This window comes from Bos mutus, chromosome 9, assembly GCF_027580195.1.
Source record: "Bos mutus isolate GX-2022 chromosome 9, NWIPB_WYAK_1.1, whole genome shotgun sequence".
In the NCBI taxonomy this organism is placed as follows: domain Eukaryota; kingdom Metazoa; phylum Chordata; class Mammalia; order Artiodactyla; family Bovidae; genus Bos; species Bos mutus.
The window spans coordinates 76,877,541-77,021,719 of NC_091625.1; the positions used below are offsets into that span (position 1 = coordinate 76,877,541).

Genomic DNA, 144,179 nt, shown 5'->3' on the forward strand with positions numbered 1-144,179 from the left:
GATGTTGAGCATCTTTTCATGTGTTTGTTAGCCATCTGTATGTCTTCTTTGGAGAAATGTCTATTTAGTTCTTTGGCCCATTTTTTGATTGGGTCATTTATTTTTCTGGAGTTGAGCTGTAGGAGTTGCTTGTATATTTTTGAGATTAGTTGTTTGTCAGTTGCTTCATTTGCTATTATTTTCTCCCATTCTGAAGAAGATGATGCTGTTAAAGTGCTACACTCAATATGTCAGCAAATTTGGAAAACTCAGCAGTGGCCACAGGACTGGAAAAGGTCAGTTTTCATTCCAATCACAAAGAAGGGCAGTGCCAAAGAATGTTTAACTTCTGGACAATTGTGCTTATTTCACAGGCTTGTAAGGTGATGCTCAAGGTAGGCTTTGGCACTAGGTGAACCAGAAACTTCCAGATGTACAAACTGGGTTTAGAAAAGGCAAAGAAACCAGAGATCAAATGGCCAGCATTCATTGGATCATAGGGAAAGCAAGGGAATTCCGGAAAAGCATCTACTTCTGCGTCATTGACTACGCTAAAGCCTTTGACTGTGTGGATCACAACAAATTGTGGAAAACTCTTAAAGAAATGGGACTACTTAGACCACCTTACTTGTCTCCTGAGAAACCTGTATGTGGGTCAAGAAACAACAGTTAGAACCTTACATGGAACAAATGATTGGTTCAAAATTGGGAAAAGAGTATAAGGTTGTGTATTTTCATCCTGTTTATTTAACTTCTGTGCAGAATATATCATGTGAAATGCTGGGCTGGATGAATCCCAAGCTGGAATCAAGATTGCCAGGAGAAATACCAACAACTTACATATGCAGATGATACTACTCTAATGGCACAAATTGAAGGGAAACTAAAGAGCCTCTTTAGTTCCTCTTTAGAAAGAGGAGAGTGAAAAAGCTGACTGAAAACAACATTCAAAAAACTAAGATCATGGCATCAGGTCTCAGCACTTCTTGGCAAATAGAAGGGGGAAAAGTAGAAGCAGTGACAGATTTTCTTTTCTTGGGCTCCAAAATCACTGTAAACAGTGACTGCAGCCATGTAATTAAGACACTTTCTTCTTGGAAGGAAAGCTATGATAAGCCTAGACAGTGTATTAAAAACAAAGACATCACTTTGTGGACAAAGAGTTATATAGTCAAAGCTATGGTTTTTCCAGTCGTCATGTATAGATGTGAGAGTTGCACCATAAAGAAGGCTGAGTGCTGAAGAATTGATGCTTGAACTATGGTGCTGGAGAAGACTCTTGAGAGTCTCTTGGACAGCAGGGAGATCAAACCAGTCAATCCAGAGGAAATCAATCCTAAATATTCACTGGAAGGACTCATGCTGAAGCCGAAGCTCCAATACTGTGGCCACCTGATGCAAAGAACTGACTCAATGGAAAAGACCTTAATGCTTGGAAAGATTGAAGGCAAAAGGAGAAGAGGGTGGCAGAGGATGAGATGGTTAGATAGCATCATTGACTCAGTGGGCATGAGTTTGAGAACACTCCGGGAGATAGTGAAGGACAGGGAAGCCTGGCATGCTGCAGTTCATGGGGTTGCAAAGTCTGACATGACTTAGCGACTGAACAACAACAACAATCTCTTAGTTTATGGGATGAATATCTGCCATGTTAGCAAACCCTTGCCCACCTTGCAAAGAGAGGTATTAGCTGTGTCTTTTAAAAATCTGGATGGATACAAAGTAACTTCTCAGAGAGATGAGTCCACTTGTGGGTCATTTGCTTTGTGTCTGACAAATGCCTGGCAAATATGGGCGACCACTCCTCTCGAGGGTAGGCACTATTCATTTATCATGGCACACTTTCCTGCTGGATCAGTTGTGGCCTCAGAGTCTTTGGCACATGGGAAAAAAACTTCTTTGTCTGGTTTCAACTATGGTTGATCTTTAATATTTTCATTGTATTAGATAATAATAAAGATCAAAATGTTAGCTGAAACAACAAAGCAGATACCCTAGACTTGGTGTTTTAAAGAAATAGAAACTCTAAGGAGAGCCATAGGGAATAATTTAATTTTAGAGCTCAAAAGAAATGGGATGAATTTCCAGCATCTCAAGATGATGAAGCTGATGCTCAGAAGACAAGCTGGGTGGGAATTTTGCTTCTGGTAAGGGAGGAAGCACTCATTGCAGCTCTTCCTTGCTCTAAGAACAACTAGAAAAGATGAAGAAAATACATAAAATGCCTCTGTGAAGGCCCTGGAGTGCTACTCAGCCAGCAAAAACTTGAAGGGACAAGGTCCTTAAGAAAAGGAAAAAAAAAAAAACAGAAATGAAGTGACATTTGGACTGGTTTTTTCCCTCAAGGAACTTGCAAAAATCTGAACTGTGGCTGAGAGGCTGAGAAGCTCAGCAGAGCTTCCTATAGTTTTATGGGGCATCAAGAACAGAACTGGTGTTTAGAGAGCTGATGATCTAGGCTTCCCAGGTGGCACTAGTTATAAAGAACCCGCTTGCCAATGCAGGAGACCTAAGAGATGTGGGTTCGATCCCTGGGTCAGGAAGATTCCCCTGGAGAAGGAAATGGCAACCCACTCCAGTACTCTTGTCTGGAGAATCCCATGAACAGAGGAGCCTGGCAGGCTACAGCCTAGGCTCTGTAAGTCACAAAGAGTCAGGCACAACTGAAGTGACTTAGTATGCGATGATCTAGGGTCCTGGCAAAAACTCAGGCTGTGGGATGGGACTGTCTAATTACTATATCATAGGAAGTAGAGGATTCTTTAAAAAGTCAGAAGCCCAACTTTAAATCACTTCAATTTATGATTGGGTAAGGCAATCTGCTGCAATTTAAATGTCTATTAAATTGCTAATATTTGACATTACAAAAATTTAAATTTTTGTCAGTCTAATGAGCAAAAGTGATAGTATTTTTTTGTTTGTTTGTTTTATACTTTTTGTTGGCCTGATGTATTTCAGTCATTTACATTTCTTCTGTGAACTCCCATCCTGTTCCATGCCAGCAGTGTAAAACTCTTCTGAGTTTACATTGCTCTGTAGGATTTCTGTTTGTTTTCTGCATGTTAATGCTTTGTTGTAATTTATTATGACTGACTTCTCCCAATCTGTGCTTGTCTTTTAATTTTATTTATGGTTAGTTGTTTTGTTCCCCTTAACTTTTGAAGACCATCAGTTAACTTGTGTGACAGGCAGTTCATTTGTTATAAAGAAAGAAATCTCACTCTCCTTCCTCTGGGTATTGCTTTGAATTACTCCCAGATGGAATTGGAGGACTTCTGGATCAGTGTTCTAATAATGGACAAGGGAGCAGCCAGATGGTCCAGCGATGATAGCACAGCTCATCAATACTAGGCATTTTGGGAGATGAACTGTATTAGAGCCAAAAGCTCTGTGCGAAGGATGAGTCGTGGGCATGACTGGTAGACTGGTAGCATCTGCAATCAACTCTGGTTCCCTTCTGACTCACTGATTAAGGCATAAACGGATTGGGGGGCTATCTCCTTGGCTTTAAGTTCAGAGAAACATTCTTGATAATCAGGGGGTTGGTTTCAGCTGGATACTGGTTTAGCAGAGATAGAGAAGATTATAACGCTGCCTCCAAGGATCCTGCCTTTAGAGACGGAGACCATGTGAGAAACTTATTTTACATTCAGAAAGACCAGGCCTTTTTGCTGCCACTGCTTATGTTCCTTGCTCACAAGGTCTCATAAGGTCTGTGTAAATTTCCCCAGATATACCCATAGCCTTGCTTGATGATGGAGTCATGAGTCAGTGGTGGCCGTCACCTCGGGCTGGTGGTGTGTGCGAGTATTTCATGAATAGCAGCCACTACCACTTATAGCCTTATACACCTGCCTGTTTGTTCAGAGGCAGATTGTCAGCCAAAATAGAATGAGCCTTGTGACACTGCAAGCAAAAAAATAAAGGATTAGCTGTGTAAACGGAAGTCTGCAACAAGACATGATCCTATAAAAACAAGCTAGCCACGTGCCTAAAAGCACATGTATAGCATTTCAGCTTTTCAGTTCCCAGACATCATGCACATGCCATAAACCCAGACACAACTACACACACTTATGTAGGCTCATGTCAACTTACTATGCAGTGGTATAGTTACAGTCAGCTATATGCGTTCACATAGAGATACATTATAGCACACACCCGCACAAAACTGCACACATACACTGGTCCATATAACACACAAACCTTGTAAATGCCCTCACACACAGGTACGCACTCAGACACATACACACTCACACATATATACATATACATGTATATGTATATATACATATACATTCACACACAAATAACCACACACACATTTCATATAATCTTCCTGCTCTACCAGGAACACACACTCTCCCACCTGGAGATCTGGGTGGCATTTGTAATGAAAATGCTCCTAGAGGTTTCCTTCCTGCTGTTCAGCTGCTGAAATTTGTGGCACAAGTAGTGGGAGGGATGCTCAAGTCAGAGTCAGATGACCAGGTGCTCTGATTGGGAGCAGATAGAGTTAAGGTTTGGGTGGTCCTGAAATCCTTGGTTCAGCCTTGTAGCCACTGCCATTCCAGTGGCCACTATGGAAGCTCACACATGGAAGGACTTCAATATTTGTTGAGAAAATCAAGGAATTTGTGATTTACCCCTTAACGCTTTGTCTTTTAAAATTAAAAAACAATTTACTAATCTCCTGTCTCTTTCCCCTTGCCTAACTTCAAATAGATGTGCCCAAGGTGATGTGAAGATCTCTTAGACTAAAACCTCCCTGGAGAGCAGAAAACACACATAACTTCTGAAGTCTTTTAAGAATTTAATCAGAGATGCCAAAACCCCCAGAGATCATCTAGTCCAAGGTAATCATTTTATAGTTGAGTGAATTGAGGCCCCGCGATGTTAGGTGGTTTCTCCAAAGTCACACAGCAAGTGGGCAGCAGAACAGGAACAAGAGACTCAACAGCCTGATTCCTGGGATCTACATTTTTCAGTTTGATTGGACATGAGTGATTTTATTCCAGGGAATGACTCTTTGATAAGAATGTTAAGAAAACAAAGACTTACTTGTAATATAGACTATATTACAATAGTCTATGAGGAATTACACTGGTTTGGGTAGAGCATTGCTATATTTGATTAAATCTTGCCTATGCTATCACACTGGTAGTATTTCAACTAATAATGTTTAACCGCTTGACTTTAGATGTGATGAAAGGCATCTCTGTCATACTATTTTTATAACTTTGGACTCTGATTTTCTTAGCATATGGGATCCTTGACTATTCCATGGCTGTTTGCATCTGCCTGGTAGATATTAGAGCAATCTCAGGTTTACAATGGTTTTTAGCCTTGCCCAGCTTAATGGATATACTATAACTAGTGCCGGCAACCATCATTTCATTAGAGCAACAAAACCACTAACGGTCTCATTAACTTTGAAGAGATTAGATTTGCTTTAGAACATTGACCTTTATTTAGCAGTGATGGATGGTATTATCATATGTTTCCTGTCACTTCATCAACTGGAGTTTGACTTTTTCTTGTTTTGTTATTTAAGGCATTTGTATTTCTTTAGAGTAGGCTTCTGATTTTTATATAATTTTTGAGCTGCGTTAGGTTTAGACATCTCACTCTAGCCTATGTCCAGGAGATTTACTTGGAAATGGTAGAATGTTTACGTGAATTGCATTGCATAACTTTTCCAAACAACGTATAAGTGTGCTGTGTATTTGTCTTTGCATAGTCATGCTTATTTCATAAGCAATATAATAAACTTCCATGTAAAGCATATAAAATTTGAATACACAGTGTGAATGCACAAATCTGGTGGCTATTAACAGCTATTACCCTCACTTGAACTACTGTGCCGTCCCAGTGTTAAATAAAAAAGATAATTTAAAATACACCATGATATAGTGAATACTGACAGTGGTTGTTAGTGTGATGAAGTCATGGGGAATTTTTCTATTTTCTAAATGTTCTATACTCTTTAATACTGAAAAGAACACATTTATTATTTTAAAAGAAAGGCAAATGAGAAGACAATAAAACACGATGCTGAGAAACACGTTTGTAAAAATCCCCCAAGTTGAAGTTACCATGTGGAGATGTGTGAATGTCATTACGGTATTTGCCCCTTATTGATGTTCTGTTTTCACAAAGGGGACCACCAATTGATGGTGGTCCTTTACTGCTCTTCATAAAGTTTTATCTTTTTATTTTTTATTTTATATAATAGCTTTTCTCTCTCCTTCTTCCTTTCCCTCTCTTAACACATGGCTTCTTGCTTTGCTTCTTATGGTGGTTTGGTGTCATTTGTTGTAAGATGTCATCCACTGGCTATCAGTTCTGAGATAATGAGATAACGTACCTTACACTAAGGTATGTTTTAATTATGATATGAGGTAATGTAACATTATGATACATCACCTTTAAAAAATTCAAAGTTAAAATATAAAACATAGCCAATGTTTTATCATAACTGTAAATGGAAAGAAACCTCTAAAAATTGTATAACAGTTTAAAATTTTTTTAAATGGACTTAAAAATTAATTTGGGGTTAAAAAGAATCAGATAAAATTTCAAAATATAATAAACACTTCTTTCATTCATTCAAAAAATATTGTTATATATTGCAAATAAATAAGTGAGATGGATGTCGGTGTTAGTGGAAAGTCTGAGGCTCTAATATCCAGCAGGAAGGACTTACACTTGGATTTTACCAAGCTTGATTGTGCTGCTGAAATGATTTATCTCATTTCTCATCTCCTGATAGAGTGAAACAGCTTCTATGAATAGTTTTTATGCCATAGATCAATGAATTTTTAGGTTTCTTTTGCTAGTTAAATGTTTCTATCAAATATCCTTATTCATGCAGGAAATGATTCCTTTTTATACTTTGTCCAGGAAAAATGATGCTAAGTATCCTTTGAAAATACAGGTGCAAAGACTCACCCATAGGAACAGAATTAAATCTATATCAGTTTTATACATGTGTGCTGTGTGTGTGTGTATTCACACACATCTGCATCAGTGGATGCCGATGGAACTTCTATCTGTGGAACTTCTATCAGGGGATGCCACCAAGGAGACTCAACTTTAGGTATTGAGGATACAACTGAACAGTGCTAAGGAAAACCTTTCATGCTATCATTTGTGAATGTTTCTATTCTCATGGCATGCTCTCATGGATAAGCTAATGATAACTTTTAATTTTCAGGTTCAGAAATGACAATTATTTAAGCCTTGTGCAAATTTAACCCATATACTCTACTTGCTCACTTCCTTCCTAAATCCTACTTGCCAGCTTATGATGGGAACAAATTTTAGAGACCAGAGTTATCATTTTTATTTCATATCTTCTTTTAGAGAATTCTTTACATTTTAATTACTTTTATTTTTTCTAAATACTGGATGTAACTACTGGTTAGAGAAGGGGCTAAGGAAGTTTTCCTGAAATGATCTCTCTCCTAATGGTATATCTTAGCCTTATTGAAAAGCAGCCTCAGTTTTGCAATGAACACATAATACTTTCATCATTTCAGAAAAAGGAGATATTTTAAAAGTGTGTATCTATACAATACAAAAAGGGCAAGGTTTAATCTTTCTTTGCATTCTAGTTAAGCAATCCTCTTCTCCAGGTGTGCTAGGAAATGCCATGTTCAAGAAGCCCCTCCTGGATCAAGATGGGTTGGGGAGAGGGAATAAGCAAAAGGCAGAACAATGGGCCTCTTCTGGTCTTACTAGAGAAAATGCTTAAGGCAGTTAGAGGAACTGGGTAGAGAAAGGAAAATAATCTGACACCTTTGTTCACTCCCTCCCTCAGGGTATTTCAGAGAGGGCATCTTACAGAGAAACCTGTGGAAACCTAGTCTCAGGGGAGATTGGCACTGAAGTGGATAGGTCTGAGGCAGTGATGGCCACCCACTGGGTTCTTTGTTCTCATTATACGTGGGTCATCAGGTTCTCTCCATCTCCCTTCCTCCCTCCCTCTTTCCTCTCTCTCACACACACAAACCAAGATTTCCAAAGTCTTCATGTACATCCTATTCATAGACTAAAAATTCAACCAAGAGAATATAACCACAATCTGTGTTAGGTAATACTGAAACACAGGAGTAACAAAGGTAAAAATAAATATAAATAAAAAATTTAAAAAGAAAACCACTACTGGAGCATGTGGGAAGAGAGGTACCTTTTAATAAATACATAAATTATAGTTATTTAATTTAGAAACCACCAATAACTCCAGTGTTTCTGGAACGCAGACTTATCACCTCTAGAATCAGTTACATGACCTTGATAAAGAAGAGAAATTCCTTATTCTTTTGGGTCTTATGAGTTATTGTTATAATTAGTAAGGCCAAAGGACTATAATAAAACATTCTTTGAATATTAAAATAATTATTTAAAAGCCTATATTAAGCCTTGCAAATTTTAGGCAAGTTATTGTATCTGAAATTTTGCCTAAGATATACACTGTCGTGAGTAATGTGTTGCCATGAAAGCTTTTGGATTAAAAAAATGAACTTTAGGTATTAGAATATTTGATTTACTAGATTTTGGCTCCTCTCCTGCCTCTTCCTCTTGCTAAACATTCAGACTGAGACTTTACTATGATTATCTAATCTTACCCATTCTTGGAAGTTCAGTTGCTGAAAATAAAGAGGAAGGAGACCCTCCTAGATTGTTCTAGTGCATATTTGGCTCTGAATTAAATGAACATTTAAATCTCGAAGATTTTCAGTTAATGTTGAATTTGGCTGGATATCCTGTGGTTATAACATCTTAAGCCTTTAAAAATACATGGGTTCTCAAATAGCGATATGCTTTTTTCCTGATTTTTTTCCCAACTAGCATTTTGTTATGACTCTCACTGTCTACATCAAACAAATTTTATGCAGTTTACAATGCTTATAGCATACGGTTGCCACCTACAAGTACTCTGTGTGCCTTAGCAGACAGCCACGTGCAACACTGAAGAACGATTTCTTGGATGAGTAGTAGAGAATCTTGCTTCTATCCATTTTTCTACTTTCAAGGTAGGACTGGGCTAGATGTTTTTTCCTCTTCCTCCCTTTCTCTCTTCCTTTTTCCTACCTCCCTCTCTTCTTATCCTATTTCTCTGTTGCAGTCTCTCTTTACTACAGATACAGTAATTCATGCTGTCAGTATTACTAGAGGTTCTTATTATGCAATGATAATGTCATACTCATGTAGACAACCCCAGGTGTTTCTAGCTTTTGCATCTCCTGAATCTTCACCTATTTTTCAAATCATTTTGAGTAGGAATCCATTTGTCTTTTGCTTTGTACTTCTGGCTGTACAGTATTCATTAAAGCAGAAAATGTGTTAGCTTGTACACCTCATCACTCATATTGAGACCCTGTGTAGGTTTCTGTTTCAGAAGAATAATAGCTTTTACTAAGCCATAATTGAGATGAGGGCTGAGTGTAATTTTCTGCTGCAAAGGAGAGGATTGGAAAGAAGGAGCAGAAGCTCTGAGAATTTAGACCACGAAAGTGACAGCAGGAGGTAGTGGGGAACCCTCTGGAGAGAGTGGTAGACACTCTCTCGGGGAGGCAACTGACGAGTTGGCAGGGTCATGTGAATATGGTCTCTTGAGACCTCTAGCTCAGAGCGGGGGAGGGGGGAGCGGGGATCAGAGCATAGCGTCTCAGTCTGAGGGCCCTCAATGCCTCCACCCCCTAGTTCCCTTTCCCACTTCCAACTCTTTCCTTGTAGGAAGCTGCCTCACCACATGAGCACGTTGCAAAGCAATGGGCTGAGTTGTGTAGGAGAAGCAGCTGGAAGAGGTGAGCAGTCCACTACTGTGATTGTTCCCCCCTTTTAGGGCCTCTTTTGGCTATCTTTGTGTCCACACACTCTCTATAGCCTTGCAGTCTAACTCAACTGCTGTTCTGTCACTTAATCTGTTGGCTGAATTTATTGACCTATCATTGGGTTATTTATTTTTACCCAACATTATATGGCCTAATATTTGTGTTCTGAACTTATTTCTGATTCACAGAACATTAATCTACTGTAGTCCCAAGTGCAAGTAAGAGATAATTTTTTTTGATTAGCATCTAAATATTTTGCATGAGAGAAAGCCTAAAAGAGGTAAGAGAAATGTGTATGCAATATTCGCTTGCATACATGTATATAAAATATGCATGCATATATGTGCATAGACACATATATGTATATATTCACACATATACATTATAAGCATACATACATATGCATATATTATTATATGTATATAATGTCTAACTGGAAACTGATCATCCATTTAACTTACTGTGGAACTTATTAAACTCTATGGAAATAAAGCATTACATTTTCAGTATTTATGTAGTGGAAGTCTTTAAACACCAAATCTTACTGTTGATTAAGAAATTGAATTCAGTACCATCTTAATGGCAAATTAATATAGATTTGCTATGCTGTATGTTTTGTTGTCATTTGCGAAAATTATACTATCAACCAACGTTAAACAGAAAAGCTCCAAGTCAATTATAAATTGAGAACAAATAGCAAAGGCTGCAGATACTTTACATAATATTTAAAACTGTATTGGTTCTAATTAAGCCTCTTCCATTAGACCTCCCTAGTCCTTAATGCCTCCTTCAGGAGATAATCCGTTACCACGATGATGGAAAGTCAGGAAGAACAGCCTCCAAAGGCAGAGGAGTCTTAGTCTACTCCTTCCAGATTGGTGTCAGCCACTTTGGGCAGTAGGGGTCCACCTGAGGCCCCTCCCGGCAGCCCCTCTGCTGTTGGTGGGGGCTGTGTCATGGGCTCACATCCAGACTCCCTAGCTGGCAGGTGTGCTCCCACTGCAGGTGGTGGGGCGGAACATTTGGCCTCCATCACACATAAGAAGGTCTCAGCTGGGGGCTCCAGGGCTTGACCGGAAGTCGCTGCCTCAGGCTTCCGGGACTGCCCGTTCACTTCCATCACCGGTAGCGAGGCCTCGGCTGTGGGCTCCTGGGCCTGACCTGAAGCTGCCTCCGGCTTCCAGGGCTGCTCATTGGCCTTCACCACCGGTAGGGAGGGCTTGGCTGGGGCCTTCGGGGCCTGACTGGAAGCTGCTGCCTCTGGCTTCCGGTTCTGCTGATCAGCCGGTGCTGCACCAGGGAGACCATCGTCTTGGGCCTCAGCTCCTGTCTCTGCTCTCAGGGTAGGTTCTGTCTCACTGACTCTCTTGTCCTCAGCCTGAGGATTTGGGGGAGGCAGGGGGATTTCTGAATGGCATGCGGGACTCAGAGGAGCTTGTTCCAGCCCCCTGAGGGCCGTGTCGCAGTCCCCTGGAGGACTGTCGACCTCTGGGTGGATTTCTTTGGATACGTCAAGGGTTGACTCTGGACAATGCATTATCATGAAGGCCGCCGCGAGATTTTGCACAGCCTTGTGAACGTTGTTGGCTTCCTCTGCGTCAGCCTCTTCATTCACAGAGGTGTTTGGCTCGTCATCAGAGGTGTGCTGACCTTGATCATCCTTTTCAGGCATTTTTGCTTCTCTGATTTTTTTATAGAGTTCATTTCTCTCTTCTTGTAAAGCTCGACAGAGATTCTCTAACCTTCCAATTTTCATCACGAAGCACTCATATTCTTTAGCTCTCAATGCTTTCTGTGATTTAAATACACACAAACAAAAGGGTAGGAAAAGTAAAACTGCCAGGTTTTACTAGAGTAAAGTAAAATGCTCTCTGGAGACAATCAAAATCATTAATCCAGGAATTTGTCTGTTAGGCTCTGACCACAGGGTGGTGGCTGAACAGATCCTTGGTCAGGGACATCACTTCTATTTTTGCATTATGTTGGAGACTTTGATAGAATTTTAATCCACTTTTTTTTTAAGGAAAGAAAGATAGCAAAGCTTCTTTCTGCTTTGGTCTAAGGCTTCTAAAAATCTTAAAATAGATGCATTTTCTGCTTCTAAGACTTAGAAGGAATAAGCAGAGGCTTGCGGCAAAATGACTGAGATGGACTGGGATTTGGCGGTCAGCAACGCCTTATCTGTCCCATAGATAAACGGCTATATGCTAATCCAGCAACTGTTTGATTTCTGTTTATGAATAATAAGCACATCTCTTTGGAATTGGTTGTAGTTTGGGATGAATTGTTAAAATAGTAATTATATCCAGAGAAAGTAACCACACTCTTTCATGATGCTGCTCAAACTATTCAGTTCTCCTTTTCTCTAGAAATGTTGGTGTGTTTGTGCATGGAATCATCTTACTTCTCCACCCCCCCCCCCTTCTGCTTTGTGCTACTCTGTACCTTTTAAGACTTTTTTTTCCACCTGTAAGCCCTGCCTCTCATGTTAAGGGTCATGTATCTTTGCTTTTTATGATCTCAAAACCTCCAGAGCCTGATGTAATATCAGTATTTAAATGCCTGTTGGAGGAATTAAACAATGCACATGCACATCTGTCTGTAAATTAGCACATACCCTGGGTGCTTGGGCTGGTGTTTTCTCTCAGTATGCTTGAATCAATTAATAAATTTATTCTGCATCTGTTATGTGTCCGGCACCAGGAAATTCAAAGACAGGTAAAACACTCATCCTGGCTTTGAGGAATTCACAGTCCAGCAGGTGTGGTGCTGTCTTGGGCACAGCTTTGGAATCAACAAGTAGGCATGTGACTTAGGGTCACAATGCTCTTTGAGTCTGGACCCAACTCTAAATTACTTTTGCTCTGATTATTTTTTATTAGAGTATCATATACCACACCCTAGAAAAAACTCAGCTCTTCAGAGGTCATCATTTGTGCTATTAGGGCATAATTATTTTCTGAGTATGAATGTATTGACAAGGGAGGATAAGCAAAGGGAAAAAGTTCCTCACCTCTTCAATCATGTCCAACAGAGCTTTGTTACAGTTCTCAAACCGAGCTTTCCATGTGGCTGTGTCCTTTTCCAGCTTCTTCATTTTCTTAGTGGTCTACAGAAATTATAGTGTTTTAATGTTAATTCTGAACAGTTAATATATCAGAGAAACTATCAGTTCCATATGTGACATCAAGAAAAAGTCCTTTCATTACTAGGTGCTGAAGCAAGCAAAAATCCAATGTCAAGGAATGAAGATTGAGTGGAAAGAGTCATGATTTATTTCTGAAGCATCTAAGTCAGTGGTGAACAAACTTATTTGCACCAGAGCCAGTTCAGGAGAAAGAAAACTACTTAAGTCCTTCCTTTTTTGTCATTGTGTTTTCTTTTGTGTAAAAGTAAAAATAACTTTATTGAGTTCCAAGAATAAGCTTGAAATTTAGATTATTTACTGTATTGAATGCAAGACTGTTAATGAGAAAGTTGGACCAGCTTTTTTGCTATTAAAATGTTGATAGTATCTGGGCACATTTGAGAAGTAGCCACAAAAAGGCAACTTTCAGTTTTCTCAGCCTTCATATTTGCAGAGTGCAGTAAGATTCACAGAATGTGATTACATGCGTTATTCATTTCATCCTTGAGACAGTCCCCCAAGGAAGGTTGTTTTCACCTCTACTTTATAAATGGGGAAACTAAGGTTCAGAGAGATGGAGTAATGATTCAGGTGAGTTTTCAGAGGAGTAGGGCTGGAGTCATTTCCATTTAATGCAACATATGCAGAGTGCCTGCTGGTGGCTAGGCAGAGGCTGGGTGTAGGGTATACAGAAATGAATAAAATGCAACCTAGCTTTTGCAAATCTGAAACTACTCTGCATTCCTGGTTATAGGATCTCCTCTCTGTTTGGATGATGGGAAGGACAGGGCTTGTATTCAGGGACAGTTACCCTGGATTAACTACACATGGTCACTGGTTGCTTCATGCTAAAAAGCCTAAGGTTGGGTCTGCTTGGAGGCCCAAGTTATTGGCTTCTGGGCTCTGTAGAGAAACTACATGAGCCTCCAGTGCTTTTTTATTTTCATCATTTCTTAACTGAGTTAATAGTTTATTAACTTTTTTAATGTCATCAGCCCCTTTAGGAATTTAATGAAATCTATGGAAAGTGGAGAAGGAAATGGCAACCCACTCCAGTATTCTTGCCTGGAGAATCCCAGGGACAGGGGAGCCTGGTGGGCTGCCATCTATGGGGTTGTGCAGAGTCGGACATGACTGAAGCAACTTAGCAGCAGTAGCAGCATGGAAAGTGGAAGTGAAAAATAGATTCCAAGGGATTAGATCTGATAGATAAGAGTGCCTGAAGAACTATGGGTGGAGGTTGGTAACATTGTACAGGAGGCGGTGATCAAAACCATCCCCAAGAAGAAGAAATGCAAAAAGACAAAATGGTTGTCTGACAAGGCCTTACAAATAGCTGAGAAAAGAAGAGAAGCTAAAGGCAAAGGAGAAAAGGAAAGATACACCTATCTGAATGCAGAGTTTGAAAGAATAGCAAGGAGAGATGAGAAACCTTCCTCAGTGATAATTGCAAAGTAGAGGAAAACAATAGAATGGGAAAGACTAGAGACCTCTTCAAGAAAATTAGAGACACCAAGGGAGCATTTCATATAAAGATGAGCACAATAAAGGACAGAAATGGTATGGACCTAACAGAAGCAGAAGATATTAAGAAGAGGTGGCAAGGATACACAGAAGAACTATACAAAGGAGGTCTAATGACTCAGATAGTCGTGATAGTGTGATCACTCACCTAGAGCCAGACATCATCGAGTGTGAAGTCAAGTGGGCTTTAGGAAGCATTGTTTTCCTCTACGAACAAAGCTAGTGGAGGTGATAGAATTCCAGTTGAGCTATTTCAAATTCTAAAAGATGTTAAAGTGCTGTACTCTATGCCAGCAAATCTGGAAAACTCAGTAGTGGCCACAGGACTGGAAAAGGTCAGTTTTCATTCCAATCCCAAAGAATGTTCAAACTACCTCACAATTGCACTCATCTCACACACTAGCAAAGTGATGCTCAAAATTCTCTAAGCCAGACTTCAACAATACATGAACCGAGTACTTCCAGATGTTCAAGCTGGATTTAGAAAAGGCAGAGGAACCAGAGATCTAATTGCCAACATCTGTTGGATCATGGAGAAAGCAAGGGAACTTCAGAAGAACATTATTTTTGCTTCATTGACTATGCTAAAGCTTTTGACTGTTTGGATCACAATAAACTGTGGAAAATTCTGAAAGAGATGGGCATACCAGACCACCTTACCTGCTTCCTGAGAAATCTGTATGCAGGTGAAGAAGCAAGAGTTAGAACTAGACATGGAACAATAGACTTGTTTCAAATTAAGAAAGGAGTACGTCAAGGCCGTATATTGTCACCTTGCTTATTTAACTTCTGTGCAAAGTACATCATGTGAAATGGCTGGGCTGGATGAAGCACAAGCTGGAATCAAGATTGCTGGGAGAAATATCAATAACCTCAGATATGCAGATGACACCCCCTTATGGCAGAAAGTAAAGAGGAACTGAAGAGCCTTTTGATGAAAGTGAAGGAGGAGAGTGAAAAAGCTGGCTTAAAACTCAACATTCAAAAAACAAAGATTATGGCATCCGGTCCTATCACTTCATGACAAATAGATGAGTAAACAATGGAAACAATGAGAGACTTTATTTTCTTGGGCTCCAAAATCACTGCAGATGGTGAGTACGGCCATGAAATTAAGACACTTGCTCCTTGGAAGAAAAGCTATGACCAACCTATACAGCATATTAAAAAGCAGAAGCATTACTTTGCCAACAAAGGTCTGTTTAGTCAAAGCTATGGTTTTTCCAGTAGTCATGTATGGATGTGAGAGTTGGACCATAAAGAAAGCTAGCACTAAAGAATTGATGCTTTTAAACTATGGTGTTGGAGAAGAAGACTCTTGAGTATCCCTTGGACTGCAAGGAGATCAAACCAGTCAATCCTGAAGGAAATCAGTCCTGAATATTCATTGAAAGGACTAATGCTGAAGCTGAAGCTCCAATACTTTGGCCGCCTGATGCAAAGAACTGACTCATTAGCAAAGACCCTGATGGTGGGAAAGATTGAAGGCAGGAATACAACAGAGGATGAGATGGTTGGATGGCATCACTGACTCAATGGACATGAGTTTGAGCACCTCTGGGAGCTGGTGATGGACAGAGAAGCCTGGCATGCTACAGCCCATTCGGTGGCAAAGAGTCAGACATGACTGAGCGACGGAACTGAACTGATGGGACTACACCTAAAGATGCAGTATGCGTATCATTTTTTCTTTTTTTGCTAATTCTACTAAAAGTCTATAAATGAACTTCAGATAAAAATTTTTGCTCTAATATTTAACTGAATCTTAAAACTATTTAATTTTGAAATAATATTTTTCTACTCTAATGTTTATTCCAAATTAAAACTCTGTAATTAAAAAAATATTTTTAAAATGGTTGAATCCTTTCTGGAATGGGAAAGTTGTAACTTTTAAGAAATGTTGACCTATTAAGTTTGCTTGTGAATGGTGAAATTTATCATATATGTTTGTGAAATTTTTTTTTAAAAGAATGTTTTCTACACTTAAAAGAGGTTAATGCTAGTTCCTGTTCAGAAAAACAGTTCTGATGCTGATTTTGTTTTGGGAAAACAATGAATTAAATAAAATTTAAACATTATGTCCAATAATAAAATTAGCAACTTATATTTGTAAAAGTGGACTTCCCTGGTGGCTCAGTGGTAAAGAATTTGCCTACCAATGCAGGAGACATGGGTTTGATCCCTAGGTCAAGAAGATTCCCTGGAGGAGGAAATGACTACCCACAACAGTATTCTTGCCTGGAAAATCTGTGGACAGAGAAGCCTGGTGGGCTGTAGCTCATGGGGTTGCAAAAGAGTCTGACATGACTTAGCGACTAAAACAACAACAAACAATACAATTTGTAAAAGACTTTTAAAAAGTTAAAAATCCTTAAAAACACATTAACTTATTTGAACTTCACAATCTTGTGACATAGGCAAGAAAAAATAGCATTTTAATAAGGGAGAAGTTAAGTGAATTGTTTACTGCTACTTGATGAGTAAGAGCATGCCCAGAATTTGAATTCAGACTTCTCATTAAAGATTGTCTTAGTTATATCATATTACATATATTCTCTTCTGAGAATATTCTATGAAATGGTATTTTCTACTCTAACATTCTGCTCTTGCATATTTGTATGAAAGTTTTTTTTAATCATTAGAAGATTTGATATTTTTATTTCAGCATAAACAACATAATATTATATTGCTAGCTCTTTTCTTTTTAAACCTCTCCATGGACTAGAAAAAGAAAATATTCTTCCTCAGGGTGAAAATGTATCCTGGTGTTTTTTGATTCTTCCTAAAATTAATCTGCCAGATATTTAACCAATAAAATGCAGCCCAGATCTCATTTGCATGTATAAATGTTTCATTACTTCATGAAATGCACTGAAATATCTTAGTGAGAGAAAAATGAACCCAAAGGAAAATTGCCTGTCAAAATAGAAAATGTCAGTATTTCATGGGAGATAAGCAATACTCACTTTATCCATTTCTTGTTTGAAAGTGGCAAACACCTCATTGCTTTTTGTCAGTGTGCTCTGAAACTCTTCAAACCTTCCAGAGTAGAGAGTAAGCTGTAAATAGGGGAAAGAGTAAGTTTGTTTTAGGCCTGCTTTCCTGTTTTAGGAATGCTTCCAAAACAAAACCACCTGTCGTTGTTTGTTATTTGAAAAGGAAAATGATTTAAGAGAATTCTCAATACAATGTTAGTGATATGTTCAATTCTTTTTACTTTGCGATCAGCCTAGGTCAGTGAGTATGACTGAGGTACTTCTTTAAAGAAAAATGACATAATAAAATATATCATCACCATTTCATTGTATCATAATTTTTACCAACAAACATTTATTGAGCTCTGACTGAACATAGCAAGGACTATTATGTACAAAAGCATTTAACCTGTATCTGCTGTTTTTGAGGGAATCCCAAAGACAACTTGATTACAGAACAGTGAACACAAAGTACCAAAGTAGTTAAGTACTGATCAGAGAATGAGATAAATGTGGCAGGTGATCATATAAGTCACATTTTTGTAGAGAAGGTGAGCCTTGGGCTTGGTCTTGAGGGAAGGGAGATATGGGCCAGATATGGACTAGGGATACTGCCATTATGTGGTTGTGCTATTATAAGCACGTGTCATTTCCCTTTTTGACATTGTGGTTTTGTGTGTTTTTGAATACAGTGTTCTAGCCAATAGCAGTTAAATGTTCCTTTTCAAGGAAATGAGTTTATTATACCAATTTTTAATAGAAATTATCATTGGAAGGACTGATGCTGAAGCTGAAGCTCCAATAGTTTGGCCACCCAATGCAAAGAACCAGCTCATTGGAAAAGACCCTGATGCTGGGGAAGATTGAAGGCAAAAGGAGAAGGCGGCAGAGAATGACATGGTTAGATAGCATCACCGAGTCAATGGACATGAATTTGAACAAACTCCTGGAGATAATCAAGGACAGGGGAGGGGCCTGGTGGGCTGCAGTCCATGGGGTCGCTAAGTCGGACACGACTGAGCAACTTCACTATCACTTTTCACTTCCATGCTTTGGAGAAGGAAATGGCAACCCACTCCAGTGTTCTTGCCTGGAGAATCCCAAGGATGGGGGAACCTGGAGGGCTGCCGTCTATGGGGTCACACAGAGTCGGACACGACTGAAGCGACTTAGCAGCAGCAGCAGAATGGTTCATTCTCACATGATTCAGAATAGCAGAGGTTTTACTGCAGTACATGGGCTTCCCTTGTGGCTCAGCTGGTAAAGAATCTGCCCGCAATGCGGGAGACCTGGGTTTGATCCCTGGGTTGGGAAGATCCCCTGGAGAAGGGAAAAGGCTACCCACTCCAGTATTCTGGCCTGGAGAATTCCATGGACTGTATGGTCCATGGGGTCGCAAAGAGCTGAGCAACTTTCACTTTACTGCAGTACACGAGAACAGTAAAATAACATAAATCCTTTCATAAGAAACAGATTTTCCAAAGAAAAATCAAAACAACAGCTCATCAGCATTTTGAAATCAGTCATTAACAATGTGAATAGGTGATAAATTTGGGGTAACTCTAGTGGCTTAAAAGTTTTCTCATGATTCCTTGCCATACAGACTGAAAAAGACTGGGTACCGTGTCATCAGGGAATTCACGGCCAGGAAAGCTTTCAGACACATAGTTCAAAGAACAACACAGTTAACCCTTGAACAAAGCAGGGGGTTAGGGGCATTGACCCTCCATGAAGTGCAAAATCTGTGTATCATATATAGTCAGCCCTCTGTATTCCCAGTTCCTCATCTCTGCAGTTCCCTATCCATAGATTCAGTCAATGTCAGATACTGCAGTACTATATATAGTATTTGCTATTGAAAAAAAAAATCCATACATAATCATCTTCACAGTTCAAATATGTGTTGTTCAAGGGTCAAAACTAACTCATTATGTGCAATGCACTCTTGACATATTCTGTTTAATTTAATAAATCTGTTTCATTTTCTCCACAGACAAGTGGCTAGGATTCACTAAGTTGATTTCAGGGTGCATGAATAAGTCAAGTCCCTCAGTTTGAGGATAAGCCCCTGTGGGACTGCCTGCCTGTGGGAATAACTATCCCAGCTGATCTTCACCTATCACAAAATCCATTCATTTGCATTTTGGACCCAGTCTCCTGTTAACTTCTTTTCCTTACTCTCCTCTTTCTTTTCCCAACTTTTCAGTAATTCCATTAGGATTACAGTGGTTGTATAGATGTGGTCTCCTGAGCTGGTCCTCCCACCCTCTCTTGCAGTCCTATAGCTGCAGGCTGCAGACAAGAGGGGAAGGTGGGCCGTGTGTGCTCTGTTTCACCTGCGCAGCCTTGACAGGGGACTTCCCTGGTGGCTCAGCAGTAAGAATCCGCCTGCAACGCAGGAGACGCAGGAGACATAGGTGAGATTCCTGGGTCAGGAAGATCCCCTGGAGAAGGGAATGGCAACCTACTCCAGTATTCTTGCCTGGAAAATTCCATGGACAGAGGAGCCTGGTGGGGTACAGTCCATGGGGTGGCAAAGAGTTGGACATGACTGAAGCGATTGAGCATCCATGCATGCATGCAACCTTGACAAGATCAGCGGGAGCAACCACACCCTCCCCGGCCAGCTATCTTCTTCTTTGGGCTGAGTGTTCTTTTGATGTATAAACTGGGCGGATTTTGTTTTCCTCCTCTATGTTTTCTGTGTCATGGAGATGACAGATACACCAAAGTTCGAGGGATTAGTGTCTCACTTCATCACCACTTTGGCCTTTTTCTAGTGACCCTCAACTTTCTTGTCTTTTAAATTGGGTAAAATACATATAACATTCACTGTCTTAACCATTTTAAGTGTACAGTTCAATATTGTTAAGTAAATTCACATTGTGCAAATGAATTTCCAGAAATTTTCATCATGCAAAACTGAAACTCTGTAACCCAGTAAATGATAGCTCTCCATTTCTTCCTTTCCTTCTAGTGATTTTTTTTACATCTGCTTTTCTTTCTGTTTGACCTTTTTGTCATAGGTGGCAAAATCTGTGTGAACTATACTTTTCTCAGGTAACCAACTCTGACACTCTTTACTTATATACTAACTAAAAATGTACACTTCCTGTTTCCTTTATGGATATTTGTTTGGTCGTATTTTCCTTCTCACTTTTATGTTGACATGATGCGTGTCTGATGTGTCATATTCCCTCTTTCACTGTGGTATATCAGAGAAGCATGGAAAGAACATCCAGAGGTCATCCTCAGGATTCCTACCAGAGGCAGAAATAGAAACAAACTACTCTACGGTTAGTAACAACAACTCCTGCTCCAATATTTCACTTTTAAATGGGCTAGGTGGCACATGCATTCTTTTAACCGAGCACAAATTTTGATTCCAACATCACAAGAGAAGACTCTACACATGGACATCACCAGATGGTCAATACTGAAATCAAATTGATTATATTTTGCAGCCAAAGATGGAGAAGCTCTATACAGTCAGCAAAAACAAGACTGGGAGCTGACTGTAGCTCAGATAATGAACTACTAATTGCCAAATTCAGACTTGAAGAAAGTAGGGAAAACCACTAGACCCTTCAGGTATGACCTAAATCAAATCCCTTACGATTATACAGTGGAAGTGAGAAATAGATTCAAGGGATTAAATTGGATAGACAGAGTGCCTGAAGCACTATGGACAGAGGTTCGTGACATTGTACACGAGTCAGTGATCAAGACCATCCGCAAGAAAAAGAAATGCAAAAAGACAAAATGGCTGTCTGAGAAGGCCTTACAAATAGCTGAGAAGAGAGGAGAAACTAAAGGCAAAGGATAAAAGGAAAGATATAACCAGCTGAATGCACAGTTTGAAAGAACAGTAAGGAGAGATAAGAAAGCCTTCCTCAGTGATCAGTACAAAGAAATAGAGGAAAACAATAGAATGGGAAAGGCTAGAGATCTCTTCAAGAAAATTAGAGACATTTCACGTAAAGATGGGCACAATAAAGGACAGAAATGGTAAGGACCTAACAGAAGTAGAAGATATTATGAAAAGATGGCTACGATACACAGAAGAACTATACAAAAGAGATCTTGCTGCTGCTGCTAAGTCGCTTCAGTCGTGTCTGACTCTGTGCAACCCCAATGACTCAGAAAGTCATGATGGTGTGATTACTCACCTAGAGCCAGACATCCTGGAATGCGAAGTCAAGTGCGCTTTAGGAAGCATCACTACAAACAAAGCTAGTGGAGGTGATGGAATTCCAGTTGAGCTATTTCAAATCCTAAAAGATGATGCTGTGATAGTGCTGCACTCAATATGCCAGCAAATTTGGAAAACTCAGCAGTGGCCACAGGACTGGAAAAGGTCAGTTTTCATTCCAATCCCAAAGAAAGGCAATGCCAAAGAATGTTCAAACTACTGCCACAATTGCCTTCATCTCACACACTAGCCAAGTAATGCTCAAAATTCTCCAAGCCAGCCTTCAGCAATACGTGAACTGTGAACTTCCAGATGTTCAAGCTGGATTTAGAAAAGACAGAGGAACCAGAGATCAAATTGTCAACATCTGCTGGATCATGGAAAAAGCAAGTGAGTTCCAGAAAAAGATCTTCTTCTGCTTTATTGACTATGCCAAAGCCTTTGACTGTGTGGGTCACAACAAACTGTGGAAAATTCTTAAGGAGATGTGAATCCCAGACCACCTGATTTGCCTCTTGAGAAATCTGTATGCAGGTGAAGAAGCAACAGTTAGAACTGGACATGGAACAACAGACTGGTTCCAAATAGGAAAAGGAGTATGTCAAGGCTATATATTGTCACCCTGCTTATTTAACTTCTATGCAGAGTCCTGTATATTGTCATTTGCTTATTTAACTTCTATGCAGAGTACTCATGTGAAATTCTGGGCTGAATGAAGCACAAGCTGGAATCAAGATTGCTGGGAGAAATATCAATAACCTCAGATATGCAGATGACACCATCCTTACGGCAGAAAGTGAAGAACTAAAGAGCCTCTTAATGAAAGTGAAAAAGGAGAGTGAAAAAATTGGCTTAAAGCTCAACATTCAGAAAGTGAAGATCATGGCATCCGGTCCCATCACTTCGTGGGAAATAGATGGGGAAACAATGGAAGCAGTGAGAGGCTTTACAAAATCACTGCAGATGGTAAGTGCAGCCATGAAATTAAAAGACATTTGCTCCTTGGAAGAAAAGCTATGACAAACCTAGACAGCATATTAAAAAGCAGACATTACTTTACCAACAAAGGTCTGTGTAGTCAAGGCTATGGTTTTTCCAGTAGTCATGTATGGATGTGAGCATTGGAGTATAAAGAAAGCTGAGTGCCGAAGAATTTATGCTTTGGAACCGTGGTGTTGGAGAAGACTCTTGAGAGTCCCTTGGACAGCAAGGAGATCAAACCAGTCAATCCTGAAGGAAATCAGTCCAGAATATTCATTGGAAGGACAGATGCTGAAGCTGAACCTCCAATACTTTGGCCATTTAATGCCAATGATTCATTAGAAAAGACCCTGATGCTTGGAAAGATTGAAGGCGGGAGGAGAAGGGGACAGCAGAGGATGAGATGTTTGGATGGCGTCACCCATGTGATGGTCATGAGTTTGAGTAGACTCCGGAAGTTGGTGATGGACAGGGAGCTTGGTGTGCTACAGTCCATGGGGTCACAAAGAGTCAGACACGACTGAGCGACTGAACTGAACTGACTGAAATTTTAATTACAAATGTTCATAGCATATATGAAACAAAGTTGTCTAGGAATTGTCTTAGCTAACTTAGGTTATTTGGCTTGGAAAGTAATCCAATTATTATTATAGTTGTAGAGAAATCTCCTCTCATCTTAAATAGATACAGTGAGGTCTTCTGAGATTAAAGACTGTGATTACCTGTCTTTAAGAGTTGACTCACTGATCTTTCCCCTTGGATAGTATTTTATGTCTGCAATGCTGTGCTGTGTTGATATTGCTGACTTTCCACATCTACTACCATCTTCAGCCTTATTGATCCAATGAACACTCTATTTGTAGCCACAGTTGTATTCCATTGATCATCTCTGACATTTACTCTATTGCCTTGGTTTGTATAATTGAAAGTCAGACGTCTCTTCCCTAAGTGAGAATCATGCCCCAGACTGGCAAGCTATTGTTTTAGGACTGAAAAGTGACTTCCAGCTAGGAAAACACAATCTGTCCTTTATATTGTCTTTGCTCAGACCATAGAAATGGGGACTAAGACGTCTTCCTCCTACTAACCCACTCTTTTAATTGTCAAACCAAAGGACGTGTTTGAGTGCTTTGCAAAATCATCTGTGATAGACTTTGTTTAAGCTGGCTTGAAACTCAACATTCCAAAAACTAAGATCATGGCGTCCAGTCCCATCGCTTCATAGCAAATAGAATGGGAAAAAGTGGAATCAATGGTAGATTTTATTTTCTTGGCTCCAAAATCGCTGCAGATGGTGACTCCAGGGATGAAATTAAAGGATGCTTGCTCCTTGGAAGCAGAGATATCACTTTGCTGACAAAGGTCCATCTAATCAAAGCTATTGTTTTTCCAGTAGTCATGTATGGATGTGAGAGTTGGACCATAAAGAAGGCTGCATGCATGCATGGATGTGTGTGAGCTCAGTTGTGTCCAATTCTTTGTGACCCCATAGACTGTAGCCTGTCAGGCTCCTCTGTCCATGGAATTTTCCAGGCAAGAATACTGGAATGGGTTGCCATTTCCTCTTCCAGGGGATCTTCCCAGCCCAGGGATGGAACCCGTGTCTCTTGCATCTTCTACATTAGCAGGTAATTCTTTACCACTGTGCCACCTGGCAAGCCCATAGAAGAGTGCTGAAGAATTGATGCTTTGAAACTGTGGTTCTGGAGCAGACTCTTCAGAGTTCCTTGGACAGCAAGAAGACAAAACCAGTCAATCCTAAAGGAAATCCATCCTGAATATTCATTGGAATGACTGATGCTGAAGCTGGAGCTCTAGTACTTTGGCCACCTGATGTGAAGAGCCAACTTATTGGAAAAGACCCTTATGCTGGGAAAGATTGAGGACAAGAGGAGAAGGGGATGACAGAGGATGGGATGGTTGTATTGCATCATGGACTCAACGGACATGAGTTTGAGCAAACTCCGGGAGATTGTGAAGGACAGGGAACCTTGGGGTGCTGCAGTTCATGAGGTGGCAAAGAATTGGACATGACTTAGTGACTGAACAACAACAGACTTTGTTTTTCAAGGTTTAAACTTTAAAAAAATGTAGTGTTGATACTTTTCAATAGAAGCTTGTTTAAGCATTATTACATGTAGGGATTCAGGGCCTCCATATTCTTCTTGATGTTTAAGTAATTATTGAAGTTGTGAAAATGCCTTGAAGACAAAAGAGATAGACAAGAGAGGGTCCTTGCAGAGAGAGCCAAGCACCATGGAAAGCAAAGTGATGAAGGAGGCAGGGTTAACTCAGTTTAGTACCATGCTTCTACAGCCCTGGAAATTCTCTGTGTTCATGAACTAGAGCTGAACAGGGTCCTGAGATCATCTTTTCCAGTGGTTCTGAAGCTTTTTGGCAACTAAAGAACTTCTTTGTCTCATCTATCACTAGGTGTGTCCTTAGCCATGAGATAAGAAAGCCTTCCTCAGCGATCAATGCAAAGAAATAGAGGAAAACAACAGAATAGGAAAGACTAGAGATCTGTTCAAGAAAATCAGAGATACCAAGGGAACATTTCATGCAAAGATGGGCTCAATAAAGGACAGAAATGGTATGGACCTAACAGAAGCAGAAGATGTTAAGAAGAGGTGGCAAGAATACACAGAAGAACTGTACAAAAAAGATCTTCATGACCCAGATAATCACTATGGTGTGATCACTCACCTAGAGCCATACATCCTGGAATGCGAAGTCAAGTAAGCCTTAGAAAGCATCACTACGAACAAAGCTAGTGGAGGTGATGGAATTCCAGTTGAGCTCTTTCAGATCCTGAAAGATGATGCTGTGAAAGTGCTGCACTCAATATGCCAGCAAATTTGGAAAACTCAGCAGTGGCCACAGGACTGGAAAAGGTCAGTTTTCATTCCAGTCCCAAAGAAAGGCAATGCCAAAGAATGCTCAAATTACTGCACAATTGCACTCATCTCACAGGCTAGTAAAGTAATGCTCAAAATTCTCCAAGCCTGGCTTTAGCAATATGTGAACTGTGAACTTCCAGATGTTCAAGCTGGTTTTAGAAAAGGCAGAAGAACCAGAGATCAAATTGCCAACATCCACTGGATCATGGAAAAAGCAAGAGAGTTCCAGAAAAACATCATTTCTGCTTTATTGACTATGCCAAAGCCTTTGACTGTGTGGATCACAATAAACTGTGGAAAATTCTGAAAGAGATGGGAATACCAGACCACCTGATCTGCCTCTTGAGAAACCTATATGCATGTCAGGAAGCAACAGTTAGAACTGGACATGGAACAACAGATTGGTTCCAAATAGGAAAAGGAGTACATCAAGGCTGTATACTGTCACCCTGCTTATTTAACTTATATGCAGAGCATCATGACAAATGCTGGGCTGGAAGAAGCACAAGCTGGAATCAAGATTGCCAGAAGAAATATCAATAACCTCAGATATGCAGATGACACCACCCTTATGGCAGAAAGTGAAGAGGAACTAAAAAGCCTCTTGATGAAAGTGAAAGTGGAGAGTGAAAAAGTTGGCTTAAAGTTCAACATTCAGAAAACGAAGATCATGGCATCTGGTCCCATCACTTCGTGCCGAATAGATGGGGAAACAGTGGAAACGGTGTCAGACTTTTTTTGGGGGGGCTCCAAAATCACTGCAGATGGTGACTGCAGCCATGAAATTAAAAGATGCTTACTCCTTGGCAGGAAAGTTATGACCAACCTAGATAGTGTATTCAAAAGCAGAGATATTACTTTGCCAACAAAGGTCCGTCTAGTCATGGCTATGGTTTTTCTAGTGGTCATGTATGGATGTGAGAGTTGGACTGTGAAGAAGGCTGAGTGCCGAAGAATTGATGCTTTTGAACTGTGGTGTTGGAGAAGACTCTTGAGAGTCCGTTGGACTGCAAGGAGATTCAACCAGTCCATTCTAAAGGAGAGCAGTCCTGGGTGTTCATTGGACGGACTGATGCTGAAGCTGAAACTCCAATACTTTGGCCACCTCATGCAAAGAGTTGATTCATCAGAAAAGACCCTGATGCTGGGAGGGATTGGGGGCAGGAGGAGAAGGAGACGACAGAGGATGAGATGGCTGGATGGCATTACCGACTCGATGCACATGAGTTTGGGTGAACTCCGGGAGTTGGTGACGGACAGGGAGGCCTGGCGTGCTGTGATTCACAGGGTCGCAAAGAATCGGACACAACGGAGCGACTGAACTGAACTGGACTGAGCCCACAAGATAACACTAGTATTAACTCATACACTAACTAGTCCTTAGCATTTTAATTAATATCATTGTTATCATTAGATTGTGAGTTTAATTAGGCAGGCATTTTTGGTTCTTTTATTGAGTAGTATATCTCTAACATGTAGAGCCATGTCAAGCACTTAGATGCTCAGTAAATATTAGTTGAATTAATTATGCTTATTATGGGGCAGACACTGAATTAAGTGCTTTGCATGCATAACCTGAAAACAAACTGCATGTATTACGAAGACTTATTTTCCTTTTATAAACTGAATCAACTATACGAATAGCTACCATCCATGCTGCTAAGCGAAGCTGTTATATTGTCAAAAACAACTACATTTTACACAGCAGCTGCTGCCTCATATGCTGTTATGTTTTGGAAATACTGAAAAGTAATAGGCTTCCAAGAGGTCAAAGGACTCCAGCTTGGGATCTTAGATACATTGCAGCATCCTTGTTTTACAGACCAGGAAGTTTAGGTCCAGGGAGGTTTAGGTGAATTGTACAGAATCAGACAGCTTCTCAGCAGAAGAGCCATCTGGTCCCTGGACTCAGCCCAGTTTTGAGGATTGAACAAGGAACACTGGCAAGTCTAGACCTTGGTTCCTTCTTTTTCAAACTTGAGGGAGTGGGAAATTAAATCATACCTTTCAGGTTATTAAAGGCCTGTTTTCTGATATCTGCTGAATGAAGCACTCTCTAGCCCAGAGTCTCATGGTATTAATGTATTCTTCATTTAGCATAGAAGAGTAGAGATTGCTTATAACAGATGTTGTGAACACTGAATAGCTTCAAGTACTGTCTGCTGTATACTTCAAGGCTTTGTGCTGTGAATGGGACAGAGATAGAGCCAGAAGCCCTGACTTGATGCTCTGGATTCTCCCCTCCTACCAACCCCTGCCCCGCTACAGTCAGGTCACACCTCCTTCCCCCTGCCTACTTCTGGCTCGGGAACTGTCTCTGCCTGCCACCCACCCCACACCGTGAAATGATGTGCTCTGTGACTGCCTAAAGGGTGATCTTGAGTTTGTAACTTTATAGTTTAATCTTTTAATTCTGAGTCCTTTGAATCTATTAATAGTGAAAAAATATATTTTTCAAATTTCTGTGTAATTAATATTTTAAAACTGTTTGGTATATTAGTGGGGAAACAAGTCATCATTGTGTTTGGTAAACACATTGGAAAAGTGTTCTTTAGGAAGGTTAGAAATCAAAATGTTATCTTTGTTTTTGTCTATGCAGTGATGTAATTTGTGATTTTGCTTCTTTTAAATTAAAAAAAAATGTACAAATATTCATTGAACTTGTTCATTCATACAATGAATAATTTTTTAATATTTACAATGGACAAGTATTCAGCAGTCAGAACATTAACATTTATAAGTGAAATATTCAAATCTTAAATTAATGCTGCCCTTTTTCTCGCTTTTGGTGAATTTTCACTGTGTGATTTTATAGTCCCTTTAGCAAGTGGGCATTTCTCCCAGCTGGGGAACTAGGACTCTGTGGCCCAGCCTGTGGCACGATGAGCAGAGCCCCAAGGGCCCCAGAAAGATGGGAGAAGTCTGGCTTTCCTCCAGAGCCAGCTGTTGCATAACCTTTATTTTTGAGCCTGCAATACGAATTCCTATAGTCTAATCAAAATACACTCATAACAACATGAAACCAAATAAAAATGATTTCTAACTTGTCCACCATTTCTAATCATTCAGCACTGGCAAGGCCAGCACGACTCTGTTTTGCTGACTCTATTTTTCTAATTTCCTTTTATTGTGAATAATATCAAACAAGTAAGGACATTTTCAGTATTGGGAATTATAGATGGTGCATTTGAACAGGTTCCATCAATCCTTACCTTCACAGGTTAATGGGGGAGGAGGGAGAGAGGACCTGTGAACAGATGGGTGAGGACCTGGCCACCAGCCTATCCTGGTTGACCCTCATTTGTATGTCAGCAGACCTTTTGACCAGAAGTTGTTGGTGCGGAGCATTTATTTTTCTTAGATATAACATTGTGCCTTTATTTTTACTTAAAAATAGTAAATATGAAGTTATTCTTCATTTCTAACTCCTGCCCCCACTTCCCCTCCCACGTGGAAGGCCTTGTGTGGACTCCCTTTGGTTCACAGCAAGGAAGACACACTGCATGCACTGTTGTACCCCTACTTCACCTGAGCCTGCAGGACTGTCTCTTGTTCCTTCAGCACTTTAGCCTGAAGTTTCCACTCTGCTGCCTGGTTCAGCAGCTGTAAGGAGAGAGAACGCGTGGAAAGATCGTCAAATTGTCTTTTAAATTACCGTTTATTGTGACTCCTGTGTAAACTTAATTGCTTGCTAAATAATCTTCTTAAGTAATTTTTGGGGAACTTTATAATCAGAAAACTAACAAAACAACTAGTTTTAAAGGTCTTATTCTCAGCTAAAAATTAGTGATTCTAATGGGAAGAAAAAAGAGGAAAGAAAGTCTCCAACTCAAGCATGAATCACACAAAATTCTGGACCCCTCTGTAGCAATTCTGCCCAGCTATCATTCAACCTCTGCTTGAACATTTTCAGATTATCCTTACCTGGGGCATTGTTGTGAGCAACTGTTCCTTTGTATTAAACCTAACTGTTCAAGCAGTTAGTTATTGTTTTTTTAAAAAAAACAGTAGTGCTAGAACTGGAAGACCTAAGATATTTAATTTGTAAAGCAGCTTGATTGGATAATCCTCTTGAGTTTTACAACTTTCTTCCAGTCTTTTATATCTGCTTGCATCCAACTTGACAATTTTTTTTCCTATTTGCCTACATCTAGGCTTTCAAAGCATTAAAGCATAGTTTTTATAGAAACAACTTTTTGACACTTATTTCATGAGTTTATATATTATTCTGTTGATTCACATAATGCAAAACCAAGGATAACTGGGAAAAGAGTTGGGAGCAAAGATCTGACTCTTGGTCTTAGCTTAGGCAACCATCTTCAGATACTGCAGAGTAGCTAACTCACCCCAGGATCCAACATGCTGTGGGCCTCTGTCAGTATGCTTACAGAGAATGGTGAACGTCATGGATAACCCAGTCAGTCAGTCAGGTGGCTGTCAGTTAAGAAGTTTCTATTTTATTTCAAGATAGGCTGATAGAAGTTTTTTCCTTTTTGTTAATCCATATATTTTAAAAAATGTCCATTTTTGTTATTGGAACCAAAAATAATAAAATCATTATTTTTAAAAACTTGGAGGCATCTTTTCCCTTATCCGAGTTAGTCTTGACCTCTCCATTTATAAAAGGGGGTTATGGTATGGACCTAACAGAAGCAGAAGATACTAAGAAGAGATGGCAAGAATACACAGAAGAACTGTACAAAAAAGATCTTCATGACCCAGATAATCATGATGGTGTGATCACTGACTTAGAGCCAGGCATCCTGGAATGTGAAGTCAAGTGGGCCTTAGAAAGCATCACTATGAACAAAGCTAGTGGAGGTGATGGAATTCCAGTTGAGCTATTTCAAATCCTGAAAGATGATGCTGTGAAAGTGCTGCACTCAATATGCCAGCAAATTTGGAAAACTCAGCAGTGGCCACAGGACTGGAAAAGGTCAGTTTTCATTCCAGTCCCAAAGAAAGGCAATGCCAAAGAAAGCTCAAACTACTGCACAATTGTACTCATCTCACACGCTAGTAAAGTAATGCTCAAAATTCGCCAAGCCAGGCTTCAGCAATATGTGAACCGTGACCTTCCAGATGTTCAAGCTGGTTTTAGAAAAGGCAAAGGAACCAGAGATCAAATTGCCAACATCCACTGGATCATGGAAAAAGCAAGACAGTTCCAGAAAAGCATCTATTTCTGCTTTATTGACTATGCCAAAGCCTTTGACTGTGTGGATGACAATAAACTGTGGAAAATTCTGAAAGAGATGGGAATACCAGACCACCTGATCTGCCTCTTGTGAAATTTGTATGCATGTCAGGAAGCAACAGTTAGAACTGGACATGGAACAACAGACTGGTTCCAAATAGGAAAAGGAGTTCGTCAAGGCTGTATATTGTCACCCTGCTTATATGCGGAGTACATCATGAGAAACGCTGGGCAGGAAGAAGTACAAGCTGGAATGAAGATTGCCGGGAGAAATACCAATAACCTCAGATATGCAGATGACACCATCCTTATGGCAGAAAGTGAAGAAGAACTAATGAGCTTCTTGAAAGTGAAAGAGGAGAGTGAAAATGTTGGCTTTAAGCTCAACATTCAGAAAATGAAGATCATGGCATCCAGTCCCATCACTTCATGGGAAATAGATGGGGAAACAGTGGAAACAGTGTCAGACTTTATTTTTTGGGGCTCCAAAATCACTGCAGATGGTGATTGCAGCCATGAAATTAAAAGATGCTTACTCCTTGGCAGGAAAGTTATGACTAAACTAGATAGCATATTAAAAAACAGAGATATTACTTTGTCAACAAAGGTTCGTCTAGTCAAGGCTATGGTTTTTCCGGTAGTCATGTATGGATGTGAGTTGGACTATAAAGAAAGCTGAGTGCCGAAGAATTGATGTTTTTGAACTGTGGTGTTGGAGAAGACTCTTGAGAGTCCCTTGGACTATAGGGAGATCCAACCAGTCCATCCTAAGGGAGATCAGTCCTGGGTGTTCATTGGAAGGACTGATGTTGAAGCTGAAATTCCAATACTTTGGCCACCAGATGCGAAGAACTGACTCATTTGAAAAGACCCTAATGCTGGGAAAGATTGAGGGCAGGAGGAGAAGGGGACGACAGAGGATGAGATGGGTGGATAAGCATCACTGACTCAATGGACATGAGTTTGGGTAAACTCCAGGAGTTAGTGATGGGAGGCCTGGCACGCTGCAGTTCATGGGGTCGCAAAGAGACACGACTGAACTGAACTGAACCTTTCTGTGACTTATATCTGCTGTTCTGCTAAATTGCTGCAGGAAAAGAGGGCATCATTTTAGTTTCTTGGTAAGATCAAGTTACTCCATGTCTGTCCCGTAGTCTCTCTCACAAGAATCTTTGCCTGATTGTTCCTCTGTTGTGCCTCATATATTAAATCCAAAGGTACTGATGTTCTATAGGAAGCATCGTTTACCTGAGGATAATTACATCTAAATAATAAATAAATGCTTTATTTCTTACTTTGAGAGCTAGATTGTAAATGGATTTAATAAATTAATCTTTAAGAGCACATGGAGATTTGATTGTAATTATGCAGTGCCCACCAGGTTATATTTTCCAAAATCCATTCTTTTGTTGTCATGTTTGAAAACCAAAGTTTAAAAAAAATTACTATTCTGACAAACTGAAGTGATTCCAGTCTGATTTTAGGTAAACGCAAAGCTTGTGATCAGTTGTTAAATGGCCAAATCTGAATGACTGGTTGGTTGTCTCTCCCCAGCAGCAGATACATGCTTTAACTCATGCCTCTGAAACACACCTCTGAGTGTGATGTACTATCACAGAGCTTGGGATCTGGGGACAGATGTACTGGAGATGTGGCCAGCATACCCCGGTCACTTAGCAGTGTGTGACCTTAAGCAAGTCACATATCCTTTTATGGGCCTCAATTCTCTCATCTGTTTTGGAGTGTTTAGGGTTAATAAGATATCAGTAAAAGATACCACTTGGTTTCTTAAACCAAAACTCAGGAGTCATCCTTGATTCTTCTGTTTCTTCACTGTCACCATCTTCCAGTTCAAAGCATGGCTTGTTGGTATTATGTTAAAAACTTAACTTTTATCCATGTCCAGCTCTTCTTCTCCACTGCCACTTCCCCAGTCAAAGCCATCATCAGATCTTGCCCAGATTGCTGCCTAGCTGTCTTGCCCTTCTCTAGTTCACTTTCTACCTATCAGCCAAAGTCACTTTTTACAGATGCAAAGCAGATCCTGTCACTTCCTTTGCTAAAACTACCCAGTACTTTCCCATTATATTTAGAATAAAATTCAAACTATATGTCAAGCAATACAGTTTGCCCCTTGCTTACCTCTACAGTTTCATTTTGAAATTTTCTCCCATTGGGGCACCTACTCTTGCTACCCTGACCTCCTATTTCTGGAGGATGTCAAGCTGGTTCCAGCATTAGGACCTTTGTCTCTGCTACAGACACTGCTGCTGGGGCCCTCGTCTCTGACTCCCTGATCATCAGGAAGGGAGCAACTCAAGCATCCTCCGCTCCAGGAGACCCACCAAGTCACCCAGTCTAAAGGAGGCCTCCTCTTTCTGCCCCTTTGAGATTCTTCATTATTTCCCTAGTAGCACTTATTATCTGAAATTATCCTTCTTTGTTTGCTTGCTTATTTATTGCCTTTTTCTTCCAAGTTAGACTCTAGTCTCCATGCTGGGATGTGGACTTCTCCATCTTGTTCACCACTACACGCCAGCACCTAGAATGGAGCATAGCTCATGAACGGTGCCTGCCAAAGGTTTGGTGAATGGATGCATGATACAGTGTTACAGTGATAGGTACAGTGTTTCCTCCTGGGCCGGCCAGTGTCATTCTCCAGGGAAGCTTAGGCTCTTCCTCCATCAGTCTAGTGCTCTATGACCATTACCAAAAACATTCTCAGGGGTTCTCTGACCCCAAGGCAGACCAGACAAGCACATAGATGCATAAGATAAATACATATTCCTTTTCGCGTTTGTGTCGCTCCTCTGCTTCCTTCATCATTTCTTGTGCCTGCTCAAGTTTAGCATCCACTAGCTTCTGCTGCAGTTCTCTGTGTTTAAATATTTTGTCGAGGTGCTGAGGAAAAATAAAGTGCACATATCAAGTTGAGTTACTGTGCTGACAAACGTGTATAAAAAAGTAATATTGATATAAACATGCGTTCTCTAGGTTTTAAGAGTTAAAAAGAGGGGGAATAAAGGCATTGGCATCACTTATGCTTTTATACAAAAGTCATAAATTGGTGGAGTCTCCTGCATTTTGCACTACATGAAAGTGGCTATGAAAGGTGGAGGTGCCAGAGTCCAGCAATGCAACGCCAAAAGGTCCCAACAGTAGTTTTCTAAATGTGCCAACTATTAGATGTGGCACTACTTATTACTCTAGGCTCCAGAGACAGTGATGTATATCACAAGGGCTGTAGCAATATCACTTGGTATTCTGGCTCTTTCTGTGAATATAAAATCACATTTAAATCACAATATGAAATCAGTTTATCATGGTGAATTCTCTGCATGCTTGCCTCAAGGGTGTGGGGAAGCCTTGAGGTAACAGCCTGTGGCCCTTTGTCTGGGACTGAGGCAGGAGCCCCCTGACATGAACTCTGTTGCTGTGGTGGGCAAGCAAGGCTCAGGTTTGCAGATGAATTGATATGCAAATGTGCTACTGCCTCCTCCACACCTTTTGACCTGTTGACTACCTTGGTAAAATGAAGCTTCCAACTCCACCTCAGGGTGGAGAATTTCTTGGTCATTAGGGGGTCCCACTGGCAAGAGTACATGTAGAATTATATTTTTGGGCCTTACCCAGAACCAGTCCTAGGAATATACAGCTGGTCTACCAGGTCATTCCCATACGTGATCTCTCTGCAGAGTATGGGCACCTTTTTTTTTCTTTTTTTAGCTCTTTCCCCTTTTTTTCTTGAACCTCCACTTTGGAGCAGGATTGATCTTTGTGACAAGATAAAATGGTAGCATGGAATTATGGCCTACTGCGAGAAGTTTCTTGATTTACCGAACTGCTATATCAGTTTTTTTTTTTTCTTGATTAAAGCTTAGCATGTTGCCAGCAGAGCTCCTTTGACTGTGTTATATTACATTTTAAGGCAGAGATTTAAAATTTTAAGTGAGATGGGAAAAGGGATATGACATATCAAAATCCAGAGCGGGGCATCTGGAATCTTCAAAACATATTAAATATTAAAGTATAATCTTGGGATAATGAAAGATCTTTATAGTCCCCCAATGTAAACTATTGATAACAAACTCTTTTGGCTTTTGTGATTGTGGATACATGATTTAATCTTGTAGCTTCTGCTTCACATCTATAAAATGTGGATAATATGTTATTATCTAGTACATAAGATTGTTGAGACAGTTAAATGACATACTGTATGTAAAGTATAATACTTAGCACATTGCTTGGCACAAACTAAGTATAAATAACAATACCATTATTACTATAATTATTATATATATACTATATAATAGTATATATATTAGTAATATAGTATATGTATAGTAATATATAGTATATTATATATATACTATATAATAGTACATATATTATTATTTGTGCAGTATATACAATGCAGACTTTTAATTTCGATGACATGCTAATTCTTAAGAGGGCATGCATGAAGTATTTCTTGGTTCTGTAGAGAGAGTTTAAAAAAGGCTGAGAAATATTATTTTTTATTTTCAAGGATAAATCCATTCATGTTGTACCCCTTGTTTATTGCCTCTGCTTTGCAGTGATTCTAGTTTTGAAGAAATCCTCTGTGACTTTCAGCCAGGTATTTTGTAATATCATTTGTTTTTATTTTGGCTAGTAAAAGAAGTCCAAACCTAAATATTAATCAGTTGAGAAGGCTGATCATAACTTTGTTATTAACCGACCTCCCAACCTTCACAAACCAGACCCAGATCTATATGCAGTATTTGTAAATTGTCTGATGTGGTTCTCACCTCCTCTCTGAGCTCATACTGATCAATGATGCTTTTTAGTTTCTCTGCGAGCTCTGTGTTCTCCTGACAGAGCTTCATGTTTCGCTCACTCTGCTGCTCAATCTGGGCCTGGATATCCGTCAGGGTGTTCTGGAAATGACTTGTGATCTCCTTCCTTTTCTCTTCTTCCTCACGTGCCCGCTGAAGGGTTTCCTCCTGTAGAGAGAATGCACGCTCTCGTTATGCTGGTTTATAAGTCCCTAGGTTTACAGAACTCAGAGTTTGGTCGATAAAGGGAGAATAGTGTGCAGGCTAAGTAGGATGTATTTCCTCAGTTCCCTAGAGGTAACATTGCTCAGCCCCAACATAAATGTTTGAGCAAAGGTTTCAACTGTGAGTACACGGTCACTCAGAGCAGGTGCAGCAAGGGCCTTGAATTTGATAGCTGGCGATAAATAAACTTGTTTTAAAGTCAACAGGTCCTCTGCTGAGTAAATAAACTGCAGTGTTTCCTAACAGACATGCAGCCTGAAGGTTCTATCTCTTGGTTGTAGCCTAGGAAAAAGGATACTCAGTCTTACTGATTGATGGGATAGATCACGTGTTCCCTTAGTTTGGTACAGAAAGAGGAACAGCAGATCTTATGTTCCTCTGTAAAAATGATGGCATTGTATTCCCCAAGTTTTGTAACTATAAGTGATTACAATATATATTTTTTCTTATTAAAAATAAATGTCATCCAAAAGCTTTTGGAAAGAAAACTAAGATAGCCATATATTAATTACAGCAATTCAAAAGTATCAAAAAATTTTAGAAAATATGCTGGGTATTTTTTGAAGGAACAATCATCCCATGAGTCACACAGAGTAATTGAAATATTCAGTGTAAATTTTAAATCTGAGAGCAATATGACGTTTCAAATCTTCCTTAACTCTAAAATGAAACATTTAATTTCCCCCTCTTCCACTTTGTTAACATTGAAGAATTGAAAATTAACTTTTATATCATTTCTGTTCTCTTTTCTCCTAAATCAAAATTCCCCTTTCATTGCTAACTACTTACAATGTACCCAAATTTCCCCCGTATCTATATTGAGAATTATTTGCTTTGTGCTTATTCCTGTCATTCTTTTAGAATAAAAGGGTTTAATCTTCTACATACACCAAAGATAGAGACTCTGCTGACAAGTGATACAGACATTTTAGGATCCCTTTAGTTCTGATTAATTTTATTATGAAAGCTTTCTTCATTGTTGGCAAGTAAAATTATACTGCATTTAGTTGCCTATCATGATCAAATTATGTAACAGGATTTTTAAAAAGAAATACTGATTGAAACAAGTAATTGTGCAAGTCTTTATTATGATAGTAGAATAATGTGATCAAAATAAAAGCTGATGCTGGAAATACATGCTCTGGAAATATTTTAATTTAGCATTAGATATCCCCTTTCTTCTACAATATTGATATATTTTCTAACTCTGACTCCTGGTATCGGAATCACAATTTGTTCATGGTATAAACATTTATTGAATGGAAATTTCTTCAGTTCAGTTCAGTTGCACAGTCGTGTCCAACTCTTTAAGATCGCATGGACTGCAGCATGCCAGGCTTCCCTGTCCATCTCCAACTCTTGGAGCTTGCTCAAACTCACATCCGTCGAGTCAGTGATGCCATCCAACCATCTCATCTTTGTTGTCCCCTTCTCCTCTTGCCCTCAATCTTTCCCAGCATCCGGGTCTTTTCAAATGAGTCAGCTCTTCATATCAGGTGGCCAAAGTATTGGGCTTCAGCTTCAGCATCAGTCCCTCCAATGAATATTCAGGACTGATTTCCTTTAGGATTGACTGGTTTGATCTCCTTGAAGTCCAGGGGACTCTCAAGAGTCTTCTCCAACACCACAGTTCAAAAGCATCAATTCTTCGGTGCTCAGCTTTCTTTATGGTCCACTCTCACATCCATTCATGATTACTGGAAAAACCATAGCTTTGACTAGACAGACCTTTGTTGACAAAGTAATGTCTCTGCTTTTTAATATGCTGCCTAGGTTTGTCATAGCTTTTCTTCCAAGAAGCAAATGTCTTTTGATTTCATGGCTGCAGTCACCATCTGTGGTGATTTTGGAGCCCAAGAAAATAAAATCTGTCACTATTTCCATTGTTTTCCCATCTATTTGCTATAAGTCATGGGACCGGACACCATGATCTTAGTTTTTTGAATGTTGGGTTTTAAGCCAACTTTTTCACTCTCCTCTTTCACTTTCATCAAGAGGCTCTTTAGTGCTTCTTCTCTTTCTGAGGTATATGTCTTAGGAAATTTCTTAGAAAGAAATTTAGAAGAAATCTACACTTCCTAATCTGGAGAAATTAAATATCAGAGATGTTATTTCCTTGAACTTTGAATGCTAACACTTACTATATATATTTCACTAAAAATGATTACAGCCATCTGTTAAAGAGTTGTTGAATATACATATGATAGTGATTCTGTCCTTATTGTTCCTGATTAACTTAGAAGTCAACAATCTCCTAGTTAGAATTATAGTCCATGATTTGGATATTATTTGCATTTATAACTATTCCATCCATGAATGAATGAGTAAATGAAGGGACCATCCCATGCTACCCAGCAAGTCTGAGTTTTTCACTGGCCACTGGCTAGAAAAAGAGGGTATAGCTGTTAACATGGCATTTAACACATGTCAAACCATAATAGCACCCAATCCTGGCCCATAGAATGGCATCTTGCATTGTACATTACACTGTTTTTCAATGAGAGAAAAATAAGTCTACTGAAATCATAAAATTTGATTCTACTAATAAATAAAACACAATCATTTGGGCAGTGTCTGCGGTAGAATTTTCTTTATCATACACAAAATTCAGAGTGAAAATTAATAATGCAAAAAGAAGATTGAGGGACAAAATCTGAAATAACTAAGAAAACAACTTTTCAGAAATCACTGTGCCTGTTAAAACCAGTGCTGTGCCTGGCACACAATCCATAGGTATTCTGTAAATGTTTATAATGAGTCAACAGATTTCATTAATTTACATGCAGACATATGAATAGCTTGGATCCTATAGTCTTTTCCACATTAAAATTCAGTGATATTCTGATAACAAACCCTGCTTATTTCTTTACTAAAATTATATTGCCTGAGACACTAATTTCTTACAAGGTGGGTCTTTTGGTATAATTTGAGGCTCAAAATACTATGTTCATTGATAAAAAGGAAAATATCTCAATAAAAAGACAGGAGCTGTCAGGAGAAAAATAATCTATAAGAAAGAACAAAGTGGAAATTTTAGAGTTAAAACTTACAAAATATGAAATGTAAAAACCACTGGGTGGGCTTACACAGCAGAATAGAGATAACAGAGGACAGAGTCAGTAAATATGAAGATAGGTCAGTGTGAAATATCTAAAGATCAAGGAGAAAAAAGATTGATGAAGTACATGAAGTGAGACTCAAGGACCCGTGGGACAATATCAAAAGATCTAACCCACGTGGAGTTAAAATCTTAGAAGGGGAATGGGGGAGAGAGAGAGAATGGGGCAGCAAAAAAAATATTTAAAGAAATAATGACTGAAACTTCCTGAAATTTGGTAAAAGACATAAATTACAGATATGAAGTGAAAGTTGCTCAGTCACGTCTGACTCTTTGTGACCCCATGAACTATACAGTCTATGGAATTCTCGAGGCCAGAATACTGGAGTGGGTAGCCTATCCCTTCTCCAGTGGATCTTCCCAACCCAGGAATTGAACTGGGGTCTCTTGCATTGCAGGCAGATTCTTTACCAACTGAGCTATCAGGGATACAGGTATAAGAAGCTCAACAAATCCTAAGTAGGATAAATATGAAGAAAGCCACACTTGGGCATAAAACAAAATTCCAAAAGCCAAAAATCCATAGAAAATTCTTAAAAGTAGTCAGAGATAAATGACATATCACACCAGGAGAACAATAATTCAAATTATTGTTGATTTTCATCAGAAATTGTGGAGGCCAGAATACAGAATCTATAAAAGACTGAGTAAGAGAAAGAAAAGGAAAAAAATTCTTGTCAAGCCAGAATTATTTATCCAGTGAGTATAACCTTAGATCATAAAGCAAAATAAAGACATTTTAAAGATAAAAAGCAAATAAGAGAATTGACCTATACTATAAGAAATACTAAAGAAGTTCTTCAGGCTGAAGGGAGTGACACCAAACAGAAATGTAAAGCTTCAGAAGAAATAAAAAGCATCAGAAATGGTAAAATCTGGGTTTGAGAAAAGACAGTTTTGCTTGAATTTTTAAAGGACTATATGAAATTGTTTAAAGTAAAAATTATAGCATTGCCTCAGGAGTTTTATAAATTATATAAAGATAGGGAGCAATAAAGGGACCTTCTATTTGTAATGTTTCTACATATTATATGAAGTGATACAGTTTTAACTCCAGGTAGACTGTGACAAGTTAAGAATATCTATAGCAATCATAGAACAACCACTAAAAATGGAAAGAGATATAATTAAAAATCCAAGAGATGAGATAAAAAATTTTAAAAGTTTCCAGTAATTCAGATAAGGCAGGATAAAAGCAGAGGAAGAAAAAACAGATGTGACAAATAGTAAATAAATAATAAAATGGAAGACATATCCAACCACTCCAATAATTACATTATGTTAATGGTTCCAAATAGGAAAAGGAGTACATCAAGGCTGTATATTATCACCCTGCTTATTTAACTTATATGCAGAGTACATCATGAGAAACGCTGGACTGGAAGAAGCACAAGCTGAAATCAAGATTGCTGGGAGAAATATCAATAACCTCAGATATGCAGATGACACCACCCTTATGGCAGAAAGTGAAGAGTAACTAAAAAGCCTCTTGATGAAAGTGAAAGAGGAGGAGTGAAAAAGTTGGCCTAAAGCTCAACATTCAGAAAACGAAGATCATGGCATCCGGTCCCATCACTTCATGGGAAATAGATGGGTAAACATTTTGGGCTCCAAAATCACTGCAGATGGTGACTGCAGCCATGAAATTAAAAGACGCTTACTCCTTGGAAGGAAAGTTATGACCAACCTAGATAGTATATTGAAAAGCAGAGACATTACTTTGCCAACAAAGGTCCGTCTAGTCAAGGCTATGGTTTTCCCTGTGGTCATGTATGGATGTGAGAGTTGGATTGTGAAGAAGGCTGAGCGCCGAAGAATTGATGCTTTTGAACTGTGGTGTTGGAGAAGACTCTTGAGGGTCCCTTGGACTGCAAGGAGATCCAACCAGTCCATTCTGAAGGAGATCAGCCCTGGGATTTCTTTGGAAGGAATGATGCTAAAGCTGAAACTCCAGTACTTTGGCCACCTCATGCAAAGAGTTGACTCATTGGAAAAGACTCTGATGCTGGGAGGGATTGAGGGCAGGAGGAGAAGGGGACGACAGAGGATGAGATGGCTGGATGGCATCACTGACTCGATGGACGTGAGTCTGAGTGAACTCCGGGAGTTGGTGATGGACAGGGAGGCCTGGCGTGCTGCGATTCATGAGGTCGCAAAGAGTCGGACATGACTGAGCGACTGAACTGAATTGAACTGAATGGACTACTACTCCAGTTAAGGGGCTTCCCTGGTGGCTCAGTGATAAAGAATCCACCTGCCAATGCAGGAGTCCCAGATTCCATCCCTGGGTCAGGAAGATCCCCTGGAGTAGGGACTGGCAACCCACTCCAGTATTCTTGCCTGGGAAATCCTATGGACAGAGGACCCTGGTGGACTACAGTCCGTAAGGTTACAAAAGAGTCAGATATGATTTAGCAACTAAACAACAACAACAGAAATTACTCCAGTTAAGTGGCAGATATTGTAAGAATGAAAAGAAAGAAGGCCCAACTATAAGAGATGCATTTTAAATAGAAAAACATAGAAAAACCCAGGTTGAAAATAAGTGGATGGAAAAAGATTACTCATTGCAAGCAATGAGTAAGAAAGCTACAGTGGTTAGATTGATATCAGATAATGTAGACATTCATATTGGTAAAAGTCACTTTATCAAGGAGACTTAGAAATAACAATAGTATACACATGTTGTACTAATGCTTCAAAATATTAATACATGAATCAAAAATTGACATAATTGAAAGAAGTAGGCAATTTCACAATTATAGTTGGAGACTTTTTATACCCATCCCTCAGCAATTGATAGAGGAACAAGTCAAAAATTCAGTAAAGACATAAATACTCTAGAGTTAATTATTACTTATATAGCATTACACGTAACTTCTGAAAAACAGACATTGTTTCCAACTGCATTTAGTATGTTCATCAAGATAGACCATATAAAGGGGCCATAAAAATTAAACAATGCTTCTAAATAACCCATGGATCAAAGAAACAATCAGGAGGGAAATCAGAAAATGTTTTGAATTTGAGTTCTGATTTTGACAAAATATTCATGACCTTAGACAACTGATTTTGATTGCTCAGTCTCAGTTCCTTCAATAAAATGGAGATACTAACTCATGGTTTTTGTGAAGATTGGATAAAATAACATATGTAAAGCACTCAGCACAAGCCCTGGCATAGTGATGCTACTTAATTCCATTGTCCACAACTGGAAGTCATTACTGAGGGTGTGCAGACATATGTACAGGGTCTCCTGCCACTTCCGTCGTTCTGTCTTTGAATGCTATCCAAAGAAACTACACCACATCATTCCATCCACATCATCAAAGGAGATTTAACTTTTATCTCCTTATGCTACAACACTCCTGAAAGCTGGGAGGTTTATGTAGGTACAGAGTGCTATTACTTGATTACATATCTGAAGTTGAGGATAATGCCCCCATTCCCATCTAACCTGGGTTTTGATGGTCCCAGAGCAATGATTAAAGAGATGCCAGAAGTCCATCTTTTACAACTCATAATTTGAGAGTTAAAGTTCATCACCCTAGCATTTCATTTCCCAAATATCAAAAACTGACTGTGGGGGTGGGAAGAGGCTCAAGAAGGAGGGGATATGTGTATGTGTGTGTGTGTGTGTGTGTGTGTGTGTGTGTGTATGTGTTCAGTTCCTAAGTCATGTCCAACTCTTTGCAACCCCACGGACTGTAGCACATCAGGCTTCCCTGTCCTTCACTATCTCCTAGAGTTTGCTCAAATTCATGTCCACTGAGTTGGTTTTGTCAGAACTCTCCACTGTGACCTGTCCATCTTGGGTGGCCCTGCATGTCATGGCTCATAGCTTCATTGAGTTAAGCAAGCCCCTTTATCATGATGAGGCTGTGATGAGTTATGAGTGATTCATGATGTTGTATGGCAGAAACCAACACAACATTGTAAAGCAATTATCCTCCAATTAAAAACATGTGAGAGATTAACAGACTATGTCAAGAATTGTTTGAAATTTTAGTGACCTAAGCTTTTAGTGACCAAAGCAGAGAAAGCAGTGGAGATGGTAAGAGCTAAAGTCAGAGAGGTAATCAAGGGCCATGTAGGACCTCATACACCACACTAATAAGGATAATGAAGAGCCACTGAAATGTTTACACAGGAAGATGGCTAGATTGGCATTTTAGAAAGATCATTGTGGCAGATGGATTGGAGAAAGCAAGACTAGAGTCAGGGAGACCACACCTCTGAAAACTGATATCAAAATGAATAATTTTCTTTTTCTACTTCAAAAAGCCCCCAATTTTGGAATGTGAGGAGCCATTATCCAATTCTATTTTTCTTCCTAATTCCATTGTACAAACTCAGCAATGATATTAATCTCTCTGTTTCTTAAAGTATCTCCTTTTAAACACAGGTAATAATAACTATATCACAGGAATATTGCTGTCTAATTCTTGTTTGTCAAAAGCTTTAGCATCTTCAGCTGGAAAGGGGATTGTGGCTGCATGCAGTACTATCTTGGAGAACTCTGCATCTTGCTTCATTGAATGGAGCTAGTGTCTGCGTGTAATCAAATTAACCACACTGCTACAGGCTTCAGATCAGATCAGATCAGTCGCTCAGTCATGTCCAACTCTTTGCAATCCCATGAATCGCAGCACGCCAGGCCTCCCTGTCCATCACCAACTCCTGGAGTTCACTGAGACTCATGTCCATTGAGTCAGTGATGCCATCCAGCCATCTCATCCTCTGTCGTCCCCTTCTCCTCCTGCCCTCAATCCCTCCCAGCATCAGAGTCTTTTCCGATGAGTCAACTCTTTGCATGAGGTGGCCAAAGTACTGGAGTTTCAGCTTTAGCATCATTCCTTCCAAAGAAATCCCAGGGCTGATCTCCTTCAGAATGGACTGGTTGGATCTCCTTGCAGTCCAAGGGACCCTCAAGAGTCTTCTCAACACCACAGTTCAAAAGCATCAATTCTTCGGTGCTCAGCCTTCTTCACAGTCCAACTCTCACATCCATACATGACCACAGGAAAAACCAAAGCCTTGACTAGACGAACCTTTGTTGACAAAGTATGTCTCTGCTTTTGAATATGCTATCTAGGTGACACCACCCTTATGGCAGAAAGTGAAGAGGAACTAAAAAGCCTTGTGATGAAAGTGAAAGTGGAGAGTGAAAAAGTTGGCTTAAAGCTCAACATTCAGAAAACGAAGATCATGGCATCCGGTCCCATCACTTCATGGGAAATAGATGGGGAAACAGTGGAAACAGTGTCAGACTTTATTTTTCTGGGCTCCAAAATGACTGCAGATGGTGACTGCAGCCATGAAATTAAAAGACGCTTACTCCTTGGAAAGTTATGACCAACCTAGATAGCATATTCAAAAGCAGAGACATTACTTTGCTACAGGCTTACGCTGTGATTAATGAAGCCCATGCAAACTGACTGAAGTGATCAGTCTATTATTTTTAGATTGAATAATTAAGCTTAGAGAGCTTCAGCATTTTTTCGAGTAACTTCTTTTTTCAGATGACTGTTGACATTTTAGCTCTCAGTCTTCCCTTTTTCTGTCAGTTAGCTTTGTGTCAATTTGTTTCATGTCACGCAGATTTCATTTTTAGTCAAAAAATGTTGAATTTTTATAAATTTGTATGTTAAAGAGTAGAACTAAGGCCTACCTTAAAAAACAAAACAGAACAAACTCAACATAAAGAGGAATAACACACATTTTACCAAAGTTCTACTATTCATTGAGTACTACATCAGCACCTTACATATGTGGTCTCATTTAATTTTTTCCTGACCACACAGTGACATTGGTATAATCCCCATTTTATGGATGAGGTAACAGGCTTGGGTGGTAAAATAATTTATTGCAGGTCACAAGTGAGCAAGTGGCAGGGCTAATATTTGAACCCAAATCTCTCTGATTCTAAAACTCACAGCACGAATGGCAGAAGCCTGTGCCTACAAAGTGTGCAAGAAAGTGTGTTATTTGGGGCCTCGGTGACACATACCTTCAGTGTCTTGTTGTGTCTCTGCAGCTCCCGGCACAGACTCTCCAGTTTGCTTCTCGCAAGGATAGCTCTGCTGTGTTCACCTTGTAGCTGGTCCTTTTCTTTTTGGATCTGTGCCTGTTTCTTTTGTAGGAGTTTTAACTTCCTTTGCTCAGTGCGATGTTCATCCAGCTAGATGTGGGGGTGCACATGTGAAAAAAAAGGGCAGGAATCTCTGTTGAGTTGATAGGAGCAGAAGAGGAAATGCCTAAAGACCACCCTCTGGTTGTTTGGAAAATTTGTTGCTATCATCACTGCCCCCTCTGGAGTCAAATGAACTTCACGCGTGTTACCATGGCAATATTTGTAGATATGATTTAAAAGCATAACATTTATAGGTTTTTCCTTTATCATTATTATTCTTGATCTCTTTTACTTTGATCTTCTTTTCAGTGGTCTAGAAACAATTTTATCTTTTGTGAGTCTAATGAAGTCAGTCAGTATAGAAAGGCATGTTTCAGAATTCACAATAATGCCTTGCCTTAGGAAAATGGTCAGTGGTGTGTCTGCTTGGTTTACATTTAAATTTTCACAATTTTTTCTCAAAACAAGCTTTAGCAACTATTTTAAAAAGTAGGAAAGCGAAAAGCAGCTAGTAAACAGAAGGTGAAGCGTGTGGATTATGAGAAAGGGGGAGAGGAGCATGTACTCCTTGACTATTTAAGGATTGATGATCTGTCACCAAAGTTTCCGAAATAGCCACTGCACAACTCAACAGCACACAAGGGAAGTGTCTGTAACAAGCCTTGCTCTCTGCCCATCCCCCACAGCCTCCGTGCTTATGGTGAATGAATCATGACACTTGTTTCTGCTGAGCACAGGTGGGGCCTCCTCTCACAGCAGCCACAGCTAAAGTATCGAGGGCAACATGGAAAATGAAACCAATGGACCCCTGGACTTTCTGTCTCATGATGCTAAAGTTCTGAGCTAGGGGTTGCCAGATAAAATGTAGGACACCCAGCTGAATTTCAATTTCAAATAAATAGAGAACAAGTTTTTAGTAAAAGTAATTCAAAGGATTGCCATTTGCTCTTGGTTTACTTGAAATGCAAAGGTAACTGGGCATTCTTTATTTTTGTTTGGTAAATTTGGCAACAAATATTTATGGAATTCTAGTTGGAATGGGGGAATGTGGGTTCAGCCTCCCCCATTCCAACTAGAATCCCATAAATATTTGTTGATATAAATTAAGCCTCCAGAGATGGCATACTAGGAGTAGGACTGGGATCTGACAGTGTGACCAGGAGCAAGCTGGAGCCTTTTTTTCAGAGCTGTTTCCTCCACTGGACTGAGTTCCCTTAGAATCTGAATGGTGTGTAAGCCAGGTGGGTACTCGCTGTGATAATTATCTTGTTGGCTAATGAGGAGGAAAAGGCCTGGAAGCTCATGGGTTCTTTGGACTGCAGGTCCCTTGGTGCCTCTCAGAGCCAGATACAAATGGGTACACACACTGTAAGCCCTGATATGTGTCTTAGTTTGTTATCTTAATTTCTTATCTTGAAAAAGCATTAGTTCTTTCTGAGCTAGATGAACAGGATTGTCACATTTTCTTCAGTTCACATCTTATTTTAATTCTTTCCTCCCTCCCTCCCATTACACTGAAATGTCCATGATAAACCTTTGCCAGATTAAGCTGGGGATATTCATTCATGATATTCTATCTTCATACTTATGTATGTTTTTACTTATTAGTGAGTGTTAGCATCAGGAAAAGCTAGGTCCATATTATCCATATTTCTATAAATATTAATTGAAATTGGTATCTTTCTTGAGGTTCAATTGGAAAATCAATGATATTTTATTATATATTTATCATGCTAACTTCATTTTGCACCATAGTTATTAGATATGGATGAAACTTCTTGTCCTTGTGTGTGGACTTTAAATGAACTGTTGTCCTTTCTTGAAATTTATATGTTGTTATTACTGCTATTGCCATTTTGGTTTAGACTTTTCCTTTGGAAGATTAAACAATTTGTCAGGGTTTCTCAGCCTTAGCACCATCGACATTTGGTGATAGTTCTTTGTTGTGGGGGTCGTCCTGTGCATTGTAGGCTATTTAGCAGATGACCCCTACCCACTAGAGACCAGTAGCATCCCCAACTGTGATATCCAGAATATCTCCAGAGACACTGCATGTTGTCCCATGGTTGGCAAGACTTTCCCTCTTTGGGGGAACACTGCCCTGTGTGGATTTATCTGAGCATCAAGAGAAGGATACTTTGCTTATGTTTCATAAGTTGGAAGAGATGATTTGTGCTTGCTCACTGAACATTTAAATGTTCTAGTTTTACTGAAGGATCATACACATTTGACATATAGCTAGGTCTATTTTGCTTTGCTCTAACTAAAACCCCTTAACTTTCTGACAATTTTTTTTAGAGTGTGACTAATTTTGTTCAACTACTTCAAGTTTATGTGATTGCATATGGTGTTTCTTAATGGATGAAAGCAAACACTATAACGGAGTCAACTTCAGTCAAATGCTGGCTCTGTGATTTAGTGATACGTTTAGATGTATGCCTTCTGTCCAATTCTAACAGGCATATAGGATTTTTATCTGCAGTTTCTCTTGTTCTCTCTTTCTTTTTATTATTAAATTAAAAAAGTAAAATTAATGCCAAGTAGTTTGTGATGTTGTAACTACTTATAAATTGAGGAAATTTGCAAAAATATTTCTTCCAGGTCATTTCTTAATTTAGTCATGAGGTGTCCTTATTTATTTATGAACTTATTCTTATTTATTAATAAAATACAGTTGTTGATATTACAGGATTTAGAATCTGTAAGGGTGAGTGAACTTGAGTAGCAATGTGATTCACAGCTTTTGAATTTAATAATTTATTCTATGTTAACACTTAAATTCCAGACACTCTCTATATTAATTTCTGAATCAGTGAGTAGGGAAATAGCTTTTAGTCTCCAAGTAAAAGGTTGAAATTCTTCATAATTTTTACTTTCTGAAAAGGATATATAATAGGGTTTTGAGGTCAATTTTCTCCTATTTATTTTTTCTAGAATGATCTTTTTAGTTTAAAAGTTTATTATGGGATATGATACAAATGCCAAAGTATAGTAAGACTGAGCTGAGTAGAATTTCTGGAAAAAATAACCTCTGTGGGATTGACTGCTTGACTAGTAGGGTGAGTGGGTTTGGGAATTCTTGGAGACCAGGGTGAACAGCCCTGGCTCATAAGAAAGATCTTAGGCAGACTGGATAAGTGATTCTTTTCTGATGTACTGCTGTGGGGCTACAGCAACATAAAGACTAGTAGTCTGGAAGATGCCCAGTTCATCTAAGCATGGGACATGGTACTAGAAACTAAATATGAAAGGCCTTGGTGTGAATAAGTAAATTGAAGGGTAAATTAAAGGGAAATCAATGTAGTAATTATTGAAAAGAGCAAGGACGGACCAGTGAGGATGGGGTCAGATTTGGGGGAAAAATATTATTTTTGACTGTTTTATGGCACTGAAATTGTTCATGAGTGGTTAACAGGCAATATTAAACAAGTTGCAATAAAATTGATACACTAATACTTGCTTTAGAAATTTATACCATTCTTTTGGAAAACAATATGGCCATTAAAAACATTTATACTGCTTGATTTAGTAATCCCAATTCTGGAACTTTTCCCTGGGATCATAAAAGAGAAGAAACAAATCTCATGCATGCTGATGTTCACTGCACCAATATTTGGTGAAACAAACAGTGGAAAGAATATAAATGTCCCCAAACTAGAGAACCAGTAGAATAAAGTCAATTAATGGAAAATTTCATAGCTTTGACAAAATATAATTATGAAGAACACATGTGAAAATGATTGTCACATGAGCCAAAAAAAGGTATTAAATTCTATGCACCTAATGATGGTAGCTATGCAAAAGGTATCTTTGTATAGTAGAACTGAAAAGGAAGACAGTTAAGTCAGTGTTCATGTTTTAGACTGTAGGATTAGAGATATCTTATGTATTCAGCATTTTCCTTATATCATTGTGATGTGGTTTATGTGATTAAAAATAATTTAAAAGCATTGTTGGCAGAGTTAAACAGTCACTAGTCATTCAGGGTTTCAGAATTTCTTTGAGTCTGTGCTGTGATGTGCTGTGCTAAGTCTCTTCAGTTGTGTCTGACTCTTTGTGACCCTATGGACTGTAGCCTGCCAAGCTCTTCTGTCCATTGGATTCTCCAGGCAAGAATACTGGAGTGGATTGGTGTGCCCTGTTCAAGAGGACCTTGCTGACCCAAGGATTGAACCTGAGTCTCTTATGTCTCCTGCATTGGCAGATGGGTTCTTTACCAGTAGCGCCACCTGGAAAGCCCCTTCTTTGGGTCTGTTGTATGACAATTCAGCATAATGGTGTACATGAATGTACAAGGGAGAAAGCAAAGACTATACAGGGATCACAGGACTAAAATCAGAGTGAAAAAGAAGGTAAACAAGCCACTCATAAACTCTACTTCATCAACAGGGATAAGATGCAACCAGTGACCTGAGTGGTTTGTGGGTCTCAGTTTTGGAGACCTTCTTTAAAAAAAGAAGATTAAAAAAAAAGAATCATCTTCAGGGCTTCACAGGTGCCTGTGCAAGTGAGAGGCCCTGACTCTTAAGCTTTTTTGATATGAGGTAAATCTGCCTTCAGGGGCAGTCTGACCTACTGCCAGGAGGAACTGTTTTGTTGGGTAGGGGGCTGTCACTGCTTCTCTGAAAGAAATAAGTAAGTGAAAAAAAATGAGGAAAAGAAGAAGAAATGAGAATGAGGTGGCGTATTGCCCAGCCTCACTTGAGAGGACGCCACATCTCCACAGTGGGTCTTCTACACCTCAGGGCTGGTGCATGGACCTCAGGTGCAACTCCTTTAGTCAGTTTTTGCGAGGCCTCACTGAAACTAGTGGTGCTGGCTTTGCTGAGCCCTTTTCTTTCTTCCAAGTGGACTATTGTAAGAGTACTGGTGAGGAGACCATCTACTTCACGAGTTCTCTGAAGTCTGGGAGTGGCTTCTCTTCCTGCCACGGGCCCTAATTTGTTGAGAGGGAGACTGCATGTGGAGGATCTATAACTGGAAACAAAATCCATGTCAAGTGCTTTGCTATTGTGTGGGACAGGAGAAGAATGTAGATCATGGAGAATAAATGAATGAATGAATGAATGAATGGATGCATTCATCAGGAATAAATGAGAATGTTTCACAAACTGAGGGGTGGAATTAAGTCAACCTCTGCCTTATTTGAGAAGACCATTCCCTTAAAAAACCTGTGCTTAAGAACCAGTTGAAAGTTTACTTTTTATTTCTAGTGTACTTCTGTTTCATTGAAAAGCCAAAAAGAACTTTTAAATTTTCACAACTTTTAATTATCTCTAATTTGCTGTTCCATCTCTCAAATTATGCACATAATTGAAGGTGGAGTGATTCCAACTCTGTTCTCTTTCTTCCTTTTGCTTTTATTCCTCAGTTTTTCTGTTTCTTTCTTTCCTTTTTAAAAACTCTGCCTTTGTGAAGTCTGATTTTGACTTGACTGAGGTAACCAGCTATAGTCTATAATGAGGTACCTGAAAAGCTAACAACCTCCTTTTCTCAGCTCTAACCAGAGCTTAAATCTTTCTGGCAAAAGGGCTAATCAATGAACTTACCAATTCAGCATATTTCTTGAATAAAAAATCAAACTTTTCCTCAGGAGTTTGCAACTTGTTCAGATTTTGCATTAGCAGGTTGGCTTCTTTGCCTTAAAAGAAAACAAAAACCATAAAGACATTTTAAAAATTAAGAGTTGAACTTGAAGTCAGATGATAAGGGCTGGAATCTCAGGTGGTCTACTTGTGCTAAGTTGCTTTGGTCATGTCCGACTCTTTGTGACCCTATGGACTATAGACTTCCAAGGCTCCTCTATCCATGGGGTTCTTAAGGCAAGAATAGCAGAATGAGTTGCTATGCCCTTCTTCATGGGATCTTCCCAACCCAGGGATTGAACCCACATCTACTTGTTAGCTGCTTGCTATCCAGCCTTGGGCAAGTCACTTAACCTGTCTGAGATGCAGATGTAAAATTTTTTTTTTCCCTTTGAAAAGGAATGACACCTACTTTGCAAAATAAGTGATTAATTGAGAAGTTTATAAAAATGTGTGGTACAGTGTCAGGCTCATGGTAGATTTTCAATAAATGTTGACTATAAGAGTAGTCCCTAAATTTCCATCCTAAGAATTCGTTCTTAGTTACTTCCCCTTATACTCTAAATATTCCAGGGAATTGTGAACATTCTGAAAATATTCAGAAGACTAAAAAACCACAGACTTTATGGAAGAGTAAATCATCCATTTCCCCATGTTAATTATTAAAAAAAAAAGAAAAGAAGAAGAAGAAGCAAACCAGCCTATATCTGACTACTATAAAGCAGCTGGCATTAATACCTGGAGCTGTAAAAAAATTCCAGCCCAAAGCAGAGAAACTTGATAGTTTAGTCTGCCCATGTTTTTGGTTTTGTTCCTTTAGTGCCTCTTTCTTTTTTGGGGACGGAAACCAAGTGTCTTGTTTCTGTGTGTGAGCCCATTTCATGCAGTTTTTGTGGGAATGACTCTGATCGTATTTCCTATCAGAGAATAAAGTCAATATATAGAGAAAATGGACCCAAGACACTTTTCCCCAGGCCTTTTTGTGTCTCTTTGGTTACAAGTTTAGCCTCCCCGGGTCTTCCCTTCTCCCACCTAGACCTTAATCTCTGTTGGCAGTTTCATTTTCTGTTCCCAGTTGGAGTTTGTGTTATGTTTAAAAACTCATCAGTTTATGATTATTTGATAGTGAGCCTTTGATTCTTTCTTTTCTTTCCCCATTGTTCTTCCTTTTTGTCTTTTGAGCTCAACCTCCCAGATAGCCTTCCTGAGATGACTGGATCTTTGGTATCCACAGGGATACCTGTAGATCTTTCAGTATCCACAGGGTTGAGGGTTGCAGGCAGGAGCTGGACCCTGAGGCTCACACACATGTACCACTGCACTGTCTTTGCCAACATTTGGGTCAAGGTGGGGCAGCTTCCCCATCCTCACCTACCTGTTATACCTGCCCTGTCTATCTGAATAGAGAGGTTAAGCCACCCAGTGGAGCCTACATTTCCTGATATAAATCTGCTTGAGAATGTTAACAATTTTGACAACCTCTCCCACAAGAACGGGCGTTTCTCCTTTGCTGGAATTTTTGTTTTCATCTTGGGGAGGCAAATATATCATGGAATTAGGGTTTCCAGGTGAAATATAGGACATGGGACACTCTTATACTAAAAAACAATGGTGTCTCTGAAATTTAATGTTCCTTGGGTGGCTTGTATTTTCACACTTGCTAAATCTGGTAACTCTAATGGCATCAAAGAATTTTAGGTTTAGAAGGAACTTCAAAGAGCACCCAGACAACTGGTTAACTTTATAGATTAAGAATAGAAAGCCCAGAGAAGCCCAAAGTTATGTAATTAGCACTGGCAGAGCCAAGGCTTGGATCCAGGGTTTGTCTACTTGTTCCAAATCACTCCACTCCCATGTGGAATTTTGATGCCAGGGAAACCTAGAGAAATAAAAAGAAGCTTCTTTTGAAAAAAGAAAAAAATGACCTCATTCCTAACAGCTGGTTTCATCTATCTTTGCCCAGTGAGTCAGTTCAGATTAGAGACATGATCTGAGACAGGGGAGAGGGCGGGGGTGAGTGGTGCCCGACCAGCAACCCAATTATGGCCTATGGCATAACATTACCTTTAAACTGATAAACTCTGCTGTCCCACCCCAACCAGGCCTGGCTTTGAGAGATTTCTGTAGTAGCAGGGATGGCTTGTGTTGGTCTGGCCATCCCTTCACCCTGGTCTTCAGTTTGTGGAAGGCGCTCATGTGATGACTGCTGTCCTGGGTTAGAGGATCACCCATTAAAGGCAGGAGACTGTACTGTTGATCATGTCTGGCCTGGAACCTCTTATAGTGTTTGGTCCATGGCAAATGTTTAGTGAATCTTGGTAATAATGGAACTAAACAGAGCCAACCTGTGCACACGAATATCTTGTAAATCAAATAAACACTGTCCAGAAAACAACTTTGTGATCAACTGGAGGAAAGACACCTGTGACCTTTAATGTATGCTTAGCATAGCTCTCAATGTGAGTATCAACCAGAAAACCATATCATGCTTCTTTTGGGAAAGATAGAAACACTTGAGTGAGGCCAGTGAGTGAGGATCTCTTTTTCTGTGTTCAGTATCTTTTCTCCCTTTAGTTTTTCTAACAATGAGAACAGTTTTTTTTTTTTTTTTTTTTTAAATTGACACACTTGCTAAGGTCTTTTTCTGCTCTCATATTCTCTTTTTTTAATTTAATTTTATTTTTTTTTTTTCTAATTTTATTTTATTTTTAAACTTTACATAATTGTATTAGTTTTGCCAAATATCAAAATGAATCCGCCACAGGTATACATGTGTTCCCCATCCTGAACCCTCCTCCCTCCTCCCTCCCCATACCATCCCTCTGGGTCGTCCCAGTGCACTAGCCCCAAGCATCCAGTATCGTGCATCGAACCTGGACTGGCAACTCGTTTCTTACATGATATTTTACATGTTTCAATGCCATTCTCCCAAATCTTCCCACCCTCTCCCTCTCCCACAGAGTCCATAAGACTGTTCTATACATCAGTGTCTTTTTTGCTGTCTCGTACACCGGGTTATTGTTACCATCTTTCTAAATTATTTTGTATAGAAGTTGAACATTCAGATGCATCAGTCCACCCTTCAAAAATGATTTCTACAAAAAAAAAAATCCAAGAAATTGGAGACAAACATGTACATAATCCATAACTTTGTAACATGAGAGAGCTTAGTTTTTACATGTCCATTAAATTTTTGCTGGACTACAGTGCTGTGTGCGATTGTGTGGAGGAGGGATTAGACCAATCATCTCATAAGAAAGGCTGTCATTACAATTTTAGGAAATGGGGTCATTAGGTGACAGTGTCAGACACAAGAAGAAAAATCAGTTTTATGTGTTTAAACTACTAGCAGTTTCTTAGCTATAACTATAAAGAAAGCTTTCCTAAAAAGAAAAAAAACTGAGCCTAATAATGAGATTAGCAAGAAGAGATAAGAAAGTCTTCCTCAGTGATCAGTGCAAATAGAGGAAAACAATAGAATGGGAAGGGCTAGAGATCTCTTCAAGAAAATTAGAGACACCAAGGGAACATTTCATTCAAAGATGGGCACAGTAAAGGAAGAAACGGTATGGACTTAACAGAAGCAGAAGATATTAAGAAGACGTGGCAAGAATACACAGATCAGATCAGATCAGATCAGTCGCTCAGTCGTGTCCGACTCTTTGTGACCCCATGAATCGCAGCACGCCAGGCCTCCCTGTCTATCACCAACTCCCAGAGTTCACTCAAACTCACGTCCATCGAGTCAGTGATGCCATCTAGCCATCTCATCCTCTGTCATCCCCTTCTCCTCCTGCCCCCAATCCCTCCCAGCATCAGAGTCTTTTCCAATGAATCAACTCTTCACATGAGGTGGCCAAAGTACTGGAGTTCAGCTTTAGCATCATTCCCTCCAAAGAAATCCCAGGGCTGGTCTCCTTCAGAATGGACTGATTGGATCTCCTTGCAATCCAAGGGGTCTTCTCTCAAGAGTCTTCTCCAACACCACAGTTCAAAAACATCAATTCTTCGATGCTCAGCCTTCTTCACAGTCCAACTCTCACATCCATACATGAATACATAGAAGAACTATACAAAAAAGATCTTCGTGACCCAGATAATCACGACAGTATGATCATTCACCTAGAGCCAGACATTCTGGAATGCAAAGTCAAGTGGGCCTTAGGAAGCATCACTACAAACAAAGCTTGTGGAGGTGATGGAATTCCAGTTGACCTATTTCAAATCCTAAAAGATGATGCTATGAAAGTGCTGCACTCAACATGGCAGAAAATTTGGAAAACTCAGCAGTGGCCACAGGACTGGAAAAGGTCAGTTTTCATTCCAATCCCAAAGTAAGGCAATGCCAAAGAATGTTCAAACTACCACACAATTGTACTCATCTCACATGCTAGCAAAGTAATGCTCAAAATTCTCCAAGCCAGGTTTCAACAGTACATGAACTGTGAACTTCCAGATGTTCAAACTGGACTTAGAAAAGGTAGAGGAACCAGAGATCAAATTGCCAACATCCGTTGGATCATGGAAAAAGCAAGAGAGTTCCAGAAAAACATCTACTTCTGCTTTATTGACTATGCCAAAGTCTTTGACTGTGTGGATCGTGGATCACAAGAAACTGTGGAAAATTCTTAAAGAGATGGACGTACCAGACCACCTGATCTGCCTCTTGGGAAATCTGTATACAGGTCAAGAAGCAAGAGTTAGAACTGGACATGGCACAACAGACTGGTTCCAAATCAGGAAAGGACTACATCAAGGCTGTATATTGTCTCCCTCCTTATTTAACTTACATGCAGAGTGTGCAAAATGTCAGGCTGGATGAAGCCAAGTTGGAATCAAGATTGCTGGGAGAGATATCAATAACCTCAGATATGCAGATGATACCACCCTTATGGCAGAAAGAGAAGAGGAACTGAAGACCCTTTTGATGAAAGTGAAAGAGGAGAGTGAAAAAGCTGGCTTAGAGCTTAGCATTCGGGACTCCCCTGGTGGTCCAGTGGCTAAGACTCTGAGCTCTCAGTGCTGGGGCCCTGGCTTTGATCCCTGGTTGGGAAACTAGATCCCACATGCCACAACTAAGACCCTGTGCAGCCAAATAAAAATAAATATTAAAAAAAAAAAAACCCTCAACATTCAAAAAACTAAGATCATGGCATCCAGTCCCATCACTTCATGGCAGATAGATGGGGAAACAATCAAAACAGTGATAGACTTTATTTTCTTGGGCTCCAAAATCACTGTAGATGGTGACTGCAGCCATGAAATTAAAAGACGCTTGCTCCCTGGACGAAAAGCTATGATCAACCTAGATAGCATATTAAAAAGCAGAGGCCTTACTCTGCCAACAAAGGTCCATCTAGTCAAAGCTATGGTTTTTCCAGTAGTTATGTGTCGATGTGAGAGTTGGACCATAAAGAAAGCTGAGCACTGAAGAGCTATGATTTTGAACTGTGGTGTTGGAGAAGACTCTTGAGAGTCCCTTGGACTGCAAGGAGATACAACCAGTCCATCCTAAAGGAAATCTGTCCTAAATATTCATTGGAGGAATTGATGCTGAAGCTGAAGCTCCAATAGTTTGGCCACCTGATAGGAAGAACTGACTCATTGGAAAAGACCCTGATGCTGGGAAAGGTTGAAGGCAGGAGGAGATGGGGATGACAGAGGATGAGATGATTGGATAGCATCACTGACTCAATGGACATGAGTTTGAGAAATCTCTGGGAGTTGGTGATGGACAGGGAAGCCTGGCGTTCTGCAGTCCATGGGGTTGCAAAGATTTGGACACAGCTGAGTGACTGAACTGAACTGAACTGAATAATGAGATTTTTCTAGGGAAAACAAAATAAAACAAAACTTTACAATAAAAAAGAAAAAATTGGAAAAAGCAGTAAGAAATAAATATATCAATTTCCAACTTGGGTCAGAAGAAAGTACTAATCATTTTACCCCAAACAATTATTTTTCCCTTACTTCACTTACTCCTCTAAACCCTCTTCTCTTTTCAGGATCTGACCTAAGTTTGAGCATCCCTATGCATCTGTTCATGAACCCTTCAGTCTCTGTGGATTCCTTTCTCCCCTAAATTCCTCTGGTCTTCTACCATTTCTTCCAGAAAATTTAGCATTTGTTTCAAAGCTACAGTTTGTTTCCTTCTCAGAGTGAAACTAGAAATCAAGCTAAAATCTTATAAAATAGACCACCTGGGAAGGTGACCGTTCTAAGGCAGAGTAAGTCAATAGCTGTAAAGACTTTAGAAAGCCAGTGTCCTAGTCAAGATGCTACTCAGAAGGTAGAACTGAAACTCCCCTGTAACTGGAAAGATGAAACCCATTAAACTGAACTATAGCTCAGCTAAATGCTTCTCAACCGACATACCAATTAGTCTATCTTTGGTCCTGAACATTAGTGACTTTAGGTCTGCACTTTGCTTTCTTTATGACTAATCGCACAATCACATCAATTAGTTGAATAACTTTTGGGGGCAGACTTTAAAACTCTCTAGGCTTTAATTTTCCTATCTAGAAATTGATACATTGACTAGATAAATTCTGAGCTCATAATAGACCTGTGGATCAGCTTTGTTTTTCTCCCAGATTTATGCTTCAGACCCATGATTCCCTACTCAATCAGTCATCAACCTGATTATCAAAAGGGATATTACATTTATCATTGTTTTGTGCTTCTTACTATGTGGTACTTGTGCCACTCACATAGTGTTGATAGAGAAGAGATGAATAAGACACCTGTGAGCTGGAGGATGGGGTGAGGGGAGGAAGGGACATACTTAGACGTTAACAGGACAGGTCATAGTGCTGTCTAGTGGGGAATCTGTTTTTATTTTGTTCAGTGCCAAGGAGAAAGTGACTCCACCAACTAAAGAGATTTTAGTGTTCCCTCAACTGCTCTGGTGTACAGTGTGTTACTAGTGGGAGGATATGCAGCCTGTAAAGGAAAAACAAGTCCTGGGTACTTGGATTGTAGAGACATTTCCCAGATATTAATCAGTGTTCTGTGAAAGATGGATGTTTTTGGTCCAATAAGTTTAGGAAATATTATAAACTATGCCCATTACTCTTGGAGATTTTCACTGTTGTGTATGTTAAAGGTCAGAGAATTCTGGCAGTTGGGAAACTATCTTGGTCTGAAATTTCAAATATCCCTAAGCATATACTTTGGAAAAATTTGGGTTAGAGATTCAGAACATTTCAGTATCTCAAAAATATCAATAAAGCAAATGTTATCTGACAAACATACAATAATTAAAGATTGGTCTTTGATCAAATACGTAAGCAAAGACTAAGGATATGTCTTAAATATGGATTGAATGACATATTCAAAGTCTGTAAAAGTTCTGAATAGTTTCTAAAAGAAGACTACAGCTGGGACTTTATATTTTTTCCAGAAAGGTAGAGGAAGCATTTTCTGAAGCATAAAACCATTGCTTCCACAATCTGTTTGTGTCAACATTACCCAGAGTGCCTTGGCCCCAATCCAGACCTACCGATTCTGAATCTCTTTGCTCAGGAATGGCATTTTTGACAAATTCTGTATTTGATTCCAATGCATAGTTAAGTTTGAAATCATTAGTCTAGACCATAGTTTAAATGACATAATAATGTCATTTAATTGATAAAGAGCCAAGCAGTTTGTTGAAGCCACTTGCAGGCAATTGAAATGATGTTTAAAAAGGTGGTTACATATTTAAATTAGCCTAAAAATACTGTTTAACTCATAATGTAGCTGAAATAGTACAGTGTTTAGAGAATATACCAACAGTCTTCAGAGGAACAGCTTGAAAGTATCAGCGGCTTATACACATGTAATTAGCGTGCACCCATGTGGGCATTCTGATCACAAACATCGGTCCTGATAAACACATTCAATTGAACTTTGTTAATTTATATATAATGACAGAATTAGTTGTGACATTTTCTTCTTTCTCTAAATTTTTTTGATTATTTGGTAAAGGAAAGTGTGAAGTCACTCAGTCATGTCTGACTCTTTGTGACCCCATGGACTGTAGCCCTACCAGGCTCCTCCGTCCATGGGAGTTTTTAGGCAAGAATACTGGAGTGGGTTGCCATTTCCTTCTCTAGGAGATCTTCCCAACCCAGGGATTGAACCCTGGTCTTCCACATTGTAGGCAGATGCTTTACTGTCTGAGCCACCAGGGAAGTAAATATGTGGTTAATACGCTTCCCAGTGCATCTGTGCAGTAAAGAATCAGGTAAAGAATCCTGCTAGTACAGGAGACCCACGTTCGATGCCTGGATCAGAAAGATCCCCTGGAGTAGGAAACGGCAACCCACTCTAGTATTCTTGCCTGGAAAATGACATGGACAGAGGAGTCTGGCAGGGCTACAGTCCATGGGGTTGCAGAGTTGGACATGACTGAGCTACTGAACACAGCAGCACCTGAGGTTAATACAGATTTTGAAATAACTCGTGGAAGACAGAGTAGAAACCAAAATCGGTCATCTTTAACTTTACCCCTGCTTTCTTCATACCTATCCCCCATTATAACACACACAAATTCCTATGTAGAAGTAGTTTTAGAGTGATAAAGCCAAAGGTCTTTCCTGGTTAGAACCACTTGAAATCATTCACCTTTGCAATGTGATTTTATGGTGGCTCAGAGGTTAAAGTGTTTGCCTGCAATGCAGGAGACCTGGGTTTGATCCCTAGGTCGGGAAGATCCCCTGGAGAAGGAAATGGCAACCCATTCCAGTATTCTTGCCTGGAGTATCCTATGTACAGAGGAGCCTTGTGGGCTACAGTCCATGGGGTCGCAAAGAGTTGGACACGACTGAGCGACTTAACTTTCAACAATGGAAAGTTTAACAGTGACTAATGCAAAAGCTTATTTCTGAGATGCCTTGGATAGAGAACAAAAAATACCTCTATAACACAGCGCAACTTTATTCTCTTTCCCGAAGTTCCAAACACTAGAGTGATTCCAACCTTGCACTTTAGAACTTGGTATTATCTGAGTTAATCTTTATGCTGAGTAGGTAAAGTAGCTGTTTGAATGTGTCTTTTAGCCCTTCTTGAAAGCATTACTAGCAGTGGTTTTAAATCTCATAGTGAGGTCCTATGCCAGCACAGACATACTTTGGGGTTTGCACATAACCTGTTCACTGAAGTCTGAACCCAGTTCTGACTCCAGCGCCCATGATCTTTCACTCTGCCACACCGGCTTCCAGAAATTAGCAAGATGTGACCACTATCTCAATAGATAATCTCCCTCCAGCTTGGGATACAGGTATATAAACAGATGATTGCTGCAGAAAGTTTAATGGAGAACTACAGAAGATGATGCTGACTCTACCTGGGCATGTCAGGGAATGTATCACATAGGAGGTGGTGATTGTAGTGAGTGTTTCAGTGAAATTTCACCAAGGAAGACAGGCAGAGGACACTCATATGTGTAGTAACATGCCCTCACTCATCGCTAAAAAATTAACTCTCTCACCCTTCTTGTAGAGCCATTTTCAGTGTTACCAAACCCCCTATCCCATGCTCTCCTAACAATTTCCTGTGCCTGTTCTAGCACTTATCCTACATAGCAGTTAGTGTACATGTCTACTTTCTCTCTAGACTTAGAGTCCTTAACCAAAGATCTTTTTTTTTATCTTTGTGTACCTCATAAAGACTAGGCATTAGTAAATATTTGCTGAACCAGTGAACTAATTAGAGTGAAAGTATTCTCTGCAATTTTCAACATTCTATAATTAATATATTTCTGAAGTTTTATTAAAATAAAAAATACTTTATATATGTAGTAATGGAAATACTCAAGTGATCCAGTGACAATCATTTTATATACAAAAGCATCCCTATATTTAGACTTTGTTTAAATCTAGATTCCACTAGCTTTGCTTTGAACAATTTCCTTTTCATTCATTCACTCACTCATTCATCCTTATAACAGATATTCAGCATGTATTCATTGAGCACCTAGCACATGTCAACCACTGTTCTAGATGCTAGACATCCAATGATGTACACATACACACATTGCCCCTGCTCTTGAGATAAAAGAGCTAGTGGGGATGAGATGTATTAATCAAATAATCACAAAAATAAATGTATACTCTCAAATGTAAATGTCAGGAAGGAAAGATACATAGTACAACTGAAATGGAAAACAAGAAGACTTCAGGTTGAGACTAGGAAAATGCCATTTAAGTTGTGACCTAAGTGATGAGTTAAGTGCTGAGAGGGCAGAACTGGGAAATGGGGAGGGATTTCTAGGTAGAGAAAATAGAATGGACATGGGCCTGTGGGGGAGTGGAGCATGGCCTGTTGAAAGAACTGAAAGAGAAGATGAGAATGACCAACTACTAGATGGCGGTGATGACAGTAATGGTGTTAATCAGGACAGCGTGTTCAGAAAAGAGGCTTTGGGGGTAACTTGATGAGAGATAAAGCTGGTTGGGGTTAGATATTAAGGCCTGAAAGACAATGTTAAGAAGTCTGGTCTTTGTTCTATGAGCAGTGGGAAAACACAGGGGACAGAGAGTAGATGGGTAACATACTGAAAAGTTCATTTTAGTTCTGTTGAAGGGGAGGGGGCTGGGGACAAGTATAGTAAGAGAAGATGTAGGGCGATCCCGAAGGAAGCTATTGTGTTAAAATCCAAGTATGAGGTGTGGCTTTTAGCAAAGGTTGGAAGTGCCCCATTTTAGGAATAATTCAAAGAAAAATCATACATTAGAATGTAACTACTTGCCTAATCCTTTTAGAATTTTCTTCTCCAGTTTTTGCTCTTTGTTGCTGGCAGGCTCTTTGGCTGTGGATGGCTCTCCAGTGGCTGCAGGTTCTCTCTCCACCTCTTCAGGGGCCTCCTCACAGTCTCCATCCTCATTGTCAGGGGGGTCTGTGTTCTCAGGCTGCTCCTTGACCATGGTGGTACCCTCCTTCCCTGCCGCGCCGGCAGTGGACCCGTACGTGTTAATGATGTCTTCCAGTTGTCGGTTCAACTCTTCAGAGATATCGTGGGGTCCCCGTTCCAGCTGTATACCTGCCGCCTGCTCTGGTGCTGGGAGTGGGGTTGAGCGGTCCAGATCGTTTTGCTTCTCCAGGCCGTTTTGACTGGACAGTGCTGAACTGTCCCTCACAGGTGTTGATGGTGGCTCCCCCGACAGCTGCCCAGGCTGATTGCTCTCCATACTGGGAGTGGTATCTGGTGGTAAGCACAGCCAGGGTTGATGTAGTTAACCCAGTTACAGGCACATGGTAAGGCTATCCCCACACTGGTACCTACTGATTACAGTCTCTAACACAGAATGAATATCTGTGCATTCATATTGCATTGATATTGCAGTTAGTTGGGTAGGAACAGTGAGAAGCATTTCCAAATTAAGTCATACCGTAGCATATGTTTGATTTTGGTCTTTAATTTCCAATAGTATCTCCTATTATTGACATTAACAGATTAATTCAAGGTATTATTTTTCATGGTCATATCTGTCATTTGCTTAGAATAACCATTTTGTGTTACCATTCTCATCTATAATTCTATGTAGATTTACAATAATTGGAAATACTTTAATGTTTAATCTACATTTAATGTCTAAATTTAAATTGATACTTTTCTCCTAAAGTTTAAACATTGAATATAAGAGCCACTGACCTTACTAAAATCACTCATAATAGTAACAGTCTAAACTCTATTTTAGTGCATATTGATTAGTATGAGCCCATTGTGTGTTAGTCACTCAGTCGTGTCTGACTCTTTGTAGTCCAATGGACTGTAGCCCACGAGGCTCCTCTGTCCATGGAATTCTCCAGGCAAAAATACTGGAGTGGATTGCCACTTCCTTCTCCAGGGGATCTTTTAGACCCAGGTGTTGAACCCAGCTGCATTGGGGGCAGATTCTTTACCATCTGAGCTACCAGGGAAACCCATGAGCCCATTAATATAGATCAATTATTATACTGGATACAGGAAATACTTGCTTTTCTGGTATTTTCCCTTTCCCAGATGAGCAACATGTACTTATTAATCAGAAAAAAACACTTTTTTGAGATTCAAACCAGCATCATTTTTAGAATAAGACTGCATGAGGAAAGATGTAGATTAACTAATGAACGTGTATGGAAACATGGTGATACTCATAATGAAAATTCCTTGAATTTCTATACCATTTTGTTCCAATGAGGGCTTCCCTGGTGGCTCAGTTGGTGAAGAATCTGCCCTCAATGCAGGAGATCTGGGTTTGATCCCCTGGAGAAGGAAATAGCAACCCATTCCAGTACTCTTGCCTGGGAAATCCCATGGACTGAGAAGCCTGGCAGGCTACAGTCCATGGGATTACAAAGAGTCAGATGCAACTGAGCAAACATTCTGTCTTTCTGTTGTTTGTTCCAATATAAAAACTGACTTTCTTTTAGGGGTAAAAACACCCCAATATATTACGACTTTCTCATCTCAGTCAAGAAGCTCTAGGATAACAATAATTTTTAAGAAGTAGAAATGTCTTAAAAGCAGGGAGGGAATGAACCAGGGAAATAATCCAAGTATAATGTAATAATCCCAAGTAATCCCTTTGGAAATAGGGAGTGAGGGATGGGCTGAATCAGGCTTTCTAGGGTGGCTGGCTGTCACCATTTCTAGAGTTGCAATATGTTTGGCTTCTGCCTTTAAGTTGTGGTGCATTTTACTTGTGAATAATAATTAATGGTGGTGCTGCTAATTGGCAGCATGAAATTATGACAGGGTCCTAATAATCTGCAGGTTTTGCTGTTGGCATGAAAGTGAAAACAAAAACACACTGCTCCATGCACTATACAGCTTCCTCCTCCCCTTCTCAGGGCAGGTGAAGTCAAATGCTCCAGTGCAATAAGAACAGAAAATTCAGTGTCCAGACATTGCCACCCACCTGCGGCCCTCACCAATTTTGAAGGAAGTACTCACTAATTTTGAAGGAAGAACTGTTTTCTCTCATTTATTTTAATTCACCATCTTTCTTATCAAATGATGCAGTAAACAGCTTCATTGTCTTCATCACTGGAATTCTTTATCCTGACCCCTGCTTGTTGGGTGCACTCATCTATATATAACTTACGCTTCCCCTGAACTTGGAGAAAGATCCATGGCACCTGCTGTCCAGCCAGTAGTTATTTTAAGCTTTTCTAAAAGAAGCCCTGGCCTTTAACACCTCATCTTTAGAACTAAAAGGAAGAGAATATTTTTTAAATCAAATTGAAAACAGTAAACATTGATTGGTTTAAACCCATACATGGGTTTTAAAGTGTTAGGGGGGCTTCTGAGGATGAAATAAAATCTAAAGTAAACCAGACTTCAAAGCAATGAGTTTAAAACCAGCTGTCCAGAGGAGTTTTAGTGTGGTTAGTTTGAATACAAATGTTTTGTTTGTATTTGATTTATTCTTCATTCATCAGAGGCCATAATCATTGATGTTTTTTATATTAAGTGCATGATCTCCTTTAAACTCATGCTCCACATTTACTTTAAAACAGAATAACTGAGTCATTGTAAACCACAGAACAACTCATTTTCTAAAAGTAGCCTCAACAAGATCCCAAGAGGACAAAAACAAAAAATAAAAATAAAAAAACTCTTGTTATTTGTAAATTGTCTCTTTATCAATTAGTTTTACAGCAAAAACTTATTTCTAAGTTTTATCTTCTACAAACTTTATTGCCCATCTTTTGCCTCCTCTGAGAGAGAATTTTATTTTTCACTTGTCCTGGCAGTCCCGTTAGATGACCACACTCACACACACATCCCTTCCTGAGCAACACATTTTACTTATAAATAAAACAATGGAAAGTTCTTCAGCAGTTCACTGGCAGTCTCAAAGTTGCAAGTTTCGAACACCACAAACCGCACCCTACATCTCACAGGGCTCGGGGGAGTGTTTGTCATACTTACCAGAATGCAAGGAGCTAAGCAGAAAGAGAAAGGAGAGGCAAGAGGCAGCAAAAGCTAGTCAGAGCAGCAGCAACAGCAGGAGCCCGGCGGGCAGCTGCGCTCTTACAGTGTAGAGAGAAACCAAACACACACGTACACACGCGAGCAGTGGGAGAGCAGAGCGGGGGTGGTGGGGGGTGGGGGGAGGAAGAACATCCTGTGACACAGCCAGAGAGAAATACACCAGGCTTTACTAGCAGTCTCCTGGGCAAATGTCCTAGGAAAAAGAAGCGGCTGGTAGATCTTAGCAGACTCCTAGTTTTGTCCTTTAAAAAGTTTAAACTCTCAGTACACATGCCCATTGCTAGTGCAGTTTTTCACTATGGTTGTTCTTTGGGGCAGAGATCAAGTTTTCTTATTTCTTGGTTTATTTCCAGTGTGCCCTGTGATTCATCTTTTTTTCCCCCTCCTTCATATGCTAGCTTAATTAGTGTCAAGTTTCTAATAGGAATCAAGGAAAAAGAGGAACAATGGCATAAAGGAAAGAGGTAGTAGAAGCACTTTAATTCTGATGTCATTATTTGGTTTCATTGTAAAATTTGAATATAAATTTAGATGGCTCATTTGGCAGTGGGTTTAGTGCATCTTCATGTACATGCTAATTGGTATGACCTCCAACCCCGTGTCTTACTCAGGTAACTGCCTTTATTCAAATAAGCCTCAGGGAAGCAGTTGCTTTTTCTTCTTTAGTTGCAGATTTTCCCATCTCCCACAGTGACATTTCCAGGTCTTTCCTCCCTTCTCAAATCCTGAACCTGTTGCTTAATCCTCAGAAAAAGAACTTCCTCTTCATTGACCATATAACGGTTCTTTTTCTTAACCTACCCCATTCCCCTTTTCTCCTGTTTCTGGAGAATGTGTTCCCACACGTTTCCAAATCGGATTCCTCCATCAGAGCTTCTCCTCTTGAGACTGGCTGACATACCGATACCCACTGTGTTAGGCAGGATCATGCCGCTAGAAAGGCTTCCACACCCTAATCTCAGGAACATGTGAATATGCTGCTTTACGTGGTGAAGGAGACTTTGCAGATGTGATCCACTTAAGGATCTTGAGATAGAGAGATTATCCACAATTACTGTATGGTTCCCATGTAATCACAAGGGTCCTTAAAGATGAGAGAGGGTCAGGTCAGAAAAGTAGACTTGGTGATCTAAGCAGAGGCCAGAGTGATGGAGGGACACAAGCCAGGGAATGTGAGGAGTCTCGAGAGGCTGGGAAAGACAAGGAAGCAGATTCTTCTCACAGTCCTGCAGAAGGGATGCAATTCTGCTGACACCTGGTTTCAGCCCAGTGAAACTCATTTTGAATTTCTGACCTTCAGAACTATAAAAGAAGAAATTTGTATTGTTTATAAGCCACTAGATTTGTGGTAACTTGTTTATGGCGGCAAAAGGAAACTAAAATATCCTACTCCCAAACTTTCTCACCCCTTTCTCTGAGTTCAAGGGAGGCATTGATTATGTATAGATGGATACCTAGTAAGTGGAGGACAGGATAAAGAAATCCCAGAGAGGAAGACAATGATGCTGTTTATTGCATCATTTGATAATGAAATTGATGAATTAAAACGAGTGAGAAAAAAGTACTTCCTTTGAAGTTAATGAGTGCTTGGTGAGGGCCATAGTGAGTGATACTTCATATTGGATTGTAGCAAACCATTCCAGAGCGGTCTCTCGGTAAATAACAAACAATATTTCATCAGTGCTTCTCAAGTATAAGTAATGTACATATTCTCTTAACAGAATAACTTAATGTTGAAATTAAAGGAAGAAAAAGAACTCACTATGACTGAAACAAGTTATTGCATTATTACTTGTACCAATATATACTGATATAAAAATAGGTATAACCTTCTGATATTTAATTATTATATGATAGAATTTTAAAAAATATTACTTTGAAAACCATATGAAAACAATAAATACAATTCATACTAACAACATTACTTGCATGTGACACATAATATTTTGCTGAACCCGAGTTGTTACTTGCAACGTGAATACTGGTCCTTTTGAGTTCATGGTATTCTTTTACAATGTGCTTTGTAAAATGACTCCATTTCATCAACTCTTGGTCCATTCAGATTACTACATAAGTTTCATTCATATGACCTGCCATAATTTCAATCGGACTTCATTTGATACGAATACACCATTTACTGCTCTTTCTCATGTTCCTGCAATTATTAAAATAGTGCTGTTTTGAGCTGATTTAACTAGATATGCACATGATATTGAAGACACAAAATGAAAGATACATGTGTTAACATGGATATGACAGCTACCCAGAAGACCCAGAATTGGCTTATACAGGCATACCTTGGAGATATTGCAGTTCAGTTCCAGACCACCAAAATAAAGGTAATATTGCTATAATCAAGTTACATGAACTTTATAACTTCCCAGTGTATATAAATTATGTTAGCATTGTTCTATACTTTATTAAGTGTGCAATAGCATTATCTTAAAAAATGTACATAGCTTAATTTAAGAAATACTATTTTGCTAAAAAATGCTCACCATCATATGAGCCTTCAGTGAGTTGTAATATTTTTGCTGAGATAGAGTCTTGCCTCAGGGTTGGCTGCTGACTTATCAGAATTGTGGTTGCTCAAGGATGGCTGGCTGTGGTAATTTCTTAAAATAAGACAACAGTGAAGTTTGCCGCATTGATTAGCTCTTCCTTTGACAAGTGATTTCTCTGTAGCATGCAGTCCTATTTGATAGCATCTTACCCACAGTAGAGCTCCTTTCAAAATTAGTCTTTCCTTCCTGCTGCTGTTTTATGAACTAAATTTATATAAAATTCTAAATTATTTGCTGTTATTTCAACAGTTTTCACAGAATTTTCATCAGCAGTAGATTCCATCCCAAGAGACCACTTTTCTTTGCTCATGCATAAGAAGAAATTCTTTGTCTGTTAAGGGTTTTGTCATGAGATTGCAGCAATTTAGTCACATCTTTAGGCTTCATTTTTAATTCTGTTTCACCTCTGCAGCTACTTCCTCCATGGAAGTCTTCAGTCCCTCAAAGTCATCCATGAGGTCTGGAATCAACTTCTTCCAAACTCCCATGAATGTTGATATTTTGACCTCTTCTCATGTTCTTAGGACTTCCCTGGTGGCTCAGATGGTAAAGCGTCTGTCTACAATGCGGGAGACCCGGGTTTGATCCCTGGGTTGGGAAGATCACCTGGAGAAGGAAATGGCAATCCACTCCAGTACTATTGCCTGGAAAATGCCATGGACAGAGGAGCCTGGTAGGCTACAGTCCATGGGGTCGCAAAGAGTCGGACATGACTGAGCGACTTCACTTCACGTCTTCACTTCATGTTCTTAAACGCATCTAGAATGGTGAATCCTTTCCAGAAATTTTTCAATTTACTTTGCCCAGATCCATCAGAGGAATCACCATCTATAGCAACTATTGCCTTAAAAATGTATTTCTTGAATGATAAGACTTAAAAGTTGAAATTATTCCTTGATCTGTAGGCTAAAGAATGAAATTGTGTTAGCTGGCATGATAACAACACTAATCTCATAGTGTATCTCCATCAGAACACTTGGATGACCAGGTGCTTTGTCAGTAAACAACCATCTTTTGAAAGGAATCTGTTTTTCTGGGCAGTAGGTCTCAACAGTTGGCTTAAAATATTCAGTAAATGCTGGGCTGGAAGAAGCGCAAGCTGGAATCAAGATTGCTGGGAGAAATATCAACAGCCTCAGATATGCAGATGACACCACTCTTATGGCAGAAAGTGAAGAGGAACTAAAAAGCCTCTTGATGAAGGTGAAAGAGGAGAGTGAAGAAGTTGGCTTAAAGCTCAACATTCAGAAAACGAAGATCATGGCATCTGGTCCCATCACTTCATGGAAAATAATAGATGGGGAAACAATGGAAACAGTGTCAGACTTTATTTTGGGGGGCTCCAAAATCACTACAGATGGTGGTTGCAGCCATGAAATTAAAAGACGCTTACTCCTTGGAAAGTTATGACCAACCTAGATAGCATAGCAGAGACATTACTTTGCCAACAAAGGTCTGTCTAGTCAAGGCTATGGTTTTTCTAGTGGTCATGTATGGATGTGAGAGTTGGACTGTGAAGAAAGCTGAGTGCCGAAGAATTGATGCTTTTGAACTGTGGTGTTGGAGAAGACTCTTGAGAGTCCCTTGGACTGCAAGGAGATCCAACCAGTCCATTCTAAAGGAGATCAGTCCTGGGTGTTCTTTGGAAGGATTGATGCTAAAGCTGAAACTTCAATACTTTGACCACCTCATGCGAAGAGTTGACTCATTGGAAAAGACTCTGATTCTGGGAGGGGTTGGGGGCAGGAGGAGAAGGGGATGACAGAGGATGAGATGGCTGGATGGCATCACTGACTCAATGGACGTGAGTCTGAGTGAACTCCGGGAGTTGGTGATGGACAGGGAGGCCTGGCGTGCTGCGATTCATGGGGTCACAAAGAGTTGGACACGACTGAGCAACTGAACTGAACGGATGTTGTAAGTAGATGTGCTGTCATCCAGACTTTGTTGCTCTACTCGTAGAGCATAGGCAGAGTAGATTTAGCATAATTTTTAAGGACCGTAGGATTTTTGGAATGCTGAATGAACACTGGTTTCAACTTCTCTTTCTAACAAGAGAGTCAGCCTGTCCTTTGAAGCTTTGAAGCCAAGCATTGACTCTTTAGCTATGAAGATCTTAGATGGCATCTTCTTCCAAAATAAGACTGTTTTGTCTACACTGAAAAACTTTTTAGTGTTGCCACCTCCATGAATTACATTTAGTAAGTCTTCTGGATAACTTGCTGTAGCTTCTACATCAAGCACTTGCTGCTTCACCTTGTACTTTTATACAACGGAGATGGCTTCTTTACTTAAACCTCATGAACCAATCTGTGCTAGATTCATGCTTTTCTTCTTCAGCTTCCTCACCTCACTCAGCCTTCACAGAATTGAATAGGGTTGGAGCCTTGTTCTGGATTAGACTTTGGCTTAAGGGGATGTTGTGGCTGGTTTGATTTTCTATCCAGACCACTAAAACTTTCTCCTTATTGGCCAGAAGGCTGTTTTGCTTATCATTCATGTATTCATTGAAATAGCACTTTTAATTTCCTTCAGGAACATTTACATTCATAACTTTTGTTGCGTAAGACTTAGCTTTTGCCCTGTTTTGGCTTTCAACAGGTCTTCCTCACTAAGTGTAGTCATTTCTAGCTTTTGATTTAAAGTGAAAAATATATGACTCTTCCTTTCACTTAGAAGCCATTGTAGGGTTATTATTTGGCCTAATTTTAATATTATCATGTGTCAGGGAATAGGGATGCCTGAGGATAAAGAGAGAGACAGGGAAACAGCTGGTTGGTGGAGCAGTCAGAACACCAGCAGCACTTAATCCATTAAGTTTCCCATTTTATATGGGTGTGGTTTGTGGTGTTCCAACAAATTACAATAATAACACCAAAGATTACTAATCATAGATCACCATAAGAAACATAATAATAATGAAAAACTTTGAAATTTTTGGAGAATTACCTAAATAAAGTGACACAGAAACATGAAGTAAGCAGATGCTATTAGAGAAAAAATGGCACCAGTAGACTTGGCTAGATGTAGGGTTGCCACAGACTTTTAATTTATAAAAAATGCAGTATCTGTGAAGCACAATAAAGCAAGTCAGTAGGATGAAGTATGCCTGCATGTATTAATTACAATTAAAATGAATACAGACACAGTAACCAAGGGCTCCCAAGAATATATCTGTAACCTGATAGAGACCCAAAGAACTGGAGTAGGTAACTAAAAAGACAAATTAATAGAGCTCAGTGCTGTATTATAAAATCAATATTTGAAGAATAAAAATTAAATATAAGGAATAAATTAATTTTTTGAAAATAACATTGTTCTGTAAGTATAACAAGAAAATAGTTGAAAGTCAAATGATACTAGAAAGCTTATCACAAGAACCAATATTCTTTTGCTCTTCCCATTACCTCTTCCTCTAACTTTGCCATGCTTCTCAAAGCTCCCCAGGTAAAAATATTGAACTATTACAGATATTGCTTCTGTGATTTACTTTCTCATTTGTAAATAAGATGCCTATATTGGTGTCATATGCCTATATTGATATCCATACATCAGTTTTTGACATTACCTATTATTTTCCCATAATGATAGATGAATTAAATTATTTACACTGCTTTCCTTTTCCTTTTCCTTATTTCTTGAGAAAATTACATATCAATTTTTAATTCATATTCTATTAATTATCGAAATAAAACTCACTGCTAAATCAGATAGAACACTATGATTATAGTTCCTTTCTTTTGCAGCTTTCTGTTTTTCTTGGAGTTAATGATAGCCTTTTCTTTTATTTGTTGAGTATTAAGAGCACTCAGTCTTCCCAAACTGTACAAGAACTCTGTAAAATACCTCTGTATGCAATGTCATCCAAGATCAAATCTATCAGGTAATCTATATTAATACATCCTAATATTTTCTTGGGAGATATCACTTTCACATACAAATACCCTGAGAGTCTTGACTTCTTGCTCTGTTCTGGTTTGGTGACTTTCTTGGTCTGCTGCACAGCTGTGGTCCTAGCACTTCCTTTGCTGTCATCCTGGGAATTCCCTTTACCTCTCTCATGTTTCCTGATTTCCATTCTTCCTCTTTCTTGGTTTACTTCCTCATTTAGTGAAACACATTGTCTTTTGGCTTCCTGAGAAGGCATTTGTGGGAAATTTTTTATGTCTCAAATGTCTTTTTGCTACTCTCGTACTTAACAGTTTGGTTAGGTATAAATCTTTTTACAAAATGTAAAAAAAAATTTGGATAAAACTTTTTTTTACATCTCTATAAGAGTATTTAAAGCATTGTTCCCTTGTCTTTTCGTTCTCAGCCATTGTTCTTAAACTTTTATTCCTGGTTCTCTGTGAGATCTACTTTTGTTTTTCTCTCTGGAACCTCTTAGGATCTTCTTTTTAACTCTGATATTCTGAAGTTTCACAGTAGTAAAATTTGATGTGAGCCCTTTTTCATTTATTGTGATGGGTACTTAATGTGTTTTTTAGTCTGAAGACTCATGTATTTAACCTCCTTCCCCCTATGTAATTTGTTCCTCATCTTGTTCTCCTCTAGGCCTCATATCCCTGAATCCAGAATCTTTTAGTTAAGTTTCTCACAGAACAATCCTCAGGTATCTCAAAAAGGTGGAAAGACATTGTTTGACTTAGTGATTTGGAGTTGGGGACCCTTGGGTTTACTGCTAAGTCTCCAGTTGTGTCCGACTCTTGTGACCCCATAGATGGCAGCCCACCAGGCTCCCCCGTCCCTGGGGTTCTCCAGGCAAGAACACTGGAGTGGGTTGCCATTTCCTTCTCCAATGCATGAAAGTGAAAAGTGAAAGTGAAGTCGCTCAGTCGTGTCTGACTCTGTGCGATCCCATAGATGGCAGCCCACCAGGCTCCTCCATCCATGGGATTTTCCAGGCAAGAGTACTGGAGTGGGGTGCCAGTGCCTTCTCCAAAGTCTGCATATTGCAATAATATTGAGTTCATCTCTGCAAAGTCCCTCCCTATTGCACTGCTGAATGCACCAGTGACCTAGGAGCATGGAAGTTGTGTCCTGCCTTGTTCATACAAAATGTCTCCATTGAGGATAGGGTTGAGTTTTCATGGCCACCAAGGGCTGCAGCAATGACATTCCCCTGGAACAGGCTTCACTGTTCTAACCTGCTGGCAAGGGGGCTGGAAGACCATATGGCTGAAGCATGGCAGTGTTTCTCTGCTTCCTCCTATCAGTGCCTGTTTCACCAGCACTTTTTTTCAGCACAGTTTAGGATACTGTTTTGGATAGTGGTCTACTTGATGCTGCGGATCAACAGGAAAAGCCTGCTGGCCTTTGAATACTCTAACATAACCCTGGGGGTAGAATTGCTGAACTCCAGGGTTACAGTCACTTCATGGTGTCCCACTTCCTCTGGCTCATGTTCCCCACAGGAGAGTTGGGAAATATATCCTTTTGAAAGAACTCTAGTCACAAGATACCAAAATTAATGACAAGAAGGTAATGATATAGAGTGACTGAAATGTCAGTTGCTGATGATCCCAACTTTGAGGTTGCCAAGCCACCTGTGGTTTTACATTGGGCCCTTCCTGTCAGGTGTATTTCTTTCCTGCATCCCCTTTTTCCATTCCTATTTATTCTGAGTTTGACTGCTATAGTGGCATCTGCAGAATCTTAGCAGGGGAAAGGATCTCACAGATCATCTTCTCTCCTCCCTTGAACTCAGAGGTTCTGTCCAGAGCCACCCTGACCCATCGTCAGGTAGACGACATTTGATGAAAAACAGTCAGTTCAGTTCAGTTGCTCAGTTGTGTCTGACTCTTTGTGACCTCATGGATTGCAGCATGCCAGGCTTCCCTGTCCATCACCAACTCCCAGAGCTTGCTCAAATTCATGTCCATCAAGTTGGTGATACCATGCAACCATCTCATCCTCTGTCATCCTCTTCTACCCCTGCTTTCAATCTTTCCCAGCATCAGGGTCTTTTCCAGTGAATCAGTTCTTCACATCAGGTGGCCAAAGTATTGGAGTTTCAGCTTCAGCATCAGTCCTTCCAGTGAATATTCAGGACTGATCTCCTTTAGGATGGACTGGTTGGATTTCCTTGCAGCCCAAGGGACTCTCAAGAGTCTTCTCCAACACCACAGTTCAAAAGCATCAATTCTTTGGCGCTCAGCTTTCTTTATAGTCCAACTCTCACATCCATACATGACTACTGGAAAAACCATAGCCTTGACTAGATGGACCTTTGTTGGCAAAGTAATGTCTCTGCTTTTGAATATGCTATCTAGGTTGGTCATAACTTTTCTTCCAAGGAGCAAGTGTCTTTTAAGTTCATGGCTGCAGTCACCATCTGCAGTGATTTTGGAGCCCAAGAAAATAAAGTTTGTCACTGTTTTCATTGTTTCCCCATCTATTTGCCATGAAGTGATGGAACTGGATGCCATGATCTTAGTTTTTGAATGTTGAGGGTTTTTAAAAATATTATTCTTATTTATTTATTTGGCCGCACATGGTCTTAGTTGTGGGATGTGGGATCTAGTTCCCCAACCAGGGATCAAACCCAGGGCCCCAGCACTGAGAGCTCAGAGTCTTAGCCACTGGCCCACCAAGGGAGTCCTGAATGTTGAGTTTTAAGCCAACTTTTTCACTCTCCTCTTTCACTTTTATCAAGAGGCTCTTCAGTTCCTCTTTGCTTTTTGCCATAAGGGTGGTGTCATCTGCATATCTGAGGTTATTGATATTTCTCCTGGAAATCTTGATTACAGCTTGTGCTTCATCCAGCCCAACATTTCACATGATGTACTCTGCATATAAATTAAATAAGCAGGGTGATGATATATGATCTTGATGTACTCCTTGAAAAAAAACTTGAACGTACTCCTTGAAATAAACTTGAACGTACTCCTTGAAAAACTTGAGGTACCGATTGAAAAACAATCCGTCCTTCCTAATGAGATAGCACTGCTTGGCAAGAGGAAATAAAGGAATCAAGTCGCCAAAAATGATAGACCCATGGTGTTTTACCACTTGAGCACTGTGCTTCCTTTCAAAGGTTTGCCAAAGGCATATGTTTCTCTTTCAAAAAGCTTTTTTTTTCTTTGTGTTTATACTTCAACTCTTTGTGAGTTTAACATTATATATCAGTTCTTTTGATTTTCTTCCCTAAGGGTCATGAGTTCTCCTTTCCCCTACCTGAGTGTCATGAGGCCTGACTTTCGCTGCTAATCACAAAGCCTTTCTAAGAAGGGGTCTAAGGTTGAAATTATGTTTTAAGGAAAGCCTGTCATTTTGATGTGTTAAAAAACAGGAGTGTGGTGGTCACCTCGTTACAATCCATTAAGTACTCTTTTCCTTCCTTCTTGCAATGCAGTTCTTTTTTTTTTTTTGCAATGCAGTTCTTATCAAAGAGTATGGACCTATTTTTAAATTCTGTGTCATTTTTTTCTCCACAAAAATTTGATGTGATTTTGATAGAATCTGGGATATCACAAACCCTGAGAAGGCAGAGGTGGTCAGCAGAATAGGAGGGAGTGAGCAAATGGTTAAACCTCTGTTCCTTTATTTTCTAATCCTCTTTATTGTGTCTCCTTCTTATCTCCCTTCTGTAGTGCACAGATGCCTAGGCTTTTTTTTCCCCACAACAGACCAGTAACTGAGTTTGTCTGTCTTCCTGTCTGATCTTTAAGATCCCTTTCCTGCTCTAAATATCTTTATGTGCCTGGTTGTCCCTGTATGCATGTACGCTCAGTCACGTCTGACTCTTTGCGACCCCATGGACTGTAGCTTGTCAGGATCCTCTGCCCATGGGATTTTCCAAGCAAGAATACTGGAATGGGTTGCTGTTTCCTCCTCCAGGGGCTCTTCCCAACCCAGGGATCACCTGCATCTCTTGTATCTCCTGCATTGGCAGGTGGGTTCTTTACTGCTGTGTTACCTGAGTTGTCCCTAGATTAGATTAATTTACCATGTATGGATCTTGATTCAAGTTTAAGAACTGGAAAGGAAACACCTCACCTCCTCCATATGTCTTTAAACCATTTTGCAATCCATTCTCTATCAGTTTGAATTGTGCCAAATTAATCTTGTGAATCAGTTGATCTTGCTAATCAGTTATGATCCCAAATTGTAGCAGAGTCCTGACAGAGCTGCCTTGTTGCCTAACTTCACGGGTCACCCTTCAAACAAAATAAATGTGGGACCCAGTGGTTTTGGGAGACATGATGGTCTTAGACTCAGCATGAAACTACTGCCAGATGGAGTCATGGTTTTCTTGAGAAGGACAAATTCCCAACTTCCATCCCCTCAGATACCCAAAAGAGATCACAAAATCATTAAAAGCATGAAGGAAAAATTCAGAGGAATCCTCTTAGGTATCTGTATGGTGCCAACAGGTGCAAATACAACTTCTTCAAAGACATTCCTGTGGGAAAATGGAACTGTTATTAAAAAGTAATGAAAGCCCAGCTGTAAACCTTCACTCTTAGCCCCAAATCTGCCTTCCCATGAGGTTCCCATTGGTGAAAAGAAGTATTTTGTAGGTTGTCTGGAAATAAAATTAAGTTCCTGAGATGTGATCACTACCTGCCCGTGGGCTAGAAGACACCAGCCAGAAGTAATGGGTGCTGATCCTCTCCCGAGGAAGCGCAGTCCTACAGTGTCCCACCCAGAACCGGACAAGGGCCTCCCCAGAAGTCTCTTCACAGAAGTCAGTACTTCCATGCCTGAACCTTGCTTTTAAAGTCATGGGATATAGGTAAAAATGGACTACTATATTTAAATATGTGTGATCATCAGCAAGTGTGTGTGCGTTAGCAAAACAGAAAAATACAAGAAATGGAAAAGCAAGACAAACGACACTGGGCAGACTACTAATGTATTTTTTAAAAATTCAGAATGTAAAATTCAGAGATCTTAGAACCTAAAGAATGAGAAAATGGGCTTCCCAGATGGCACGGTGGTTAAAGAATCAGCCTCCCAATGCATGAGATGTGGGTTTGATCCATGGGTTGGGAAGATCCCTTGGAGTAGGAATTGGCAAACCATTACAGTATTCTTGCCTGGGAAATCCACTGGCTACAGTCAATGGGGTTGTGAGGAGTCAGATACAACTGAATGATTGAGCATACACACATAAAGACTGCGCATCTTTTGTGGGGGTAGGAAGGCAACAATAAGCAATTAACTTTAAAAAATCCATACACTTATTGAAACTATGAAACTTTATTGGTTAGAAGCACATATGAAGAATGTGAACATTTTGCTTGAGTGTATTTTGTATATTTAGCTAAAAAATAGAATGATATAAATTTATGTATGTAAAGGTAAATATTATATGAATTAAGCTGTTTTAAATGAGTACTTTTTTATATCAAAGACTGAAACTCAAGAAGAGAAATTTAACTTTGTACTAATAAGAAAAAAATAAGGTCATGGAAAAGATAGACATCTTGGGCCTGAGTCTAAGAGGGGAAAAAAGTGAAAGGTTTAAATCTGTCCTAAATATTAATAATAAAAGTCCCAGTTCTAGAAAGCCAGGATTGAAAAATAGCAACAACAAAAATTAATGTGGTGAGTTTTTAAATATTTATTCCAAAATTTGATGATCATTTTTATTTAAAAACCTGTTAGATTTCAAAGGTAACTACTCCTATATTGTATAATGCAACTGGGAAATTAAATGTGATTTTGTGTTTTTCTCTATAAGGATAAGCGACATAAAAATTGAAGTGAAAATATGCAATTACTTTAACATAAAGTAATTGCATATTTTCACTTCAATTTTAATTGAAATATATTTATGTAAATATACATAAAGTAACATAAAGAAAAATAATATTTCTGTTGCACTGCCTCATTTTGATATAGTCTGCTTATTTTCTGATATTCTGAAGTAGTTTTTGGAAGATTGAATTTATAACATAGTAAGGAATACTTTCATTTATCCAAAGACCCATGAAAAATTGAAGTTCTACATCAGTGTCATCTGTAATTGGAGAACGCAATGGCATCCCACACCAGTACTTTTGCCTGGAAAATCCCATGGATGGAAGAGCCTGGTAGGCTACGGTCCATGGGGTCGCTAGAGTCGGACATGACTGAGCGACTTCACTTTCACTTTTCACTTTCATGCATTGGAGAAGGAAATGGCAACCCACTCCAGTGTTCTTGCCTGGAGAATCCCAGGGATGGGGAAGCCTGGTGGGCTGCCATCTATGGGGTCGCACAGAGTCGGACACGACTGAAGTGACTTAGCAGCAGCAGCAGCAGCATCTGTAATTAAATTAAAGGATAAATATGTTTTTGATAAATGAAAATTTATCAGATGATATACTCAGAATAAATGAATCTTGGATCATGAGCCAAGGGGAAGACTTTCAGTTGAAACATCAAAATTGAGTTTACATGTAATGTTCAGTTCAGTTCAGTTCATTCGCTCAGTTGTGTCCAACTCTGCAACTGCATGGACTGCAGCACACCAGGTTTCCCTGTCCAGCACCAGCTCCCAAAGCTTGCTCAAACTCATGTCCATTGAGTTGGTGGTGCCATCCAACTATCTCATCTTCTGTCATCCCCTTCTCCTCCCACCTTCAATCTTTCCCAGCATCAGGGTCTTTTCAAATGAGTCAGTTCTTCGCATCAGTTGGCCAAAGTATTGTTGCCTACATACAATCCCAGATGGCTCAGTGGTAAAGAATCCACCTGCCTATGCAGGAGATGTAGGAGACACAGGTTTGATCCCTGGTTGGGATGATCTTCTGGAGGAGAAAATGGCAACCCACTCCAGTATTCTTGCTTGGAAAATCCTGTGGATGTAGGAGCCTGCCAGGCTACAGTCCATGGGGTTGCAAAGAGCTGGACACAACTGAGCATGAGCATGCAAAAAGAAGAAAAGGAAAACAGAAAATTAAACGCTTTGAACTTGTCTGATGCTAAATGGAAGTGGTACTCACTGGGACAATCACTGGATCATAAAATGCAAATAAAACATTCCATGATATATCAGGTTGCTAAGGGAATGAGAAAATGTGTGGTATACACTAGGAAGTGCTTTTAGCTTAGGAAAGAGATTCAGATATATTTAAAGAGTTTTATGATAGGGCAAAATTTAGGAGAGATAAGTTTTAAATTACTTTACTTACTAGAAATGAAAGAGAAGCGGGAATCACTTTGCCCAGCAATCCCTTGGATAAATGAATTTATATTTTTCATTGTCGACGACACAGGGAAACTTTCCATCCTCAAAGAGTGAACTGAATTAGCTGTGGGACTCCCTTCCAAAACTATTTATTAGAACTAAGAAGAGCAGTGACCCAAATCTTGCACTTCTGAGAATACTGAACTGGCAGTGAAGAGGATGCCAAAGACCTAGACTTAAAACCAGTTGAAAAAAGTGAAGCAAACCACCTATCAAACAAACACCATTACATAGCTATGGAGAATGAAGGCTGAAGAATGAATCTAGAACCAAGTAGCTGGAATACACATCCCTTCTGGGCTCACTGCTCAAAACAAAAGTGACTAACCAGAAAATACTGGGCTTTACTCAGTATTTTATTGTCCATATTGACCTTGAGGTGGATATCTTAGAACTCATAGTTCAATAATGAAAATAAAAATTATTCTTGCTTGTGTCAGAGAAAAAAGTGCTGCAATTGTAGAATTACTCAAATTAAATAGGACTATTGTACTTCTAGAACAGAATTAGAAATATCAATGTAAGCTTTAAAAGAAAACTTTCATACCTTTGACGATGCAATAACCTAGGAACAACGGTACTCCATTTGCACTCTATCACCCTGTTCTTGCTCTCTGTATTTTTTCACTAAGGAAAATTAAGGATCCTTAGAGAAACATTTCAGTCTAGGTTTGGTGTAGAAATATACCAGGTAGCTTGGATCATCCTCTACCAGAAAGCAAGAAAGCTCTCAAAGATTAATAAAGTCATATGAAAAAGACACAGTTCAGTTCAGTTCAGTCGCTCAGTCGTGTCTGACTCTTTGCGACCCCATGGACTGCAGCACACCAGGCTTCCCTGTCCATCACCAACTCCCGGAGCTTACTCAAACTCACGTTCATCGTGTCAGTGATGCCATCCAACCATCTCATCCTCTGTTGACCCCTTCTCCTCCTGCCTTCAATCTTTCCCAGCATCAGGGTCTTTTCAAATGAGTCAGTTCTTCGCATCAGGTGGCCAGAGTACTGGAGTTTCAGCTTCAGCATTAGTCTTTCCAGTGAATATTCAGGACTGATTTCCTTTAAGATTGACTGGTTTGATCTCCTTGCAATCCAAGGAACTCTTAAGAGTCTTCTCCAGCACCACAGTTCAAAAGCATCAATTTTTCAGTGCTCAGCTTTCTTTAGAGTCCAACTCTTACATTCATACATGACTACTGGAAACAAGACTACTCTCACCATACTTGCAGTCAACTCAAGTCCCCTTGTTTTGTTTTGGTTGTTTTTATGTGATATGTTTTAAATATGATTTTCTAATTCTGTATTTGTGTATTTTGAACTAGACTGCTATTTTGAACCTAGAAATTTTACTTATTATCTCTATTAAACTGACAGTTTTGGCTCATTATTCCAACTCACTTCGATGTTTGGGAATGATGGTTCTATCATTAAATGCTCTGTATTCCAAGCTGTTCTCACCTGTACTACTGTCACCTTTTCTCCCCTTTTTATGACACTGTTATGTATGGAATATGTTGGTGACTTGGTTCACAAATTAGTCCGTAGTTACACTACAGAAGGGTAAGATTATATCATCACTAGAGGAAGAATAAATATCATCAAGAGATATTTGTATTGGAGCTGAATGAAGCAACTATTGATGCTGAGTCATTTCCCTTTGGGAAGATGAGCACATTTGCTACTCTGAATAGTACTAGTAATGGTAGTCACTGTTTTCTATTAGGCAGGAGGATTTATTCCGATATAGAAATGTTTGTTTTAACGTAAAGGATAAGTGGTACATATAGATATTAGGAATACAAAATGGTAGACAGCAGTGAACACTTGCTATTCTGATAGCTGCCCAACATCCAAATCTTCTGTCCATTTCAAACCCCATTCACCAGTGCATCGGTCTTGTTTGAGGGCAGGGTTCTGCCTTCCTTCTAGTAAGGTAGAGAGGACCATTTCCTTCCCGACTGTTGGAAATGAGTACAAGACCCAAACTTGTCCAAACACACTATCACCTGGAACTTTGAACAGGCGGAGTGATGCCGGGAACAAAGGTTACTTTCTGGGGGCAGTGATAAGTGTCCAGTGGGATGAAGAGTTTCCAACAGTCCCAGTATTACAGCAAGAGGTTTTAGCAGTATAACCTTAATCAGAATATTTAATCAGGGCCAAATCTCTCCTGCTTAGATTTCCTTGATTCCTTATCATTTTTTGAACCTGGTTCCCCATTATTTCTTAGATTTGGTAGGCTAACTATAAATTTCCTTTCTGTTTAAATGTTATGGAATCAGTTTCTATCACTTGCAAGAGGATCTCAGAGTAGTATGGTACACAAAGTACACATCACAGGGGAAGGCCACCACAGGGCTTTGCAGATGCTCATTAATGGCAATTTCTTTTCCTCTTTTCCCCTCTTTGTTCCCCTCCAGTTGTAGTATAAGCTTTTTGAAGGTCTATTTCTCTTCACTAACCCCCTCTAAGAAGGTGCTTATTGTATTGCCTTGTACAAAGAAAGCAGTCAATACTGCTTCTTGCCCAAATTACACACTGAGTGAATTGGAATTTATCACTGATTTCTCCAAGATTGCAAACAGCATGGGTGAAAATATAAAAATGCCCTAGCAAGCAAATTGAAAACAGAAGTGGTGCTCTAGTTCTGGCTAGCTTCTTTGGTTACAACATTTATAATGTTTAGGAGGTGGGACCACTTAAATGCGTCTTGTTTGTTTGGTTTGGTTTTTGACCTAACAAACAGTATGGGAATTCCTTCTTGAAATTTTACTTGGCGTCATACATTTCTATACAGTCAGCAAAAACAAGACTGGGACCTGACTGTGGCTCAGGTCATGAACTCCTTACTGCCAAATTCAGACTTAAATTGAAGAAAGTAGGGAAAACCACTAGACCGTTCAGGTATGACCTAAATCAAATCCCTTATGATTATACAGTGGAACTGACAAATAGATTCCAGAGCTTAGATCTGATAGACAAAGTGACTGAAGCACCATGGATGGAGGTTTGTGACATTGTACAGGAGGCAGTGATCAAGACCATCCCCAAGACTTCAGTTCAATTGCTCAGTCGTGTCTGACTCTTTGCAACTCCATGGACTGCAGTGTGCCAGGCCTCCCTGTCCATCACCAACTCCCGGAGTGTACTCAAACTCATGTCCATTGAGTTGGTGATGCCACTGAACCATCTAATCCTCATCCCTTCTACTCCCGCCTTCAATCTTTCCCAGCATCAGGGTCTTTTCAAATCAGTCGGTATTTCGAATCAGGTGGCCAAAGTATTGGAGCTTCAGCTTTAGCATCAGTCCTTCCAATGAATATTCAGGACTGATTTCCTTGAGGATGGACTGGTTTGATCTCCTTGCAGTCCAACGGACTCTCAAGAGTCTTCTCCAACACCACAGTTCAAAAACATCAATTTTTTGGCACTCAGCTTTCTTTATAGTCCAACTCTCACATCCATACATGATTACTGGAAAAACTATAGCTATGACTAGATGGACCTTTTTTGGTAAAGAAATGTCTCTGCTTTTTAATATGCTGTCTAGGTTGGTCATACCTTTTCTTCCAAGGAGCAAGCGTCTTTTAATTTCATGGCTGCAGTCACCATCTGCAGTGATTTTGAGCCCTCCAAAATAAAGTCTTTCACTGTTTCCATTGTTTCCCCATCTATTTGCCATGAAGTGATGGGACTGGATGCCATGATCTTAGTTTTCTAATGTTGAGTTTTAAGCCAACGTTTTTACTCTGCTCTTTCACTTTCATCAAGAGGCTCTTAAGTTCTTCTTCACTTTCTGCTGTAAGGATGGTGTCATCTGCACATCTAAGGTATTGATATTTCTCCCAGCAGTCTTGATTCCAGCTAATGCTTCATCCAGCCCAGCGTTTCTCATGATGTATTCTGCATATAAGTTAAATAAGCAGGGTGACAATACACAGCCTTGATGTACTCCTTTCCCTTATTTGGAACCAGTCTGTTGTTCCATGTCTAGTTCTAACTGTTGGTTCCTGACCTGCATACAGATTTCTCAAGAGGCAGGTCAGGTGGTCTGACCTGACCACTACCTCTCTGGAATACAGAGAGGTATTCCCCTCTCTTTAAGAATTTTCCACAGTTTGTTGTGATCCACACAGTCAAAGGCTTTGGCATAGTCAATAAAGCAGATGTTTTCCTGGAACTCTCTTGCTTTTTTGATTATCCAGCAGATGTTGGCAATTTGACCTCTGATTCCTCTGCCTTTTCTAAATCCAGTTTGAACCTCTGGAAGTTCACAGTTGATGTACTGTTGAAGCCTGGCTTGGAGAATTTTGAGCATTACTTTGCTAATGTGTGAGATGAGTGCAATTGTGCGGTAGTTTGAGCATTCTTTGGCGTTGCCTTTCTTTGAGATTGGAATGAAAACTGACCTTTTCCAGTCCTGTGGCCACTGCTGAGTTTTCCAGATTTGCTGGCATATTGAATGCAGCACTTTGACAGCATCATCTTTTAGGATTTGAAATAACTCAACTGGAATTCCATCACTCCCCAAGAAAAGGAAATGCAGAAAGGCAAAATGGTTGTCTGCAGAGGCCTTACAAAGAGCTGAGGAAAGAAGAGAAGTTAAAGGCAAAGAAGAAAAGAAAAGGTAAACCCATTTGAATGCAGAGCTCCAAAGAATAACAAGAAATAAGAAAGCCTTCCTCAGCGATCAATGCAAAGAAATAGATGAAAACAATAGAATAGAAAAGACTAGAGATAGTTTCAAGAAAATTAGAGATACCAAGGGAACATTTCATGCAAAGATGAGTACAATAAAGGACAGAAATGGTATGGACCTAACAGAAGCAGAAGATATTAAGAAGAGGTGGCAAGAATACACAGAAGAACTGTTCAAAAAAGATCTTTACGACCCAGATAATCATTATGGTGTGATCACTCACCTAGAGCGAGACATCCTGGAATGTGAAGTCAAGTGGGCCTTAGAAAGCATCACTACGAACAAAGCTAGTGGAGGTGATGGAATTCCAGTTGAGCTATTCCAAATCCTAAAAGATGATGCTGTGAAAGTGCTGTACTCAATATGCCAGCAAATCTGGAAAACTCAGCAGTGGCCACAGGACTGGAAAAGGTCAGTTTTCATTCCAATCCCAAAGAAAGGCAATGCCAAAGAATGCTCAAATACTGCACAATTGCACTCATCTCACACTCTAGCAAAGTAATGCTCAAAATTCTCCAAGCCAGGCTTCAACAGTACATCAACTGTGAACTTCCAGATGTTCAAGCTGGTTTTAGAAAAGGCAGAGGAACCAGAGGTCAAATTGCCACATCTGCTGGATCATCAAAAACGCAAGAGAGTTCCAGAAAAATACCTACTTCTGCTTTATTGACTATGCCAAAGCCTTTGACTGTGTGGATCACAACAAACTATGGAAAATTCTTAAAGAGATGGGCATACCAGACCACCTGACCTGCCTCCTTAGAAATTTGTATGTAGATGAAGAAGGAACAGTTAGAACTGGACACGGAACAACAGACTGGTTCCATATAGGGAAAGGAGTACGTCAAGACTATACATTGTCACCCTGCTTATTTAACTTATATGCAGAGTACATCATGCAAAATCCTGGGCTGGATTAGGCACAAGCTGGAATCAAGATTGCTGGGGGAAATTATCAATAACCTTAGATATGCAGATGACACCACCCTTATGGCAGAAAGCGAAGAAGAACTAAAGAGCCTGTTGATGAAAGTGAACGAATAGAGGGAAAAAGTTGGCTTAAAACTCAACATTCAGAAAACTAAGATCATGGCATCTGGTCCCATCACTTCATGGCAAATATATGGGGAAACAATGGAAACAGTGAAAGACTTTATTTTGGAGGGCTCAAAATCACTGCAGATGGTGACTGAAGCCATGAAATTAAAAGACGCCCTTGGAAGAAAAGGTATCACCAACCTAGACAGCATATTAAAAACCAGAGACATTACTAACAAAGGTCTGTCTAGTCAAACATATGGTTTTTTCAGTAATCATGTATGAATGTGAGAGTTGGACTCTCACGAAAGCTGAGTGCTGAAAATTTGATATTTTTGAACTGTGGTATTGGAGAAGACTCTTGAGAGTCCGTTGGACTGCAAGGAGATCAAATCAGTCCATCCTAAAGGAAATGTGCCCTGAATATTCATTGGAAGGACTGATGCTGAAGCTGAAACTCCAATACTTTGGTCACCCGATACGAAGAACTGACTCATTTGAAAAGACCCTGATGCTGGGAAAGATTGAAGGTGGGAGGAAAAGGGGATGACAGAAGATGAGATGGCTGGATGGCATCACCGACACAATAGACATGAGTTTGCGTAAGCTCCAGGGGTTGGTGATGGACAGGAAGGCCTTGTGTGCTGCAGTCCATAGGGTCACAAAGAGTCAGGCAAGACTGAGTGATGAACTGAACTGAACTGATACATTTCTGGGGCTTCCCAGGTGGCTCAGTCGTAAATAATCCACCTTCCAAGCAGGAGAAATGGGTTCAATTCCTAAGTCAGGAAGATCCCCTGGAGAAGGAAATGGTAACCCATTTCAGGATTCTTGCCTGGGAAATCTCAAGAACAGAGGAGCCTGGCCGGCTACAGTCAAGTTCAGGGTCTCAAAGAGTCACACAACTTAGTAACTAGACCACCACCATGCATTTCGTACAATGACTAAAAAAAAAAAGATGTTCCTTCATACAAGATAAGGGGGACATTTTGAAGGTATGGTAAATTTTTTTCATTAGTGATATATTTAAAAATAATTTCCTTTCCTTCTTTGAAGGCCCAAACAGTGAGAAGCCATATTAGAAGCTGCCATGCACAGGACAGTTCAAGAAGTCCTTCTTTTTGGAGGTGGCATCTGAGCTGAGACTCAAATGACCAGACAGAACTAGGTGTTCCCAGCTCCACGGCAGAGAGTGCAGGTGGAGGAAGGGCAGATGTGCCTCTGGTATCTCTCTGCTGCGCTCAGCCTTCCCCTTCACCTTCCTCACCCAGGCTCTGTACTCCCCCACCTTGTTTATTGTCAAACAGGGACACAGACAGTCAATTTGCAGTAAAAAAAAACCCTTCATTAGAGATGTACTACTTCCCATGGGACAACGTTTAACACTATTAAACAGAATATCACTGTCTCAGGCTAAACCACTAGTATCTGAATTCTTCCAGCCATAATCAGAGATATCTGAAGGGAAATGATTAGGTTCTTAACTTTGAAATGATCATCAGAGTGATACCTCCCCAAACAGAAGGTGTCCATCCCAACTACAAATTCCTTCCCCTGCCATTCAGTCTCTCCCATATAAATTTCTGGCAGTTGAAGAATGACCATTCTATCTCGCCTAATTATGAAGCCTTCAGACCAAGATCCGACCAGCCAGCTATATAATGAAGAAGAGCTTTAATTATTAAAAGGGACATTTATGTGTCCTTTTTGGATAAATTTTAATATCATTGCATTGGAGACTAAAATGTCATTCTGTTTTTCTTCTAGACATCCTCAAGTCTTATTTCCTCTGTTTATTAGTGTCACCAGCAAGCCCATTAATATTCCTGGGAAATAAAAATAGAAATCTGTGTAATATTAATAAGATAAAGCCTAAGCTTTTTCCTTTTCCTTTGTGCTTAGTCTAGTTTCACTCGCTCATAGGGTGCTGCATGCAGAGGTCTTGCACCTGCCACTTCAGGCCAGTTCCTAGTGGCAAATGGCTGTGCAGACCTATCACATGGGTGGGCCATCTGCAGAAGCCCGCCCCCCAATGATAGTTCAATTAAAAATGGCTGTGGTGGGCTATGCACAGAGACACTGCAAATGATGCTGTGATCTGGAATGTGAACAAGATGCCTGTGCCAACCCCATGAGAACTCTGCCTCCTACCCACTGAGGAGAACCGTATAAAGCAACCCCACCCACGGCCTGTCCTGGGGAACATATATCCCAGAACACTCATCTCATATTTGCTCAAAGAAGAAAGCTTTCCTTTGCTTCTGAATCAAACTTGGTCTCTTTCTGTTGTCTCCAGCAGCACTGTGCAGGAAGACCCTTATTGAGATCTGACTGGAAAAGGTCGGTAACATAAGTTCTGATACATGATAACTGATGGAATTGTGATTTAAACAAGTTTGTCCAGAACTAAGCCAGGAGTACAAGTTTTCCAGTCTCCGGAGGAGTCAAGCCAGCCCTGTATTCTTTCTACTTACCCTATATCTTGTGTCTTGGAGAATACAGGTTGATGAGGTGGCCCTCTGGGATTTGAAACTTTGAACTGTAGAAGCTGAAGAAATTTTTTAAAAAGTAGCTTGCTGAAATAGAGGTGAAGCTTATCTCTGAGCCATACCATTTCTTTATTTTGCATGAAGCCTCTGGAATGGATAATTGAGTTATGCAAATAAAAATCAAGCATCTAGGGGTGGATCTGCCTATAGGGGACGTTGATGCTGAATGCTCTGTGGTGATACAAGTGCTAGAGTTTTCAAGCCCAGGCCATGCCTCTGGGACCCTGAGTTTTCGTGGAGTGTCTTAGGGTAATGAATTTACAGTCTGCTGCTGACAGACCTCTTGCATGACCTTGTGAAACTGCAAATGCTCTTACACAAATAATCTGTAGCAGTTAGTTTTGTTTTTGCATGGGATGCACTGAGCTGGAGAAAAGCCAAGGAAGGGCCTCCAGAAAGAATCTTGATTTCAAGCTAGAGGAAAAGCAGCCCAAGAGAAGAGGACCAGGTTTGCTGCAGCTCCACCTGGACTGGACTGTTTGTGTCCTGTATGTCACACGAGTTAAGACAGAATCTGGAATGACTATGACTGCACTATTACCGTTCAGTGTCATTGTTCTGTTGAAGTTGCAGTCAAGACCACCCTTCCATGGTTGAAGACTAGACATTCTGGAGAAGAAGACATTTCTTCAGTCATCCTTGAGCAAGAAGACCTAATGTTAGGACCTTAAACTTGAGAAAAGTTTAAAAACTCTTTCTCACCTGAAGTGATTTTGGACGCTTCGGCACAGTTACCTGAAGAGCATTCCTGAGGTTAGAATAGCCTGACCCTTACTGTGTTCAGGCTGCTTGGGGGCTCCCTTGAGGACCATGAAGGCAAGTCAAGATTACACTGTGAGAATAGCCATCTCAAGAAGCATTTATAAGATACCCTTCCATTTGGTACCTTGTATCAGAGAAACAACAGTAGTTTTGTTAAATGCTGCAGTCTGAACTTAGCTGTATCATGAAGAGTGAGGGAAGGGCCTGTCCCCTAGGTTGGTTGGGTGTTAGCAAAGGCCATCATCCAAGGAGTGTAACTACTTCTGTATCATGTTCATCTCAGAACATGGGTCAGGAGAGAAGAAAGGGAAAGCATGCCTTGACCAGGGCTTTGGGCCAAAGAACCACATGCAGGATCAGCTGTGGAGCACATGTAAGAAGGAGCTGAGCCATGGCTTTCAGAAGCAGCCAAGGAGAGTTTGACATGGGGAAGTTTCATGCTGGGAAGGTAAATTTCTGATAGAACTGCAAACTTATTTTTTAAGACACCTGTGTGGCAGGCAGGCGTAGTATTCATTTGTAAGAATTTTTTCCCTTCAAAATGGGACTTAAAGCTTTTCAACTTTATCTGGAACAGTACAAAGTAGGGTTTTTTGTTTGTTTGTTTTTTTGTTTTCTTTGCATTTTTTGCATGAAGTCTGCATCCATGTAATTATGTGTTTGTCATACCTCTTACTGAGACTGTTACTCACATGAATGAAGTAACAAAGAAACAATTACATATTTGAATACTAATAGAATAGAATAGAATATTCTGTTACATACAAATAGAATATTTACAGCATCCTAGAAAAATTCAAGTATCAAATTCTCTTTAAGTAGAATATATTACAGAAAACTGTGAAATGCAAGAATGGATATCCAGGCAAGGAAGTTTGAAATTCTTTATGAAAATAAGCAATAGAAGAGGGGAATTTATACTGACATAAAATATATGTGGGCCAATTTTTAAAAAACCACAATACCTTTCTTGTGACTTTGTAAGCCATTTACTCATAAGAATAATAATGGATACTATTTTAGACACAGAAAATTTACAGAGAATTTGGATTCTAAGATTAAGTTTACATATTAAAACAATGTATAGGTTAAATGGAAATAAAAAGTTACATTATATAATTAATGATAATAGCAAAATCTCTTTCAGCTGAAAAACAAAGTGAAAAATGACAGGGAGAAAATATTCTCAGTAAGAATATATTGAAATGTTGTTAGAAATTTTCCACTTCTATCTATGACAGAGTAGTTTATATCAGATCAACTCCCTCCCCAGACAAGAACAATAAAAAAGATAATAAAATTTATTTTTAAAAAGCCACAACCAAATAAGCATTGGAGGCATCAGAGAGCAACTAACGACCTGTTAGGGTGAGCAGGATGAAACCCAGGAAACAAGCAATGCATTGATGTAAACCTGATGTTCTTTATTGATTATCCTCTGAGGTTGTTTTTTCCAATAAGAGAGTGACACAGGTGTGAAGGTAAGTAGAATAGTCTCAGAACTTCTGGTTGGCTCACAAAGTTGGGTAGGCAAAAGATGGAGCTCAGTATGACCAAACTAGCTAAGACCTTGGAGAAAAGGGAATTGCAGGTAAGTATGTTTGATGTTTTACAGTTCTTTTCCCCACAAGGGTATTTAATAAGACACAGAGTGAGAATATAAGCAACAAATCAGAAAGTGGAAGTTAAGATGCTAACTAGAACTTTAGGCAGTTTCACAACATTTGAGAAATAGGAAAACAATTCAGAGATTTCCAAAGACCTCTTGGATTTAAATCATCTTATTTCTTATTGGATCAGTGTGATCAATAACTCGTCTGTCTTCCAGGAAAAATCAAGCAACAACAATAAAAAAAACCCAACCGTCTCTCTAAAGAAAGATATCATCAGAGTCCTTATAATTCATCACTCATACCTGGCATTCAATTAAAAATTATCAGGCAACCCCAGAGACAGGACAGTGTGGCCAAAATGAAGGAAAAAAGCAATAAAAACAGACCCTGGGTGATCTATGTATTGAATTATTTGGTACTTTTAAATGTTTGTAGTAAATAGATTTAAGAAAATATATAAAAATAATTTTGGAAGATAACTGGAACCTATAAATGTGGTCCATGGAAATTCAAGTGTTGATAAATGCAATTATCAGAAGATTTCATCAAATGAGTTTAACATCAAATTAGAGCAGAGTATTACTGAACTGCTAAATAGAAAGTACAAAATTAAAAAGGTAGTAAGTACAAAAGAGAACAAGATATATATATGGCAAATGGTGAGAGAAGTTCTTACTGCTACTACTGCTAAGTCACTTCAGTCGTGTCCGACTCTGTGTGACCCCATAGACGGAAGCCCACCAGGCTCCCCCGTCCCTGGGATTCTCCAGGCAAGAACATTGGAGTGGGTTGCCATTTCCTTCTCCAATGCATGAAAGTGAAAAGTGAAAGTGAAGTTGCACAGTCGTGTCCGACATAAGTACTACTTAAAAAGAAAATTAGAAAAGCATCCAGAGGATGCCTCTGAGGAGAAACAGTTAAAATGATGAAAGCTGGAAGACAATGGAGTGATATTTTTAACATACTCTAAGAAAAAACTTCCAACTCAGAATCCTTCAAGCATTGAAAATACCTTTCAAAAATCAAGGTTCAATGAAGACATTTTTTTCAAACAAAATTTGAGAGTGTTTGTTGCCAGTAAATGGACATTAAAATTGATTGATATAGAAATACTCTCAAATATTACTTTATATAAACTAATGTACTAAAATGATGAATTCACAAAAGGTAGTTAATTTTTTGGGGGGTTTAAAAAAGTGCAGCTTTGTTTAGGATTTATTAGGTTATTTTTCTCCTTTATTAAAAAATAATATGAGAAATAAGTCCTTTGGAAGAATACTTCACATTAACTGATGGATGACAATATGGGCCATTTGTAGAATGTGACAATTTTAACAGGAAATAAGAAAATTTAGAAGGGCTCAGCAAAATGCAACAGGCTAAAATGGCAATTGAGTAAGAAGTCAAAAGATTATTAATTTAAAAATATACTTTATGAATACTTTATGACTGTAATAAAGAATGGAAGTATAATATAATTTGTGGTGATTATTAAATACAGTGCTTTATGTCTTTTGTTTTTTCTTAAAATTTTGAAAATCTAATGTGGCCTTCTGTACTTATGTACTCTTCCTTTAGGATTCTGCTCCCAAATAATTTCTGGAAACCATGAAGAATATATGAGATTATCAATGAGATAATCCCCTTCATTGCTAGCTTGTGACCTGCCAGTTTCAGTCCTAGAGAAATAGCTGTTGTCAGTGAACTCAATTTCTTTCTATAACTTTCTCTGTCACCTAAAATCCAAATTCTTGGACCTGGTTTGGAGATAAAGCACTGGAAATCTGAGGAAAATTTTTCTCATATTTTAGTTTTAGTAAGAATGCAAAAGAAACTTAGTTCCAATGTTTCCACTTCTGAAAATCATACAGGGGAATAAGGAAAGTGCAAAAATGCTACATCTGACCATAATGGTATTAAACTATAAACAGAAACTATAATACCTGCAGATATAACACTGGGAAGAACCTCCACACATATAAATTTAACAATTTTGATGAAATGAATGAATTCTTTGAGATTCAAAAGCTGCAAAAGCTTAGCCAAGATGAAGTAGATAACCTGAATAGTTCTATAACTGTTAAAAATATTGAACTTAATGTTTAAAACCTTCAGAGAAATAAATCTATGGTCTTAGATTATTTCACTGGGAAATTTCACTGAATATTTAAGGGAATAGAATGAATGCTACGTAGTGCTACGTAATCTCAAAAAAATCAACGAGGAAAAAACACCTCCCAGTACATTTTATAAGATTATCATTACCCTGATACCAACACACAAAAAGGGAAATGGAGAGAAATACAAACCAGTATCCCACATGAATATAGATTTAAAAAAATTCTCCAAAAAATATTAGCAAGTTGAATCCAATTAAATATAAAAAAATAAAATACTATAGCCAATGAGGGCTGGGAATGCAAGCCTGGCGCTTTTTGGAAACCAATGTAATCCACAATATTAATAGTCTAAAGAAAAAAACCACATAATTGTATCAATTGATAAAAATAACCTTCTGACTAAATATAGTGCCCATTTAAAATAAAAATCTGAACATAAATGTTTATAGAATTCTTCATAATGAAAAATACTGGAAACAACTCAAATGTCTTTCAGTGTATAAATGGATAAACAACCTCTGGTATATCTGTATAATGGAATATTACTCAGCAATAAAAAGGAACCAACTTTAACATACAACAACTTAATTGAATCTCAAAGATGTTATGCTGCATGAAGTAATTCAGTCTCAAAGTTTATGTATTATGTGATTACAGTTATATGACAGTCTCTAAATGACAAAATTATGACAGAGAACAGACTAGAAGTTAAGGGGTGGGAGGGTGTGACTTTAAAAAGATAGCACAGGGGAGATTTAGGGGTGATAGAATTTTTCTGTATCTTTATTGTGGTGGTGGTTACATAAACATTTGTGGAACATGGAATTTTACATACCCTCCAAGTTCAATTTAACTGTAAAATATGAACAGAGGAGCTTGGCAGGCTACAATCCGTGGGGTCACAAAGAGTTGGACATGACTGAGAATGCATGCACACACGTGATCTTTAAATAATAATTTAAAAACACATTATAGCTATATATTCAGCAAGGAAAATGAATCTTTAAGAAACAAAGAAATGCTGTAAACTCCATAGTATATGAAAGTACGGTCAAAAGCAACTGAGATCAGCAAAATCTTCATGGGAATCCTTGATGAAGTACTGAGTTTATAGGGAAGAATAAGTAGTGTAAAGAAGGCCAGTTGTGGAAAATATTAGAAATTACCATCAACATCCACTTCTAAAGAAGACAGCACTACTGTGAGTGAATAGGACTGAGAATAAATAGGAATGATTACTGGGGGAGATGGCGAATGTGCATGGAACAAACAGATGGGCGACAGAAGTGGCAGGTCTCTTTCCCCTTTCTAATCAGGAAGACAGTGAAGCAACCATCACTTCTACCCACATTTCATTGACCAAAACCAGTCATATGAGCTTAACTTCCAGGGGAAGTACAACACTACCACAGGTACACGTAATCACTGTAGTCTACCTCGTGCTTGTGTGAGTGCTCACTAGCTCGGTTTTGTCTGATTCTTTGTGACCCTGTAGACTGTAGCCCACCAGTCTCCTCTGTCCTTGGAGGCAGGAATACTGGAGTAGGGTGCCATTTCTTTCTCCAGGGGATCTTCCTGATCCAGGGATGGAACCTGCATCTCCTGGGTCTCCTGCATTGGCAGGTGGACTCTTTACCACTGAGCCACCCAGGAAGGCCCTATAGTCCACCTCTCTGGTAATTAAAGCCACTTTCCTTCCTGCATGCCAGATAACACCCAGCTTCTTTCCAAGGATAACATCCCCAAAGTCCCACTAGTCAGTGATGTCAAATTCAAACTCCAGTATGTCTGGGTGGTATAGGATTGTCTTTTCATTAGGGTGTGGGTCACAGGGCTCTGTATGTCATTTCCAAGCATGGCTGCTCTTAATCTGGAACCCTGGGAACTAAATAACAAGATATCTGCCTCCTACTCAAAGGACAATGATTGATTAAGGACAGGGTAATACAGAAGCACTCCAAGTAAGAATAGGAAATGGAGGGAGAGATACTGTAAAGATAGTGGCCCAAAGCTGCTTCCCTGGTGGCTCAGATGGTAAAGAATCTGCCTGCAATGCCGGAGACCCAGGTTCAATCCCTGGGTTCGGAAGATCCTGTGGAGAAGGGAATGGCAACCCACTTCACTATTCTTGCCAGGAGAATTCATGGACAGAGGAGCCTGTTGGGCTCCAGTTCATGGTGTCGCAGAGTCAGACACAACAGAGTGACTAACACACAGACTCTGTATGAGTCATATATACTGTATACAAGCTATATATTGAGTGGAGTATGGTTCTGTTCATAAAATGTCCATTATTAAATTTATTAATAATGCATTTCTAATGCATTAAGGAAGAATTGATCAAGATTTCTGAAGGCCAGTATGGCAAATGAAGCAAAGCCTTTAAAGATATTTATTCCTCAGTACTTAGTATTTTTGTTTTTTATACTTTATCGTGAGTAAATAATCAGAAGATGCAGATATTTACACCTAATGTTCATTGCAGACTTACTGTAATACCAAAATTGAAAACAATTGAAATACCCACAGGATAAAAATAAAATTTTTACATATTTATTAATTGGAATATTTTGAAGTTCATAAAGATGATTTAATGGCATGGGGAAAGATGAGTGGAAAAGATTTGTATATATGTAGGTGCTTGTATATATATAGACATGCAAAGGAAAAATTTGAGGATATATGTGACTATCCAACTGGTAGTCATTTCTTTATGGTTGGTGGATTACAAATGAATTTTATTTTTTTCTGCACATACTTCTGTATATCAGTGTCTCCCATGCCCAGCTTTTATCTCCATTGTTTGTTTTGGTTTACTCTTTAGAACTCATCTAACATAATGTATGGAGAAGGCAATGGCACCCCACTCCAGTACTTTTGCCTGGAAAATCCCATGGACGGAGGAGCCTGGTAGGCTCTAGCGATCCATGGGGTCGCTAGAGTCGGACACGACTGAGCGACTTCACTTTCACTTTTCACTTTCATGCATTGGAGAAGGAAATGGCAACCCACTCCAGTGTTCTTGCCTGGAGAATCCAGGGACGGGGAAGCCTGGTGGGTTGCCGTCTATGGGGTTGCACAGAGTCGGGCACGACTGAAGTGACTTAGCAGCAACATAATGTATGTCTTACTTAATTTGCTTTTTCTACATCTTCTCTTGTCTGTGTGCTCCGTGGAGGCAGGAAGTTTTGTCAGGTGTTCCCCTGCTGAATCCTTCATAAACATTTGCTCATTGAACAGCGAGTGTCCCAGGATAGAGACTTGGGGCAATCAGTATTTTTTTTAATGTTCATCTCTTTAAGTCCCTTTATCTCCTCTGGACCTTTCCTTATTTTCAAATACTAAGCCAAGGTTTCAGTGAGAGATTGGCAGCAATTTCAATTGTCTTTTCTGTAAGAAGCTTCATTTTGGGTCAGTGACTATGATTTTCCTTCACTTAAACACACAGAAAATCATTTCTTAGTGTTGACCTTTTTGGTCAGCATAAGATGAAGTAGGGATTTGGGTTGGTGTATGATCAGAGCCTCTTTGTTTGCAAGGAACTCCTAGAGATTATTATAGTGATCCCGGGAGGAGATGTTTGTTTACCTTTTAACCTCCTTATACAATAATAAAGACACGTGTACACTTGAGCAGGGGATGAACAGGAAAGTCGGAATCATCAGGCACATAGTTTGTCTTTTACCATCCTCTCTCTGCAGGTCGGCTCCATCTTCCTCTCTAGGCTTACTTACCAACTTCTGCTGCTTACTGATAACTTCTGTTTCCTCTTCAGTTTGCAATGGCCTTAGTCTACCTCAGGGTTTCCTTTGTCTGCTCCCATCCCCCACTTCTAACTGACTCAGCCTCTGGTTCTCAAAATTGATCTGCCTCTGGTTTTCAGCAAGGGGCAAAGCATAGATTGCTCTGGCCTGTGCCCACCCCGTATCCAATCTGGTGCTTTTGGGGTTTGGAAAGGATCCCGTAAACCAAAATAAGCCCCTAGGAGCACCTTACTTCCTCTTGAAGCCCCAGACCCTTGCCTCCTTCTCCATAGTCCAGAATATATATACCTCACCTTGCTTTGCTGTCTTTGGAATTTTTCATACTTACATGGATATGTAATAGATTTGGTTTTCTCCTGTCAATCTGCTTCATTCATTTTAGTTGCCAGCTAAAAGAAGTAAGAGGATAAAGAGGGGAAATTTCCCTTCCCCTGACAGTTGTTTCTGAAAAGAAAATGTCTGTAAAAATTGTTCAAATTTCAATATAAAACTTAAAAAAATGATTAGGCTTTTTTTGGGGAAAAAAATCCTCAGTTCAGTTCAAATGTGTGCCCATACCTTTCAGAGTCAAGAAACATTAAGAGTTTTTCTTGATAAGATGACACAAAGAAAATTCTGGAAATTTCTGAAATATTAATATTCCCATCATGTCGATGAGTCATTGCTGGAGTCTTGTCTCCTGCTGAAATAAAGAAACAGATATGGAGAGATATGTGGGTAAGAGAAGAGCCCTCAAAATTTGATATCTGAGTGTTAGTCACATGTCATTTTGATTCTGAACATCATCTGTGACTGGAAGATAAAAATAGTTCCTTTTTTGTTTTTATGCTTTTATGTTACTGTGTTTGATTCCTGATGTTCTGAAAAACGCTAATTTGTGTTTTTCACAGCGCAAACTAAAATATATTTCCTCTAAGAAAACAACAGCAGGATGAACCCAACTGTAGAAATTATATTTACTTTAATTTGTAAATCAGATTTGTTTCTAGCCTCTGCCTCTGTGGTCAGAGACTGAAACAGTGTACTGACTTCAGTAGTTACTTCCTCATTCTTTCAGGGGGTGTTAATTTTTATGCCTGCTTATAACCACAATTTCCCTCAAATACAAACACACAGTCAAACAATTTGGCAAATAATTGTTAATTATTTTATATTATAGTTAAAGATTTTTCTTAAAAAAAAAAAAACCCAAACTTTAAGCTACATGATTCTCTAAGTCAGTAGTATTTCCATCTGATAAAGGAAATAAAATGAAGCAGCATGGATAATCAAGACCTAGGAGAGATTTGCTTTTGGCATTGCTGAAGGCAATGGCACCCCACTCCAGTACTCTTGCCTGGAAAATCCCATGGACAGAGGAGCCTGGTGGGCTGCAGTCCATGGGGTTGCTAGAGTCGGACACGACTGAGCGACTTCCCTTTCTCTTTTCACTTTCATGCATTGGAGAAGGAAATGGCAACCCACTCCAGTGTTCTTGCCTGGAGAATCCCAGGGACGGGGGAGCCTGGTGGGCTTCTGTCTATGGGGTCGCACAGAGTCGGACACGACTGAAGCGACTTAACAGCAGCAGCAGCAGACCTGGTAATACCAAAATAGTCCCTCCCCCACACCAGTCAGTCCAAGTTTGTTGGCTGAGGAATATTTCCTTTGCCCATAGGAGCCTTGACCTCCTGTCTGATCTTCACAACTGCTTCATCCACATGATTGTGAAGGTGGTCACCACTGCTTACTCCTCTCCCTCCTTCAAGGTATGGCCATCTCTACCACTGCTGATCTATGAAAAAGTCCCAGGTGTTTGCTTGCTGGGTTTTTTCTATCTTTCCTAGACTATAGGCTGCCTGAGGACAAGAGAGGCATCCATTACATTAACCTTTGTACCTTCCCTCATAGGACCTCCCTCATAGCTCAGTCAGTAGAGAATCTGCCTACAGTGCAGGAGACCTGGGTTCAATTCCTGGGTGGGGAAGATCCTCTGGAGAAGGAAATGGCAATCCACTCCAGTATTCTTGCCTGCAGAAACCCATGGTCAGAGAAGCCTGGCAGGCTACAGTCCATTGGGTTGCAAGAGTCGGACACAACTTAGTGAATATACCACTACCACAGTGTTAACAACTGTACCCAGTCCTAGTGTGATAAATATTTGTTGACTAATGAGAGAACATCTCAGCATCAGTCATGTACTTCTGTCTCTTTTTGAAAAATTCACTTTATTAAAAATCATTACCATATGCACATGTATTAATCTCTAATTTAGTTGAGAGAGAGAGTCCAAGGGCAATTTGTCCACTGTATCTATTGCTCTCTGTCCCATTGTTAGATTTGTTTGATTGAGCTAACAGTTTAAACAGATGTTCATTTCCGTACCATGTTTCTGCTACTTTCCCCCTCATTCTTCAAGCAGAAGTCATACTGGTCTTTCAGTTCCTCAAATGTGCTGGGCATTTTCTTGTCTCTGGCTCTATTAGAGCACTTTTTCCTCTGTTAGGAATGTTTTTTACTCTTACCCTCCTTGACTTGGCTCTCTTAGAGTTCTTTTAGCATCCAGCATGAGTGTCATTTCCTACAGGTTGTTTTCCCAAATCTCCTGATTTCCCCTTTGCTTTTTCTCCTCACACTTTGTTTTTGAATTCTGCCTAGCATTTAGCATTTTATTACGATATATTTAGCTAACAACTTTGTCTGTTTAATGTCTGTCTCCTCTTTTGATTGTAGGTTCTAAAAGAATAGGATTGAAAGTGTAATGCTTTGTACATAGTGGGTGCTCAGTAAATATTTGTTGAAAGAATGGATAAATGACTGAATCATTACAGTATCCTCTTCCTCTCTTGCAGTTCTATGTGTACTAAAAGAATTGAACTTCTCTGAGAGAGAGGGGGGGAAACCTTTTTTTTTTTTTCCCAGATGGCAATGTATATGCAATATAAATCAAGCAATGAATAAATTAGAATAAAATTTAGATATCAAAGATGTGGCATTTCATTTCAGGTTACATCACTTGCTGTTAATCAACACTTATTTGAAAATTGTGTTTCTTTCTTTTTTTTTTAAGAAAAAAGCTTAAATCAGTGTTTTTTATGGTTTATGAATCTCCATAGTAGTCTCCATCTCCATAGTGCTTTTGGCTTTAGTATCAAAAAGTCCTTATACATAACTTTCTTTCAACTTTAATTGTATGTAAATTGGTAGGTAACATATATTTTTAATACGATGTTTTACCCTTACTTCCAAATAGGAATTGTGGTCACTTTCATATTATTAAGACATTTTCCAGACATCAGGCAAAGCAATTATTATGAAGATTAAAAGAACAGACAAATTTTTTGAGGAGAGAAAACTTTTTCCACAGAAATCTAACATTGTATCATTAATATACAGATAAATTTAACATAAATTTAGCAATATATTTTTAAAATTTCTTGATAGACAAAACCAGAAAGGAAGCACAGTGGATTCTAAAGTTCCCTTTAGATAGTATAAAAGAAATATCTGTATTCAGTTAGGAAAAAACAAAACAGTATTCCCAACATTGTGTTCCAGGCAGGAATTAGGTTCCAAGAGGAATTCCTTGCATAGATCCATACAGAGGAACAATTAATTACACAGTGGGCAGTATCTTTAACTATTATTTTGTAGAAGATACGAAGTTCAATTCAGTTCAGTCACTCAGTCATGTCTAACTCTTTGTGACCTCATGAACTGCAGCACGCCAGGCCTCCCTGTCCATCACCAACTGCCGGAGTTCACCCAAACTCATGTCCCTTGAGTCAGTGATGCCATCCAACCATCTCATCCTCTGTCGTCCCCTCCTCCTCCTCCCTCCTCCTCCTGCCCCCAATCTTGCCCAGCATCAGGGTCTTTTCAAATGAGTCAGCTCTTCACATCAGGTGGCCAAAGTATTGGAGTTTCAGCTTCAACATCAGTCCTTCCAATGAACACCCAAGACTGGTCTCCTTCAGAATGGACTGATTGGATCTCCTTGCAGTCCAAGGGACTCTCAAGAGTCTGTTCCAACACCACACTTCAAAAGCATCAATTCTTCGGTGCTCAGCTTTCTTTATAGTCCAACTCTCACATCCATACATGACCACTGGAAAAACCATAGCCTTGACTAGATGGACCTTTGTTGACAAAGTAATATCTCTGCTTTTTAATATGCTGTCTAGGTTGATCATAACTTTCCTTCCAAGGAGTAAGCGTCTTTTAATTTCATGGCTGCAGTCACCATCGGCAGTGATTTTGGAGCCCAGAAAAATAAAGTCAGCCACTGTTTCCACTGTTTCCCCTGGTCATAGCAAACACCCTCTTCCAACAACACAAGAGAAGACTCTACACATGGACATCACCAGAGGGTCAATACTGAAATCAAATTGATTATATTCTTTGCAGCCAAAGATGGAGAAGCTCTATATAGTCAGCAAAAACAAGACTGGGAGCTGACTGTGGCTCAGACCATGAACTCCTTATTGCCAAATTCAGACTTAAATTGAAGAAAGTGGGGAAAACCACTAGACCATTCAGGTATGACCTAAATCAAATCCCTTATGACTATACAGTAGAAGTGAGAAATAGATTTAAGGGACTAGATCTGATAGACAGAGTGCCTGATGAACTATGGACAGAGGTTCATGACATTGTACAGGAAACAGAAATCAAGACCATCCCCAAGAAAAAGAAATGCAAAAAAGCAAAATGGCTGTCTGAGGAGGCCTTACAAATAGCTGTGAAAAGGGAAGCGAAAAGCAAAGGAGAAAAGGAAAGATATACCCATTTGAATGCAGAGTTCCAAAGAATAGCAAGGAGAGATAAAGCCTTCCTCAGCGATCAATGCAAAAAAATAGAAGAAAACAATAGAATAGGAAAGACTAGAGATCTCTTCAAGAAAATTAGAGATACCAAGGGAACATTTCATGCAAAGATGGTCTCAATGAAGGACAGAAATGGTATGGGCCTAACAGAAGCAGAAGATATTAAGAAGAGGTGGCAAGTATACACAGAAGAACTATACAAAAAAGATCTTCATGACCCAGATAATCATGATGGTGTGATCACTTACACTCACCTAGAGCCAGAAGATGCAAAAGGGTCTAAGAATGACCATTTGTTATATCAACCTTTGGCAGATACCAAGCTGATAATATTAAACTTTTTAAAAGGCTTTTCATGGATTTATCTCTGGGCTTTCTATTTTGTTCCATTGATCAGTATTTCTGTCTTTGTGCCAGTACCATACTGTCTTGATAACTGTGGCTTTGTAATAGAGCCTGAAGTCAGGTAGGTTGATTCCTCCAGTTCCATTCTTCTTTCTCAAGATAGCTTTGGCTATTCGAGGTTTTTTGTATTTCCATACAAATTGTGAAATTATTTGTTCTAGCTCTGTGAAGAATACCATTGATAGCTTGATAGGGATTGCATTGAATCTATAAATTGCTTTGGGTAGTATACTCATTTTCACTGTATTTATTCTTCCAATCCATGAACATGGTATATTTCTCCATCTATTAGTGTCCTCTTTGATTTCTTTCACCAGTGTTTTATAGTTTTCTATATATAGGTCTTTAGTTTCTTTAGGTAGATATTCCTAAGTATTTTATTCTTTCCGTTGCAATGGTGAATGGAATTGTTTCCTTAATTTCTCTTTCTGTTTTCTCATTATTAGTGTATAGGAATGCAAGGGATTTCTGTGTGTTGATTTTATATCCTGCAACTTTACTATAATCATTGATTAGTTCTAGTAATTTTCTGGAGTCTTTAGGGTTTTCTATGTAGAGGATCATGTCTTCTGCAAATAGTGAGAGTTTTACTTCTTCTTTTCCAATTTGGATTCCTTTTATTTCTTTTTCTGCTCTGATTGCTGTGGCCAAAACTTCCAAAACTATGTTGAATAGTAATGGTGAAAGTGGGCACCCTTGTCTTGTTCCTGACTTTAGAGGAAATGCTTTCAATTTTTCACCATTGAGGATAATGTTTGCTGTAGGTTTGTCATATATAGCTTTTATTATGTTGAGGTATGTTCCTTCTATTCCTGCTTTCTGGAGAGTTCTTATCATAAATGGGTGTTGAATTTTGTCAAAGGCTTTCTCTGCATCTATTGAGATAATCATATGGTTTTTATTTTTCAATTTGTTAATGTGGTGTATTACATTGATTGATTTATGGATATTGAAGAATCCTTGCATCCCTGGGATAAAGCCCACTTGATCATGGTGTATGATCTTTTTAATGTGTTGTTGGATTCTGATTGCTAGAATTTTGTTAAGGATTTTTGCATCTATGTTCATCAGTGATATTGGCCTGTAGTTTTCTTTTTTTGTGGGATCTTTGTCAGGTTTTGGTATTAGGGTGATGGTGGCCTCATAGAATGAGTTTGGAAGTTTACCTTCCTCTGCAATTCTCTGGAAGAGTTTGAGCAGGATAGGTGTTAGTTCTTCTCTAAATTTTTGGTAGAATTCAGCTGTGAAGCCATCTTGACCTGGGCTTTTGTTTGCTGGAAGATTTTTTATTACAGTTTCAATTTCCGTGCTTGTGGTGGGTCTGTTAAGAGTTTCTATTTCTTCCTGGTCCAGTTTTGGAAAGTTGTACTTTTCTAAGAATTTGTCCATTTCTTCCACGTTGTCCATTTCATTGGCATATAATTGTTGATAGTAGTCTCTTATGATCCTTTGTATTTCTGTGTTGTCTGTTGTGATCTCTCCATTTTCATTTCTAATTTTATTGATTTGATTTTTCTCCCTTTGTTTCTTGATGAGTCTGGCTAATGGTTTGTCAATTTTATTTATCCTTTCAAAGAACCAGCTTTTGGCTTTGTTGATTTTTGCTATGGTCTCTTTTGTTTCTTTTGCATTTATTTCTGCCCTAGTTTTTAAGATTTCTTTCCTTCTACTAACCCTGGGGTTCTTCATTTCTTCCTTTTCTAGTTGCTTTAGGTGTAGGGTTAGGTTATTTATTTGACTTTTTTCTTGTTTCTTGAGGTATGCCTGTATTGCTATGAACTTTCCCCTTAGGACTGCTTTTAAAGTGTCCCACAGGTTTTGGGTTGTTGTGTTTTCATTTTCATTAGTTTCTACGCAAATTTTGATTTCATTTTTGATTTCTTCTGTGATTTGTTGGTTATTCAGCAGCGTGTTGGACACCTTATCTTTGACAAAGGAGGCAAGAATATACAATGGATTAAAGACAATCTCTTTAACAAGTGGTGCTGGGAAAACTGGTCAACCACTTGTAAAAGAATGAAACTAGAACACTTTCTAACACCATACACAAAAATAAACTCAAAATTAAAGATCTCAACGTAAGACCAGAAACTATAAAACTCCTAGAGGAGAACATAGGCAAACACTCTCCGACATACATCACAGCAGGATCCTCTATGACCCACCTCCCAGAATATTGGAAATAAAAGCAAAAATAAACAAATGGGACCTAATTAAACTTAAAAGCTTCTGCACAACAAAGGAAACTATTAGCAAGGTGAAAAGGCAGCCTTCAGAATGGGAGAAAATAATAGCAAATGAAGCAACTGACAAACAACTAATCTCAAAAATATACAAGCAACTCCTACAGCTCAACTCCAGAAAAAATAAATGACCCAATCAAAAAATGGGCCAAAGAACTAAATAGACATTTCTCCAAAGAAGACATACAGATGGCTAACAAACACATGAAAAGATGCTCAACATCACTCATTATCAGAGAAATGCAAATCAAAACCACTATGAGGTACCATTTCACGCCAGTCAGAATGGCTGCAATCCAAAAGTCTACAAGCAATACATGCTGGAGAGGGTGTGGAGAAAAGGGAACCCTCTTACACTGTTGGTGGGAATGCAAGCTAGTACAGCCACTATGGAGAACAGTGTGGAGATTCCTTAAAAAACTGGAAATAGAACTGCCTTATGATCCAGCAATCCCACTGCTGGGCATACACACTGAGGAAACCAGAAGGGAAAGAGACACGTGTACCCCAATGTTCATCGCAGCACTGTTTATAATAGCCAGGACATGGAAGCAACCTAGATGCCCATCAGCAGACGAATGGATAAGAAAGCTGTGGTACATATACACAATGGAGTATTACTCAGCCATTAAAAAGAATACATTTGAATCAGTTCTAATGAGATGGATGAAACTGGAACCTATTATACAGAGTGAAGTAAGCCAGAAAGAAAAACACCAATACAGTATACTAACACATATATATGGAATTTAGAAAGATGGTAACAATAACCCTGTGTATGAGACAGCAAAAGAGACACTGATGTATAGATCAGTCTTATGGACTCTGTGGGAGAGGGAGAGGGTGGGGAGATTTGGGAGAATGGCATTGAAACATGTATAATATCATGTATGAAACGAGTTGCCAGTCCAGGTTCGATGCACGGTACTGGATGCTTGGGGCTGGTGCACTGGAACCACCCAGAGGGAGGGTATGGGGAGGGAGGAGGGAGGAGGGAGGAGGGTTCAGGATGGGGAACACAGGTATATCTGTGGCAGATTCATTTCGATATTTGGCAAAACTAATACAATATTGTAAAGTTTAAAAATAAAAAAAAAATTTAAAAAAGGCTTTTCAGTAAGGAGTTAAGATAATATGTTTGTTGGTTTTTGATTAACTACTCTAAAAGAAAAAGTTTGTTTAGAAAAGAGACAATACATCCTTAAGTATCACTTGGGATAATAGAACCGTAAAATACAGCAGAAAAAATTATTCCCCTTTATGCCTTTTACCCAGGTTTCCACCTGAGTTCCTGGTTAGGGCATTATTCTAAATCTTATTTTGGTTAGAATTACATTCTGAGAATGCTTTGCAAAACATATCATTACCTGCAGGATAAACTGACTTGTTATGTGGAATTTCCTTCTTATAGTCTATGCAGGTTTAAAAATGTTCCAGAGTATTTTAGTATAGTTTATCCTAAGTTGAATCTTCTGACCATAATTAGATAATAGGTTTAATTGTTAACTATCCTCATAGGTTTTTATACAACTATTCCAAAAATGAAATATAATTTTTATCTTCTATAATGAACATTTCATGGTAACAAGAATTTGTGAAGCCAATCTGAACATTACATTTCTTGATTGATTCAGAGATTGCCCAGCCACCCAGTCAGAATTAAGCAAGTGTAATGACGTTTGCTGATTCCTGGGAGAGAGTCTTCTCCCCAGCAGGAGGAGAAGCCTCATGGGATGAAAGTCCAATAGCTACTTCCTCTGTCTTGCTACCACGAACACCCAAGACATATTGTAAAGCTGGATAGAGAATTGCCTGGATGTTAGCTTTTAAATCCTAAATCCAGCCAAGTTTGGAGAAATGCCTTTTTTGTTTAGCTCAACTTGAGTCCAATTTTCTGTTGTTTGCAACCGAGAACAGCTAACTAAATCTTCCTATTCAGAAGATTAGAACACTTATGTTTAAGATCTAACTAATATCTTTTACACACACACACACATTCAAAGGGCTAAAATATATTCATTAAAAATTATTGAAGTACAGTTGATAGACAATGTGTTAATTTCTGTTGTACAACAAAGTGATTCCATTATATATTCTTCATTTTCATGTTCTTTTTCATTATGGTTAATTACAGGATATTAAATATAGTTCCCTGTGCTTACAGTAGGACTTTGTTGTTTGTCTAGTCTATATATAAGAGGTTACATCTGCTAATTCCAAATACTAATCCATTCCTCTCCCTGCTCTCCCCCTTTTCAATCACGTTTGTTCTGTATGTCTGTAAGTCTGTATGTTTCACAGATAAGTTCAGTTGCGTCACATTTTAGATTCCACATAAGAGTGATGCCATATGGATTTGTCCTTCTCTTTCTGACTTCACTTATAATAATATATGTAATATTATTATATATATATATAAAATCTCTAGGTCCATCCATGTGGCTGCAAATGGCATTATTTCATTCACTTCTATGACTGAGTAGTATCTACTATATATATGTACCACATCTTTTTTATCCATTTGTCTATTGGTAGACATTTAGTTGGTCTCCATGTCTTGGCTATTGTGAATAGTGCTGCTATGAACATAGGGGTGCATGTTATCTTTTTGGATTCTACTTTTGTCCAGATATATGCTGGGTCATATGGTACCTCTGTGTTTTGATTTTTGAGGAATTCCATCCCATCTTCCATAGTGGTTGCACCAATTTACGTTCCCACCAACAGTGTAAGAGGATCCCCTTTACTCCACACCCCCTCCATCATTTGTTATTTGTAGATTTTTTTAAAATGACGGCCATTCTGATTGGTATGAGGTAGAACCTCATTATAGTTTTGATTTGCATTTCTGTAATAATTAGTGATGTTGAACATTTTTTCATGTGGCTGTTGGTTATCTGTATGTCTTCTGTGGAGAAATGTCTATTTAGGTATGCCCATTTTTTTATTGGATTGCTTGCTTTTTGTTGTTGAGTTGTATGAACTGTTTGTATATTTTGGAAATTAAGCCACTATGGGTTGTGCCATTTGCAAATATTTTCTCCCATTCTGTGTGTTTTCATTTCATTTCATTCCTGGTTTCCTTTGCTGTACAAAAGCTTGTAAATTTGATTAGGTTCCATTTGTTTATTTTTGCTTTTATTTCTATTGCAAAGGGCTAAAATAGACTCAAATTTGAAAACATTAAAATTAAAACTGTCTTTTAGGATGTTACTTTATCCATTTTCATTCTGCCAGAATGTTATGATACTGGGTAAAAAAAATTCAAAGCCTGGTTTCTTCACCAAGATCAGTCATTTGCATGGAATGGAAACTAGTTAAAATTGTGAATGAATGCCAACCTGATTCTGAGAGTAATTTGACTATTTCATGAAACTGGCAGGAAGGAACATAAAGCAGTATTCTGTGGTCAAATGGTCATTTTTTCCCCTTGCAAAAAAACTGAGAAACCCAGACTTGACAGCTGAAATCTGCCGTACACTTTCAGAGGAAGAGAATGCTCTGAGGAATTTGTGAATTGGAATGACAACAGAATTATCTTCTGAACAGAGGTTGATTCCACACAAAGTCCATTCTGAGGAAACTACACCTGAGATATTAATGAGAACAAAGAATTGACAAAGAGTGAGTCTTGTCACTCAGGATAGTTTCTAAAGGATTCTATAAACAAAAGATTGTCTTTTGAGTCTCCATTCTTTTTGAGGTGACTGAATAGATCTCATCATCTACCTGTAGATGTTTGTTCAAATAAATTATGGACTGAGAAAAGTTTTGGGAGATATAGAATGAGGAGAGGTTGTTATAAGCCTATAAAGCTGAGTGAAATAGTTCAGGTGGTAAGAATTAGAATTTGTTTTTTCAAGATGCTCTTGTGAAAGCCATAGCAAGGGTAACTATAACCCTCAGTCTACACTTATTGATCCTACTGGCTGTGTCCAAGACCCTTCATTATAGTTGTTTTAAAGGACAGTGTAGAGTAAATACTTGAATTTAATACATTCCAAGTTAACAGTAATTACATATATAGCTGTGTACTTTTTTAAGTTTTGTTTTCCGTTAGATTAGAAAGTTCCTTTTGAAAAGTTGTTTCAGATAATGATTTAATAAAATGGAAAATAAACATGTTTTTTCCTGACTAGTGGAGAAGCTCAAATGCCAATTAGGATTCTTACTGCAAATATTTGAAGATTGAACTCTGACTTAATATTTGATATTCCTTTTGATGAAATGGAGCTAATTTTAGGTACTGCTAGATTTTGTGCTCAAATAATGCCATTAGGGTCCATTTCTAGGCTCTGTTCTGTGGCTCGCGACAAATTGAGATTTATATTATTCTACTTTTAAATTCTATGCAGAGATAATTGCTTCTTGTACCTTCCTCATAATTTTAAGGATTCACATACATACTCTCTCTGGCCCAAATTGGCTTGCTATGCATACCCCATTCTTTAGCTGATCGCTGTTGATAAGGGGTGATAAGGGGTGGGGTGGGGGGATGGTAGCTAAATAAGCAAATTGGCTTAGGCCCCACTCCTGGAGTAAAGTGGAGTGACTTTTTCCCACACACATGGAGATGGGATGAGATTGTTCACTCAAAGGAAAATTGTGATACTGTTACTATCATAAGGGGGAGTGGATGCTCTGGGCAAAAGAACAACCACTCTTGAGTTAGAATATGGGTGTTCCAGTGGCAGAGCTGGTCAGAGTTTGAGGTCAATGACCTGGAAAGCCTCTTTATGAACCCCTTCTTCTGATCTAGGTCTTTAGGAATGAAGGGCATAAATATTGATTGAGTTATGAAATACTGTTTTATCATGTTCAGAAAATGAATGAGTCAAAGAACTTCTCTTAATAGCCTAAATATTCTTGTGGAGTACAGTTATCCTGGAAAAGATAATCCAGTGTTTCTATGGTGAAAACTTTCAATGTTTTAACGTGCTTTTTCACGTATCATCTGACAATGGTATTGGGCAACCCAATATGTAACTTGCGGACAACCACAAAGCATCTTGATTTAGAAATATATACATCACATATTTACATTGACAACACTATTTAATCCATTTAGAATTGTATTTTATGAGAAACTGAAGGTCGCACATTTTGGCCAACAGTCTGTATCTGAAGCAGTTCACTGATGGAGAGAGAGATTTATTTTTCAGTTTCAAGTTTATGACATGAAGTATTTGTTTCATAGACAGTATTTACCTGGTTCTTTTTTTTGTCCTGTCTTTAATTCTTGGATCCCAGATACCAAGAACAAAGTGAATAACACAGTTAAATCAGCCGATTCTGCATAAGGCCAGAAAGAAGAGTTCTATTTTAGAAAAATTATTGAATTCTAAATCTGTGTCTGAAGAAATGTTGTGTAGGTTTTAGCTGTGAAACTCTTCTAAGAATATAGTGGTATTCCCTATGGTTTTGATTGTGTTTGTCCTGAAAAGTTTCAATTTAATCTTAGAAAGGTTTGAACAGTAAGAAAATCAATTATCAGGGTTTCAATTTTCTCCGGGCAATTTTCACCATTTCAGCATGCCCAAGAGGGAAACTGCCTATAATTTTGTTATGCTGAAGAATTTGGCAAGCTGGCTAATGGTCTTCCGAAAAGTAAAGAAATCCCTTCGGTGGCATATGCAGGAAGTTATGTCTGAATCATTTGGAACCACTGTAGAGAAGCTTTTTGTTCCTGAAGAGATCTGTGGGGGATTTTCTTGGGAAGAAAAGGTGTCTGAATATTCTTAAATCTTGGACAGATTTATCAAACTCACTGTTTCACTTAAACCTTCACCAAATGTGACTCATCTTCCGTCAAACAGACCTCTCCACAGGCATCTTCATCTTCAAAAAAATCAACACCCAACACCATCCTATGTTATCTTTCAGTGATGCAATGATGAAGTCTGTCCCAAAAGACACATATTTGTATGGATTTTATAATCTTAGAGGTTATAACATTCGAGTGAGGCTGTTATTTAGAAGCATACTCCAAAAAAGGGTTTTTGAAGAGGTTTTTGTTGTTGTTGTTGTTTGTTTGTTTTGACTATGGGGACATCGAGGGGAGGGAAGCTGAATGATAAGTGAAATGGCCTGAAACCATGAGTCAAGGTAAAAAAAAAATAATAATAAATCAAAGGGAAGTCATTGAACACTGGTGAATGTGAAAAAAGAAATTAAATCAGACTATGGAGCAAAATGCATAAATTTAGTATCCAGAAATACTCTTCATGGGAGGTTCTATTAGTTTGTCTACTAATAGAGGTCGGTGAAGTAATAGTCTCCAAAAGGTGGGGCCATTAACTCTGCAGGCATTTAGAACCGGTCTGAACAAAGCACCTGCAAGCTTTAGGTAGGGAATAATATTGTAGACAAGCTGAATAAGCAAGTGTAAAGACTCTGACTCCCTCAGACTTCCAGCTCATCATGTATAGGCAGTTCAAAAATCCTGCTGCCTCATTCCTGCCAACTTGGATGCAAATTCTCCTTGGCCAGAAAACTGATCATTAGATATGAAAGCCTCTTTTTTGTTGTTGTTGTTGGCTCCCCAAGTTCCTCACATATTACCTGGCATTCTGCTCAACAAATAGTTACAACTTTAAATGCAATGTGTAATGTCAGAGATTTACAGACGCTATCTCATACTTGAAGATCACTGCAGTCTCCTGTCTTACATAGGAGGCAAACGGTGCTCAGACACCAGGCTGGTGAGTTGGATTTCTAACCCTGGGATACCTCCCGTGAAAGAGAAAGAGAGCCTGGGTTTAGGTGAAAATAAACTTAGGTGTGATATCAGGCTTAAATTCCCTTTACTCTGCCAAAGCCTCCACCAGTTTGTACCATAACCTCCTTTATCCTTGCAGTGGAATTATTTGAAATTCTTATTTGCAACTCTGTCTAGCAGTTTGCACAGTTCACTCCATCATTGTCTGAATGAGACCATCCAGAGCGTGGTTCCTCTTCCTAGTAGGAACTGAGGCTTTTTAGTGGATGTAATCCTCATGACCCAGATAATCACGATGGTGTGATCACTCACCTAGAGCCAGATATCCTGGAATGCAAAGTCAAGTGGGCTTTAGGAAGCATCACTATGAACAAAGCTAGTGGAGGTGATGTAATTCCAGTTGAGCTATTTCAAATCCTAAAAGATGATGCTGTTAAAGTGCTGCACCCAATATGCCAGAAAATTTGGAAGACTCAACAGTGGCTGCAGGACTGGAAAAGGTCAGTTTTAATTCCAATCGCAAAGAAAGGCAATGCCAAAGAATGCTCAAACTAGTGCACAGTTGCACTCATCTCACACGTTAGCAAAGTAATGCTCAAAATTCTCCAAGCCAGGCCTCAACAGTGAAGCCTGAACTGTGTTCATGCAAACCATAAACTTCCAGATCTTCAAGCTGGATTTAGAAAAGGCAGAGGAACCAGAGATCAAGTTGCCAACATCCACTGGATCATCGAAAAAGCAAGAGAGTTCCAGAAAAAGTTCTACTTCTGCTTTATTGACTATGCCAAAGCCTTTGACTGTGTGGATCACAACAAACTGTGGAAAATTCTTAAGGAGATGGCAATATCAGACCACCTGACCTGCCTCTTGAGAAATCTGTATGCAGGTCAAGAAGCAAGAGTTAGAACTGGACATGGAAAAAAAAAAAAGAACTGGACATGGAACAATAGACTGGTTCCAAATAGGTAAAGGAGTACATCAAGGCTGTATATTGTCACCCTGCTTATTTAACTTATATGCAGAGTACATCATGAGAAACGCTGGGCTGGATGAAGTATTAGCTGGAATCAAGACTGCTGGGAGAAATATCAATACCTTAGATGTACAGATGACACCATCCTTACAGCAGAAAGTGAAGAACTTAAGAGCCTCTTGATGAAAGTGAAAGAGGAGAGTGAAAAAGTTGCCTTAAAGCTCAACATTCAGAAAACTATGATCATGGCATCTGGTCCCATCACTTCATGGCAGATAGATGGGGAAACAATGGAAACAGTGGCTGACTTTATTTTTTGGGGCTCCAAAATCACTGCAGATGGTGACAGCAGCCATGAAATTAAAAGACGCTTGCTCCTTGGAAGGAAAGTTATGACCAACTTAGACAGCATATTAAAAAGCAAAGACATTACTTTGCCAATAAAAGTCCGGCTAGTCAAGGCTATGGTTTTTCCAATATTCATGTATGGGTGTGAGAGTTGGACTCTAAAGAAAGCTGAGCGCCAAAGAATTGATGCTTTTGAGCTGTGGTGTTGGAAAAGACTCTTGAGAGTCCCTTGGACTGCAAAGAGATCCAACCAGTCCATCCTAAAGGAGATCAGCCCTGAATATTCATTGGAAGGACTGATGCTGAAGCTGAAACTCCAATACTTTGGCTACCTGATGTGAAGAGCTGACTCATTTGAAAAGACACTGATGCTGGGAAAGATTGAAGGTGGGAGGAGAAGGGGAAGACAGAGGATGAGATGGTTGGATGACATCACCAATTCAGTGGACATGAGTTTGTGTAGGCTTCAGGAGTTGGTGATGGACAGGGAAGCCTCGCGTGCAGTCCGTGGGGTCACAAAGAGTTGGACACAACTGAGCGACTGAACTGAACTGAATGTATCTGTGACCTAACTGTGCATAAAATTGAATGTAAAATTTTTCCATAACCAAATTTGCTTTCTATTGTAAACATTAATTTCTGTGTCAGACTTTATTTTTTTGGGCTCCAAAATCACTGTAGATGGTGACTGCAGCCATGTAATTAAAAGACGCTTACTCCTTGGAAGGAAAGTTATGACCAACCTGGATAGCATATTCAAAAGCAGAGACATTACTTTGCCAACAAAGGTCCGTCTAGTCAAGGCTATGGTTTTTCCTGTGGTCATGTATGGATGTGAGAGTTGGACTGTGAAGAAGGCTGAGCGCCGAAGAATTGATGCTTTTGAAGTGTGGTGTTGGAGAAGACTCTTGAGAGTCCCTTGGACTGCAAGGAGATCCAACCAGTCCATTCTGAAGGAGATCAGCCCTGGGATTTCTTTGGAAGGAATGATGCTAAAGCTGAAACTCCAGTACTTTGGCCACCTCATGCAAAGAGTTGATTCATTGGAAAAGACTCTGATGCTGGGAGGGATTGGGGGCAGGAGAAGAAGGGGACGACAGAGGATGAGATGGCTGGATGGCATCACTGACTCGATGGACGTGAGTCTGAGTGAACTCCGGGAGTTGGTGATGGACAGGGAGGCCTGGCGTGCTGCAATTCATGGGATTGCCAAGAGTCAGACATGACTGAACGACTGAACTGAACTGAACTGAATGAAAAATTTAATTTTGCTAGTTCAGCATGGAAACGTGTGCTAAGTCACTTCAGTCATGTCCAACTCTGCAATCCTATGGACTGTAGCCCACCAGGCTCCTCTGTTTATGAGATTCTCCAGGCAAGGATACTGGAGTGGGTTGCCATGCTGTCCTCTAGGGGATCTTCCTGATCCAGGAATAGAATCCGCATCTCCTGCATTAGGAGATGGGTTCTTTACCACTAGCACCACCTGGGAAGCCCATTAATTCAGAATAAACCTCATCAAATCAGGATTTTAAAAATGTTACTTCAAAGTAAATTCATTCAGTTTAGACTTCCCTTAAATTTCAATTTTGCTTAAGTGGCATCTTTTAGGGAGGTGCTGGGGATTATTAACTGCGGGTTGTATGCATGTTTCCTTCATCAGAGAAAGGAAGCAGCAAGGTATAAAGTTTTAGAACAATAGTAATTTACAAAGTCAATTACTAATAGTTTTACTATCTTACAGGATGTAAACCAGCTTGTCCGGAAATGTGCATTTTCAGTTAGGTGCCAAAACTGTATCGAATTACCTCCAAGAAAGACCCTGACACAGTGCCAACAGAAGGCATTGTGAATTTGGCAGTGACTGCTGTAGCTGTGAGGCAAAGGAGGTCTTTGACACTAGATCAAAAGAGGGACTCTAATAAGCTGTAGGTTTTTGGTGCTTTCCTTATAATTAAAGCTATTGTAGAATCAGAATTTTGCTTAGAAACTCCTCTATACCAATCAAAAAAGATAGTACATTTGACATTAGGAAATCGATTGCCCATTTGTTCTAAGATGGACAATTTTGAAAATTTTCAAAAATTTTTTGAGTTCATCTAAAGTGGCCACTGTGACTCCAAATTATTCTGGGTGAAATAGTGCCATTTCACCCACACATTTGTGAGATGTGTGTAAGAATTTGAGTAACAATGATACTATACATAAAAAAATAGATGTCTGGCTTTTCAGAAGTGTAGACTTTGAATAGACTACTTCTGGAGAAATGATCATGGTTAGTCTAATGTGTTGATTCTGTAACTCATATCTTGAGCCCCTAGACAGTGGTTGGCTATTTTTGACAATAGACTTGATAATTTGTGACCCTCGTGGATAGAATTTATGGAGATTTGTTTCCCAAATTAAACTCTCAGGGCTGTAAACACAGAAAAAATTTAAAATAGATCTTTTAAGACTAGACAGCATATTAAAAAGCAGAGACATTACTTTGCCAACAAAGGTCTGTCTAGTCAAAGCTATGGTTTTTCCAGTAGTCGTGAATGGATATGAGAGTTGGACTAACAAGAAATCTGAGTGGCGAAGAATTGATGCTTTTGAACTGTGGTGTTGGAAAAGACTCTTGAGGGTCTCTTGGACTGCAAGGAGATCCAATTAGTCCATCCTAAAGGAGATCAGCCCTGAATATTCATTGGAAGGACTGATGCTGAAGCTGAAACTCCAATACTTTGGCCACCTGATGTGAAGAACTGACTCATTTGAAAAGACCCTGATGCTGGGAAAGATTGAAAGCGGGAGGAGAAAGGGATGACAGAGGATGAGATGGTTGGATGGCATCACTGACTCAATGGACATGAGTTTGAGTAAACTCTGGGAGTTGGCGATGGACAGGGAGGCCTGGAATGCTGCAGTCTGTGGGGTCACAAAGAGTCGGACACAACTGAGTGACTGAACTGAACAGCAGATTTTCTGATGATGACCCAAAGTAAATTTCATCCAGTGGGGAACATTAGCTTGTAAAATTTTTTGAGGTATAACTGATATATAATAAAGTATGCATAATTAAAGTATAAAATTTGATAAGTTTTGACACTTGTATACACTCATAAACCAATCCTCAGTCGAGATAATGAGAACATCCATCATTTCCATAAAGTTCCACATGCCCCTTGGTAATACCTTCTTTCTGCTTTTTTCTGGTTTCTCTTTACTCTTCCGTCTGTGGGCAACTTCTGATCTGCGTCTTCTAACTATAGATTACTTGAAGTTTTCTAGAACTTAATATAAATGAAATATGTATTCTTTTCTTTCTGGATTCTTTCATTTGACATAAGTATTTTGAGGTTCATCTGTGTTGTTGTGTATATAACTGTTCCTTTGTTTCTAGTCATTGATCTGTATACTGCCGTGAGTATACGATCAATTGTTTATCCACTCACCTATGCTTCGACGTTGAAGTGCTTTCCAGGTTTTTGTTAATAAAAACACAGCTGCTGTGCCCATTCATATACAAGTCTTTATGCAGACATATGCTTTGTTTTCTGCTGAGTAAATATCTAAGTGTGGAATAGCTGCATCGTCTGTTAGGTATATATTCAGCTTTTTAAAAAACCGCCAAACTGTTATCCAGAGTGTTTGTACCACTTCATGCTGCTGTAAGAGGGTTCTAATACCTCTGTATACTCACCAGCACTAGTACGGTCAATGTTTTTAGTTTTAGCCACTATACTAGATGTGTGGTGGTATTGCATTGTGGTTTTAATTTGCATTTTCCTAATGACTAATGATATTGAACATCTTTCATGCTTACATCTGCGTATGTTTTGGGTTTTTTAATATTTTTCATTTTTGTTTTTTTGGTGGTGTGCCTGTTCAGTCAAGTCTTTTGCCCCTTTTTAAATTGGATTGTTATGGAAGTTCTTTACATAACCTGAATGCCTATTTTTTTCAGATGTATGATTTGCAAATATTTTTTCTTGGTCTGTGGCTTCTCATTTTCTTAGTATCTTTCAAGGAGCAGAATTTCTTAACTATTAAAAATACTATAGTTTTATGGCTGTGTCTAAGAAATGTTTGCCTAAACCTAAGCTTGCAAATATTTTGCCCTATTTTCTTCTAGAAGTCACACAGTTGTTAAGGTTTACATTTAGATCTATGATCCCGTTTGAGTTAATTTTTGTATGTGGAGAGATATATAGACAGAGTTCATATTTTTACATATGAGTATCCAAGTATTTTGGCATATTTGTTGAAAAGATTATACTTTCTCCTTTGTATCTATGTTGAAATCAGTTTTCTATATTTTTTTAGGTCTATACTCTTCATTCTGTTCCATTAATGTAGTTGGTTATCTTTATATCTAACACATACAATCTTGATTACTGTAGCTTTATGCTAGGTCTTAAAATATGATGAGTTCTCCAACTTCATGCTTTTTTTCAAACTTGTTTTGGCTATTCTGGTTCCTTTATATTTCCTTTAAACTTTGCATTTAAACTTTAAAATCAACTTGTCAATTTCCACAAAAAATGCCTGCTGGGATTTTGATAGTAATTGTGTTGACTCTATAGATCAATTGAATTGGCATGTTGGCAATATTGAGTCTTTCAACCCAAGAATGTGATATTATTGTTTCATGTATTTAGGAGTTCTATTATTTATCCCTCAGCATTGTTTTATACCTTTCATTGTGTAAGTCTTTAATATCTTTTACTAGACTTAGGCCTATATCACAGTTTTGAAGCTATTGTAAGTAGTATTGCTTTTAAATTTTCTGATTACTGCTACTAGTAAATATAACTTCAGTTGATTTTTGTATATTGATTATGTGTCCTGAACCTTGCTAAACTCATTTGTTTGTTCTAGTAGCTTTTTAATCAATTCCATAGGCTTTTCTGTACAGATAATCACGTTATCTTCAAATAAGAGTTTTATTTCTTCCTCTCTAATCCGGGTATCTTTATTTATTTTCCTCTTTACCTTTTGTACTATTTACAGCCTCCAGTAAAGTGGTGGATAAAAATGGTGAGGGTGAATACCCTTGTCTTGGTTTCTGATGTCAGGGCAAAAGTGTCTGTTTTTGATTATTAAGAATGATGTTAGGCATACAGAAACCAACACAATTCTGTAAAGCAATTATCCTTCATTTAAAAATAAATAAATTTAAAATAAAAAAATAGAATGATGTTGGCCATAGATTTTCATAGATGAAATTTTTCCCTTTCTCAGGGTGAGAAAGTGACCTTGCTGAGAATTTTTCTCAGGCATGAAATTGGATTTTTGTTAAATGATTTTTCTGCATTTGTTTAGATTATTGTTTATTTTTTCTTTTTAGTTTATTGATATGATGAATTACATTACTTGATGTTTTAGAAGATTTATTTGTTTATTTTTGGCTGTGGGGGTGGGGTCTTCGTTGCTGTGCACAGGCTTTCTCCAGTTGTGGAGAGCAGGGGCTACCCTTCATTATGGTGCACAGGCTTTCTCATTGCAGTGGCTTCTCGTTGCAGAGCATGGACTCTAGGTGCAAGGGCTTCAGTAGTTGCACACGTTGGCTCAGTAGTTGGCAGCTTACAGGCTCTAGAGCACTGGCTCAGTAGTTGCGACACACAGGCTTAGTTGCTCCATGGCGTGTGGGATCTTCCTGGACCAGGGGTCAAACTGATGTCCCCTGCATTGCAAGGCATACTCTTCAACCATTGGACCACCAAGGAGGCCCCATTGATTGATTTTTGAATGTTAAGCCATTGTTGCATTCATGGGATACACCCTCTTGGTCATGATGGCCTTTTAATGTATTTTGGGTTCAATTTACTACAATTTAACAGTTAACATTCAAGTGATTATTGATATAGTTAGGTTTAAGTCTGTCACTTTGCCACTTGTTTTCTGTTTGTTCCTTCTTTCTCCCCCTTCCTCCTTTTCCTCATGTTTGCCTGAAAAACTTCCTTAAAAATATTTCTTATAGAGCAGGTCTGTTGGTGATGATTTTTTCCCCCAGCCTCAGTACATCTGAAAGATTCTTTATTTTACCCTACCTCTTAAAAGGCATTTTTGCTTGGTATAGAATTCTAGATTGGCAGATTTTGGGGAGTTTAAGATATTGTTTCACTGTTTTCTCACTTGCATTGTTTCTTATAAGAAATTAGCCATCATCCTTATCTTTGCTCTCTGTACTTAATATGATGTTTTACTCTGGCTAGTGGTAACAGGCACTGTTCCCAGTCCTGAGTGAGAACCAACTATTGTTAGATCGAATCATTTTGAGTGGTTCTTTGCCAGCAGCAGTCTCCAATGCTCTGTCCTGTGAACTCTAGCCTCCTTATTTTCCTCAGACTCTTAGCTCCTCTTCTCAACCCCTTGAGTCAGCCAGGCTTCTCTGGGACTCCTTTTCTAAGTTGTCTGTGGCCTGAAAACTCTTTCAAAGCTGTAAGCTGAGGCAATCATAGGATTTGTTTCCCGTTTCTCAGTGATCACTGTTCTTGGGCATTTCCTGATGCCCAGTATCTTGAAATCCGTTGTTTCCATATATTTTGTTCATTTGTTTTAGTTGTTCAGACAAGAGGGTAAATCTAGCCCCTGTTATCCCATGTTTGTCATAAACAGAAGTTCTCAGAGTTGGTTTCTGTCATGGACTTGGGCTTACTGGAACTGTGTTGATCATAGTACATTGTTTTCTCTCTTATTGACATATGTTTATAAGAGGACAAGATAAGGTAAAGCTGAGGTTAAATAGAGAACACAATACTACAATACTACCAGGAATTTTTAGAAAAACAAGTTTAATCAGAAAGTTCAGTACATAAATAAGTAAAATATAATTTTCTCAGGAAAGAAAAAAAGAAATTCAGTGTTGAAAATTTCAATAAAATCATATCTTAGACCCAGTATAACTTTTCCACCATATACCAGAAGAGATACACAGGGCCTTGAGGAATGCACACAGGAGTTGTCAGGCTCAAGAGTCCTGATCCATGGCAGGAAGGTCAGAGCTGAATCTTAGTAGGTCCTCCAAACTGTGGAGAGACTCCTCTTCAAATAAAGAAACCTATTACAATATAAAGAAATGTACTTTATAAACTTATAGAAACAAGGGAGAAAATGTCAATTCTGAAATGGCATCTCATTAGGGAAAATGACTGCACAGTTTTTATTGCTCATTATTTGATTTGGGGATATTACAAGTGGGAGAAATCTCTGGATCTCTGATTTCTTTAACTGAGGGTTGATGCAAGTGACATGAAGTTCTGAATGAAGAAAGAAATGTTATGCAAGTCCTACGACACTGTAAAATTGAAATTGGACGTAGTTCTTCCAGATCTCAATTTTGTGGGAGTGGTGGAGGTGGTTGTTCTGGTTCTAACCTGTTAACACAGGCAAACCCTGTGTAAGGTTACCTATTATTATATATTTAGACAATGATGACTAGCTCAGCAGGCTGTACTCTGCACTTACGGCAGTACACATTTGGGTGGCATGCCCCGTATGCTCCCCAGAGTACCGTTCTGAGTTGAATTGTCCATGTATTACAACATGGTAGTTTTCTTTTCTGTGACTTCTCTTTATGTTGTTTATTTTGTGCTTGAAAAATAGATCTGGATTTGAGAAAAGTGAAGCAAAGGAACGTCATGCTGGCTATTAAAATGTGAGTTTTACATTGACTAAGGCATCTTCAAAGAAAGAGTTGTAGAACCGGTCAGTTACAGATTGGTGGCAGTCTACTGTAAGGTATACTTCAAACGTAACCTCAACTGACCAGAAATTAAACAAATTGGGCTGGGAAAAAACATATTCTAAACATAGGTCATGGGGAGATTTGAGAACTGGAGAGTGAGCACCAACTTACAACACAGTGGTAAGTGCATCCCCATGGGGACCATGTTATACTGATGTCAGCCACAATGGATGTAATTAGCACTCATTTCTAGATACACATCCCTTCTGCTAAACAAAGTGTATTTACTTGATTCAATCATCAGTTACTTTAAACTCAGTTTAAAGTTTAAATTTTGATCATTGTCAAAAATCAGTTACTTTAAACTCCCTGTTTAAGACAGGAGAGGTTGACTTATGCTAGAAATAATCCCACATTCTCTGCAGTTGAATATAATAAAGATTAATTTCTTATTGATGCAAAATCTGCTGTGGGCCCAGGTGACTCTCCATGGGCACTGCTATGCATGTGGTAACTCAGTGATTGAGGCATGATCCTGGAACCTGTCACCCTAAAACACATGGCCTCCTCAGTTAAAAGGCAGGGAAGGAGAACCTGCTTTAGCCTGGAAGTGCTGATGTCACTCCTGCTCACCTTTTAATGGACAGAGTTAGTTACATGACTCTGCCCAATTACTAGGGTACTGATTCAGCCCTCAGCTTGGTTTCACCAACACCCACTAATCTTTCTGGCTTCAGGTTAACTAATTATTTGTTTCACACTTGTCTCTCCCGTTATCTCACCAGGGCTTCCCTGGTGGCTCAGACAGTAAAGAATCTGCCTGCAATACAGGAGACTCAGGTTCATTCACTGGGTCAAGAAGATCCTCTGGAGAAGGGAATGGCAACCCACTCCACTATTCTTGCCTGGAGAATTCTATGGATAGAGAAGCCTGATGGGCTACAATCCATGGGGTCACAAAGAGTCCTACATGACTGATTGACTTTGACACCTTCACACTTTCTCTCTCCCATTGGGCTGTAAATTTGACATTACTTATTCTCTCTCATTTTCCTAGCTTCTGACACACTCAACATCTAGTATTTAGTTGGTGTGTGTGTGTGCTCAGCCATGTCTGACTCTTTGCGACCCCATGAACTGTAGTCTGCCAGGCTCCTCTGTCCATGGAATTTCCCAGGCAAGAATACCGGAGTGGGTAGCCATTTCCTTCTCCAGAGGATCTTCCTGACCCAGTGCTCAAACCTACATCTCTTGAATCTCCTGAATTAGCAGGCAGATTCTTTACCACTGCACCACCTGGGAAGCCCAGTATTTAATAGTCAGATATTTATAAACAAATAACTACTTTGGATAATAATATGCATCTGGAATTTTTTTCTTGATATTGTCAGTAATTTCTGTTTTATTGGCTATAGAAGCACTGAAAAGTTATAGACAGTCTGATTTCATAAGTGTCAGGCAGGAAGCTGAGAGACATTACACATCTGTAGATTGTCAATGTGGAGAAGGCAATGGCACCCCACTCCAGTACTCTTGCCTAGAAAATCCCATGGACGGAGAACCCTGGTGGGCTGCAGTCCGTGGGGTTGCTAGGAGTCGGACACGACTGAGTGACTTCACTTTCACTTTTCACTTTTCTGCACTGGAGAAAGAAATGGCAACCCACTCCAGTGTTCTTGCCTGGAGAATCCCAGGGACGGGGGAGCCTGGTGGGCTGCCGTCTATGGGGTCACACAGAGTCGGACACGACTGAAGCGACTTAGCAGATTGTCAATGACTATTTTATTTTTTGACATTGGAGTAGTGTCTCCTTTTTTCATGACACATCATTCCTGCAGATGATATTGTTAATTTTTAGAAAGATAGATTTTAGATTTTTCTGTTTTTTCCCCTGACTATACATGTAAGGGCTTCCTGTGTAGCTCAGTCGGTAAAGAATCTGCCTGCAATGCGGGAGACCTGGGTTCAGTTCCTGGGTCGGAAAGTTCCCCTGGAGAAGGAAATGGCAACATACTCCAGTATTATTGCCTGGAGAATCCCATGGACAGAGGAGCTTGGCGGGCTACAGTTCATGGGGTCACAAGAGTCAGACACAACTTAGTGCTATCTTTCTTCTATACGTGTAAGATGACAGAGAATGAGATGGTTGGATGGCATCACTGACTCAATGGACATGAGTTTAAGCAAGCTCCAGGAGATGGTGAAGGACAGGGAAGCCTGGCATGCTGCATTCCGTGGGGTTGCAAAGAGTTGGACATGACTGAGCAACTGAACAACAAAGTGTAAGATATGTACATTATAGAAAAACTGGAAAGTACATCAGATATAAATAATTCATAATTATTTGTGAGCACTGGAACTCATAATTCCAGTGCTCAAAAACCACTGTACTTTGGCATAGTTATATTCAGACTTTTATCAACACACATCTTCACAAGGTTAAGCTCAAACAGTAAAATAGATTCTTCTGAATTTCTTAAATTTTGTTGCAGCATTTCTACTTTTCAGTGAAGTCTGTTACTACATCATTTTCAGTGACTACATAATATTCCTTTCATGTCTCCACTATGATTTACTGAACCATCCCCTTAGAAGTATATTATTTCTGGAAATTTTTCTCTGGATAAAACACTGCAACAAATATTGTAATGCATGTGTTTCTCCATATTTTACACTAATTAGAATAGATTCATAGAAGGAAAACAGATAAATTAAAAGGTAGGAGCATTTCTACTTTTAGGGACACCTTTGGTCTTCCTGGGTGGCTCAGTGGTAAAGAATCTGCCTGTGATACAGAAGATGCAGGTGGTGCTGTGGGTTCAATCCCTGGGTCAGGAAGATCCCCTGGAGGAGGGCATGGCAACCCACTCCAGTATTCTTGCCTGGAGAATCCCATGGACAGAGGAGCCTGGCAGGCTACAGTCCATGGGGTTGCACGAAGTCAGATATGACTGACGTGACTGAACACACATACACACACAGGGACACCTTTAAAGTAGTCAGTAGTTTTAAGCAAACACAGGCAACATCTAACCTGCTTAATATTCTCCTATGAGTTCTTGGGGTTTTAAAATGCTTAGTCTTATAAGGACTTACTGTATAGCAGAGTGAACTCTACTCAATACTCTGTAAACTCTACTCAGTACTCTGTAATGGCTTACATGGGAAAAAAATGTGAAAAAGAGTAGATACATGTATAACAGACTCAATTTGCTATACACCTGAAACTCACACAATCATTGTAAATCAACTATACCTCAGTAAAAAACTTTTTTAAAAAGTAAATTTAAAAAATGCTTAGTTTTTTTATTTAGATGTCAAAAAAGTATTTGGAACTTTTTTGTGATCAGCACTCATTGCATGGAACAGTATCTCATTAGGTGAGACAATAGTAACATGCCCAGCATTTCCACATTTCCTTTTTTTGCCCCCACACTTCCTTTTATAGCAGGTTCTTAATGTTTGAGAGAGATACATCCGAACTCATCTGGAATCCTTCAAGTTACAAAACTATTTTAACATATAGTTTTTTTCCCAGAAATTTCCATATTTGCATTGGCTAAAGCATTTTACTGAAATAGTTTCTTTAATCACTTTTTCTTCCCTCCACATTGCATAAATATGGCAGAATCATTTGCAAAACAGAGTCACTAGTCACTGCTGAATTCCACATTCCACTCTATATTCAAAACTTAATTTTTCTCACTAGTAATTATCACTTTCTTAGCTCTCTTTACATTCTTTTCAATTTTGCCAACAACACTTACAGATGGCTTGCTTTGCTGGGTGGGGGGTGGGGGGTCCTTGATTAACAAAAAGTGAAGTTTTATTGCTCAATGTGAATTTTCGCTGATGAGAAGGGAACCAGAAAGCCTGAAGAAGATACAGTTATTGGACAGTCCGGGAGCTCAAGCACCAGCTGAATGACTGTCTCAGATGCTGTCCTTAAACATCCACTAATCCAAAATGACAATCTACTGTTTGTGTCAGGAACTTTCAGGTTTAATGCATAACCATGAACATTAAATCCATACCTTCCAGGGATCTCCTGTGGTATTTCCAAACACATTAATAAGCAGGACAATTATAATTATCTCTTTTGTCTAAAGGAGGAAGCTAAAGCCAGCAAGGACATAATTGTCTTGGCCAAGGTCATATAGTCCATAAATCAAGCTGCCAGGATGAGACTGATATTCAGGAACAGAACACTTTAGAAACTGAATCTTCATTACGTACATGAACAGATGGAATGGATCTAAGATGTTATTCCTCAGAATCAATGAGATGTAAATATAGTTGGAAATAGGAGTGGACAAGAGAATAGGAAATCAAATCATCCTACAGAGTAATCCTTACAGAATAATGACTGCACAAGAGATGACCTCAATTCGCTCATGAAGGGAAGAGAAGGCAAACTGATACTTTTGCCATATGCTGGCTGAAAACATGTGGAGAAAACAACAAGCTGATATTAGTTGAAGGTACATTGCAGCTGGCAGCACAATTTCTTTTCCCATCAGTTTTCACCCCGCCCCCACTTCTACTCCACAAGAGATCTTCCAAAGTAGACATTCAAAATAAGTATATCTCAGTTAATAGAATGTTATGCGATACAGCTGAGTGGAAAAGGAAAAGGGTTTCTGATAGAACCTAGTTTTTATCACTAGATAAAATTGTAAATAGGAATTGTGTCAGTCAGTCAGTTCAGTCGCTCAGTCGTGTCCGACTCTTTGTGACCCCATGAATTGCAGCACCCCAGGCCTCCCCGTCCATCACCATCTCCCGGAGTTCACTCAAACTCACGTCCATCGAGTCAGTGATGCCATCCAGCCATCTCATCCTCTGTCGTCCCCTTCTCCTCCTGCCCCCAATCCCTCCCAGCATCAGAGTCTTTTCCAATGAGTCAACTTTTCACATGAGGTGGCCAAAGTACTGGAGTTTCAGCTTTAGCATCAGTCCTTCCAAAGAACACCCAGGACTGATCTCCATCAGAATGGACTAGTTGGATCTCCTTGCAGTCCAAGGGACTCTCAAGAGTCTTCTCCAACACCACAGTTCAAAAGCATCAATTCTTTGGCGCTCAGCTTTCTTCACAGTCCAACTCACATCCATACATGACTACTGGAAAAACCATAGCCTTGACTAGCCAGACCTTTGTTGGCAAAGTAATGTCTCTGCTTTCTAATATGCTATCTAGGTTGGTCATAACTTTCCTTCCAAGGAGTAAGCGTGTTTTAATTTCATGGCTGCAATCACCGTCTAAACAGTATCCTAGATAGATGTTAAAGATATTTATTGTCTAGAATGTAATACACATTTATCTGCTCAAACACGACTATAATTAATTGGAAAAACTTCTCTATGTTTTTCTAATTCAAGGCTTATATTCAAATACATTATTTCTGAGTAATATATACAATGATACAAATTCTGCTTGATTAAGCTTGACTGACTTTTACTGAGTCCAAAGCTAATTGCGCTGCTAGAACTAACTAAAAGTATAAATTCTCTTATTACTAACATAAATCATAGGTCTCGTTTAGCAATCTTAAGAGAAAGAGACAGAGCCCCATGAGTAGTCTATGTAAAACTGAAGACTTTGTAGAGCTGCTGTGGGAGTCAGAGGATTTCATTTTAATGCCACCTCTAACATTCAGGACTTCTGGACTTCAGTTTCTCCATCTGTGAAATAGAGACACAATGATATTTACCCTTCTAACCTTCCAGGATGGCATGAGGATCAAATAAGGTAAGGTAGGGTTGATGTCTGTAGAATGCTATAGTGACGTGAAATTGTCAACGTTGAGGTGATTGTTACTGACTGTAGAAGAGCTCTCTTTCTCCATATATAATATTTGTGAGATGAGAGTGTGGTTGGTCCGCTTCAGCTATTCAGAGTGTTTGATAGATTAGATTCTAGCACATGGGAAAAGGACACTTTTTTTTCCCTAAGAACTTCTCCAAACCAAGGCAGATTTGTTGTAAGATCTTACATTTTTGTTTTAGTCAATTAGTCTATATTTTGATATGAAAAGTGGCAAATGGTAAAATGGGTTAATGAATAAAAGAAAAATGACAGTGATGAGTGTGGCTTGGCCTCAAATTTCATGGCTTATCACAGCTCATATATATCTCTTCCTATTCATTCATTCACTCATTTATTCATTCAGTTAGTATTTATAAATCACACCCTATATGCCAATTTTGTGTTCATTTGGGCATATTGCTGTGCCAAGTGAGGATGACTGCTTACACTGCATGTCTCCAATGAGACTGTGAGTTCCTTAAAGGTAGGGGATATGCCTTACACTTTTATCCTGCTCTCTGTTATAATGCTTAGAAGTGCTAGGAAATTTTAAGAAACCATTAGTTACTGTGTTTTTCTTGTTGTTGTTTAGTTGCTAAAATGTGTCTGACTTTTTTGTGACCCCATGGACTGTAGCCAGCCAGGCTCTGCTGTCCATGGGATTTCCCAGTGAGGAATACTGAAGCGGGTTGCCATTTCCTCCTCCAGGGGATCTTCCCAATCCAGGGGCTTATCTTCTCATTGGCAGCTATTCTTTACCACCAAGTCAGCAGGGAAGCTCAAATATTATATAGTTTTTCTTGTTGTTCAGTCACTCAGTCATGTGTGACTCTTTGTGACCCCATGGACTGAAGCACACCAGGCTTCTCTGTCCTTCACTATCTCCTGGAGCCTGCTCAAGCTCATGTCCATTGAGTTGGTGATGCCATCCAACCATCTAATCCTCTGTCGTCCCCTTCTCTTCCTGCCTCAGTCTTTCCCATCATCAGGGTCTTTTCTAATGAGTCAGCTCTTTGCATCAGGTGGCCAAAGTATTGGAGCTTCAGCATCAGTCCTACCAATGAATATTTAGGATTGATTTCCTTTAGGATTGACTGGTTGGATCTTCTTGCAGTCCAAGGTACTCTCAAGAGTATTCTCCAACACTACAGTTCAATAGTGCTCAGTCTTCTTTATGGTCCAACTCTCACATCCATACATGACTACTGGAAAAACCATAGCTTTGACTAGACGGACCTTTGTTGGTAAAGTAATGTCTCTGCTTTGTAATATGCTGTCTAGGTTTGTCATAGCTTTTCTTCCAAGGAACAAGCATCTTTTCTTTTCATGGCTGCAGTCACCATCTGCAGTGATTTTGGAGCCCAAGAAAATAAAGTCTGTTACTGTTTGCATTGTTTCCCCATCTATTTTCCATGAAGTGAAGGGACCGGATGCCATGATCTACATTTTTTGAATGTTGGGTTTTAAGCCAACTTTTTCACTCTACTTTTTCACTTTCATCAAGAAGCTCTTTAGTTCCTCTTTGTTTTCTGCCATAAGGGTGGTGTCGTCTGTATATCTGAGGCTATTTATGTTTCTCTTGGCAGTCTTGATTCCAGCTAGTGCTCCATCCAGCCCAGCATTTCTCATGATGTACTCTGCATAGAAGTTAAATAAGCAGGGTGACAATATACAGCCTTGATGTACTCCTTTCCCGATTTGGAACCAGTCTGTTGTTCCATGTCCGGTTCTAACTTCTTGACCTGCATACAGATTTCTCAGGAAGCAGGTCAGGTGGTCTGGTATTCCCATCTTTGAAGAATTTTCTGCAGTTTGTTGTGATCCACATAGTCAAAGGCTTTCATGTAGTCAATGAAGCAGTAGTAGTGTTTTTCTGGAATTCTCTTGCTTTTTCTATGATCCAGAGGATGTTGGGAATTTGATCTCTGGTTCCTCTGTCTTTTGTAAATCGAGCTTGAACGTCTGGAAGTTTTTAGTTCACATACTTTTGAAGCCTAGCTTGGAGAATTTTCTTAAAACCACGTAATATTTGATAATTTTTGAAAAGTACTGTCTTGCAGTTGGGTTTCTTGGTCAGTGGCCTCTGAGATGGATATTGGCATCTCCCACTGGGAAGTGGTTGGGCCGGGGGGGTTACTGTTAGAAGCATTGCCTATGGAAGGGAGGGGCAGGAAGCAGATTGGGCAGATGATGGGGTACGTTGCAGCCTGGATAAAGTCCTCAACTCACCCCCGGAAATCTCTGAAGCTAGGATGGCCTTTCAGAGTTGTTCTGAGTTGGGGTGAAGGAACCAGACCTTTATCCTAGTCATTGGAGGCAGGCTGCCTGAGGAATCACTGACTCAATGGACATGAGTTTGAGTAAGCTCTGGGAGTTGGTGATGGACAGGGAAGCCTGGTGTGCTGCAGTCCATGGGGTCACAAAAAGTCGGACACGACTGAGCAACTGAACTGAACTGAACTTGAGGAAAAGGAATGGTCTTGGGCAGCGTGACCAGGAATTCTGAAGAGCTGTGGGCTGTCTGTGGGCTGCATTCCCAGAAACTGAGGGAAAAAGTCCTTCAGTCCTGAAGGGAAACTTGCACAGCACATCACAGTGCTCATTGCTCACTGTAATATCGGTGCAAGAGTATGTTAGAAGCTTTAACTGAGGAGGAAATTTTAAATTTCCTCTAATACTTTAAAACAGACACTTTACATACCTCATTTGTTTGTGGGAAAGATCATTTTTACTTCACTCACTAGTGTAGGTATAAAATAACCCCCTAATATGTATTTCAAGGAAACATTTTAAAAAATTTGTGTTAGGATGTGTTAGGATGATTTTGTGTCATGTGATTGAATCTAACTCAGATTAGTTCAGGGACAGTAAAATATATTGTTTCATGTAGCTAAACTTCAGGAAAGACAAAGTTGCAACTAGACTTCAGGGACTCAGATTTTTGTCTCTACTTCTCTCTTCATGTTGTCTTGACTCTCTCAGACTAGCTCATTCAGTACAGCTGGCAGTATGGCTAACAGTAGTTTAAACTTATAATTTCATCACTAGAGAAAAAACTTGACTTCTCTATTGTTAAACTCACTGAGAAAGGTTTTTATTGGGTCAGGTTTTATCCATGGACCAGTCAGCTGCAGCCAGGTGGATAAGTTATGATGATTAGACCAATTCAGTCTATCTGGGCAAACCTAACCAAGCATGGTCATCAAGTAAAATCATGTGTATTCTTATGTGGATACATTACTGGGATGGAGAAAGGCATTTTGTGGAAGGCTAGAACAAGCAATGAGTAGATAGAATAAAAGATATCCTGTGGTAGATTTCTCTTATGCCCCCCACTCCTTTTCAGTCTTAGCAGATTAATTCTGTATTTTTTTTTGGCTTTGGCATAGGGACCAATGAATTTTATCATGGAAATACCACATAGCTATCAATAATTTGTTCATAAATATTAGGTTCTCTTCATTTTGTACTAAGATTAATCACCTGCCAACATGTACATGATTTTCTTGGTTCAACGAAATTGTTGATTAATCATATTAACAAGAGAATTTTTGAAGGGCCAGAAATGAAGACATAATGAGTATATATTTCTTTTTAAGAGGATATTTATTTATATTAGCAAATGTCACTTTATAGAAGACATTTCAACCTTTATCAAATAAACCTGCTCTGAGTGATTTATAATATAATTTTGTTAGCAATACATCTTTATTATATAAAGAAGACTTATTTGAAAATATAAAGGCTTTAAAAATAGTTCTTTTAAGTTCCAGCAAAAAATCCAGGCCTTAAAACATGAATTTTGGAAAGAGTTCACTTAACTTTTGAATCTTCTAGTGATGGAGTTGTTGGCCTCCATCTACCTACCCTACCCCAATTGTGTTAATTCCATCCTGTGGTAAAACCTATCCCAGCGGTTGGTTCAGAAAAGGGAATGAGACACAGTACATGGAGGGAAGGAATTCTTCTGGGAAGTTTTCTTTTCTTTTGAAGGAAAAAAAAAGCCACAGAAAGAGACAGCCATTCTTTTGGACCTTGTTGGTCCATACATCATGTAAGCTCTTCTAATGTCACCTGTCACCAGTCTGAGGTAAAATGAAAAAAAAAACAAGTCCTTGTTGACATTATTAAATTAGTGAATTAACCAATCTGCCACAATGTAGGGAGGTCTCTCAGAGAGGAAGACACCTGAGATGGATTTTGAAGGACACTTCATCAAGGGGAAAACGAAGAGGGTCAACATATGCCAAAGCACAGAGTCATTAAATAGGTGTTTGACTTAAAATCACTCAAGTTAGAGCAGATGAAGACTTGTCTGGGGATATTTCATAGGAACTATGCCCAGCTGTTGGCTGGGTTCTGGGTGCTGAATCAGGAGCTGTCAGTGACAGATGTTCCTTCTCTCTCCATCTGTATTTGGGATCATGTGGTCTCTTAGTATTGCTTTGTTCTGACCAGGTGTTCCATTCCCCTGGATTCATGGAATTCGCTAGTGCGGTGAGGTGAGAGGCCTAGTGAACACCAATTCTCCTTTTGACTTCCGCAAGCTGGTTTCACTTATCTTCAGTATAAGTATATGGCCCCCAAAGGACCGCTTAGGCTCAAATCCAGAGAATTTCAGTTTAAGCACCACTGTAATCTGACTATAGTTTCTGTTTCTTGGTTGGAATTTTCCTGGTCAGCTAATGTGCTAGCTAGCTTTCAGGCAGCTGTTTGAACCACAGTCCAGTCCACCAACATTTAAAGTAAGAGCAAAGGGCCAATGAAAGACTTTGAACTGGATGGGCCTGACAGGCAGGAGGAGAAACAGGAGAGAGAGTAATGGGTCAGAGAAAGGATTAACAACCTAAAAATATCTTTCTGACTGAGGCACTCAGTCTTATCATTCAAAACATTCCTGTAGTTTAAATGCTGTACTCTCTCCAGAGTTTCTCTCTTAAGGTATAAATGTTCTTAGTGGGGCAGAAAACTGAGCCCCTGGTACCTGAGTAAATGGAAGGCAGGATGAGAGCACTTCAGAAAGGGTAGGGGAGAATTAGAGCAAAAAAGTGGAGGATTGCTCAAAGACACCTTTGGTCAATTTGCAATTTTTATTAGAGTGTAATGAGCAACGGTGCCTGGGCAGAGAGTTACAGAAGTGTCCTTGGCTTGTCCTTAGTGTTGAAGGTTATAATAGGTCATGTGGTATAGTGTATGTTTCAGTAAAATGAAGGGCAGTGGTGGAGGGCAGTTTCTTTAGGCATGGGACTCTAGGTTGCTCAGGAGAAAAATGCAATTATGGGCTTACAGGCCTTCAGCTACACCTAGTGGCCAAGTAGTGAAAGGAGCAAGTATTTTATTGTCATAATATTGTGTTGCAGTTCTTTAGCTACATTACTTTTACAGTCAGTTACGAATTATTTCTTGGGTAGTTACAAATTATGCTCTGGGATTCCCTTTATATGTTATTTTTGACTAGTCTGTTAGCTTGTCATCTAGCTACAACTGGTTCTCCAAATTGGAGGAATGTTGTGGTGTGAAACAAAGAGACTATGTGCGTTGGGAAGTTGAGGGGAGGGAAATAAAATGACAGCCATGTGCCTCCTGCTCCTTGACCACCCTTAAGAACCTACTTAAAATGTTTGACACTGTCCAGCTTCCTCTACTTTAACATTATGTAAGGGATTGTCTCTGAGAAAATAAACAATAACAGTGATGATGTTAATAATGATGATTGTGGTTCAGGAAGAGTCATGTGAAGGACAGAGAGTGTAAATATTTGAGAGTGTTATTTATGAGGTTGGAAGAATGAACTTAATCTGTAAGAAAATAGAACAGAACCTGATCAAATTATTTTCAAGAATGTTACATAGTCACCTATGTCTTTGCAAGTGCATGTACCAGAAATATGTTGTGAATGGTCATTTTTTGATATTTGCTTACAGATAGGGAAATCTCAGCAGCCAACACTTATGGGCATTTTGACATTGAAGTGGAACATTGACTAACATGATTGCAGCCCTTGGAGGATTGACTCAACTGGCTCAGGTCTATAGCACACCCCCAGACTTACAGTTAGATTAGAGAAAGAACAGTAAGAAATGATATTTTGAAGGAGTTTTATATAATATTTTACTCCAATATTTTACTTTCCAAAGGGAGAAAATGATAGGAATGGGTTTATGTTTCCTTCATGAAGATTTGAATATAGGATGTATTAATTAAACATACACCTTCATTTCACTGATGGAGAAACTTGAGCCAATAGTGATTGAATTACCCAGCTCTTTGGTTGCAGAGCTAAGGCTACAACTCAATGGTTTTTACTCTTGACCTGTTATTTTTTTAAGTCTAACTATTAATGGAAGAGTTCTCCATTTCGGTAAAAGACCAAAGCAGAAGGAATTGGGCTTGTACCTCCATCAAAAAAGTTTAGACAGATTGAGGGGGATTAACTGTAAAGTAACTAAATACTGTATTTTCTTTATTCTAAGATGTTCAGTTTTTTTAACATGTTAATATTCTGAAATCAGCGTGAATCTTATAATCAGTGTTAAATAATAGTTGCTTCCAGACAGGGTGTCAAGTTGTGATGCGGTGTCTTTACATGGAAGAATTTAGCCAATGATTTTCATTTAATAGATTACAGAATTGGCAAAGCTAAGGTGCTGGCTTAATTTCTGAAAGAAACTATTTACTGTCTAACTATATACTATTTATTAGTATATGTAATTCAATTAAGAAAAAAAGCAAAATTACAGTTTAAATCACTGGTATTCTTTCAACTTTAGGGCTAACATGGTGAAAGCGTTAGGAAGGATTCGGCAGACTCATCACAAATGCTATCCTTGCACTGTCGGGGGCCACACTTAAGTTGGAAGAATCTTTAGAATGGGTTTGAAAAAATATAGACGGAAATCTTGTGAATCCTAGAAGGAAGTCATATGTAATTGTATAAATAGATACATGTCATAGCTGTGTTAGTATAGCTTACAATTTGTGTGCATATAATGCAGTGGCTTTTTCCCTGAAGCACTCTTATTAAGTTGTCTGATCGGCTTGCAATCAGTGACATCTAAGAATAGGAGTAATTTGGTTTAGAACAGCCCTGTTACAGAACACTGTCTTGGAAGCTAGATCTGTAAAACCACTCAGCCTCCTACTGGCTGTTTCACCCTTGAGCAATTTACTTCCTCTCTAAATATCAGTTTCCTTATCTAAAATTGAAATAAAGACTTGTACCTTGCAAGCATATTGTGAAGATTAATAAGATTATGTATGTAAAGAGACTACCACAATACCCACTACATCGCAGGTACTCAGCAAAGTCAGCCCAACCACAGGAAACTTGACTCAACAAAATGATTTAAGTAATGCTGGCTGAAGGGTGCATTTCTCTGATTTGGTCCCATATAGTCTAAAGAGTGTTTCTCACTATTGTTAAAATCCATGCCCCATTAGTTAAGAAGAGTTTTCAAAGTCTTCTACATTATGTTTTACTGGAAGTATAATGTATTTAAGCATTTTCCCCAATATACAATAGTATGGAATATGCTCTTTTTTCCAAATTACTGCCCTCTTTTACCCTCTTCCATTCTGATCTGCCTCCTAGAGGGGTGGCCCTATCCAGCTGAGAGTCATTACTCTAAAATATGTTATCAGATAGAGGAACCTAAGAAAGATTTGTATATTTAGTTTACCTAAAATACTAGGAGTACAGCAATTCAGGCACTTTTTACCTCCTGGCCTCATCATCCATATATTTGCTAAACACATTGTGTAAAGAGAAGAAATATGGAACTAGCCATCATCCTGCTTATCCTCCTTCAAAGAGTCATTCCAAATAAATGTAACGGGACAATATGTACAAGGTGGCCTATGATTTTCGTGCACAATTTTAGCACTATGTGTTTTGTCAACATGGAGATATTAAGTGTCAGAAAGCCAAGGGAAGAAAATTATTTTAAGAGGTTGCTTACTAGAAATTTAAAAAATTCCTGTGGGCCACGCTGCATAGAGGAACACAGGGCCGTATTTTATACTAGTCCCCCTAGGGAGATATGGGCTTCCCGGGTGACTCAACGGTTAAGAACCCACCTGCAATGCAGGAGATCCAGGAGATTTGTGTTCAATCCCTGGGTCAGGAAGATCCCCTGGAGGAGGTCTGTATTTTTGCCTGGATAATCCCAGGGACAGAGGAACCTGGAGGGCTGTACAGTTCATGGGGTCCCAAAGAGCCAGACACAACTGAAGCAACTGAGCATGCAACATTCATGCTAGGGAGACAGAAAGGGAAAAGGCTTCAACAGCCCTGATTACATTTCCTTTCTCTGCGTACTGTCTCCTACAAGTGTTCACAAACTAATATCATAACCTGGAGTTGGCCGTCCTTGACAGCTTTTTCTGATTTTATGCTAGTTTGACTTTAACTCAGGCCAAAAGCTGGCTTCCCAACCAGCCTTCAGAATGGATTGACAGGATTCTTTTAGCACTATTAACTTTTAAAAGCCACTCACCTATTTGCGTATCTCCTGCAAAGCGCAGCATACCAACTTGGTCTTGCCACAGGCTACTTTGGAGCCAGAATTCTTTGTCTGCTTTGTTCAGCAACTCAAAATGTAATCAAGGAACCCCTCTACTTGAGAGGGAAGGGAAGGATTTCAGGGTGGAGTACAATGGTGAGGCCATGGAGAAATTCCAAAAATCCTGTGAGGCACCGTCCTCACCCCAAATCCTGCCCTGTCTCACTAATCTTTCAAATTAGTTCAACCTAATGGTGGCTCAGACGGTAAAAGCATCTGCCTACAATGTGGGAGACCTGGGTTTTGATCCCTGGGTCAGGAAGATCCCCTGGAGAAGGAAATGGCAACCCACTCCAGTATTCTTGCCTGGAAAATCCCATGGATGGAGAAGCCTGGTAGGCTACGGTCTGTGGGGTCACAAAGAGTCGGACACAACTGAGTGACTTCACTTTTCACTTTAATGAAAATCAACAACATATAAAGCCAGTAATGGTACTCATAGCTTGTCTTTCAGCTGCTTTGTTTCATTCTGCATGCCTTGGTTTACCCAAGCAGAACTCTCCAGAAGCCCTCCCAAACCAACCCCTTGGGACTGGAAACTTTCATGCTCATCTTAGGAAAAGAAGTACTTGATAAAGATTCAGCCTCCAAAAAGTCAATATCTTTTCATCAAAAATAGGAGAATGGTTGGCTGAAAATTCTTTTTTTTCTGGGGATCATGGATTCAGTTCTTCAACACAGTAGAACCCTACTTCTCCTAACTTCTCTTTATTATGTTCACAAATAGCAAAATACTATAGAAATTCACACCCTCAACTCCTAGAACATTTTCAATTCATTATTTAGCATTACTTATGAATTTAAGTCTTCCTGTAAAGGGAAAAATTTCTTTACTTCAGGTGTCAAATTTTTTCAAAAATATAGGTGGGTCTTATTGGCAAACTAAAGCTGTTTATGAACAATATACTATTTAATAGAAAATGTCCTTATATTTCTGTTTCTAATTTAAATGATAACAATGGCTACCAGGAAAAAAAAAAAAAGAACAAACATCATTTTTCTCCTTGCTGGATAAAAATAGGTCAGGTAATTTAAGCCAGTCCATTGCTATTAAAATTCTGACATTGCTATTGTTCCTTCTACTCTGAGGGGAAAAGACAAACAGGACACATGATAATAGCAGTTCACTGGCTAAGTTACTTGATGTACTACCTATGGGTCTCTTGCTTCAACCTACCTGGGAGTTCTCATTCAGATGATCATGGTATAAGTACCAAAATGATGAACACCATCCTGAGGCTGTGTGTGCCATGTCTCTTGTGCTAGTAAAACAATAGAGGAGAGGAGAAAATTTCCAATGGCTTGAGTCCTAAATTCCTTGAATTCTACATTTATTTATTTTGGGGAGACAATGTTATCTGCCAAGTTTATTTTAAAATAAATTTTACTGAATCAATTAGGCAGCAACTCTAGTCTCATTAAATATCCTGTGGCCCTTTTCACAAGATTAGAGCCCATGGCTTGATCACATTCCAATGTAGATAATTGCATTGTGCATTCCTGGAGATTCTCCTCTACCTTTCTAACTCTGTACATCATGTGCGTTATTATTTACACCGATTCCAAATCAGCAGTTCTGTTTTGAGGGTAAAGAGCGTGTCAGCTTTAACTGACAGGCTAAAGCATTGCTCATTACCTTTTAGTAAGAAAATCCCTTAGCCAATGTCCATTTTGAAACATGAGGCACATTTCAAGTATGTACATTTAATCACAAGTTAAGGTCTTTGGTAAGTAAAATACTTTTCATAAAGGGTGTTTTATTTTGGAATCTTCTTTGATGGAAAATTGGCTTTCTGAAATATATGCTGTTTGCTTCAAGAAAGAAAATGAAGTCTTCAGAAATGGTAAAACAACAACAACAGTAAAACAAATAAAACCCTCTTGAGCTCTTAGCTTTCCTTTGACCTTCTAAATAAATTCCACAAGGGGGCGAAAACACCTAATGGTCCAGGACTGCAAAGTTTATATTTCAAAGCCGGCCACCCATAATAGATTAGTGGATTAATATTTTGCTCTAAAGGATCTGGCCTTTAATGTTGACATCAATTTATAGCTATCCCAGTTTACAGTAGTAAAAGTCACGGAGACCATAAACTTCACAATAGATGATAGCCTTCTGGTACTTGTGCTTTAGACTAGCACCCCATAAACAGTGGTGATTAGGTAACTGTTCTTCAAAGACCCATCCATAGCTGTAACGTCTTTATCAGCTCCAGCAAAGATACTGCTACCAGGATTTTTAGCAGCCACAACAGAGATACAAGCTTTTTATTAACATGTTCTTATTTTTCTGATGTGTTTCTGTGATATTTTGCTGTGGCTTATCAATGATCTCTTCTTGAAAATCAAAGGTGTATTTGTGGGCAAAACTTAAAGAACAGAAACTCTTGTTCCATATTAGAACTTTTTGAAAAACAGCCAAGGTACAGAGGTCAAATTTCCCCATATGCTATAAGCAACTTAGTAGGTAGGAAGCAAGACCACAAAAGGTTTTGCAAATGTCTGCCAGTAGCCCGGTGATCTAGGTCACCGTACAGGTTTCATGAATCAGGTTGTTAAAACCAGGAGTTATTTTGCTTTGCTTAAGAGACCTGCAAAAATCCCATAGAATCTACTCAGTTGTTGATTATTAAAGAGTTTTAATGAAATAGAGATCATTCAAATGAAGGGGTCCAGGGAGTTTGTGTTTGTACTGAAGAGAAATTGAGCTTTTCACCCCGCGTTTCTGGGTTGAGTCCTCTCTTCTGGCAGAGATAGGCTATGGATCTAATAATAGTTCCTTGGGCTCTGCATCTTCACATATGTGTTCCGGCCTTAGAGCAGCAGGAGGAATTTAGTGACAGAGCAGGTGTTGTGGCTAATTCCCTGGCAGAATAAATGGTGAAGAGTGGTGGCAAGACAATTCTCTTGCTTCTTTCTTTATGTAAAACAACAACAACAACAACAACGCCTCCAATGGCCTTCCCTTTTGTCTTTTTTCCTGGCACAAGTAAAAAACAACTACAATTGCTATATTAATATGTACGCCAACATTTTTTTTTTCACTTGAGCCTCTGGGAGATAAAAAAGGAAAAAGAAAAACTTACTGTGAAAATGCTTAGCCAGGAAGATTTACTGCTGATCACAGATTTAGTATTGACATGTTCGTGCTGAAGAAAACTTCAGCTTTAACTATTAATGTGGGAAATCTGGATTAGCCTTTAAACGGAGTGAAGAGTTTTGAATGATGGTATATTTTCAGTGAAATTACTTACAAAATAATTTTTAATAAGGAAGTGTCAATTATAGAGGTATAAAAAACCCAGTGGAGTGTACATCTTAATGGCCTGCCTTGGAAACAGAATTATAGAATAGGTGATCTGAATTTTACTGAAATCAGCCTTTACGTCAGACTCACTATAATTTAACATTTCTCTATACCTTCATCTCCTGATTTTTTATTATGAAATATGATATTTAAGATTAGAATCTGAGTCTAAATGAAATGTTCTTTTAAAGGATTGTGAGATTTTCCACAACCTACATTTCTGTTCTCCTCCAGTGGGTTATGTATAACTTTTTTTTTTCATGAATATAGATATGTTGATTTTATGAAGGTAAACATGAAAGGGAAAACAAAATTCATTCTCCTGCCAATTGGGATTATTTGAAATTTTAACAATATTACTTTTTCCTTTGCTTGATTATACAAGGCAAAACTTGACACCTACTTCACTGTAGTTATGTCTTCTTGATAACACATGCAGGTAAAATTAAAAAGGATCTTATCGTTATGTCCTTTGCACCCAATGTGTGTAATAGTAAAAGCTCAGAATTCTGGAAAACGGCATGCTTGAGAGGGACCATCTTGTGAAGACTCTTAATTTGACCTTTGCATCAACCTTGCTGAGTAAATTTTAAATATTGTAAGAGAAAAAATAGAAAACCTCAAGGTGGAATTCCGCCCCCCTCAAGCCAGAAAATGTGTGCCTGTCTTTAGTACTTTTGCTGAGAAATAAAATTCGTCACTAGAGATAAAGGCAGATTTATATTTTAATGCCATCCTCATCAATCTCCCAGTATTTTATTCCAGTCTACCTCCATTTAAGTAGTTGAATCAGATATAACCAGAAACACTTTGATTTCCCCCTCCCACCCTGTGAAACAGTATTTGTAACATTTAGTATTACAAACCTTTCTAACTCTGGAGTACACTTGAAGATGATGGCAATTAAGAAAAAAAAATTGCTCTTTGACAACTTTGCAGCTTTTGATTAAACCACACCAAGAGGCATGTTACAGTGATAACAATGAAGCATTATGCCAATTATGTTAAATCCTGCTCTCCACTTTAAGCTCATCATGACCTGTTTTAGTGTCCTGTAATTTATCCTTTGGAATGCTGACTCTCCTCAGTAGTGTTCAAGAGGAAAAAACAAAGCCACCAAAGGGAATAACCACCCCCAAATGACTTCTAGAAAGCAAGTATTTCTTAACTTTTTATTGACATTGGCAAATTAAAATAGAATAAATTAACAAGTATTTTTTCAAAAAAATGTTTTGTACAAAAATACTGTCAAAATTTCCTAAAAAGCTTTCAACACAGTAGTATCTTTTCATGTACTGAATATAACTATTAGCACAGTGTCAAAAATGTTGAAGACAGAAACAAAATAAAAACCTGTGAAATGTTTGCCACTGACGACATTCCACACCCTATTATTGTCTGTACATATGGGGGAGGGGGACAGCCACCTTGAAAGTGAACAGTATGACTTTTCCTGATCCAGAATGGTTTGGCCCACATCTGTTTAATCTTCCAGTTAAGCATATTTTAAAAATTAGTCTGTACTCAAATGCATAGTTAAAAATATGAAGCGAGATGGCAGAGTTTGTGCAGTAATATCTGCCCTTCAAAGTTCATGCAACCAACTAATGCAATTTTTCCTTTTCCTCATAAATCTGAATGCAGTTCAGTCATTTGAAACCATCTACAAAATCCACAAGATTAAGCAGTTTGCCAAGATTAATATCTAACAGTTGAGCACTGGAGAAAGTGAGGAAATAAGGAGTAAAAACAAACAACAAAAAAGACCAAGTTAGCTAGGTATTTCAACTACATAAGGGAGGTGAATGTCCAGGCTACAAAAACGAAACAAAAACAGAAAAAAAAAAAAAAAGTGGCAGCAATTTTTTAAACCAATTTGTACAAGTTTATAGTTTACTTTGTTTCCAAGTTCTCAAACCTTTCACGCTCTGAAAAGTGAGATACTGTGTCTAAAGGGAATGTTTTTTTTTTTAATTCACACCGAAGAAGTTGGGGTATTTGATTTTTTTTTCGCCGGGGTTTCGATCGAGTCAACAGCTTACTCTGCTGGGCTGTTGTTTGCACACGAAGTCCGTCATAAAATCAAACTCGTTTTGCCCCAGCCAGAGTTCGGGCAGCTCCTTGATGCGGTCCAAACCCATTTCTATCACTAAGGACATGAGCACTTCCTCGTCGATGAAATCAGTGTCTATGACATTGGGCGGCAGCACTGCAGCAGGGACGTGGGCCACGGAGGCGGGCATGTTGCTGCTGCTGCCGCCGCCGCTGCCGCCGCCGCTATTGCTGCTGCCCGCGCCGCCGCCCGAAGTGCCCGCAGAGCCGCCGGGGGTGCTGCTGCCGCCCGAGCCGCCGGGGGTGCTGCTGCCGCCGCTGTGCTTGGGGTTGCAATCTCGGAAGTGCTGGTTTGTCCCGTTCATCTGGTGGCCCGCAGCAGGGTGCAAATCCGGCATGTAGTGGTTGTGGGGGTAGGGGTGATGGTTGAAATACTGGTTGTTGAGCTTCTGCAGCTGCATGCTGGCTGGCAGGGAGCCTCCCTGGCTGGCCACCGGGGGGCCCATGAACTGGGAGTTGTTAAACCTGGCCGCGGGGGCCAGCGCGCTCGGGGGGTGCCCTCCGTTTACAGTTCCCGGCCCCATCGCGTGCCTGATGCCGCTCGAGGCATTCATGTTGCTCGCGCCGTAGTGTATGTGCTCGCCCATTAGGGCGTTGAAGGCGTGTTGCGGCTGCTGCTGCTGGTGATGATGGGGGCTAGGGAACTGCCCCATACCCATGCGGTGGGCAGGGTGGTGGTGCAGCCCGTTGGTGCCGTCGGGGAAGCGCCCGTGGTTCATGGCCATCATATGGTCTGCCATTTCCAGTCCTGCAAGTGAAAAGGGGAGACGGTAAGACCCCGCGCCACACGTGTCGCCCACCACGGCGCACCCCACTTTTCCTCGCCCCTGGCTCCCAGGTTCATCCGACGCACTTCAGCTGCGAATCCTCATCCCGAAGATCCCGCTAGGAGCCTGTGCACCCGGGCTACCCACCAAGGAAAGACCTGCCATCCACAACAGAAGATCTGCGCGCTGCACAAACAGCTCTTTCCCCTGCGATCCGGCGGGGGACCCAAGCCCACACCCCGCTCTGGCTCCCCGAAGTCGCCTAATAAAGGAAGTGCCCCATAGCCCAGCCGCGAACTTCAGGCATTAAATCAGCCCTTCTCATCCTGTTGTTGCACATCCTGTTGTTATTCCCCAGCTCCGCCTCGCGCTCTTCCTCCGGGCAAACCCAGCCCTCGGAGGACTGGCCTGGCAGGAGCCCCAGCCAGCTTCGCCCGACGCACTTACCTTCCGTCCTTGCGATTTCTGCTCCGAAGACCGAGGGCGGGATCGTCGGGTCCAGGACCGGCTCAGCAGCACATAGACGGGGCCTTCCTGGCGTGGAAGGCGCTCGCAGTCGCGAAGTCGGCGCCGAAGTCTTGCAGCAGCCGCTGGGGCAGGATCGGAGCCGTTCCCTTTTATTTCCCCTCTGCTGCACTCACAGCTCGGCAAGACCGCCCGGCAGCTGCCAACAATGAGCTGTGTTTCTTAGGGCTTTGGCCACAGTTAATATAAGGGATTTCAGGAAGGGCGGAGCGAGAGCCTCCCCGGCGGGCGGCGGGCAAACGCGGATTCCGGAACATCAGGCACGCAGGACCGGGCTGGGCAGCCGCGTCCCCGCGGCCAGAGGCACGTGCGCAGAGCCTGAGGGCCCAGGCCCCGCCCCGCTGCCCCCCGATTCTGGTTTCTTCGCGGCCCACAAATACCAGGCCAGACCGCCCCGGCGCAGAAAGTCCTCCCTGGACGCTCAGCCCGAAGGTAGCGCCCGCCGCGAGAGAAACTAGGAAAACTCACCGCCCCACTCTGGCCGAATCCCCACCTCGAGCTCACCTAGCGACCTGGGCTGCTTTCTGTGGGAAAATAGGGTTCACACAGCGCCCCCTGTTTAGTGCCTTTCTGCCTCCGCGGCTTTGCAAAAGCCTACCCGGGTTGCAAAGAATGGCTGTGTTTACCCTAGTGGGTTTTTAAGCCCCGGGCAAATAATGCCCCCTCCCCTGTGCGCGCTTTCCTGAACTGTGCCTTTGTGTTTTTGTAGGAGCAGTAGGTAAACCTGATCTAGACATTTTGCGTGTAGATGCATTTCCTCCACTCCTTTCAAGGACAGGAGCTGGGGGCGGGGAGCGGCAGCGGCAGCCGCTGCAGGTGGACCGAGCGCGTTCGCGGGCTCCTCCGCCCCCGCTCCAGCGCCTGGGAATCCGGTCCGCGGTTTCGCGGCTGCTTGCCGCTCCCGGGGTACGTGTGCTTCTGCTAAGTTTGCGTTTGCAGCTCTTGGTAGCTTTGGCATCCGAGCTGAGGCGTCTCTGCTCTGTAAACAAACTCAGCGATCCTCGTCCCCAGATCCACCTTTTTGCACATACACAGTTTCTTGCTTCTGCTGTTGCCCTTGATCCGGGAGGTGGGGGTGTGTGCAAACTTGCACAGCCTCCCTCCGGGCTCTGCCTGACGGTTTGGGGTTGATTTAGAAGCGAACGGGTTTGTAATTAAGAAATTCGAGGGCTGAGTAAGGCTGCTGAAGCTGGAAAAGGAAAACAAATAGATAACATGGTAATCGCTTTGTAAATAAAGTCGTTCTGGAGGTGGGCACGTAGCTGCACGTCCCGTATGGCACCGCGCGCGCACACACACTGCTGGGACTCTTCCTTTTCAGTGAAATTGCTCAGTGGGCCAATAGGCGATAATAATAACCTTGCTTCCCAGAACGCGGCACAACTAGCCTGGTCGTCCATTTGGCTCATTGACTTGCAAATAAAAGCCCTAACGCGGGCCTGGGCCACTACCCAGTCGGAGCTCTCTTGCTTTCTCAAATGGGGAAGCCGAATTGTTTCCCCAACACCGTGATGAGGTTGCTTGGAGCTTTTAAATTGCTCTTTATGTGGTAAAAGTGAGTTTAGCGCTCCGAATAAGGACTTCTGTTCAGAGTTGTTTCTTCATAACTAGATATCCATTGACGACTTCCTGCTGTGAAGAGCAAGTTCCCCCCCCCCCCGCTTTTTTTTTTTTTCTCGCATCTTGCTCACAGGACTTTTTAAGGCCCTTTTTGAAGACTGGAAATTCTGATACATTTCCCCTTTCAAGAATTTGCAGAAGAGAGCAAATCCTGATTATTTGAATTTATTACCCCTCTGTCTTCCTTTAGTTATATATGTGTAGAATAGTTAATATATGGATTTAAACATTGTTACTGTCTTCCTCTCTTTCCTTTTCCACACCCTCCATCATTTATAACCGTGCGTGCAATAATTTTTAAACCTCAAAAAATGTTTGCACAGGAGCATATTGCAGTTTGGGTTGCAAGAATCCCCTGATCTCTTGTCCACCCACGACTTATACCTGTAGGTCATGGGCTTGCAGTTACAGAATCAGAGGCTTGAGAAAACAACAACAACAAACTTGATACTTCCTATCAAAAAAATAGGCTCAAAAATACTGGTCAACTTTCCCCGCCCCAGCCCCTCCCCCTCAAAAATTGCCAGATAGATTGTTTACTTCCCTTCCTTGTACTGCAGTGTCTTGCGACACAAGGACTGGCTCTTGAATGTCTAATCTAAATTCCCCTTGAAACCATTAAAGAAAGGTGCAGCTCCATCCTGCTCCAGTGGTTCCACAAACTATTGAGAAATCCCTTGAAAGGTCACCTCCCCATCCCCCAACCCTTAGAGGAAAAAAAAAATTCCTTCTGGGACCAGCTGGTGAGAACATGGTGTGCTTTGTTCATTTATTCATCCATCCAGTGAATATTTACCAAGTGCCGGGCACTTTTCCTAGCTCCTGGAGAGACAACCAGGACAAGAACTCACGGTCAAGAGTGGAGATGGACAAACAAGCCTTGGACACACTTTGATAAGTGTCACAGCAGCACTAAGCACAGGGACTTCTGGAGCACATAGGAGGGACAACCTGGACTTCCAGCCTTGGGAAGGCTTCCCAGTAGGAGTGGTGATAAATGGAGGCCAGGAGGGGGACACAGGTGGGAGAAACAAGGTTGGAGAGGTGAACAGGCTGGATCCTACAGGCATTGGTCCCCAAGATGAGAAATTAGGGTTGTGTCTTGAAGGTAAAGAGAAGTGAGTGAAGGCTTGTGAACCAGTGAGATGATCAAATTTTCATTTTAAAGCGATCAGGACAATACTGTGGAGAATGGATTGAGAAAGTAAGACTGGGAGTGGGGAATCCAGTTGGTGGGCTACTACAGTCATCCAGGAGTATGCAAAACCCAATGTAAGCAGAGGCTTATCCTGTGAACTGGGGTGAGGCAGTGCAGCTGTATGTGGCCCTGAAGGTGGTATATGGTTGTATTTCTTTTGGTTGTATTTCTTTCCTAGGGCGCTCAGGCTTAAACAACAGAAAATTATTGTCTCACAGTTCTGGAGTCTAGAAGTCCAAGATGAAGGTGTTGGCAGAGTTGGTTTGGAGCGCCCGTGAGGGAAAATCTGTTCCATGCCCCTCTTCTAGATGTGGTGATTTGCTGGCCATCTTTGATGTTTCTTGGCTTGTATGTGTATCGCCCCAATCTCTGTCTTAATCCTCGCATGGCATTTCTTCCCTGTGTGTATGTCCAAATTTCCCCATTTTATAAGGACTCCAGTCATATTGGACTGGGACCTATCCTAATGACCTCCTTTTAACTTGATTATCTCCGTAAAGACCCTATCTCTAAATAAAATTCTTCCTAAGGTCCTGGGGATTAAGAGTCCAACATTTTTGGAGAGCCATTATTCAACCCATAACAGTGGTAGAGAAACTGAGTAACACGGGATCCCCACCATCATGGAAGAAAGATGTAGGCTGGAACTCTCTTCCCAGCTCTCCTGCTGGTCTGCACTTACATTCCTTCATGTGAATGCTCAGCCTGAGGTCTTCCTGACTGTCTTCCACAACTAGCACAGTTTGCCTACACTGTTTTGTTTTTCCTCATGGTATTTATCCCTACCTGATTTGTTGCATATTCAGTTTTCACTGTCTTCCCCCGCTGGAATGAAAGCTCCCGGAGAGAGCAGGGACTTCGCCTGTTTATTCTGTGTCTAAAACAAGTCTTTCACTGATTAGATTAATGAGGGAATGGATGGATGGAATGAATATAGCAGAAGTACCAAGGGAACCCAAATAAAGGGCTTAAGGAGGGGGTGGTCAGGGAAGATTTTTCTGGAGAAGGTTACTTTCCAGGTTGGCAGCAGAGAAATCTAGCAGAAAGGAGAACAGCAGCTTACCACTGTCTGCATTGTGGCTTGGCATGGACTTGAGGAAAACTCATCTGTTTGCGAGGATCGTTGATTGCTGAGTAGGGAGGGAGGTCCCTATTGGTGTGAACTTTTGATTGAAACAGAGCTTTTAGAGGTAAGCCTTGGGCTTCAGCTAAACTGAATTGAGGAAAGGCTGACAGAAGGGCCAAGCTTCAGAAGATATACACAACATTTTATACTTGTGTGGTGGAGCCAGGGTGAGGCTGGGGGGCAGCATGGGTTCTAATATTGGGTTTTATTATACTTTCTAAAGGATCTCACCTAATCCTCACCTGAACAAGTACGGATTACTTTCATCACTTCAGGAAGGAGGATTTTGAGAGTTAAAAAAACAAACACACCCCCTGCCACCCAACCTACCCAACACCTATCTTTTCAGAGGGATTAGGGAAAAGGGGAGAGAAGGACTCAATCAGAGACAGACACTGATACTCTGGTTTCCCTTCAGATTATATAAATCTTTTGCCTTTTACTAAAGATTTCTGTGGACAGAGACAGACACTGGTTGGGCCCACTCTCCTCTTCCCCTCCTCCCAAGACCTTGACTCCAGGTCTTAACTGAAGAGAAAAACACCACTGCTGCTTTGTCCCACCGTCCACTTGGCCACCATAATGAGGCAGGAGCCTCTATTTGAGCATGAAGTGTGACAACAATCCCTATTTCTGCCTTTCTCCTTTCCTCCTATTCTCCTTCATTCACAGGATGGAAAATTCTGTTTTGCTGGTCTGTGGAATAATTGGGAAGAAGTTCTTCTACAGGAAGAAGCCCTGTATGCAGCCTTGCATTATCTGCCTTACATATATGTGTCTATGTCAAAATAAGATCTTCATATAATTTTTAAACCTATGAATTTTGTTCTAATTAATAAAGTACAAATTACTGGAAATAAAGTACAAATTCCATGACTAAACTTGGAAGAATTTTTTCTGCCTTCATGTATTTTCACATTTGATAGAAAGTTATTTTACCATGGAAGCAGGGGACAGTGAAATGTTTTTATTAAACAGGGGTCTTAAAACTTGACGGAGTTGATGCTATCTCACCTGAGAAGATGGTTGAAGATTCTAGAACATCATCTCTGATTCAGTAGATTGGGAGTGGGGCCTGAGGATCTACATGTTTTTTAAAAAAAAGCCTTTAAATTAGTTCTGATATTTAGTCCAGTTTGAGAACTACCAAT

General features: G+C 39.6%; 2 protein-coding genes and 1 pseudogene across 2 annotated transcripts; 1 reads left to right on the top strand and 2 right to left on the bottom strand.

The window, feature by feature from the left end:
- Nucleotides 1–8,153: 8,153 nt before the first annotated feature.
- On the bottom strand, nucleotides 8,154–64,634 carry TXLNB (taxilin beta). The gene is made up of 10 exons (XM_005891958.2): nucleotides 64,493–64,634; nucleotides 61,325–61,777; nucleotides 50,557–50,648; nucleotides 44,885–45,055; nucleotides 35,505–35,699; nucleotides 33,496–33,615; nucleotides 29,046–29,120; nucleotides 17,436–17,528; nucleotides 12,832–12,927; nucleotides 8,154–11,610 (listed from the first exon to the last, which is right to left on the bottom strand). The coding sequence occupies exons 2-10, from the start codon at nucleotides 61,761–61,763 to the stop codon at nucleotides 10,675–10,677; spliced, it is 2,217 nt and encodes a 738-aa protein (XP_005892020.2). The 5' UTR covers nucleotides 61,764–61,777; nucleotides 64,493–64,634; the 3' UTR covers nucleotides 8,154–10,674.
- Nucleotides 64,635–136,838: 72,204 nt separating this feature from the next.
- CITED2 (Cbp/p300 interacting transactivator with Glu/Asp rich carboxy-terminal domain 2) lies at nucleotides 136,839–139,252 on the bottom strand. Its single transcript, XM_070376768.1, has 2 exons — nucleotides 139,007–139,252; nucleotides 136,839–138,540 (listed from the first exon to the last, which is right to left on the bottom strand). The coding sequence occupies exon 2, from the start codon at nucleotides 138,530–138,532 to the stop codon at nucleotides 137,711–137,713; it is 822 nt and encodes a 273-aa protein (XP_070232869.1). The 5' UTR covers nucleotides 138,533–138,540; nucleotides 139,007–139,252; the 3' UTR covers nucleotides 136,839–137,710.
- Nucleotides 139,253–143,426: 4,174 nt separating this feature from the next.
- LOC138989271 (U5 spliceosomal RNA) lies at nucleotides 143,427–143,516 on the top strand (annotated as a pseudogene).
- The last annotated feature ends 663 nt before the right edge of the window (nucleotides 143,517–144,179 follow it).

Bases quoted from the DNA above. Each gene is read 5' to 3' on its own strand.
- TXLNB (XM_005891958.2), bottom strand. From the start codon at position 61,763: ATGGAGAGCAATCAGCCTGGGCAGCTGTCGGGGGAGCCACCATCAACA. The intron at 29,121-33,495 runs GTATTTATCTTA...CTCTCCTTACAG, and splicing joins ACAAACGCGAAAAGGAATAT to CTGCTGAACCAGGCAGCAGA. The intron at 12,928-17,435 runs GTGAGTATTGCT...TAATTTCTGTAG, and splicing joins TCAAACAAGAAATGGATAAA to ACCACTAAGAAAATGAAGAA.
- CITED2 (XM_070376768.1), bottom strand. From the start codon at position 138,532: ATGGCAGACCATATGATGGCCATGAACCACGGGCGCTTCCCCGACGGC.